Here is a 142,566-nt window from a genome sequence, read left to right as displayed (position 1 = left end):
GAGATCGGCCTTGAGGGCGTGTAGGAGGACAGCCGGGTCCAGGTCTGTTATCTCCATGGTAGCCTATGCGAATCTCGTCATATAGTCTTTTAGGCTTTCTTGTGGACCTTAGCGGATGGTTCCTAGGTAGTCTGATCCATGTACATATATCTGCGCCGCCGCGAAGTAGTCGATGAAGGACTTCGCCAATTCTTCAAATGAAGAGATTGATCCTTCAGGTAATTTTGAAAACCAAAGTAATGCAGCTCCATCAAGGTATGTGGGAAAAGCCCTGCAAAGCACGGGTTCATTGTTAGGGCCATTAAAGAACATCATAGACTGAAATTTCTTAATATGAGCCCGGGGGTCACCAATCCCCTTATACGGCTCAAGGGAAGAGGGCAGTGTAAAATTCTTTGGCATCTGATAGTTGGTGATTTCCTCGGAGAACGGGTTGTCCAAGGTTAACTTCTCCTTTGGAGGATTGACGTTTAGTAGGTCTGTGTTGTGTTTGCCTGGGCCCTTAGGGCCGTTCTCCTCGTGTTTGCCGGCGTTGTTTCGAGTGGACATCTCAGCGAGTCTTCGAACTTCAGCTTGCAGTTCTACCATCTGGGCCAGGAGCTCGGCCTGAGTGATTTGGTGAACTCCATTATCGGCCATATCGGAGAGTTGAGAAACCCTGCACAAAGAAGATACAAAGTGCAATATGAAGTAAAAAGGTGGGGTTAGGTTGACTCTTGGGACCCACGGTGGGCGCCAGATGTTCCGTCCTGAGTGGACCGAGATGTATGGCCTCTGAGGGGTCACTCAAGTCCTGGGTCGAGCTATACGTCGTCCAGGGGCAATGCCAGAGGTATGCCTCGATCCTTTGAAACACAAAGGCGGGAGCACCTGCACAAAGCACTCCGACGCTCAAGTAAGTATGTGAGTAATATCAGAATAAGAGAGATAAATCAGAGAGAGTTCTGTAACCTGGCTTTTCATGGGTTATGTGGCCTGGTTTTATAGTTGAGTTTTGTGTTTAGTGAGTTCCGATAAATCTGGTAAGTGCCGTTGTTAGTATCTTTGACTTGCACATAGTTGTTATCTTGCTTGGGTAGCGGTTTCCGTTGTTTTGTGGATAGCGCCCAATGGATAAGAGCAACTTGGTCGCAGTTTTCCGTTCCTGTTTGTTAGCTTCCGGGTTTCAAGCTCGGTTTCTGTTTGGATCTTATCTCCGAGTATAGTGGGGTACACATCAGTTAGGTTAACTACAATGAGGATTTTTTTCGGAAATAAAAAAGAAATTCATATTTTCCCAAACACCATTTTAAACTTTAATTCTCCGAATATGATTTGTTTTGTATAGAGCAAGTTCGCTGCACCCCGGGCGAACTCTATAAAAATTATAGTTATAGAGTTCGCCTATCCCCGGCAAACTCTCTTTAATTTTTTTTAATACCGCTGTTTTAATCTATTATCATCATCTCCAAATAGTATATAGATCTACAAATAGTATATAGGAGTACACAAAAATACACAGACAATAAGCATGGCTTCTTCAAAAAAAATTTTAATTATAAATTAAAAAAGCCATATTTAATAATGACAATCATTATTATTGTCTCCAGAAATACATAAGTATACCGAAATAAGCCATATTTAATAAGAATTTTTCAAATTATAAATCGTGTTTTATTTTATTTTTTTTTTAAAAAACTAAAAGAGGGTAAAAGAGTGATGTTTAGATAAAAGGGCCAAAAAATCCAATGAATTGGGGCAGCTTAAAACCCGATTTTGATTGATGAGGTTTCAGCTTCTTTGTTAACAAAATGGGCCTTCTAGAAGAGCAAGCCCAGGTTGTCCGAATGAATCCCAACCCTTGAGCTTTTCTTGGCATGAAAGACACCTTTACACCCATACAACATGAGCTCCAACCTCCCTCTTCTCCTTCACTTCTTCTTCCCAAATCTGAACCTCCATGGCTCCATTCCTCTACCTCTAACCTCCTTGTTCTTCTAATCTATCACGCTGCCTCACCTCCTCCTTTTCCCCACTGTGTCGCGCTCACTGCCAGCCTCATCTCCTCCCAGCCGCACGCGATTCGCCGGCGTCGATGCATCACCTCCTCCTTGCTGCGTCGTCGTTCGCCTAGCTTCCCGGTTGTTCTCTGCGCTTGCTAGTCGCACTTCGCCGTAGCTTGTCACGTGTCGTCGGCGTCACCCGACTCACCCCCTCCTTGTTACTTCGCATGCCGGGCTGACCAGAAGCTCCGCGCCTATCAGGCTCCTCTTCTACAGTCTGCTACGCGCTTCCATTTTCTCGGTGTGGTAGGGTTGCTGCTTCTATTTAATTTTTCAATCTTCAATTTTTGATATATTAATTATTTTGATTTTTTTTACTAATCTATATGTTTTTGTTGTGGCCGAAAGATGTATGAATTTTGGTAGAATTTTTAATTTTTGATCTGTATAATTTTATGTTTTTTGTTGTTATGATTTATTATGTTTTTTTTCTAGAAACAATCTAGTATACACTTCAACCATTAACACGTTTTTATTGAAGTTGATATTCAGTATTTCTCTTCAATCTGCTAAGCCTGTCACCGGAACCGGAGCCCCTTTTCTCTCAGCGCGTCGCTGTCTTCCTCCTCTGTCCGCAAGTGAGTTCCTCTCTCTCTCTCTCTCTCTCTCTCTCTCACATTGTGAATGACTGAATCTGCACTTGTGAAGTTGTGAATTTGGGCTGCAATTTTGGCATTTGATTATGTTGGTGGGATTCTGCAATTTTAGTGCTCCTCATCACCCTCCACCATCACCATCGTCCTTCACCACCACAGAACCACCTCCGGCAAACCATCACACCACCATCCACCACCCTTTTCTCGCCGTTTCGACCACCAATGCAGCGCCACCATCGATCATCACCCCCAGCGTCTCCGTCAGAACCACTGAACCTCCACCGTCATCTTCTTCTTCTTCTTCTTCCCTTCTTTCTTCTTCTTCTTCTTCTTCTTCTTCCACCCTCACCGAACAACCACCGCGAAAACCCTTTCTCTTCCCCTGTCTCCTGCTTTCTCTGTCTCACCGCCGGCTACCATCCAACTCCGCCACGACTGTCTTCTTCCCCTCCTCACGACCTCGCACTGCGGCTCTCTAGCTCGCCCCTGCCTCCCTCATTCTCAGTCGCAGAATCAGAACAGAGCCACTCTAGTTCCAGTGAGTTCAGACGCAGTAGCGGCTGGACACTGCCACTGCATCCCTCTCCTGAGTTCTTGCTCTGTTCTTCGACTCAGGTTCCCAGATCACCTTTTCTTCTCTGTTTTAGTTAATTTAGGATTAGTTATGTGTTGATTCTAGTGTTAATTTGATTTGGTTAGGATTATTTGCTGCTGTTAGTTGTGTTTAGGTTAGAATTAGGATTTTCTGATTAGAATTAGTTAGTTTATACATAGTTAAACATGCTGTTAAGAGTTTCTTGAGTTTGAATTTCAATTTGTTTGGATTGATTGGCTGATACTTTGGTGAGTCATTACGAAATGCTGCTGATTTTTCATGTTATTGGTGCTGAATTTTGAATTGGTGTTGCAAAGAATGTTTCTTGGCGTTATTTTGTGTTGTTTATGCTTTTGCACGCCAAGTGTTCGACAATATACCTCAGAGCTTTTAGTGAAAATTTTGGCTCAATCTTTGAAAATCAATGCTTGTTTGTACATGATTCTTGTTATTATGCATTGATGATTGAATATGATATGTTTCTTATTGGCCATTTTTTTTTTTTAAGTTGTGAATGTCTTATGTTCCTTTGCCTAATAGTACAAGATTAATGAAATTAGTCCTATGTAATCCAACTATGTCAACTTTGTATGCTTATTTAGTTTCAGGTAGTATTGGGAATGAAATTCAAATATTGAAAAGATATGTTAACTGATAGAGTAAATGTTCAAATTGGTTTAAGACATGTAGGATATCAAATCAGTTGCTTCCAAGATTTTTAACATCGAGTTGGTTTTTTGTAGAACAAAATAATCATCAATTTAAGGACCAACTGGTATTTAAATATATATTAGACTGAAGGACTGAAGATGCCATTTTAAATAGAGAGACCAAATTGATGTACAAACTGTTTAGAGTGTAGAGGACCAACTTGATGGTGCTAAAATCTTTGGAGAACTAAATTGAGCTTTTACTTTCATTTCATATATGTTTCATTTCATATCATATCATATGCAAATCTGCAGCAAATTTTTACAGATTTTGATGATTGATGACACTTTTATGTTGGAATTTCATATTTGGATTTAAGTTTGTACTTTTTCTAAAGATCTTAAGATTTGGTGGATGACATTTCATGTATTACTTTAAATTTAGAAGATATTTTAAAATTTATAAGCGTAGAGATGAAACATGTGGCGGAGGCTGCACCGGAGGAAAACTGCTCTGCCAAGCCAGCCTCCAAGGGGGAGGGTCTCCGCCAGTACTACTCTCTCCACATCCATGAGCTACAGCTCTTTCTCCGCCAGAAAACGCACAATCTCAACCGTCTCGAGGCTCAGCGCAATGAGCTCAATTTTAGAGGTACCCTCCTTAGTCCTTACCATAACCTTACCTTTACCCTTGCCCTAATCTATACATGCTTGCCTTTATTATAAAATAAAATTAATGCGTTTAATAACTATTTGGTTGGATTTAGTGCTATAATTAATAATTTAAGTTAACTAATGAAAGGGTGTTTCTGTGGTTAATGGCAACTTTGGACAGTGAGGATGCTCAGGGAGGAGTTGCAGTTTCTCCAGGAGCCTGGATCGTATGTAGGGGAAGTTGTGAAAGTTATGGGAAAGAACAAAGTCTTAGTCAAGGTCCGGTCTCACTCCTCTGCTTACTGTTTATTCTACTCTCTGTGGTGAATTGAATCTTTTTACGTTTCCTCTCCTGTATTACAATTATCGTTATCTAAAATTGGCATCTTAATATTTACTTCGATTCGCATGTTGTTCAAGATACCTAAATGGTTGTGTCATTCTGCTATAGGCATAAGTATCATTTGAACTTGCACTCTAAATCATTGATGGACATATTCTTCTTTGAAATTTTTGTTCAGTTAAAGGACACCTAAGCTTCGTCTGATTTGTTACAGATCTATGTTTTATCGTTTAAAGGTCCCTTTTTCTGGATTATGAAGTGTCGTCTTTCTGGTCTGCAGAACCCTTTATGTCCTTGAAGAGTGTTTTATACGGATTTGGATTATTTATGGGATGTTTTGATTATAATCACTAATGAGAATCTAGATGAAGTTCTGATTTTCCTATTCTTTCTTCAGGTTCATCCAGAAGGGAAATATGTGGTGGACATTGATAAAGATGTTAACATTACAAAGATTACTCAATCACAAGAGTAGCTCTTCGTAATGATAGTTATGTCCTTCATTTAATTCTACCGAGCAAAGTTGATCCATTGGTCAATCTGATGAAAGTTGAGAAAGTTCCGGATTCTACTTATGACATGATTGGTGGCTTAGACCAGCAAATCAAGGAGATTAAAGAGGTATGTAATCATATAAGATATTGACTGATATACTTCCAATATTTGCATTTTGTGCGATCTATTTATCCATCTTTTTAATCCGCATACACGTTTTTTGTATATTTATTTTTTAAGTGTATTCATCATAGAAAATAATTATAATTGTTGCTGAGTCTCATGTATGTCATCAATTTTTCAGGTCATTGAGCTACCAATTAAACATCCCGAACTGTTTGAAAGTCTTGGAATAGCTCAACCTAAGGTACTATCTCTTTGAGATTGTCACATAACTTACCATGCTTCCATCAGTATATTGTACTTTTTGTTCTTTGTTTGCATACGTTTTTCACTTTCCCCATTTGCTGACAATCTCATGAATCGCAGGGTGTTCTACTCTATGGGCCACCTGGTACTGGAAAAACGTTGTTGGCTAGGGCAATGGCTCATCATACTGACTGTACCTTCATCAGGGTATCTGGGCCTGTATTAGTTCAGAAATACATTGGAGAAGGCTCCAGAATGGTCAGGGAACTTTTTGTCATGGCCAGGTACATTCTCTTCTTATCTCAGCTTGTTATGCTCATTGTGTGTTGCCCTTCATTGAAATGGGGGGAAAATATGTGCCTGGTTCCCTGTGGCTTCACGACTTTCTGGATTGAATATGCTTCTGTTATTAATGTTGTGGTTGTGAACTTTGTAGTTGGATGCTTATTAATCTGAGAATGAATTTAGCATAAATATTAATCCTTCTCCAATTTCAAGTAAGTGCCGGTTGAAAAGAGAAAAATTATACTTATAAAGAGTTTTGCATTAACATTCTTTGATTCATTGCTTTATTGGTTTGTATGCTAGGAACTATGCCTGATGAAGACATGCTTAACCATATTATGATTGTGACGTAACACTACTCTTTTTCACAGGGAGCATGCTCCATCAATTGATCTTCATGGACGAAATTGACAGTATTGGATCTGCTCGAATGGAATCTGGAAGTGGCAATGGTGATAGTGAGGTGCAGCGCACTATGCTGGAACTTCTCAACCAGCTAGATGGATTTGAAGCTTCAAATAAAATCAAGGTTATACAGTTTGTTTATGTTGGAGCTATACTGCTATTATGCATTCAGGAGAACTTTTTAAAACTAGCCTGGCTAGAAATAGAAAAAACAAGTAACATATAAACAATATGTTTCACTCTATCTTACTCATTTAAGATGTATGTTTATTTAAGCAATTTTATGAGCAAGTTCTAAAGAAAAATATGCAATACAGGTTTTGATGGCACAAACCGGATTGATATCCTGGATCAAGCCCTCCTTAGACCTGGACGAATTGACAGGAAGATTGAATTTCCAAACCCAAATGAGGAGGTATGCATAAGTACCTACTACCTTAGCATTTACTCTTTTATATACTTGTTCCAGGAAAGAAGCAAATACACTTGCACACACTGCGTTCATATCACTCCTGACACTGAGTTAATCTCATGCAGTCTCGGCAGATATTTTGAAAATTCATTCAAGAAGAATGAACTTAATGCGTGGCATTGATTTGAAGAAGATTGCTGAGAAGATGAATGGAGCATCTGGTGCAGAGCTTAAGGTATGTTTCACATTGTTTACGCTGCATTTGTCTGTCCAGCTGTTTTTAAGTTGTCTCGATCCTATTCATTTTTCTTTTTTCTTTTGTTTAGGCCGTGTGTACAGAAGCTGGAATGTTTGCTTTGAGGGAGAGGAGAGTACATGTGACACAGGAGGACTTTGAGATGGCTGTGGCCAAGGTTATGAAAAAGGAAACAGAGAAGAACATGTCATTGCGGAAGTTGTGGAAGTGATTTTTCTTTCATGTTTCTAGTACACTGGGTATTACGTTTTAACTTTGGTACTATAATATTGTCAATTTTATGGTATAATAGTTTTTATCTTCTTATTATTCTTATATTTATTTGCCTATATTTCTATATTGATTATAAGTACTCAATATAATAATTATGAGATTGATGGTTGTTATAAATATGCTAAATTGAAAAAAAATATTAATTTGGAATATAATTTGAATTCAAATTTTGAATTTCTATATTGAAGCAACAAATTTGTTGAATCTAAAATGTAAATTTAATTTAGAAAAGCAATAACCATATATTGCAATAAATATAAATTAAATAATAAAATTTGAATTTTACAAAGATTATAAAAAGTTATTTCAATAGAAATAACAACTTTGGTTTTGGTACAAAATAATTATTTGTAAATTATATCAATTGGATTAAAAAATATCAAAATCAATTATGAAAATGAGAAGAGATGAACAATAAACAATGATAAAAAAGAGAAAAATAGATAAAATAAAAAATATATAACAAAAATATAAGATAAAATAGTAGTTTTAAGATAATAGATATAAAGACAAAATAGAAGAAAATATTGCAATTTATATTCGAATAAATGACCATATGTACCTATGAAAGATGAAAACGCTGACAATTGTACCCATAGCAGATCGAAACTAACTTTGTACCCATTGAAGATGCGGTCTGTGTGACACCCTGCCTTGGTTTGACACCAGCTTCGTCCTTATACGAACCTATGTGGCACTCCAAACTCCCCAAACCCCTATTTACGTGGATTAAACCCTTTTTTTGTTGCTAACTGTTTGGTTTTTGAGAGAGAGAAAAGGTGTGCCCTAGCAGAGATTGTAGGTTGCGATCGCTTGCTTTCCCAGTCGGAGAAGTCTTGTGAAGCACTCCCAAGCGCACAAGGTGAATCCAGGGGTTTCGTCATCGTCATCCCCAAGTCGGAGAAGACAGTACGAAGGCAATTCGTAACCCAAGGGTCTCGTGGCGGACGGCACAGAGGCGACTACCTTTGCTGCGCAGCGAACAGAGGTATCTCATAGCCATTCTTGATTAATTTCATGTCATTCCCATTAGTTAGACCTATTGCTGTACCTAATGAAATCATGTAATTGCTGAGGATTGCTAGAAAAATTGGGTTAGGGTTTGTGTTACCTGTGGTTAGATGCAATCTTTTCTTAGCTTGTGTTGGTTATTTTCACTTCCAGGAATGGCCACCATCCATATAACATTGTATATTAACCATAGAGGACGGTTTGAGAAAGGGCCTGGTGGGATAATTAGTTATACTGGTGGTGAAGTCACAGAAATCAATAGGGTGAATGTTGATACACTGAACGGTTTTTTCATATCTGATTTGTTGAAGGACATTGGATATACGTCCGTTTCTAATTTTTACTGGCAAGAACCGGGGAAGGAGCTTGATGATGGGTTGAGGGACCTAAGGGTTGATATGGACGTAGTTAGAATGAATGAGGCAGCCGTGAAGAATGGTAACAAAATAAATATTTATACAGAGCATCCGGTGGACCAGCCTGTGTTAGTTGAGGAGAACAATATGACTCCGTCAAAGAGGAGAATAAAGACATGTGCCAAAAGGGTTCCAACACCAAAGAAGAGTCCAAAGAGAAGATTGGTAGTAGTGGAAGATCATGATGATGCTGAAATTGTAGGTAATGTGGAAGTTGTGAAAGAGGACCAAAGAAGGGGTGAGGCCCATAACAGGGAAGAGGTCCATGAAGAAAATAAACAGGCCGAAGTTGAGGCCCAAAAAGAGGACAGTCTCAGTATGTCCCAAGAGACATCAGATCCACCACTAGCATCATCCCATGAAGCAGGACAGCTTTCTCAGCCTCATCCAACACCTGTCCTACCAGATCAGCCACCATCTACTCAGTCCCAACCTTCTCAGCCACCATTTGAAGAAGATCCAGGCCCGCAGTCTTAAGTCAATGTTTCTAAATCTATTGTACCTGAACAACTTACCCAATACACCCCACAGCCGTGTAGGGAGTTGTAAAAAGAGAAAAGCGGCAATGGGTGAAGGGAGTTCTGCTCCGCAAGTGCCTGAAGGGGATTTTGTTGACGACATGATGGCTGAAATGTTCTGGGAGGAGATCTTAGAGGCGGCAGATGCTGAAGCAGCAGCCACTGAGGACGGAAACAATTCCGCAACACCGCATCATGCTCAAGTAAGTGCATTATGTTTAGTTAGAATTCCTTAGTTTGCTGCAACAATAACTTATTATCCTAAGATCGGTTTGTTTTCTGCAACATGGCACACCACAGGGAATGCCGCCGCCAACAACCACACAACAACAACCTCCAACCAACAATGCAACAACCAAGAAACAAGTTAAAAGGAGAAGTGTTAAGCGACCCCTCCCACTGCAAAAAACGCAGCAAACACCTCCCCCATCTGCCAACAAACCATCTACCACCCCATCCACACACAACTTTGAAACTACACCGCATCCACTGCAAGGTGCTAGTGCAGGGACATCGACACGGTTCGTGCAATTCATGCCAACACCGGGAGTGACTACGGGTGCTACAGGCCGAGGCACAGCTGCTAGGGGTGGACTTCATAGCAGGGGACGAGGAAGGAAAGTCGCATTCAGTGGATCAAAAACAGGTGTCTCAAGTGGGAGCAGTAACTCAACTCCGATTTGATAGAAACTCATGGGTTTGGAGACCCAATCAAGACAGGAAATTGATGGTTGATTAATGTTATGTTTTCGTTTTTTAATGTACTCAACTTTGATCATCAAAAACTCTTGCTGGCTTTTGATTGTTTTGTTTATTAAAGAGCAACTCAAGACTCTTGTATTGTGTAATTATCATAGTCTGGGTTAGGATAAGGTAGTTAAACTTGATTTCAGGGTGTTTTTTGACCAACCGAATTTGCCTTCATTGGCTTATGTCATTACTATTTTTTGAGAATCAGAATTCACTTTTTACAATGGTTATTTTATCAGTCTTTTAACAGCACCTTCTTTTGAATTTGGATGAAAGCTTTGAATGGACACCAAAAGCATATTGTTGCTATGTTTCTTGTTCTAGTTATACTTACTTCCTTAGGAAGAATAGATAGATTCAGGTGACAATACATAGGCATTGTTTCAATATAAACTTTACCTCATTTTACATGGCTGCATCAACTACAAAATAAACAAAACGCTATTAGAAATCCAAGATTTCGTGTCTATGTTAATGCATTAGAATTAATAAGATCAAAGTTACAATCACTTAAGCAGCATGTCATACCAAAGTTCCCAACTCATACACATCTTATAATTTCATAACCAAATACAACTCACAAAATAAACAGAAAGCAACCCCCAATGCAATGGTTGAAAGCAACAACCTCATTCTCTTAAGTTCTCCCCTAACTTCACCCCTAAATTTTTCCAACTTCCTGGCCATCATTGAGGATGATTGTGGATTTTCCACACCACTCGTGACAGTCACACCATCTTCATGCCTTGAATAAGACTGATCGGAATTTCTTTTTGCTAAAGCTCTTGCTAGGCCCTCCCATCCTTCTTCAATTTCATCCACCCACACAAAGTATTTGCAATCTCTTGTTTGGAACAAAAAAAATGAACCAAAGTGTCAACTACAATGTCAAAAATAGATTTCTAACCTGAACAACAACACCGCGTGTGCATTACCGCCCACCCAGGACATCTGATGAACCATCTATTAGGTTTGTCATTGTGCCATACTCCATCAACACAACATCCCTCCCACACAAGCATTTGCCGTCGAGCATCTTTTCCTTCATCCTTTTCAAACTCGAAGAATTGCTGCGAGTTCCATCACTTGCACGAGAGTTAAATCTTCGCAAAGACATCCTAGGGCTCACGAGAAAATTCCTTCTCTCCTTATGTGCACTTGACACTGGATGAGGTTGAAGTCGATTGCATTTATTGGGGTGTGGTTCGAATTGGGGAAGATGACTCCCTAGGGTTTCCACTTCATGGGTTAATCCTTATAGTAACGTTCAAATCCACATAGATAGGGGTTTGGGGGATTTGGAGTGCCACGTAGGTTCGTATAAGGACGAAGTTGGTATCAAACCAAGGCAGGATATTTTTGTCACACGGACTGCATCTTCAATGGGTACAAAATTAGTTTCGGTCTGCTATGGGTACAATTGTCAGCGTTTTCATCTTTCATGGGTACATATGGTCATTTATTCATTTATATTCACATTTACCTTATTTTTGTTATTTATCATTGTTACTTTTTAATTGTTACCGCTAATTTAATAAGTTATTCTTTATGGTATCCAGAGGCAACAGTCTTGAATAATCAACATGTCTATCATACTCTCAATTCATCGGTGAAAAAAAAGATTCTACTATCAATTTCTGAAAAACTCACTGACAATAATTTCACTACATGGCATCATCTTGTGATTCTCATCATTTAGAACCTCAACCTCAAAGATCATCAATCAGCTGCCGAAATTCCAGAATAATTCGAGGAAAATGCAGCAAAGAAAACAAAATCTGAAACCACCACCTAGAAAGAAAGGTGACTAGATGATCTAACTTCAACTACTTGGCTGGTTGCATTTATTTCAAATTCTCTCAAGAACAAGACTATTCACTGAACTAGATTTCATGAGGTATGTCGCATTCTAAACGACTGTTTCTCAGAATCATCAGCTACTCGCATTCAAAGCCTAAAATCATTGTTGAAATTTGTGAAAAAGACTGGTTCAGTCAAAGAATACTTGTCTAAGATTCAAGGATTAGTTGATTCCTTGTTTGCAATTGGTTATAAATCCCAAGAAGAAGATCACATTGCTACAATCTTGGATGACCTATCAGAAGAATATACCATATTCATCACTTAAATGATGTCTCGCTTAGGGACTTTCAAGGTTGCAGAGGCAGAATCATTTTTCGTTGCCTATGATGACATGTTAAAGTGATTTAAGATACCTCAAAGAGGGCTTCGTATGGCTAATCTGCCACAACTACCTACTGCTTATGACTTTCAAGGTGAGTGTGGCATGATGAACAGAAGAGGTAGAGGTTGTAGGCAGAATAGAGGTGGCAGAAGGAGCTTGTCGGCTGTGTGGTCGCCATTCGCCAAGGCCATGTGGTTCAGAACTGTTAGATATTTTATTAAAGTTTGTTAGTAGTCTTCACTCACTGATTTAGCTTTATTTTACTCACTATATATCTGTAATCAGTGACTAGTGAGACTACTACTCTTGTATTCTAGTATTCAACTTTACAAATTGCTTAAGCCACAAGTTTCTTTCTTTTTCTCTGTTTTTCTTTCATTCTGTTCTTCAGTCCTTGCCCTCCATTGCTTCTGTTTACTATATTGAATCTTGCTAAAGCTAGAATCTCTTTTGGCAAAGGCGGAGGAAACTTGAATATAGATCAAGGCAGCAGATGCTAAGGTCGAGCAGGAGAAAGGAGGAGAGTCGTGGTAAGAGGAAAAGAGGATGTGGATAGAAAGAGCAAAGCGTTAAGTAGTAGTGAAAGAGAGAGAGAGAGAGGAGGAATAGAGGGTACAGAAGAGGAAGAAAAATGATGGAAATGAAACTATGAATTATTATTTTCATAGGATAAATTCGTTCAAAAATGAACAAAAAATTTGATAAAAGAAAACAATACTTAACTATACAAATGTCTACTAATTAAGCTACCTAAGCTATAATCAAATGAAGTAAAAAATGTAAAATGAAACAACTTTCATAACTGTTTAATAAAAAAAGTACAGGTAACTAACTCTATATGCAGCCAAGTGGTTAACTTAATAGTTTTAAAAAATCTGATTGTAAAATTTTAAAAAATTAGGCCTGTGCTAAAAAAACACGTGCGCTACTACTCCAACCAAGATCGCTGTGACATCACGCTCTCTCTCCGGGTCGCCGTGCCGTCTTAATTCGTCTCCTGTCACTACGTTACTGAACTCCCCTTCAGCTTCACAGGAGGCAAGATTTCGAAATTCATCCTCGGTTGATGACTTACTTATAGTGGTTTGCTTTCTACAATGCCATAAAATTAAGTTAGTACCAAACAATACACACAATTCTAAGACAGATTTTCTATTTTGTCCAATCCAAATCTACAAACCTATAAAATCTAAAATCTGTACATTTATTAAAAACAATACCATAATATTTAATTTCTTATAAATATCTTATAACTCTTTTGACAGGCTTTTCAATAAAAAGTTAATGGATGATGCATAAATTACCTCAATTTACATATAGAAAAAGATAAGTCTGGTCATGTAACAGTAATATATTGAAGGACCCATTAACTAATCTATACAAAGAAAAATCCTCAAACTGTTCGGACCCAAATGACATCAATTGTAAGAAAGAAATCATGGGCGTTGGCATAGGCAGCTGAATTCATGTCAACTTTTGATAATAGATTTTCAATATATCGAATCTGTGATAGGTGAACTTGCCCCTCTTTGTTTTGATGAACGTCTATTCTTAAGAAAAACATGGAGTATACAAAGATTCTTTAAAGTAAACATGTATTTAATTTCTTTATCATTAAATTAATTTTTGTAACATCATTCTCTGTAATTATTGCATCATCCACATAATATAACATATAAATAACATATGTAGGGTCTTGTTTCATAAATAGAAAAATGTCAGATTTGGTGTTCTCAAAACCAAAAAAAAAATAAAATAAAGGGTAGAACATAATTTTAGAAGCCTGCTTGAGGCCATAACAACTTTTATTCAGTTTGTTGAACAAAGCTCTCAAGTTGTATCATGTAAATGTCTTTTGTTATAAGTTGTATCAGCTAGGAGTGGGAAGTGAGTCAGCGCTTAGTAGATATTGCGGCTAACTGAAACAGCGTGCAGTGCTTCCAAATTCCAATGGGCTAGCGGCAGCACATGTCCATGTCCATATTAGGTTTTACTCATTTTCATGGGCCCCACGCTGAGTAGGATTCTTTACTATCCAATTCAATGCCACGGGAGACGCAACATTGTGGGGCCTCCTCTATCCCTTTCCTTTCATTTTTATTTTAATGGTGATAAGATTCCAAAATTTTCATACCTTCAAGTAAAATTGGTGATGTGAAAACTTCTTTTCATGGATCTGTCACTCTTTGTATCATTAATATTATCATGTGTTTCGATATTATTAAATCAGGCAGGACAACTAGAACTAGGTACTAGGTATAGATACACCTTTTAATATTAATATTAAAATAAAAGGAAAAATAATGCCAAAATTTATATATTATGCTTATGTACATATGGATCACATAATTGACAGAAACTAATTAAACTAAAAATGTAGCTAAACGGAATAAGAGCTCAAGATTATCTTCAATATCATTGTTATTAATTGACAGAAGTGAGATCCACTCCGATCCCTGTTGCCTTTTTGTCCTCAACTGAACTTGAGGAATAAAAAAGAATTGCTATCGCCTAAAAGAGGGAGCTCAATTTTAACTAAAAAATTACAAGCCTCCCATCCAAACCCTTCATTTTCTAATTATTGATGCAAAACCCAGCTTGGTGCTATGGCTAAACTAAAACCAAATCTGAGAACTTGAGACCAAATTGGTCAGCTCTAACTCATCTAAACCCTTAGGTGGCCTTAGACTACATCTTTCATTCCCATGCTTTGACAACGCACGCTTAAACTTGTTGATCTGCACACAAAGTTATATTATTAGGACTCATAACAACAAATTAATTAATTAGGACTTGAAATAATCTTACAGTTGCATTGGTGCAGCTGAATCCACAAAGTTGACCCTCTGCACCTCTGTAGAACCTAAAGAATGGCAAGACATGAATTTGCAGAGCCTGGCACATGGTTTTCAGCTTGTCGTAATTTACTTTCAGGAATATTGCATTCGGGTGCATTTCAGCAATTTGACAGATCTGAATCCAATCACATAACACAATCTTCAATTCAAGACCCAATTAAAATTGATTGTTCATAGATATGGAGATATATACCTTGGGATGAAGGGCTCTGCAGCCACCACAAGCAGGTGAATAGAAGTCAACAACAACCAAAGCATCACCCGCGCTGAGCAGAGAATTGAGAAGCTCTTGTGCTGAATGGATCTCAATCATGTTGGGCTTCAGGTTCTTCTTCCACCACTGCATCGATCTGCTAATGCATATACTTGCTTCTGCCTGAAACACCTTGCATTGCATTGCATTGTTACTCAGGAATAAATATATAATCCCACAAAAAGAAAGCAATATACGTACATGAATTGAGGTTTTGGAACTGCATAAACCCGTTTCATCTTGGAGTTTTGTTGTGTTAATGATGATGGGTTGCCCCATGAATTTAGCATTCAACGCCCTTGATCTTGCTTTACCAGCTAGTCTCATTGAAGATGGACAAGGCTTGCCTTTTGAGTAAATCATGTTCTCAGGAACACAGACAACAACACTCTTCAAGTTCAAGGAGGAAGCCATTAAGGAGCAAGTATTAAGGAGCAAATATTCCTGTTTTATATGAAACCAAAAAGGCAAAAGGCGAGAAAAGCAACACCAGCACCCTTGTGTTGCTATTCAATGGATAATAAAAAGTGCAGAGCAGCGCTTTAATCAGATAAAAAAAAAACAGTGTTCTCTTCCTGTGAATGAGAGAGAGTGAGAGACGAAAAGAGAGTTAGTTCAAATAAGTGAATAACAAACACAGTGGATATAATTTAATTCAATATTTCTGTTGTTGATACGCTGTCTTTTTCTTTTAAAAAGCGAAACGAGTCAATCAGTCAATAAATAACCTTTATCCGTTTGAGAAAATTTACTACTAAAAAGAAAAGAAGAGGATGGTTATCCAAATCCACGTCAACTGGAATTGGATTGCTTCTTGTTGAGTCACATGTGTGGCTCTCTATATGTCCTCTTAATAATAATGCTATGCAAAACGGATAATTATTTTAACTTCATTGCCATCTTCAGCCTTTCAATTCACCTACTAAAACTAAAACTTTTTATTACACTTTCTATTCTTCTAGCTCAACTTTTACAACGGATAATTCATACAGCCAATAACTAATTTTAACCACTCACAACTCACCCAATAACTAATAAAATCTAGTTAAAATGATTACGGATTTGTACAGTTACATTTAAGATTTAATGTCTCTTATAATTATCTCTAGTCCATTTAAAATAAAAAAAAATTATAGTATCCATAAAAATTCTCAATATATTCAAATAAAATCAAAACCGAACTAAGATAAAATTGAAAGTTTCGTATTTCATCTCCTCCTATATTCTTCTTTTTTTACTAAGTAAAATTTTTATCTGTTCAATTATATTTTTAAAGTAAACTAATAAATATTAGCTCTTACTAATATCAAAAAATATTTATTGCTGAAACATCAATGTATTATATCTTGGATAATGCAAAAATATTGCAGGACTGCAGGAGACATATGCATTCATGTGTTATAGGCAAGTGCATATATGTCAAATATTTCAATGAGAATACAATTGCAAAGATTTTTATGCGCTACAGAATGATATAAAATATTTGTAAGCACCTCAAAATCTCAAATTTATGAAAAGAACAAAAATTACACTAGCCAATACCTTAAGAAATGTATTGAGTATTCTTGAAATTATGGTCGAATTTATTCTGCAATAATTATTGTCAAATTTTACGTCCGAATATGCCAAGATTTTTGTCAATAATAACGGTTGAATTGTGACTAAATTTTCACATTGGTTCTTAAGATTTAGGATTTTTATTTTTTTAGTCCCACAAATTTAAAATTTATTATACTTATTTTTTAGATCTAGTTCTAAGTACTGTATTAGTTATTGGACTCTTTTCAGCGTTCAATCAATAATCAGAATGCTGAGCTAATTTTGACTTACAATGTTAGACACATAATTAAATAGTATCTTTTGGTTTTAGCTCTTATATAAGGCAAGAATGAAATTGTTTTAAAGAATGAAGGAAAATATAATGATTTGTAAATTATTTAAACACTTTTTTTTTTTTTGCTTTGTTTAAGTGCCAAAATAAAATGATGCTATATGTCCAGCATAGCAAGTCTGAGCAAATTCAATACTTAGTTTGTTGATTTAATATTAAAAAGAGTCTAAAGACTAATATAGTGTTTACAACAAAAATCAATATAGGTAATTTTAAATTTGAAAAACTAAAATAGTAAAAGTTGTGAATATAAAAGACTAGTTTGTGGATTTAGTAGTCGAATTGTCTATTTTAATGCTAAAATAAAGCACAAAACTTATTTAATTGGCGTGAAATGTTATCGTTGAACGGTAAATCAACTAAATAAAATACACCGTTTTCCTTAAAGAGATGCATATTATCTTTCAAATTTGTGACCCTCTCCCCATCCTCTCTCTTCTCTCCCCTTCCAGCCAGGAGCCTCACTGACGGCCAACACGGTCCTTGCCGCCGCCGTTGTGAAGCTTTATCGCCGCTAAATGCCCACCCATGAATCAGGGGTGGAGTTAGAATTTTTTGTTAAAAAGGGCCAACATAAAAAACATAACTGGATAAGAGGCCAAAAAATAAAATTAAAGAGAACTTTACATATAAAATGATCAATTTGGGAGGCGCCATTTCTCCCTTTAGGCTGCACTAGGCTCCGCCACTGAGCCACCGCGCGAGTGTGAGATTATTTTCCATTCAGTTTACTAGGGGCAGGGGCAGAGGCAGAGAATACAAAGTGATGATTGATATTGAGATGCATACAGCACATACACGATATGATTATGCAATTTGCAATATTCTTGAATAATTGGAAATTTAGGGAGAAGGCACATGCACTGTATATATACATATTCATCACTTGACTAGTTCCTCCTTCTTGCCTGCTTCTTCAAGCTCTTTCAACCCTCCAACCTTCTCTTCTATCTCTTCTATCAACTCCTCACGCCACAACGCTTCTCTCGCTTCTGCTTCCATAATCTCTTGCTGCATGCATTCATATTCGTATAATGATGTAATGTAATATCCATCACTGACTGCAGCTATTAAATTAAATAAAAGCTTACCTTCTCATAAATCCAGTTTCCAGTACCATCTCCTCCATCTCCCCTGTACGTCTCCGAGTCGTAATATGGGTCCTAAACACCACAATTAATTCATTTAGTTTGTTTCAATGCTGCATATATCACAATTCACAACTTTGTTGAATGAAATTAGTTAACCTTCATGGAACCAAAGAATAAGCATCCCCAAACGGTGAACATTATGTACCAAGAGTCTGCATGCATGCCACCACACAGGAAATTAATTCAAATTCAAAGAGCTCAAACCTGATACGATATAATATGAGACAGACTTACAAACATTCTTGATGGCGTCATCACTGAGATGCACAATGGATTTAGTGGTTAACATGTCTCTCTGCCCTTCCATTGTCTCCACTAGAACTGCCATCAGTGGCCAATCCCCCAAACCATTCACTTTATGCAAACAACCTCTTTTCCTCTTACTCTCTTCAACCTTACCTTGCATATATATATATAGTATAATCTTACGTTTCAACTGAAACTGCTTTAATTTTAAAGAAACTACTACAACTTAATTACCTGCCCTGATCGCCTGAAAAGGGTAGAGCTTGAATGCTGCTTAGGCTGCAAATTCAAAACAAACGCACCTTTACTGTCGAACTAAACTAGAAATACATCAAGCTTGCATTTATATTATTCAATTGTTTCCGATTTTAATTATACCAATCTTGAGGAGGGGTTGGCTTCAAATCTCCTTGTTTGTAGACAGGATTTGAAAACGGTAGTGAAACCAATGATAGCTTCAGCCATGGTGTGAAGTGCAGAGCACAAAACAAAAAGAAAAAGAAGAAGGTACTGCGTACTGGTATGGTACTTACACAAGTGAGGATAGAGTGGATAAGAGTCAAGTGAAGAACCACCCTACAAAAAGATGCATTAGTTTATAGTTTTTTGACCTTTTGAGTTGGTACCACTAACTAATGGACAAAAAGATGCAACAGTTTATAGTTTTTGTTGAAATGCGAGAAAATGGAAAAGAAAATGTTATATACACACCATCTTTACGCTTTTTAATTTAAATATAGAAGGGGTAGGAGGCAGGTATGAAGTGTATGAGTGTTTTATGTAGAGCAAATCAGACTTTTTGATTGTTTGATTTGTGTTTTAGACAATTAAAAAAAATTAATATTAAAATCGGATCATTCGATTTTTGTTTTTAAAATAAAAATAAAATTTAAAAGTATAAATAGGATCCTTCAATTTTTTTTTCACATAAATTAAATAGTCTGATTTGTGTTCTTAATTTTTTTAATAAAAAAAATTAGACAATTAGTTTCTTTCACTTCATAATTCAAAAAAAATTATTCTTAAATTTATGTTTAATACCACCCACTTTCATAACCATGTAAAATACACATAGAATTTACATATAAAACAAATGAGCCCCATCTTTATATATTGATAAAAAGTCAAAAAGAAAAAGTTGTCTTTAATCTTTATGTTATAAAAATACAAAATTATATAAAAGGAAAAGAATAATAAAATTATCAAAAGGAGCTATAACTCACGAGTTTGTTTGGATTTCGTACAAATAGACGAGTCAGGCCAGTAAAAAAAGGTGAATTTAGTTAGGCTCGTGTAGTTTATTTTTTGGGAGTATATAAAGACTTTTTTGGTATATAAACATTTTTTTTATAGAGACCACTCAGATAGATAAAGACGTCTGAAACGTCTTTTTTTAAAGATGTTTTTATATTGTGTTTTAATTAATTTTTGTATAATTTATTCGGTGTTCCTCATCACTTATTATTAATTTTCTCAAAAGATTTTCTTTCCAAAAATAATAAAAAATATTTAATTTAAACTAAAACAAAAAAAATAATAAATTAACTATTAGATTATTTAAAAAAATTATATCACATTCATCAATATATATATATATATATATATATATATAACAAGTTCAAGCCTCTTAAAATTTTTATAAATAAAAAAATAATTAATTTATATTCGATCGTACAATATATAAAATAATTACTATATTATTATTATATTATAGATTAAGATTCACTAATTTAATTTTTTTTAATATAAGCATTAGAAATAAATAAAACTTTTATAACTAAATGTAGTGTAACAAAATATATAAAATATTAATTAGTTTTTAAAAAATTTTAAAAAAATAGTTTCTTTCATTTTAGTAAAATAACTATTTATTAAAGTAGACAAATTAATTATTTTCTTCTCATATACAATTTTTTTAAGACATAAAAGTAATTAATTAGGACATTAGTTAAGATAATTAAAGTCATTATTTCAATAAATTTTTAATTTAAAGAAAAATCCTAGTTAATTTTGGTATAGAAATTTCGAATTTGAAAACATTAATAAAAATTATGTTGAATTTTGATTTATTTGATTCTCATTTAAATTAATCACTACATAAGTTAAATTTATGTTTTGAAGTTATATTCGAGCTTTAATCTAATTTTTAAAGTTTCAATTTACTTAGTTTGATTTTTTAACTTAGGTATCCGTGACTTGTATTAGGGTTTTAAGTGTTTAGTTGAAAAAAATAAGGTAAAAAAATTTTCAATTGTTACATCAAATAGTTGCTAGAATGTATAATGTAGCAGTCGTTAGTCCATCTCAACATGTCGTTAACGATTTTATGAGACAATGACAAAAATAAGATTAAGAACCAATGTGAGTCATAACTATTAAATTGGAAGACTAAATTGAGTAAATCGAAATTTTTGAAATTAGATTGAAACATAGTTGTTAGAACTGAACCAATGATCGAACTAGTCAAGCTACTGGTTCACTGGTTTATTGGTTCAACTGATAAATCACTGGTTGAACCGATAAAATCGGTCTCACATAAATATAAAATATAAAATAGTTAAAAACTTAAAATTAAAATTTGAAATACATATCTTCATTCTTCTTTAATGGAGGAAACAAAATTCTTTTCAATAGTTTATTTAACGTTTAGTAGAATAAAAATAAATTTTATTAGAATAAATTTTAGTACGAATTTAATATTTTTATTCATCATAAAATATTTATAGAATTACTCGTAGATAAATTTTGAAAAAAAAAACATAATTTTTAATTTTATTTTTAAATAAACTTTATTTTTAATTTTAAAATAAATTTTATTTTTATTTTTTAATAATATTAATTTTTTACCGTATATAATTATTCAATTATTTTTTAATCATATATAAATAAATTACTCTTAATAAGACTTTTTTGTATTATTTAATTATTTTTTTTAAAAATAATTAATTATTAAAATAATTAAAATTTTCACAACAAAAATAATAAAAAAATTATTTTGATAAATGTGATATATTTTTTTATGTAAATAATCTTTAAAAAATAATAGTTAATTTATTACTTTTTTGTTTTAGTCCAAATTAAATATTTTTTATTATTTTTGGAAAAAAAATCTTTTAAAAAATTTAATAATATGTGATGAGGAACACTGAATAAATTATACAGAAACCAATTAAAATACAACATAAGAACATTTAAAAAAAATGTTTTAAGCGTCTTTATTTGAGTGATCTCTTTTTTTTATATGAGCTTTGTACGAATATCAAGTAAAAAAATTGTTAAAATTTTGTAACAGTATTTTTTAAGAAAAGAAAGAAACGAAATAATATAACAAAATGTCATTCACATTTTATAATAAAAATATTTTTAAAAAGTTCACACCTAATAATTGAATATAAAAAATGTTGAAAGATATGAACTTATTTAATTCATTAGCTGGAATCGAATAGGATTAATATTAACTTTTTTTTTTGTTTTGGGAATAGTTATCTACTATGCTACTTATCTGGAACCCGGCCCGGTGAGTAAGTTGACACAGAATATTGGGCGGAGTTGGAAGAGTGGTGAAGAAAGTCGCAAGTGGCGATGGCAATGATAGATCTGGAGAAACACTTCGCCTTCTATGGAGCATACCACAGCAACCCCGTTAACATCTTCATTCACATGCTCTTCGTCTGGCCCATCCTATTCACCGCTCAATTACTTTTCTATTTCACACCAACCCTCTTCTCCTTCTCCTTCTTCCCTCCCCCTCTCCTCCTCAACTACGGCTTCCTCTTCACCGCCATCTACGCCCTCTTCTACGCCTCCCTCGACCTCAAAGCTGGCTCTCTCGCCGCCCTCCTCACTTTCCTCTGCTGGCTCGCTTCCTCTTTCCTCGCCAACCACCTCGGATTCTCCCTCGCCTGGAAGGTACACTTCTTCTTCTTATTATTATTATTATTATTATCTTGTCAACGCTAATTGATTCAGTCTATTTTCAGATTGTGTTGGCTTCTCAGATATTCTGTTGGACTGGACAGTTTATTGGTCACGGCGTCTTTGAGGTAAATCATTTCATTACTAATCACCACTTTGATGCATCTCACTCATCTTATTCGATCTTCCTCTGTTAGAAACGTGCTCCAGCCCTCTTCGATAACCTTGTTCAAGCTTTCCTAATGGCCCCATTCTTTGTCCTCTTTGAGGTAATTAATACCTTCACATATTCATTCATTATATATATAATAGTCTGCTTGACAATTTAAACAAGCTCAAGGGTCTTTTTCAGGCTCTCCAATTATCTGTCGGATATGAACCATACCCAGGGTTCCAAGCAAAGGTGAAGGCAAGGATTGAAGCCGAACGCAAGCAATGGCAAGACAAGAAACAAAAGAAACTTTCTTAGCTTCAATATCTGTGTGTGTTTGTGGTTGTTGTATATCATATTCCCTCTGCAAATAATGGATTACACGCATTGAAAAACAAAATACATTTTGAAATAAAAAGTACCTATAAAAACAATTTAATAACTAATAGCTTACATATTACTAATATTTCTTTTATAGATACAATATCTTTTAGATGTTACTAAATGTGGTTTAACTTGTTTTTCTAATAAATTTTCTAGGCCATCCAATTGAAAGGGATGCTAACCATGCTCTATGATTATGTTTGGTGGGTTAACAACCCGTGTGCCCCCTTATCACATGCGACAAGCTAAGCCAAAACCATAGGGCCTAGATCACTAGGCAACGTTTGTCATTTTCCTTGTGGATGCAGTCCATCTAAGTCAGTGTGTCTTTATTATTGGTTGGTATTTCCAAATCAGAGTTAAATGCATGAAGAACATGCAACCATACACCACTTTCCTTTTCATTTTATTTTGTAGTCATTATTAGCAAACCATAGAGCGATCACCGATTCACTGCCCACTCTCCCAAATCCCAATGGTTCATCTCATGTGCAGGTGCAGCATTGAATGAATGAAATTGTTATTTTTATATTTTAAAAAGAAAAAATCCAAACAAGATTTGGTCGCAGATTTGGAATTGCCTGTAGCCTGGCCTATCCATTTGCAGCGAGTTTGGGCTAAAACTGACTAGTAGGTTTGCTCCCTTAGTAAGAAAACATGGGCTCAAAACTAAACCTTTCTTTCTGTCCAGAATACTAAAAGAAAATTTTAGTCTCGTTACCTGAAAATAGAGAGAAAGGAAGAAAGTAAAAGTAACTGAGCCCATAAACATAACTCATATGCTGACTCACCCTGTCAAATTGACATAATTAATATACTGGAAGGTAAATTTTATGGTCTAGAAAGAGAAAATCTTCTATACCTATATATATTTATTGTCAGGATTTTGATCCTTTAAAGTTTTAATTTTATTTTAGAGAGTAGAATGTGATCTTCTATCATTGAATAATTTTTCTTTCATATTTATTCTTGGTCCCACTTATGAAATCAATGGTGAGAGATCACACTTTACTCTCTAAAGTAAAATTCTTGTTGTCAATAGAAAAAACTATCAAGTGTCCACAGAGAGAAAACTTAAAAACAATATCTGCCATTTCAGAATTTTTTTTATTTTTGTTGCTTCTTGAGGGGTTTAATAACTAAATGTAATAAATATTTATTTAACTAGTGATTATAATAAAGATGTTGGACTTTTTATTTTTTACTTTTTTTTGTGAATTCTATTTATTTTGGATCAGATCACATTTATAAATAAAAATTAAAATATAGACCTAAATTTTATAAAATGTTTTATATGTATTAAAGCATGTATTAAGTATGGTACAAGTGCAACAGAGAAAAAAAAAAGTCTCCTTCTAAGATGTTCACAAGAAATACATAAATTTTTTTTATGGTAATTAGACATTTTTTTAGAATAATAATTAACAAAATTTATATTAAAATACTAATTAAATTAAATAATTATTTAAAATAATTGTCAAAATTTATTAGAAATACTAAAACCGTAATAATTTGGTTAAATTTGAGAAAGTAATATATATTTAAAAAAATAATAATGATTACTGTTTAAAAGGTTAAAAAAATTTCATAAACAATAATTATAGTAAATAATATAAAATTTGCAATATACGTAAATACGATTTTAATACTTGATATGTGAATTAATTAAATTTATCTTATAATTAAAAATTAACACATAATAAATTAAAAATAATTAATTATTCATCTATCAACTTAAAAATTAAAATACAATATAAAATATTATTTAATATTGTAAAATAGATAAATTTAAATTTAAATTAGTATTCAAATCACATATATTAATTAAAAATTATATTTACGTATATCACAAATTTTATATTATTTACTATAACTATTATTTATGTATATTTTTTAACCAAATTATTACTCTTGTGGTATTTTTAATAAATTTTGACAGTTATTTTAAATTATTATTTAATTTAATTAATATTTTAATATAAATTTTGTTAATTATTATTCCAAAAAACGTGTCAAATTATCATGGAATTTTTTTTATGTATTTTTTGTGAACGTCTTAAAAGGACTTTTTTTTCTTGCTGCACTATACTTAATATATACTTTAATACACATAAAATTTTTTATAAAATTTAAGTCTGTATTTTTTATTTTTATTTATAAATGTGGTCTAATTCAAAATAAATAGAATTCACGAGAATAAAAAAAAAACAAATAAAAATCCAACATTATTTTCATAATCACTAATTAAATAAATATTTATTACATTTAAATCCTTTAATGTGTATCAAGAAACAACAAAAATACAAAATTTTACAACTTATTAAAACAATAAAAGATATTATTTTTAAATTTTTTTAGATATTTAATAGTTTTTTTATTGACAACAAATATATATAAATGTAAAAGATTCTCTCTTTATACACCATAGAATTCACGGTACTGGAATCATATATCTTTACATATATCTTCTAAACAAAATAAGTCATGTTATTAGATATATTATCTTGAACTCAAAATTGACAATAAGTCAAATGGAATTTCTTATCTTTGCTTGCGGAGATAGAGTTAGACTCGTTTTTTAGGAGGGACCATAATTAAATAATATATTTTAAAGAAGACATAATTAATATATGGGAATCATTTACATAAACTACCTAAAACATCTTATTTTAAACATACTTTTTAATAATTAAAATTTAATATATGTGATTAATTAAATCGTATTATTTTTGGTCAAAATTAAATTGATCAAACTAATTTGATTAAAAAATCAATAAATTAATCTTTGAATCGGTCTAAATTAATATATTTTTTTATAAAAAATAATTATAATATTTCTATTATTATAAAAAATGACTAAAATACTTCTATTTTATATATATATATATATATATATATATATATATATATTTAGAATTCTAAATCCTAACCCTTATTTTCTCTTTATGTCGTCATAGGATTAGGATTTATGATTTAGAATGTTCAAAAATAATATATATATATATATATATATATATATATATATATATATATATATAATATGAATGTTTTAGTAATTTTTTATAATAAGAGTATTATATTTATTTTCTATAAAAAAAATATTAATTTAGATTGATTTAAGATTTAGTTCACCGATTTTTTAATCAAATTGATTTGTCTAATCTAATTTTGACAAAAATAATACAGTTTAATTAATTATATATGTTAAATTTTAATTATTATAAAATATTTTTTAAAAAATATATTTTAAGCATCTTTATTTAAATGACTCCTTTAATAACTTGGTGTAATTTTCTACTGTGTGGTTTAATAACAAATTATGTCCTATAATTATGTATCTCAAATTAAAAATAAAGCCAAAACTGATTGAATAAATTGCCAATTAAGTCCAAACTCTAAACCTTTTTTTGTCTTTTGTTGTGTGTGTATACGTGTGTGATTGTGGCCGGTGGTGTTTTGGTTTCATGTTTATGGATCAGAGACTTCAATGACTAGCAATGCATTAACTTGCCTTCTCTCTCTAGAATTTTTAAAATTTTTTTATTAGTATTTAATTAAGTATAGTCTTCTCCATAAAAAAGATTAACTTTAAATTTTTTTATTGTTATGTTAAAATATTTATTTTTAAAAAAATCCTATAACTAAAGACCTTGGTTCTCTTCCACCAATTAAATAATTATTTATTTATTAGATAAATTAAGTATTTACTTAAGCACAAAAAATTATAATAGAATTTTAGTGAGGTTATTGCAATTACAATTTTTTTTATTAGATGTTATCTCCATTCTCGCAGATAGGGGTGGTAATGCTACGGGTAGGGGTGGATTTTTGCTCTACTCGACTCCGTCTCGTCGAACAACAATCCGTATAGAATCCGCTCCACTTCTACTCACGTGTAGTAAAACATTGAACCCTAACATGTCCCTGCGGGTACCCCCATCCCGCCCCTATAATTATTAAAATCTAATAAATAAAATTAAATTTCAAAAATTTATATAACCATCATCACATACATAACATAAATTAAAGTAAAAATTTAAATATGATACAATATTATTAATCATTTACTAATTATTTTACATATATTATACATATTACATATTAAAATTATATATTATATATAGCGGGGCGAGTAATTACCCGTCTCGAGTGGGTAGGGGCAGGGTAGATACTCGCGGATTCGGGTGGTATTGCCATCCGACTCGCAGAAACATAATGAGAATGGTTGTTGCAATTGCTAGAGAGTCACAACAATTTCATATGTTGATGGTTGATGATAGCTTCATGGATAGGAAGTTTATTGAGAGGCTTCTCATATCCTTTTCTTAGTACTGTCAAAATGGGCTAAACCCATGGGGCCAACACGTTTACCCATTTAAATGGGCGGGTTTTGCCTCTATAATTGAACCGTTTAAATTTTGTGCTAAACAGGCTAAGCCCGATTAACCTAAAAAAATGACGGGTTAAACGGGTTAGCCCTCGGGTTAAACGGGTGGTCTGTTTATTCTTTTTTCACATTTTGAAAAAAAAATAGTACTTTTAGCCGATAATTTTTTTTTATTTGACCCGAAAATCCGACCCAACAACTAAAAAAATATTAGTTTTTAAAGGTTTTTGACCTAAAAGTATTATTTTTTTTATCAAAATATTTTTCGAAAAATAAAATTAAATAATAAACGGGCTGGCCTGTTTAATCCATCAGACTTATCATAATCGGTCTGTACTAAAATATTTTGACCCGCGAATAAAGTGGATTTAAACGGATCAGCCCCATTAACCGACGAACTTAACGGATCAGATTTAAATGGACCGAGTTAGCCCGTTTGACAGTCCTACTTCTTACTAAGGTCCATTCTTTTATTCCTAAATCAGACATCAATGTAAGAAAATTGAGGGAAAAAAAATTGTGCCCTTTTTTATCCGCCTTTCTTAGATAGAAGAGAAAAATTCTATGGTGCTTACAGCTGAAAAAAACATACTATGCTAACTATATGTGTCAAGAAAAGAAGAGTGATACGTAGTTTGATGTGCTTCTTTCTACCTCACACTATTAGCTTTATACACACAATTATCATCACACACGCAATTTTTGTTTCTTATTATGAGTCAAATTACAGCAAAATATTTTGATTAATTTTTGAAAAATTGGAATTTATTTTTGGTAGTGGCCGAATCTATTTAATTTTTAGACTACTAACTAAACTTATAATAGTTGATATTTTTTGGACCAAGACTTAGTTGAAATCATATATAATAAATATATATGATCTCTTAAACCTAAAAAGAATATTATATATATATATATATATATATATATATATATATATATATATATATATATATATATAACTCCTTCTATACAATAAAAAAAAGATATACCGAAAAAAAATTATATATAGAGTAACTGTTACGGTGGGTAACCGGAGATTAACAGAATAGATGACGTTGGTTGGCCCAATCGCCCGCGGATGGTAGTCTCCGAACTGGTTCGCACGCTGGAGCCTCCTTCCGACTTGTGTGTGTGAGTGAATGGGGGGTGGTACCTGCAAAGACACTCCGATGCCTAAGTTAGCAAGGGTGTTAGCAGGTCTAGAGAGTACTGGGCTTAGAGATACCTGAGGGGTGTCAGTGTATTTATAGTGGTGAGCCAATAACCACCGTTGGAGTAGTGCCGTATCTTTTGGGTGTTAACCGTCCCTCTATCTTAGGGAGGTTAAGATATGGCTTGATGAAGCGGTTAGAGAGATTTTAGGGGCGGTTACTCATTCAAATGAGTGTTTATCCGCCAGCTAACCTCATGTCCAACTTCTTCGAAGTAAGTCGTAGTCAACACCGACTTCTTATATGAAGGTCGGTGCTTAGCTAGGCTTAATTCTTCGGATTAAGCCTTTCTATTTGGACCTGGGCCTTTATCATTGGGTCAGGGTATGAACAGTGCCCCTACTTGAGCCCAAGATCTCTTTAGGGCTTTGGGTTCAAGTATTCAACTCGAATTCGTAGCCGACTTTCTTGGAGGAAACACGGGTTTTTAAACCGACGTGATTTTCGCGACCTTTTGTTTCTGACAGTTACGTCTATTCAAGCGTCGTGTCCGTTAGAGATGCATTTAGGGATTGATGGCTTTGATAACGGTGCACTCTCATTAATGACTGCTCCGTTTTTATCATTATGCCCCTTAGCATGTTTATAAATACTTTCCCTCTCTTTCATTTTTCCGTTTCTGCAATCTTTCAAACTTCTTCTTTCTTTGTTCGTGCTGCATTTATTTGTACTGTGTTCTCGTGCTCCGGAGACTTCTGCTTCTTCCAACCTTCATTTTCAGAAAGCGGTTAGCTTCTTTTTCCTTCTTCGCACTTTTTGTATGACTTTACTTTGTAGAGAAATAGGTTTATGGACTTTTGCTTGGTTCCTTTTTCTCCTCTCTAGAGACCTTTGTTTTTGATTTTTTCTTTTCTTTTTCCCTTTGTAGGTTTCTTCATTTTTCCTTAGAGAAAGAAAATGGCCTCCGTAGATTGGATCGATGTTACTGTTCTAGGGGAGGAGCCGTTGGTTGATGCGGAGTTTATTACTCATCTTCGCACCCACCACCGGCTCTGTACTTCGGACGAGGATGAGCCTAAGTATGAATTGCTGGTTCCTGGTTCAGAGGACCGAGTTTGTCATGGGAGAGCCAACGAAACGGCTCCCCATTTCTTCTTTATGTATGAGTGCATGATCACCCGTCTGGGCGTCTTTCTACCCTTTTCAGATTTTGAGATGTCTGTTTTGCAGCATTGTCGGGTTGCCCCTACCCAGCTTCATCCCAACTCTTGGGGTTTCTTGAAAATTTATCAGTTTATTAGCCATGCTCTGGATTTCCCGACCTCTCTGAAAATCTTTTTCCATCTTTTTCATATGACCAAGCCTTTTAGTGGGCTGAACAATAAACAACAATGGGTTTCCTTCCGAGCCATACAAGGTCGGAGGATTTTTACCCTTTTCGACGAATCTTTTCATGACTTTAAAAATTTCTTTTTCAAAGTGCAAGCTGTAGAGGGTCATCACCCCTTTTTTCTGGATGATAATTCTTCTCCTCGCTTTCCTTTATACTGGCTGGAGGCCTCTCCTTGTGAGAAATATGGTCTGGATGACCTGGATGAAGTAGAGGCTGCCGTTGTGGGGTTCCTCTGAGAAGTATGGGGGAGGGCCCCATATTTGGATACTAAAAGGTTTCTCCAAGGGTCTCCGGCCTATATCCAATCGCAGCTAGGTAGTTTTCTCTTGTCTGTTAGATTTCTGACTTGTTAAATGAAAAGCCCGACTTGTTTAATTCTTTAGCTATTGTTTTCTTTTTCAGAAATGGCAAAGGCAAATGCTCAAGAATCTTTCCAGAGGGTCCAGGAGGCTAAAGCTAAGTCCCGCGCTCGGGCTGGTGGTGCCAGGGTTATCTCTCCTCCTCCTCCTCCTCGGAACGTTGGGACTCTTTCCAATCCCATGGTGATTTCTTCTTCAGCTCCCTCTCAGCCGCCCCCCGTCGTCCGACCTTCCCCTGATCCCAAGAAGCGCAAGACCTTAGAGTCTGGTTCTTCTGGTGAGGTTAAGGCGGATGCTCTTGCGTTCGTCCGAAAGAATATCTATCCCCATGCTCGTATAGGCATGAATGATATGTCTGTTCGGAGCCACCTTACCACTATGATCGAGGAGAGTCTCAAAGCGGCGGGGTCTGTGGCAAGCTCTTGGATATTTTCGAAAAGGCTCCTCTCAGCTCTTTAGGGATGACCTCGAGGGTCGAGGAGCTGGAAGGAAGGCTTCGTGCATATCAAGAGCATGAGAGAGAGTTGAGGAAGGAAATTGCCAAGCTGAGGGAGGAGAGAGATACCCTCCGGGAGAAAGGGAAGGCTTTGCAGGCCCAATGCAACATGGAGATGGATCTGAGGAAAACAGCGCAGGCCAGCTATCAAAGCTTATTCAAAGATCTTGTGTCTGTGAAGACTGACCTGTTGAATTCTCGGAAAGCATATGAGGAGTTGGAGGACTCTATTGCCGATGGTGCCGAGGAGTCTTGGAGGATCTTCCTGGAGCAGGTCAGAGTTATTGCTCCCGACTTGGATCTTTCTCCTTTACATTCCGACAAAGTTGTTATTGACGGTGCCATTGTAGATCCTCCTGTCCCCGTAATCGTTTCTGAGTCAGAGTTGAAGACTCGGGGGCAGAGGATTATTGAGTCTCCTCCTCGTTCTAAAGACGCTCCGAGTTCTTCAGCAGTTCCTCCGATCTCTTCATCTCCCATGGATGCTTCTGGTGGCGCTCCTCCCGATTCTGGTGGTGGCGATCCGTCTGCTGTGAAAAAATGATCTTTGGCTATTTGGGGGGTCCGGCCTGTGGGCCCCCCCATTTTTAAACTCTTTATTTATTTATAACTGGTTGTGTGGTTTGAACAATTTCTTCTGGCCTCCCCAGGCCGTAAACAAAATATTTTAAAAAATATCCTTTTTTGATGAGGGTTTTTAAGTTAACAAAATGGATACCCTTTTGGGATAAGGGTTTAGATTACCTTATGCGTGTATGCTTTTTGGTTTTTTGAAGTCCCCTTGATCTTTTCTTGAAAACCTTTCCTTTTGGCTTGTTTGTTTTTCTGAGCTTCTTGTTTAAGGACTTTTGGGACAGCCTTTAAACTTTTTCCTAGGTTTTCCAATCTCTTTTTGTTATCCCCTATACTCGACTTTGTTTTAGCGAGTTTTTGTGACTTAGGTTATTTTTGCGATACGTTTCTCTTATACTCAGTTCTTCGCTCCGATTTACGGGTCGGAGTATTTCCGAGCTTTTCTGCTCGGGTTCTCATTTCGACTTATGAGTCGGATTGTTCCCGAGTTTTCACGTTCAACTTATATAACCTCTTTACACCGACTTGTACCTCATCGTTTTATCCTGACGACCATCTAGGTCGGTTCATAGGATTTTCACGTTTTGTCGAGCTTAAGTCGGCGCGTTTCGTAGAAAGACTTATAAAAAATAAAAAGGATTTTATAAGAGATATTGTAGATGAAAAAGATCTTTATTTATTGGGGAGGTACCTTCTTGCTTCTAAGGGTTTTTATAGCCTATCTTCCCTTAGCCTCTACTATGATGCCTCGTTAAAAACCCTTCTTCAGAAAAAACCCTTTTGGGAAAAAATCATGAAGTTGGGAAAAGAGTACATCAGGGAGTAGAGTTCGCTTTTAACTGTAGTACCTTTTCATATTACAAGCATGCCACGACCTTGGTAATTCAATGCCGTTCAGGTCGGTTACTTTATAATAACCTTTTCCTAAAACTTCATTGACTTTGTATGGTCCCTTCCAATTTGCGGCGAGCTTTCCTTCTCCTGATTTGTTGACTCCAATGTCGTTTCTGATTAAGACCAAGTCATCAGGGGCGAATGTTCTTCGAATGACTTTTTTGTTGTACCTTGTAGTCATCCTTTGTTTCAAGGCTGCTTCTCTTATCTGGGCATCTTCTTGGACTTCGAGGAGCAAGTCGAGCTCCTCTTTGTGTCCCCATACGTTTCCGACCTCGTCATGGAGAACTACCCTTGGGCTTTGCTCATTGATTTCTATTGGTATCATGGCTTCTATGCCATAGACTAGTCGGAAAGGTGTTTCTCCCGTGGCGGATTGGGGGGTTGTCCTATAAGCCCATAGCACCTGAGGGAGCTCTTCAGCCCAAGCTCCTTTTGCTTCCTGTAGTCTCTTCTTTAGCCCTGCCAGTATGACTTTGTTGGCTGCCTCGGCTTGCCCATTGGCTTGTGGGTGCTCTACCGAGGTGAATTGATGTTTGATTTTCATACTGGCTACTAAGCTTCTGAAGGTAGCGTCGGTGAATTGGGTTCCATTATCTGTAGTAATGGAATAAGGTATCCCATATCTTGTGATGATGTTCTTGTAGAGAAACCTGCGACTTCTTTGAGCGGTGATGGTGGCCAATGGTTCTGCTTCTATCCACTTTGTGAAGTAATCTATTCCCACGATCAGGTATTTGACTTGTCCTGGCGCTTGGGGAAAAGGACCTAACAAATCCATTCCCCATTTTGCAAAAGGCCATGGAGAAGTGATACTGATGAGCTCTTCTGGTGGAGCCAAGTGGAAATTCGCATGTATCTGACATGGTTGACACTTTTTCACAAATTCTGTGGCATCTTTCTGCAAGGTCGGCCAGTAGAATCCAGCTCAGATTATTTTTCTGGCTAGTGACCTTGCTCCGAGATGATTTCCGCAAATCCCACTATGTACTTCCTCCAATACCTCGGGAGTTTTTGAGGTCGGTACGCACTTTAACAATGGCGTTGATATCCCCCTTCTATAGAGGACATTTCTTACCAAGGTGTAGTGTTGTGATTCCCTTTGGATCTTTTTAGCTTCTTTCTCCTCCTTAGGGAGGACGTCGAATTTTATGTATTCGACTAGAGGGTTCATCCATCCGAGGTTTAAACCTGTTACCTCAAGTACTTCTTGCTTGTCTTCCGTTTTTGCTACGAAGGGTTCTTGGAGGGTTTCTTGAATCAGGCTTCTGTTGTTCCCTCCTGGTTTGGTACTTGCTAACTTGGACAGGGCGTCTGCTCTGCTGTTTAAGTCCCGAGTTATGTGTTTAACCTCGGTTTCCGCGAAATGCCCGAGGTGTTCCAGAGTTTTGTCCAAGTACCTCTTCATGTTTGGGTCCTTTGCCTGATATTCTCCACTTATCTGGGAGGTCACCACCTGTGAGTCGCTGTATATCCTTACCTTTGTAGCACCGACTTCTTCTACCAACTATAGTCCGGCGATCAAGGCTTCATATTCTGCCTGATTATTTGAAGCCGGAAATTCAAATTTTAAGGAAACCTCTATCTGGGTTCCTCTTTCATCTACCAATATTATGCCCGCGCCACTTCCCGTTTTGTTGGAGGATCCGTCTACATAGAGTTCCCATGTAGTCGGTTTTTCCTCTTGATCCCCTGCGTATTCCGCCACGAAGTCGGCGAGGCATTGGGCTTTAATTGCTGTCCGAGTTTCATATCTCAAATCGAACTCGGAGAGTTCTATTGCCCATTGAACCATTCTTCCTGCAACATCCGTCTTTTGGAGGATTTGCTTCATGGGTTGGTTCGTACGGACTCGTATTGTGTGAGCTTGAAAGTAAGGTCGTAGACTTCGTGAGGCTATTACTAAGGAGTAGGCAAACTTTTCTAGTTTGTGGTACCTTAGTTCAGGGCCTTGTAGTACTTTACTGATAAAGTAGACTGGATGTTGTCCGACCTCGTCTTCTTTTATCAGGGCTGACGAGACAGCCCTGTTTGCGACGGATAGGTACAGAATGAGGTCTTTCCCCGGTACTGGTCGGGTTAGGATAGGAGGTTGGCTTAAAAACTTTTTGAACTCCTGGAACGCCTCCTCGCATTCAGGAGTCCATTTGAACTGGCATCCCTTTCTTAATAAGGAAAATAGTGGAAGGGATTTTAGTGCCGATCCTGCCAGAAATCTAGAGAGGGCTGCAAGTCGGCCATTGAGCTGCTGGACTTCTCTCAAACAAGTCGGACTTTTCATTTCTAGGATGGCTCTACACTTGTTGGGATTGGCTTCAATCCCTCTTTGTGTCAGCATAAACCCTAGAAATTTTCTTGCCTCCACCGCGAAGGCGCACTTTGCGGGATTTAGCCTCATCCCATGCAGCCTTATGGTGTCGAAGACTTGTGAGAGGTCGGACAAGAGGTCGACTTCCTTCTTGGTTTTTACTAGCATGTCGTCGACGTATACTTCCATTAGGTTCCCCAGGTGGGGGGAAAATACTTTATTCATCAACCTTTGATATGTGGCTCCTGCATTCTTCAATTCGAATGGCATGACCACGTAGCAAAAGTTAGCTCTAGGTGTGATGAATGAAGTTTTCTCCTGGTCTGGCTCATACATCGGGATTTGATTATATCCCGAGTAGGCGTCCATGAACGATAAGTATTGGTACCCCGAGCTGGAATCCACTAGGGTATCAATACTTGGTAGGGGATAAGGGTCCTTGGGAGATGCCTTATTTAAATCGGTATAGTCGACACACATTCTCCATTTGCCATTCTGTTTTTTGACTAGCACTACATTGGCTAGCCATGTTGGGTACTTGACCTCTCTGATAAAGCCGGCTTCCAGCTCTTAGGAGTTTTGCCAACCCTTGTTTTAGAGTTTCCTCTAGGTCGGCTCCTATATAAGTGTTTTTCCCTTCCTCTTTGCCGACCTGTATCTCCTCGGTTTTTCCTCCCGGTTGTGGTCGCAACTCTTCTCTGGCCCTTGCGCCGCCGAGCTCTATTATGTGAACTTCTCTGTTCTTTCCTCTCAGATTTAGGCTTTCATTGTAACATTTCCTTGCCAATTTTTGGTCCCCCCTTACCGTTGTTATCCCCGCTGAGGTCGGGAATTTCATGCAGAGGTGGGGAGTGGATACCACAGCTCCGAGCCGATTAAGGGTAACTCTGCCGATTAAAGCATTATATGCTGACCCCACGTCGATGACTATGAAGTCTATGCTCAGAGTCTTTGATTTTTCCCCTTTTCCAAAAGTGGTGTGAAGGGGCAAAAATCCTAGTGGTTTTATTGGCGTGTCCCCTAATCCGTATAGGGTGTCAGGGTAGGCTCTCAACTCTTTCTCATCTAACCCTAGCTTGTCGAAAGCAGGCTTAAAGAGAATGTCTGCCGAGCTTCCTTGGTCTACTAGGGTTCTGTGGAGATGGGCATTTGCTAGGATCATAGTTATTACCACTGGATCGTCGTGTCCAGGGATTATTCCTTGCCCATCTTCTTTTGTGAATGAAATGGTAGGAAGGTCGGGTGACTCCTCCCCGACCTGGTAGACTCTTTTGAGATGTCTTTTGCGAGAGGATTTGGTGAGTCCCCCTCCCGCAAACCCTCCTGAGATCATATGGATATGTCTTTCTGGAGTCTGCGGTGGTGGGTCTCTTCTATCCATATCATCTCGCTTTCTCTTTCCATGACTGTCCGACCTTTCTATGAGATATCTATCAAGCCGACCTTCTCTGGCCAGCTTTTCTATCACATTTTTAAGGTCGTAGCAGTCGTTTGTGGAGTGACCATATATTTTATGGTACTCACAGTAATCGCTGCGGCTCCCCCCTTTTTTATTTTTAATGGGTCTAGGGAGTGGCAGTCTTTCAGTGTTGCAAATTTCTCTGTATACATCCACTATAGAAACTTTCAGTGGAGTATAAGAGTGATATTTCCTTGGCCTCTCGAGACCGAGTTCTTCCTTTTTCTTGGTTTCCCTTTCCCTCTCTTTTGTTGAGGGAGGGACCCCAAGTCGCCAGCTCAGGTCTCTCAATTTGGAATTTTCCTCCATATTGATGTACTTTTCAGCTCTTTCTTGTACATCACTTAGAGAAACGGGGTGTCTTTTAGATATGGACTGTGAGAAGCGACCTTCTCTGAGTCCATTGACTAACCCCATTATGACTGCCTCTGTGGGCAGGTCTTGAATCTCCAAACATGCTTTGTTGAACCTTTCCATATAGGCTCGTAAAGATTCTCCGACCTCCTGTTTTATTCCCAGGAGGCTCGGTGCATGCTTCACTTTGTCTTTCTGGATTGAGAACCTCATCAAAAACTTCCTTGAGAGGTCTTCAAAGCTAGTAACCGACCTCGGGGGGAGGCTGTCGAACCACTTCATCGCTGCTTTTGATAGAGTGGTCGGAAAAGCTTTGCATCGCGTAGCGTCGGAAGCATCGGCTAGATACATCCGACTTTTGAAATTACTCAGGTGATGCTTTGGATCCGTGGTTCCATCGTAGAGGTCCATGTCAGGGCTTTTAAAGTTCCTCGGAACCTTTGCTCTCATTATGTCCTCGCTAAAAGGATCCTCCCCACCTAAAGGCAGTTCTTCTTGTTCATCACGGGAGTTACGACCTTTGAGGGAGGATTCTAACTTCAAGAGTTTTCTTTCCAACTCTTTTCGTCGTTCCATCTCCTCTTTTAGGCTCTTTTCGGTTTCTTTTTGCCGCTCCCGCTCTTGTTCTAACTGTTCCAGGCGGCTGTGGATTAACCCCATGAGTTCAGTTACGTGGGATGGTCCTCCTTTCTGTGACTCGCGCCCTTCTGAGGAGTTTACCTTCGGGTTTTTTACCCCGGAGGTGCCTTCTCTATGCTGATTATCCACTTCCTGGTGGAGGGCGAGGTCCACATCGTTATTGCCTGTGTCCAGATTCTCTTGCTCAGAATCTGTCTCCACATGGCCTTCTTCGTGGGATCTGTCCGCCATCGATGGATGATCTCTCGGGTCCCCGGCAACGGCACCAATGTTACGGTGGGTAACCGGAGATTAACAGAATAGATGACGTTGGTTGGCCCAATCGCCCGCGGATGGTAGTCTCCGAGCTGGTTCGCACGCTGGAGCCTCCTTCCGACTTGTGTGCGTGAGTGAATGGGGGGGTGGTACCTGCAAAGACACTCCGATGCCTAAGTTAGCAAGGGCGTTAGCAGGTCTAGAGAGTACTGGGTTTAGAGATACCTGAGGGGTGTCAGTGTATTTATAGTGGTGAGCCAATGACCACCGTTGGAGTAGTGCCGTATCTTTTGGGTGTTAACCGTCCCTCTATCTTAGGGAGGTTAAGATATGGCTTGATGAAGCGGTTAGAGAGATTTTAGGGGCAGTTACTCATTCAAATGAGTGTTTATCCGCCAGCTAACCTCATGTCCGACTTCTTCGAAGTAAGTCGTAGTCAACACCGACTTCTTATATGAAGGTCGGTGCTTAGCTAGGCTTAATTCTTCGGATTAAGCCTTTCTATTTGGACCTGGGCCTTTATCATTGGGCCAGGGTATGAACAGTAACATTATCAAAAAATAGAAATAAAATTATCATTTCTCATGTTTTTAATCTATAACTTATTTTTTAAAAGAATTATTTTTTTTTAGTAAATACTTTTTAATGTGATCATTTTTTAAAATAATTTAAAAATTAATTAAACATACAATACATGTATTTATGATTAAATACATAATAATTAATTTTAATATATACATAATATTTTTTATATATTAAATATAAATTTTTGTTCAAATTCTTAAAGGCAAAAAGATATCATATTCTCATAACTACTAATTTTATCAAAAATAAAATTACTGTTACTCACACTTAGTTTATTCTATACATTATTATTAGTAATAATTTTTTTCTCAATTTTTAATTATTTTTTTTATTTTTCTTAATTCAAAAACTTATTTCTGTATTAACGAACTCCACCAACCTAACTAACAAATCTAATTCATGTTGCTAGCTAAATGAAATTGCAATTATTACAAGAAATCTACAATTATGATTAATAACTTAGTTAAACTATATAAATAATTAAGAATAAAAATAGAGATAAAATAATAAATTAGATTAAAATATCAAATAAACTGATTAGTAGTTTTTGCGAATATTATGAAATGAAGTTTTTATAATAACTAATGTTACGGAATTTATAAAATTATTGTTAATTTTTTAAGAATATTTTTTTGTCTATTTTGATGTGTCATGGGATATTAATTATAAAAAACTACATTAAAAAAGGTAGCGTGTATATAATTTTTTTACTGTACGGAAGGAGTTATATATATATATTCTTTTTAAGTTTCAAGAAATTATATATATTTATTATATATGATTTCAATCAAGTTTTGGTCTATAAAATATCAACTATTATAAGTCCAGTTAAAAGTCTAAAAATTAAATAAATTCAGTTCATTATCAAAAATAAATTTCAGCTTTTCAAAAATTAATCAAAATATTATGCTGTAATTTAACTCATAATAAGAAACGAAAAATTATACGTGTGACTGTAACTATGTGTATAAAAGTGACAGTGTGAGGTAGAAACAAGCATACAAAGTTACGCGTCACTCTTCTCCTCTTGACACATATAGTCAGCATACTATGCTTTTTTCAACTATAAGCACCATAGAATCTCCCGAAGGTATGTGTCCTATTGTGTTGTTTGAATTGTGTGCTTTTGACTAAGTTGGTATTTGTATTTCTTAAAAGAAGAAGGCATATCTCCCTTTTTGTTCCCTTCCATGTTCTTGGTTAATAAAAAATGACCATTTAGATACGTCACTTGGAATCTTGATTGGTTTTTTTCTTCATGTTAGACGAAGAAAACATCTTATTTTAGTAACATACATTTACGATTATAACTGTGAACTATAAGTTATTGACAGAACTAAATTTATTGATAAAAATATATGGTTGAACAATCTTATCCTGTCTTATTCTATTCTATAACAATCCTTTAAAAGAAGGTTTATTCAGTAGTGGAATTCCTATGTGGCATCCTTTAGATTTTTTCAAATTTTTTTATGTATGGTGTTTATTACAATAATACCCCATGATCAAATCATTCGCATTCCACTACTCTTCTGAACATCGTGCCTACTTTACATGTACAAACTCCCTTGAAATTTCAAATTTCGAATTCAAAATCAATTAAAAAAGGAATTCATTCCCAATTTTTCATCATTTACGTTCTCCATTCTCTGTTTCATTTTTCTCTCTTCCTCCTCTTCTTCTTTAATTCTTCTCTTTCATCGTCAGTTCCTCCTCTTTTTTTCCTTCCCTTCTTCCGTTTGTTTCTTCTTCCTGTTCCTAATTAAGTTGGAGATGGAGGTTATAAAGTTCATGTACTCACCAAGGCAGAAGATGTCATTGTACCTGATGGCTCCAAACTTCAGGGGAGTCATCGCGGTGGAGGCAACGCCAGCGGTGGTGGTAGGGTTACGGCGGTGGATGAGGTGCCGATTGCTGTGGTGGTGGACGATGGTATGACGTGGTGGTCGCAGTGGGTGTGGTGGAGTTCGTGGTAACTATCCATGTGTGGTGATGGATACGGAGGAGGAAGCAGCGGAAGAAAGCATATAGCTGGAAAGTACTAAGTGGCGTTCATAGAGAGCACATACAGTGAGACTATGAAAGCCGAAAGCACAGCAGAACAGAGCTGTGAGATCTAATCGGCGTTCATGGTTATTATTTTGTTTGTTTTAATTAATTAATTAGATAAATCATGTAAATGATTATTATTTGTTTAATCTACAAATTTTATTATTTCAAAATTTAAATTTTGAATTGAAAATTAATTTGAAAAAAAAAATCATTTGTACATGTTCATTTTCATTATCCTCACAAATAATGTTTTCCAATTTTTTCTTCTCATCACTCTTTCTCTCGCTCTCTAATACTGGGAGCTGCAGTATTAGACAACAAAATCAAATCAGCTGTCTGTGAAACATGGTTCGGTATCTCCTTTTGAGCTTTGATCATGGAGTTTGGTATCTACAGGTAATTCTTTTTTCCTCTTTTTTGGAACTTTAGTTATTTCTAACGTTAGTGCTTAATATGTTGTTTTTATTTGTTGTGCATCTGTTGTACTGAGTTACATATTTTTTTAACACATCTATATTTGGACAATCCCTCGACTACCTTTAGTTATTTCATGGTTAGATCACACATAATATGCTCAACCACCTGTATCCATGATAAAAGAGTGTTGAAGTTTCTGGTGTTTTCATGGTAGGTTGAATGGTTGATCTAAGTAGAGCAAGGCACCTTTGCTTGAGATAGTTTCCGAGTCTAATACAAAACGGGTATTGAAGCAGCAGAGCATGCAGCAGAAATACAGAGATTGGTTCGGTATTTGGGAGTGAGCAATAGCAATATGTAAGAAGGATCTCTTTGTTATATTCCTTGCAATTGAAATAAATTTTGTGATCTTACCCATCGTGATTTTTTTTTAAATAAATTGGTTTAGTGTACAAGGTGGGGGAAGTGGGGAACAACTTGAGTCCGCTGATTTCAAAGCATAAACACGATGGTAGTCTTCATTTACCATCTAATTAAATTCTATTTATTTTAGAAGATGATAGTCTAAATTTACATAGGATTGTATTCAAATTTTATGTTTTCTTAGAGTTTAAGGATAGATATGGGATGCACCCTATACATGTAGCCAAATTATATGTTAACTAAGCATTGAACATCAATTTATATGGTATTAATGATAATAGAGTTCAAGACTTAAATTCAGGTTAGTATGTTTTCTTATTTTAGTTAATTCTTTTTCTTTTAGGAAAACTTTTTCTATACTAACATTGGTGGGTGCTTTCGGTATCTAAATCCACTATCAGCAGAAGTACATAATTCAAGGTGTAAATTTCAATTCACTACTTTATTATTTTACTATTGTCAATCTTAGTACATGTACTATCTAAATATCTTACTAGACATGGCAAATTTCTCCTCTATATAAGGATCCAATTAAATAAGAAGCCAATTTATTTTTTTAAAAAGAATCATGAAGCTTTTTATTTTTTTCTGCTTTAGCTTTTATTATTGAATATTCACGCTCTAACTACACATGCTATATTTTTTCAGCTAATTTTTGTTGAGATGGTGACTTTTATCTTGAAAATTTTATGTTTGGCAAATATATGCATTTAAACTATTTTTTCAATTTTTCTTTTGAAAGCTTCTGTTCCTATAGAATTAAGATAGTTCTTTCTTAGACTCTTCCATTTATGAGAACCTATTATTCTACATAATGAGAGTTTAGAGATCAACCATTTTGGATTGCGTACATTGTGCATCCTATTTTCTAGAAAAATAGCTATTCATATTTCTTAAATGATTTAGAGCTATGAAGTTCTCAAAAGACTTGCTTATGTGATATATAATATTCTATGCTCTTTTGAACGTCCATAATTGTATTTCTCTTAGGATCCCGCTAGGGAGACAATGGACTATTTGTACAATGTGTACAATGGGCTATTGAGTTACAAAATGAACATCCCCCATACTATTTAGAACAACCATCCGAGTACTAGGAATAATAAACATCTTCCCAAAAACTTAAACCTTTCGGATCTAGCGCTCTAATACCATATCATGATACCACTCATCCCAAAAGCTTCAGCTAATGGGAAAAGGTAACACTAATGGTTATATCTCTAATACTCCATAAACCTCCATTGTACACATTGTATAAATATTCCATTGGTTTCTCATACTTTTCCTTTCTCTTATTATCATTATTATTTTGACTGCTGCTCTATTAATGTATATTTATAATTTTACATGACTTTTGTGATATTATGTAGCATGTGAAGTTGGTGACAGTATCATTGCAATGTAGATGATCTTAATCATAGGAAAGGGCTCTTACTCTCTGGTCTGTGTTATTATCCATGGCTATTAACCAAGTTTTAGGGTCAAACATATGGAACTATACTTGCCCAAGCATGTTTTTACACACGAGTTAGACCTTGCAAGGAATGCCCCTGCCAGGGTTTCGTTAATTTTCTTGCTCTTTGCGGCATCGACAACTACATTAGGGCAATCAGTGACGGGTTTTGAGTGATTGGAAGGGTAAAGTTGAGGGTTTCTCCATTGGTCTACCTTTTGGGTTGCATTACGTTTTCAAGCGTGAATGGATTTTGGAGTTTTCCATTGTTCAGGTCACTTTCTCTATCTCTCTCTTTCTCACTCATCAGTTAGTGTTTATGATAGCTTTATGGTTCGTAATGCATTTTGGTGTATAACTGCTTTTGTATGCACAATGCCCACCTCACTTCTGCTTCAAAATAGGGGTTCCTTTTGTTCTTATAAGCTCCAAAAGAGCCAAAGATAATCATTAATTGTTGATACAAAATTACTCACCTGAAGCTGCTTTTTACATGGATGCTATCACTTAGTTTTATTTAATCTTTCTTTTTTTGTGGGTAAATAAAATGAAATTATTATTATTATTATTATTATTATTATTATTATTATTATTATTATTATTATAAGTACTATCTTATGATTCATTTCTTTTAGTTTCATATAATGTGTTTAAAATTTCAGGGACATGGATTGAAGACCAAATACATTAGATGAATCTGAAATTTTTACAAGGGTATATTGTATTTGAAGCTTACTAATGAGGTAAATTATTAATGATTTATTATCTATTTTATAGGTTTTTTATTTTTGTCATTGTAAGGTTTATGGGTCAAACTTTCAGTTTGGTTTATTACTTAAAGTCTCACCAATTGATTGGGTTTGTACTTGATGATAATTTTTTTGGTGCAACTTGATTTTGATTTGGGAAAGAGCTTCACTAATTGTATGGATGTTTAGGTAAAGAGATGAGTTGCAGGAAACAAAAAATAATATGCAGTCACTGCTTCATCATTACAAGATGTATGCTCTTTGGCATAAATTTTGTAGTGCTAATATACCATTTCTCTTTAGAATTTTGGAATGTACCTTTTTAACCAGATAGACAAGAATGAAACTATAAGCAAGAATAATCAGATCCCGAAGATTATAAATTAGAAAGAATGCACCATATATGTAAATGAATGCTGCTATTTTTTATTAAATTATTAGCCATGTTGAATGTACCATATGATGCTTTGTGTCTTTCAACTATCATCATGCAACCAATCATTATATGATTTAACATGTTATTTACAATGTTGACACTGCTTTGATAGTGTTCAAGCACATTTAGTTATATAAGCTTAACTATATTGTTTATTTAGCTCCATTTGCATGATCCTTAAGTGTTGTTGCATGCAATTGCACAATCTTTCCTCATGTCTCCAATTGTTAAATTCTGAATTCTGCTAAGAATTCTATCATTATTTTCCTGCTTTAGTTAGTAATCTCCTTTCTTTGAATAATGGTTAATTTCAGGAATTTGTTTGCAAGTTAAGGAATCTAATACTAAGTCGCAAGGGTTTGGAAGCAATTGCTACCGGATGCAAGGAACTTACATATCTTAAGTCAATGGATGTCATAATATTCGAGCTTTGTGGCTAGAATCCATTGGAAGATCTTGCCAGTTTGTATGTAAAATAAGGAATGAATTAACCGTTCAATAAATAGGCAACATAAGGAAGCATGGGACACATGTTTGGCCTCTTTATATTTACATTTGGTCAAGTTTTTCATTGCTTGCTATGTGTGTTTCTCTGTATTTTTCATTTGTGGTGCTAAGCTCGACTTTCTAATGACATACATCTTATTGAGTTGGCATTACTTTACTATCAAAGAATTGTTAATGTTGGTCTTCTTCAAGATGGAAAAGGATGCAAGTTCCTATAAATTCTTCAAAAGGTAAATTACTCAAACCTTGGGGATGGTGCTATATGTGGTATACCTATTGGCTGTAGGGATTTAAAAAAACTTCATATCCATTACTGTTATGAGGTACTTCATCTGCATGCCTATTTGGTTTACCATGTTAAACTTCATTTAAAAGCAAATACTTTTGGGATGGCTGGCTTTCAAAATGCTCTTTGTGTAATGTAATATAGGAGAATGACTAACTCATTTTGTCTCAACACACAATTTTACCAATTTTTCCTTTATCTAAATGGCTTCTTTTGGTGATTCCACATTCAAAACTAATGTTAATCAATAAAATCTGAAAACCGTGAGAATTCTAGACCAATGAACTACATGAAAATAAATGTCAAAATACAGTATTTAACTTGGTTACAATAATTCATTCACATCCCATGCATAACCTACCATTTACAACTGATATAAGCTTAAAAACTCGAATTCTTTATTATTATTAACTATTGTTACTCAATTTTGATTTTTTTTTCTTTCCATTATTTAGTGTTTTTTTATGGCATATAAAATACATTTGTTTCCTCTTTATTTTACTTTTTTTTCTGTATTTTTTATTTTTGACTCCCTACAATAATTAATGTCAATGAAGATAAATAATCTAAAGTAAAAAATAAAGTGGTGTACATGATAGAAAAAATGGTACAAAAAAAAGCTAATGAAGATACACTGCAAATTTATTGGTAAATGTTGTACATGCCAAAATTGACGATTTGAAGTTGGTGTTAGATAACAAGAATATAATTGAATTAATAAACTCATAAAAGCCAAGAAACATGTAAAACAATTTGAAGTTGGTGTTAGATAACAAGAATATAATTGAATTAATAAACTCATAAAAGCCAAGAAACATGTAAACTGGGAGATGCGATCTTTGAACAGATTTTTTTTTTCTTAGTTGATTTGAATATTACATCCTATCTAATAGATGGAACACTTTTAAAAACAAAGGGATAATTTATATCACCATAAAATTTATTCTTTTTGTATTTAATAATGAAATTCAAATTATACAAAATTTAAAACTTAATGCTTAGAGCTTAAAATAAGAACAAATTGGCTGAAAAAAAATATAAGATACGTTTAAATAGAACATAAGATTTTAGTATTTTTTTATTTTTAATAGTTTATCTACCATTATAAAATTATATAAATTAAATTATTATAAAAAATATTTTATGTATTTTAAATATTAATTATTATATTATATATATATATTTATATAAATTAATAATTTTTTATTATTTAAATTAATTGAATACTAATTTTATGCCTTTCAGTTTTAATTAACATATACGATATATTTAACGTTTTTCATTATTTTTGTGCCGTGCACGGGTCGTGCACTAGTATCTCTCTATATATAATAGGAGAACAGGAGTTGGTTGAATGTTTGACAAGTATATAGTCTATTTTGTCGATATGTCTAATTTATTTGTATGATAAGTAGCACAAAAAATTGGAAAAAACAAGACTACTCTAAGCTATGTTTGATTGAAAAGAAAGAAATAGAGAAGAAAGAAATAGAAAGGAAAGAAAAGAAAGGAAAAAAATTGAGTGAATTTTTATTTTCTTTAGATTGTTTAGTTGGAAGGAAAATAAGAAGGAAAGAAATGTTATAAAAAGACAATTTTACCCCCATATTATAATATATATTGAAAAAAGTGAAGAGGTAGTATTGGAAGTAGAGAGAAACATTAGTTTTCTCTCCATTTTTTTTCCAATGTTGGAGAGAAAACAAATTGATGGACCCCACCACTTTTTTTTCTATCCATTTTCTTTCCCCTCAATTTTCCTCTTCAACCAAACAATGAAAAATAATCATTTTCCTTCCCATTTTCTTTCCTTCCTTTTCTTTTTTTCCATTTTCCACTCAAACAAAGAAAAGGTTTTGAGCGGGATCTTTTTCAAAAGATCAGAATTTGAACAAAAAATCACAGTATTTGAAATAAAAAATTGAGTGAACAAATTTTGAATTTCTGCATCTCTCTCTTTCTCTTATTTCTTTCTCGCTCTCTCTCTCACGGACAAGATAGAAGAAGCTCGCGGTGACAGAAGGAGTAGCTGGAAGAGAAGGTAGAGAATGGCGGTGGTTGGGAAAAGACTTCCTCCGACGACATTGCAGGTAAAGAGGGTTAATGGTGAGAGAGACACAACGAAGCAGAAGAAGAAAATATAACAGAGAAGGAGAAGAAGGTGGCGACGAATGGGTGTCGACTGCAGAACCGTGTCCACGGCAGAACAGCATCGCAACCGCTCCTTCGTAACCGGAGGTAGGTACCTCGAATGTGATGAACCAGTTCTTTATGATTTGTTCATCCAGGTCCGGCAAGTGGTTTCAGTTCAACCAAGAATGAGGTACTTAAAATCCTTCATGTTTCCTTCCTATTTTTTCCTTCTTATGCCGACAAAAATAGGCAAGTCTCCATTTTTTTTATTTTCTGTAATTTTTGTTTGTCTCCATGATTAGTGGTTTAACTGAAGTGTGTTTGTTGTTGATTACCGTTTTTGTTGCTGGGTGCAGTGCCATCCCCTAAAGATGTTCCTGACTTGAAGAAGCTTGGTGTTGAAGGTGTAATTTCTCTGAATGAACAGTATAAAACGGTGGTGCCGTCATCATTATATCATGTAAGTATTTAACTTGGAATTTACAAATGTTTCTGTATATCCAGGCCCAGGAACTCCGAAGAGTTTTCAATTGTGTAAAGTCTTTAACTCACTTATTACTTAACAAATTTGTATGGCTTTTTTATATATGAGTCTTTAAATTGTTGAGAACATAATTTTTTATTAGCTGGGCGAAAGGACACTACATGGAACGCGCTGAGTTGATGGATTCAGTGCTTGATGTGGTGAGGAAAGAAGCTGAGAATTGTGATTGACTTCGTTGTGCATAATATTCTTTTTGGTCAGGTGAGGTGGTTTTTGAGTTCTCTTTGTTCTTTCAGTTCACTTTTGACTATTTATTTATGGGTTGGTTTGTTTTTATTATGATGCAATGTAATTGAAGCTTAAAGATTATTCTACGAAGTATATATCTTTAAAAATAGTTACCTCATCATTTAAAAGCATTGGTAAGAATTAAAAAAAGTTTTGGTTTAATTAAATTAAATTCTGATGAACATAGGGCAGTTGATTTTTTATTTGTAACTTAAACATGTGATGCTTTGATGAGATGGTTCCATTATAATTTTAGGATTTGTATATTGAAAATAGGAGAGTAGTAGTAGGAATCGAGCTGTGTTTTTTTCTCCTGATATTTTCTGCCATTAAATATTTTTTTTATTGAAATGCAACATGTATGTTGAGTAAAATATTAATGAAGTTTATACTGTATGAGAAGGACAAGAAACTATTAAGAGATTTTCTCACTCGACTATTTTGTTTGATTTCCTTCTCTTTTATTTGGTGATACAAGCTTTAGCTTTCCATCAAGCTGGCCTGTGAGTCGGGTTTTAATAAACTGAAAGTTGAAAAGTGTAAAGGATATTCATACACATCATTAGAGGAAAACCTAGGGAGAGAGTACGTCTGAGTACTCAACAAAAATAGTGAAATTTGATTATTAAACCGTATTATCATTGTGATTGTTTATTAGCCACTTATTCAATGTAACTTTATATTGCTGATTAGGTTGTGGATGCAATTCAAATATCTATAGATATATACTTTTACATTAAATATATAATTCCTTTTAATACATTAACTTCAACAGAAAAAATAGTTAATTGCTTTCCTTTACTATAAACTGCAATCAAAAGCCAAAGAACCAAAAATATAAGTTTCCATCAATGCCTGCCGTAAATTCAGCTTACTTTATCCAGTCCGATACAGTTGAAAATGAATCATATCAAAGCTTCCCAAAGTACCCTAGCAGACAGATATTATTCTATCATTTTATTTTTGGATTTTGATTAAATTTTGTTATACTATTTTCTATCCTCTTCTGTAGTGATATTTCTATTTAACTAATTGGATCCAAGATTAAATTAACAGTGTTATGGATTTGCACCCAGCATCACATTGTTAAAAATTCTTCATTTGGTATGTCAATCATCTCATCACTAACACTTCACATATGCCAATATGAATTTTCTGGAAAGATGTTTTGAGTTCTCAATTTATTAGCTGGAATTGGTTTGAATAAAAAGAATTTGTTTTTGGAAATTCTATAAGTGATAATTTTGGGGCAATGAAAATCATCAAGTAAGCAAAAAATAATTCTGTAAGAGCATTTTAAGCTGAAATGTGAACATGTGTAGTGGTGTTGTGCATGTCTTTGGTTCAAGGGAGGCTTACTCCTCTGAAGCAGTGCGAGCTGAGTTACTTTGAGCATACTTTCGAGTACTGGTAAGAGCTTTGTCCCTCTCTTTTGCTTCTATAAGAAAAAATTAAAGAAAAAAAAAAGAAAACAAAAAGGCTCTATTTTGAGCATACTTTTAGGTAAGATGTTTTTGTTAAAGCTGTTCATCTTGTATTGTTTCTGATGTTACATCATTAATGCTGTTAACAATGCTTATATTATATGGATTAATTCTGTGGATTATAAGACAAGAAGATTACAATAGGCTAAGGCCTTTGAGTTACAGACAAGCTGATGTGTTTCCTTTGTATTTTTCTCTCATCAGCAAGCCCAGCTGTGAGGAACCACTTCATTACACGTTTGACGTACGTTGGAGATTTAGACCCTGTTGTCGACGAGAGGCACCGCCACTATTTGTTCATCCAAGTCCGACTAGGGGTTTCAGTTAGTACTTAAAATCCTTCATGTTTTCCTTCTTATTTTTCCTTCTGCCGAAAAAAATAGGAGACTCCCATTTTGTTTTCTCGGTTTGTGCTGTAAAAAATTGCAACTTTTGTGGTTGTGATATAGATTATAAGTGTCTGATAATGATACTAATGGAAGTGAGTATTTTGTCATGGTTATGAAGAAGAAGAAATCACGATGGTGACGAAAGGAAGCCTGGCAGAAGAAGGAGAAGAGGGTGGGATGATGCAAACTCAGCTTACTCTGTCCAGTCCGATGCAATCGAATATGAATCATATAAAAACCTCCCCATAGTACTGTACCCAAACAGAGGTATTATTCTATCATTTCATTTTTGGGTTTTGATTAAATTTTGTTATACTTTTTGTTATCCTCTTTAGTACTCTTGATTATTCTATTTATTTGGGTTTGATGCCTGTAATCAGCAGCCCTTATTCTATAACATATAAAGAAGAAAGAATACTTTGGTTTTGGACATTCTATACCAGATAAGTTTGGAGCAATGAAGATCATCAAGTAATGCCAAAAAAAATCTGTAAGAATATTTTTTCAAGGTTTTTGGACTGTACAACTAATTTAAAATTAATGTGTAGCTGATCAGTTTTTCATCTTTTAAATTTGTTCTTCATTTGGTCAAAATTTGTTCTCCTGCGGATTGCGCATACCCTTCCAGTTTCACTTAATAACATTGGAGGTGTATTCATGGGAGCCTGTTCTGTATTAATGGAAAACTTTTGGGATACTCATATTACTGAAACTCTGTTGGAGTCTGGATAGCAGATATATCGGTAGGATTATCTTTTGCCAATCTGTTAGTTTCAGCGGCAATTTAATTTTTTGAGTTCAAGCCATCATTGACTTACTTCTTGGTCTCATGTATGTGTTAGGTAAGTAGCATTGTGTTAATTAGCAATTTTGGTTAGTTGAGCTAAATTATTGCACTTGTTTAGGCAGTGACTTGACCACTCGCTGATCGTTTGGTTGATGTTACGTTAATTTTCAGTAAATATAGATGATTTGTGTGTGAACTGCTTTGGTAAGAACAATATCTTGAGATAAAGACTAATTCTTTGTGTTTTTTATGAGTTTGAATTAAGAAACAACACGTCGAAAGCAATATTTTCTGATTGGAATTGTCCATGATTCCTTTAAAAGAAGATGTTAGTTTAGTAATTTTATTTCTGGTGAGTTCCAAGTTTGGTAGTTTTGATGATGAATCCTTTTTATTTCTTCGTTATGCCAAGAAAAATAGGCGGTGCCCCGTTTTGTTTTTGTTTTTGGTTTTGATTTCCTAGAATTTTTGTTTGTGCTGAAAAAATTTGCAACTTATGTGATTGTGATTTAGAGTTTAAGTGTATAATGATATTAATATTAATAAAAGTTGGAATTTTAGTTTGGTTGTGAAGGGACTATGTGACTGGATTTCACAAGCTCAAGAAGAAGAGGAGAAAGGTGGCACAAAAGCAGTTCTAAGGAGAAAACATATGGGGCTACGTGTTTGATTACTAACCTTTGCAATTTTATAAAAAAAATTTTATTTTGCAATGATGAAATTGTTGTTTTCACTAGCTGAAATTTGGTTTCTTTGAATGGATTCAATTTGATGCATCAGTTGTTCAAATAATTCCCTAATAAAATAAAACAGAAATTTGCTTCAAACCCGTTTAGTTTGCTTATTGAGAGTCCATTCTTGAGAATCTTTGCATTGTAACTTTGGTATGTTTAAAACAAAATATCAAAGAGCATCCTGAATTTTAGCTTTCTTTTGATTCTAATGTATTCCCTTTTTTAAAAAATGCCAATTGCAATTCAAAAATGATGCAAAAGAGGAGCTCAAAATGTATTCCTTTTTTGGATTTTAATGTTTTTGACAAAGGTCAAAATGGTTTTATATCACCCTGTGAGGTATATACTATTTTTGTGATTTTTTATTTTTTTATATTTTTAATATAGAATAAATTATTTTCTATCAGCCGACGGTGACTGTTGATACAGCTGCAAGCAGAAAGAATAGTGGCATGGTGAGTGGTGTTACTGTCATCAGTGAAGAAGTAGAAGTTGGCAACAAGTTGAAACACCGGTCAAAAGAATGGAGGGCTCGGAGATCCTTTCATCGGCAATCTGGGTAATTTTTCTTTTTTAAAAGCAGAAATTTATTTTTATTTTTCTTTCTTTTAAGAAAAAGTTACATAAAACGCCATTAAGGTTCGGAATGCAAGCAGAGAGAAATCTATAACTATAACAATTTGATAATTGTACAGATTTCTTTTCACTCATTTTGTAAAAAATAATTTTTTTTCCTTTTTTCAACTTCAGAGTAGGAAATTGATTATGTGAGGATGCTCAATCAAGTCCTTCCAAATGATTTTTGCAGATTATGAGTGCTCTTCCAATACTGTCATTATCCTCCAACATAAGTCCATTGTAGTTAAGGTATCACTTTATCAGCTTGAGACACTATTTGTTTTGTGTTTTTTTTTTCTTTATCTGACATTGCATTTCTGAGTTTGATGTGATGATTTTGGGTTATGTCAAGGTATTTTCTTTACTTTTCATGTGTGTTCTTCTTTTAAAGACTAATTTTTTCTTTTGCAACCAATAGGCATATATTGTCTTTGATTGCTTCAGTAGTGCAACTCTTGCACTACTTAACTCGATCTTGACTGTGATAATTTGAGATTCCAGTATTATGAAATGTTTGAAATACATGAATTAGAAAATGTATTATAAGACATCTATTTTTATACCGTTATACGGTGTTATAATTTATTTGTCCTTAAAAATTGGTTTTATTTTTGTGTAATATGTTTGGGATATTAGTGTACTTCTTTCCATGGATAGCTTTTTATGACTTGGGAGTTGAAATTGTCATTTTAAAAAATACCTGTCAAATGGTAAGTGTTTTTCATGCGGTATTAATTAAAGGATAAAATTTTAAGATTTTATTGGTATTTTAGGTTGGTAAAATAAATAAATAATTATATCTTATTTAACTCACAAAATACTTACCAAATAATAGTAATAAAAAATATTAACTATCAAATACGCAGAGACTCGAAAACCATATAAAAAATTAGATCGTATCAAAATTATTTGTTTTTCACTACTTCAGTATTTTTCTTATAATTAGTGTTTTTTGTTATTAATAATAATAATAATAATCTTTTTTATAAAATAGAAAAATGATCTCATATTTAAATTTTTTTGTAATTTTCATATTTGTGTAGGAGATGATGGTGGTATGTATTATTACTATTTTTGTAAGAAGTATTTTTATCTTTCTATTTTTAGATATTATGTAAAAATCTTCTATTGAATAATTAAACAAACAAATAAAATTTATCATCTTTACTGCTATTATGGTAAATAATAAATTAAATATATTTTTTATTTTATTCAAAATTTAGGTAATGGTGGATATATTACAATAAAAAGTAAGATATATTTATGAATTTATTAGTAATGAATATCTAAAAGAAACAATTTAAGTGGTTAATTTTTGTTATTCCTGATGTATATACATCTTTATAATAAATACTATTTTGATACCAGTATTTTTTAACAATTATACACAAATTTTTTCTGTTTTGTTAATTAAAAATAATTTATATATGTGATTAATTAATAATAAATATATTTTTATATAGGTACAAAAAATATTTAGTGTACAAATAATAATTTTTTTAAGTATTTGTATTTTAATTAATATAATTATTTTTTTCTTCAGAAAATAGGAACTTCTTTAAAATGATACACAATTTATTTTATTTGTTATTTGTGTGATTAGAATATAAACTATTTTGATTAAAATTTTAATTTTTTTAAATAGTACAATAGGAATCGCGTAACAATATTTATTTAAACACACAAATATAATAATTTTTATATTTAAGTAGAATTTACTAATACAAACTAAAAAATAACAACATTATTTTAGCTTTTATTAAATAGAGATTGAAACAGTTTTATACTTTTAATAATTAACTTTTATATATGAAAACTTTTAAAGTTAAAAATAATAATTATTAATATCAATAAATAAGTATCAATAAATTTTTATAATAAAACAATATTTGTCTCGTACATAACCCGGGTTTTACACTAGTATCTTTATAAAGTAGTATCTTAAATGATGGTTCCAAATTCTTTGATATGAGTTATGTTCATACGACCAAGTCTTTGATATGCTTTAATTAATGAAATCATTATTCAATTGCTTTTCTACTTTTGAAGTCTGAAACACATTTGCTTTAATTGATAGACTGAGATAGGAAAGTGCATTCACACCATGAAAGCTCATACCATCCCTGTTATTCCAGGGCACTTCAATGTGCTATATTTATTAAGGTACATAACATTATAAGTATAATCAAATACAACTTTATTTTTTAGATATCTTATTTGATGGTTGATTTTTTTCTGTGACACTAACTAACCGAAGAGAAAAAGTTAGAAAAACTCACAAAGGAATAAGAGATGCAATAATAAGAGATGTATAACCTATTATCATGCTGCCATTTTCTAGGATTTTTTTCAAACACTGATAATAGTATGCTATTTTAATATTGTAATATCACAATATAGTATTTCTGTCCCTAAACTTAATCTTCGATTTACTAATTTTAGTTTTTTTTTGCACTAATGGATGGGTTAAGCTATATTAATGAAAAGTGGAAACGAAATATATTAAAATTAGATTAAGTTAGCAGGCGTAGGAACACCAAATGAATGCAATGAGTGTATTTGGTTTAAATTAATTCTTGAGTTAATAATTTTTTAGGTAATACCTGAACTTTGTTAATAATTTGAAGCTAAATTGAAGAGAATGATAGTTATTATATATTTGCAAGTTTAAAATTTCATATTGATAAATAGTTAGATTATTGTCATTGGCTCATTGCATTCAAAATTTATACAAAACTAAGTCCATTCAAAATTATATTATCAAAGTTTTACAAATATAAAATCTTAAAATAAGAATTACATTACATTATGATGTGTTAAAAATTTGGTGTCTCACTCGAGTGTACAAACCAGTATTTTTGTTAGTTTTGTTTTATAAGAGTGTGGGACTATAGCTCATAAAAATACTTGGTTATCACAAGGGAGAAAAAATAGGCCCAACAAATTACTTGATTTTTATAAAATTATTAAAAAAAAGTTTGGGCTTTATATTTTTAATAAATATTAAAATATTTTTTTGGATAAAAGTATAGAACTATATAACACACAATTTTTTTGGATGAATACTCATAAAAATTCTTAAATTTTTGGTATATGAGACACAGCCCAGAGTAAAGAAGAAAACTCTAGAGCTAAAGAAGATGGTTGCCCCGGCGGCAGCGTCTTTCTCATAAAAGTATTGGTTCCGTGTGTCTAGCCTCGCATCTTAGTGGCGTTCAGCATAGCCACATTTCCATCGGCGCCCAAGCAACAGCAGCGACGTGTCCTGCTTCTCCGACGGCGCTGCTTCTTCCATCATCGCCGGAACTATGGCAAGGATGGTCTCATTTAATCTCTTCAACTTGAGCGGTTATATTCACCTAATTCATCCTTTGGATTCTCAATTCATTCCCCCAATTCTTTGCCAAAATAATCCCTTAACCCGTGCAATAAGCTTTATTCTTGTCTTGCACACATATAGTCGAATAGGGTTAGGATGATCTGCCGACCCTACTCCTTATCCTCCTCACCCATCACCCAACTCCTTTCTGACCAGAACAATGAGAAGCCCATGAGTACACTAACTCTATATAAGAGAATGAAAAAATTAAACTCTTCGACTTCTCCCTCCTTGCTCTGGTTGCGCAGTTATTTCCACCACTGCTTGCCGCCGCATTGCCGCCCTCTTCAAACCACGGTTCCTTCTCTCTCTGGATCATACATTCTGCATTTTGCAAACCACTCTCCATCTTATTTTTTTTCTGTCATCCACAGTTTCATATTTTTTTCGATTGCTCCTATTTTTATCAGTGTTATATGAACATCTCTTCCAATTTTTTTTCCTTCAGTTTGCCATGCTAGTTCAAGACAAGTCCCTGACTCTAATGTCTCTTGTTAGAATTTAGATGGTTTATTTCGTCATTTGTTAGTTTAAAGAATAGTTTTGGTCTTTATTTTAAGTTTTAGTTTTTAAGTTGTATGTCTTATGTTTTGTTTATTTTTCTAAGTTTGTTACTGTATTTGCTGCGTTAGTTGGACATCTTATGACTAAAAAAAATGCTTATATAGATTAAATTTAATTTTATAATTAATTATATTTGCAATTTTTTCTGCAATGCCACACACCATAATTTTATGGCGAATTTTTTGTTCACCGCTATGAGCTGCTATTGGCAATAAAAAACTATAATCTTATCGGTAGTTCTAATTGTGTTAGGGGTACTGTTGGAACTTATTGATGCATGCACAATTTAAACTTGTAAATGAAGTTACTAATTGCACATATGAATCTTCTTTTCCCGAGTTGAGTGATGATGAATAGATTTGTGTGCTACTTTTCTATGTTGTTGTCTATTTCCATTTTTTTACTATATTTTCTCTTATTATATTTTGTATCTATTAACAGGGAGAACCGTTTTTGTTGATAAATTGTCCCTTTTTTTTATGAGATTTGATTATTATTATTAAAAAAAAGGTGTTTTTTCCCTATCTTGCTACATAATTTATGAATTTATGAATTCTCCAAATTTTCTTGTATTCAGCAATTTATAACTTTAAAATCTTAAACAATTTATAATTTACAGGATGTACTTTCATTTAAGCAATGATTTTATAACACTAGTATATAACAATTAGAATTATGGTGTAGAGTAATATATGAATGCTGATGAACCATTTTCTTTCTTTAAAGCTTAGCCTTCAATTACATGGAGTCTCTCAACTTGGAAGCTGGACGTGTTACCATGAGTGAAACCCATGTCTCTAAGGTATACTACTGTTATATAGTGTAGTGTAGTTCTTTTTTTTAACGATAAATAAGTAAACAATGTAATGTTATAGGTTAGTTGGTGGACAACGCTGAGTTTGGCAATTCAAAGCATAGGACTTGTTTATGGTGATATCAGCACATCTCCACTTTATGTGTATTCGAGCGTCTTTACCAGTGGAATAAAAAACAACGATGATATTCTTGGCGTCTTATCCCTTATCATCTATACCATTTTGCTCATTCCTTTACTTAAGTATGCCTTCATTGTACTATGGGCGAACGACAACGGCAACGGTAGCTTCTCAATATCTCATATAAATATTAATTCAATCCATTCCTATCTTTTGATGTCCCATGTTATACATTTATTATTAACTCTTAACCTTATTATTTTTGTTACTTTAATAATGGACGACAAATATCTCTTCTTGATTTTATTAAATTCTTTAATTAATTTACTTAATTTGTTATATGAAACTCCTTGGTATTGCAATAATCATTTTGAGCGTGGCAACTGGCAAGTAATACTCAAATCATTATCTATGAAATGTTAAAATATTTTTATTTTACCTCATCATCTTATTCTCGTGCGTTTGACGGGTAAATACACTAAATACACTTGTCAGTTTTATCTTGATGATGCTGCACATCATCATATATATGAAACTTGTGTTGTGTAGGTGGAGCATTTGCATTGTATTCGCTGATATGCAGACACATAGAGGTGAGTTTGATTCCAAATCAACAGCCAGAGGACAGAAAACTTTCAAACTACAAGCTGGAATTACCGTCCAGTCAGCTCAAAAGAACCCAAACACTGAAGCAGATGCTTGAGAACAGTCAGTTTGCTCGTATTCTTCTTTTGCTTGCAACCATTCTGGGAACTTCCATGGTCATTGGAGACGGCTTTCTTACTCCCTCAATGTCAGGTGTGTATATATATAGATCCATATACTCTCTCTCTATATATATCTATATATAAACATGATGTTCATTTTACATGCAGTCCTTTCTGCCGTAAGTGGGATCAGTAAATCACTCGGTCAAGGTACTTAAACCAATGACTTCATTTTCTTTTAATCTTAGACTAGGTTTGGTTAAATGGTACATAATAAAAAAAAATATTTGTTTATTTTTTGTGTACATCTTTTTTTATATTTTTTATGATATAAGATTTTTGTATCTTTTATTTTTTTATTAGTTATTTTTAATACAAAAGATAAAAATACAAAAAAATGTTCAAAAAAAAATTAATGAATATAACATTTATTATTAATTTTTTATGTGTGTATATATATAATCTTTATTTTTTTTTTATCCAGATGCTGTGGTGGGGATCACTATAGGAATCTTAATTGTTCTGTTTTTTTCGCAAAGATTCGGTACAGATAAAATGGGATTCTTATTTGCACCAATTATTTTAGTGTGGTTTTTACTCATATGGGGAATTGGTCTCTATAATTTGTTCAAATATGATACTGGAGTGTTGCGTGCTTTCAATCCAAAATATATAGTTGATTACTTTAAACGCAACGGTAAGCAAGGATGACTATCACTTGGTGGAGTCTTTTTATGCATAACAGGTAGGCATATAGCGTATATGCCTAGAGCATTTTATTTTTATTATTAATCGGAAAATCAGTTTCACTCCTAGTTTATTAATTTCCTTAATTAAGTTGTATTGTTCTTTAATTCTAATTAGTACTCATATAATCATAGGATCTGAAGCCATGTTTGCAGACTTGGGTCATTTTAATGTACGAGCAATTCAAGTGAGTAAATAAATGTAAACTTGTATTTGTGCATATATTTTCTCTATCTTATATTAAACTTGCTTTTTTTTTCCTTTCTGATTTGGCGGACTTTGCTAATATATTTACTTGGTCATATAGCAACGTTTATTATGTTATCCAATCACATTCTAATTTTTAAGAGTTATATAAGAAGTAAGCTTGCTAAATTATCGTTATTATTGACGCAGATCAGCTTCACTTTGATTACATGTCCTGCAATATTGTCTGCATATATTGGGCAAGCTGCATTTCTTCGAAAGTTCCCTGAAAAAGTGGGCAATGCTTTCTATGAAAGTCTACCAAGTAAGTTGAGCTAGAAAATTTAGTTACTGTAGTTATTATGATTAATTATGATTAAAGTAAAGTCCAATGTATCAATACATGCAGATTCTATGTACTGGCCAACATTTGTGGTGGCTGTTGGTGCTGCTATCATAGCAAGCCAAGCAATGATTTCAGGAGCATTTTCCATCATATCGCAGGCCCTGAGTTTAGGTTGTTTCCCACGAGTTAAGGTTGTGCATACTTCCGCTAAACACGAGGGTCAGGTGTATATTCCTGAGATCAACTATATGTTCATGATTGGAAGCATTATTATGTGTGCTGCCTTCAAAACTACAGAAAAGATAAGTCAAGCATACGGGATTGCAGTTATTGGGGATATGCTGATCACAACGTGGCTGGTTTCATTGATAATGGTAATTATATGGAAGAAGAGTATATGGCAAGCTACTATCTTTTTATTGGTATTTGGTTTCATAGAGGTTATTTATTTCTCATCTCAAATAACAAAGTTTATGGAGGGAGGTTATGTTCCAATTATGTCTTCTTTGTTCTTGACAATGATCATGGGAATCTGGCATTACGTGCACAAAGAGAGGTATATGTTTGAGTTTAGAAATAAGGTTTGCAGTAAGTACATAGGGGAATTGGCCATGGATAGAGGCATAAAAAGAGTTCCCGGGGTGGGGCTCCTCTACTCTGATTTTGTGCAGGGGATTCCTCCAATATTCCCCCATCTCATAGCCTGTATGTCATCCATTCATTCAGTCCTTGTCTTTGTTTCCATCAAGGTCATCCCTATCAGCAGAGTTTCCTTGGAGGAGAGGTTTCTATTTTGCTATTTAGAGCCCAGAGAGTACCGAATGTTCCATTGCGTGGTTAGATGCGGTTACAAAGATAAACTTGACGATGCTCTCGTGTTTGAATCGCAGTTAATACAAAATCTCAAGGCTTTCATTCACCTAAAAGAGTGTGAGGGTAGTTATCAAGCTGAGGTCAACTTCATCGACATGGCAATGCAAAGGGGTGTGATGTATATGCTTGGTGAAGTAGAAGTGGTGGCTCAACCAAATTCATCCTTTCTCAATAAGATAGTTGTCAATTATGCTTATACTTTCTTAAGAAAGAACTTCCGCCAAAGAAACAAATTGATGGGTATCCCACCTAAGAGACTTCTCAAAATTGGAATGACATATGAAATATAACTCATCATCGAATGCTGCATGCATATTCATAATTTTCACCAGTGTACTCCTTTAATTTCTTGCTTACTCTTGTACTATTACATTTTCACATGCATCAAATATATTTGTACTTAGTTTTCGTCGTCTTTTATTCCTTGTATTTTCATGTAAGCAAACTACTCAAGTAAATATCAAATAATAAAATACTTGTCTGAATATTTCACGTCATGTTAATATTAATTGGGAAGTACTTTTTCTTTCTCCCACTTTGCTAGTTTTTTTTTTAATTTTAATTTCACTTTTATATTCAGCATCATATTAATTCTCGAGTAATTCTACATTAAAAAATATTATTCAATAAAAAAGTAAAAATCACTCCTTTTACAATAAAAATAAAGACATATCTGTAACTCTTATTTAGTTTCAATTTTCATATTTACATATACATTCTAAACAAAATGAGTCATGTTATAAATATATTAACTTGTACTCAAATTTACATTATAAGTCAAATAAAATTTCTTATCTTTACATGTAGAGATAGGGTTAGATTATTTTTTGGAAGGGACCATACTTAAATAATATAATTTAAAAAGAATTAATTAATATATTGGAGTCATAATTGTAAAATTTCTATTTTTTTTAAGAAAAATTATAATTTTTGGGGGGCATAGCCCCTTTAAAGTTTAAACTATATATAGCTTTGTGTCGGTTTATTAGGCTTTGGTCATCAAATTTGAAATAAAATCTTAACCATAGATTTTTTGAAATTATTTGTATTCTTTTTTAATTTAATTAATTTTTGGGTCTAATTTTATTTTATTGTCAAAAATTTAGTAATTTATGATTAGAAAAAGACACCAGTAGTCTTCCCTAAAATATGTAGACAATCATAAATATATCTGCCTTTAATTAAAATTAGTGGGAAAAAAAAAAGAAAATATAGAGATGGTGATAATTGTATTTTGACATAAATATATTTGTAATCATATATTTCATGTTTAAATCTCATTTGTGGGTACAAAACTTTTTTTGTATTTTTCATGTGATAGTTTTGGTGGCTTGCTTTGCTTTTTCTACATATTTCTCTTTTGCATATCGCTTAGGATATTTACAGATTTATCAAGTAAATGGAGATTATTTGAAACACTTTGGTTCTTTGTGCTATGATTGTGCAAGTGATTTAACTACATATTTTGACTTCAAGTGATTTGACTACATATTTTAATTATTCTTTTTTTTCCATTAATTTTAATTAGTCAAATCTCAGATGGAATATGGTTTCATACATGTGTTTCAAATGCCATTATGCCATTATGCAATTAATGGTTTTAAAAAATTATATGTTTATATTAAGGTGGAAATTCAGTTGCAGTCGATTTCACATGAAGTTGATGGCCGAGAGTGGTTAGATAATTTGACTGATTTGATTAACTTTTTATCTAACAAATTTCAACCATCAACTTGATATGAAGTCGACTGCACCGAAATTTTCACTTTACATTAATGTTAGTTCTTCCTATTAGTTGTTGTTATAATTACATTAAGAATTTTACATATTGCATTATTCTCGTAGTTAACACAACTCTGAATCCAACACTCGTCTTTTTTTTATTATAAAAATTACAATGTTATCCTACTTATCCATTGTTAATTACAAAACATCTTATAACACACACTTTGCCTACCACCGGTCCATGAGAAGAGCAAAAAAAGCCGCAATTTTTTTTTTGCTAAATTCTGAGATCTACTTTTATCTTTGTTTGTAGCACATGTTAGAATATCAGCAATCCCAAAACGATGGGATTAACTAATGATACTTTGCTCTGATTGGTTGAGTCGGCTTAACCCTGGATTATCAACTGATTTACTTCATTGTGAAATTCAAACACGGGTGGAGAACTGTGAAGCTGAAAGGGTTGAAGAATTGTTTTACGCAGCAAATTGAAGGAAGATGTTGCTGCAGTAATTCCAATTAATTTTTCCACTCAAATTTGATTCTAAAAGAAGGGATTGGATATCTGATTGAGCGGTAACTTGCAGAATATTCTGGTAAGTTCAAATTTCAAATCTTACCCTACCAATTCCAAAATTTTCATCTCTCTCTCTCATATTCAATTTCGCTTTTCTCAGATTTAAATCTCAACTCGATCACTACATGTCACCAGTGATTCTCCCTCTTCTGCTGCTACCGGAATGTTTCGGACCGCATCGATCCCTGTGACAACACCTCCACATACGACACTACCAAAAACGCCCAAGAGTCGTCGTATAGGGTGGCCCCGCTGCTACCGGCGCAGGGAGGTTGAGAATCTTCATCGTATTTTACTCAATGTATGAGCACGTGGAAGGCCTAGCAAGGAGGCTGAACAAGGGCGTGGACGGCATTGAGGGAGTGGAAGGGGTCCTCTACAGGGTGCCGGAGATTTCTCAGCAGAGATTCTGCAGCAAATGTGGGCGTCGTCCAAAGACGATGGAATACTTGTGATAACGGCAGAGGAGCTGGCGGCCTTGAACAGGGTGCTGTTCGGGTTTCTGAAGAGCTACAGGAGCATGGGGGCGCAGATGAAAGCTTTCTTTGACTCCACTGATCAGCTGTGAGAAAATACTTTTGTTTGCAAGAAAAAAGCAAGCGAGTAAGTGGGAAAAAATAATTTGCACATGATTATGTGGTTGTAACAATTAATAAACTCAGAGAACTTGGAAAGCCATAATATGGATATATTTTGTTTGATTGCGTATTTTTTTATTAATAGTTGAAATCAAGATGATGAAATTGTTTGATTGTGTATAACCTTTTCTATGTATTAGGTGCATATGTCAATTCCAAATTTTTCTTCAATTTTCTTCTGCTGCTGGAAATTATGTTTGATTGTTTATAACCTTTTCTTCAATTTCAATGTTTTTTGTTTGTTAGGTTTATTTGATTTTGTAATTTTGAAATGAGTCTTAGATGGTAATGCTAAAGTTTGTATCTCTCACGTACGAGATTAATTAATTTCTTTGCAATCAAACTCACGACAAACAGGAGGATATTATGGTATTTGGTGTAAGTTGTAATTACAAAACTGCAAGTCAATTTATGAGGGTGATAGTCTCATTTTTTAGAATAGGGAACCATATAATTCTTCGATGGGGTCACTAACTAGGAAAAATGAAAAAACACAAACCAGTGTGCTTAGAGATTACAATTAGTCTTTTAGATGTTCAAATATGTTCCTATGAGATGGAAGACTAATAACAATCATGAAGACAACAATAATAACAACAGCAACCGCAAGCCAAACAGAAGGTTCTCTTCTTTCCCACTTTATATTTTCTCTCTGCTAAGGAATTAAAACTCTTTAATTTGAATGTCAATTTTCTGAAATTCTGAAGTTGAAATCTTTGTACCAGTTTAAAGAGAACTTATATTGAGAAGCAGTGAAATAACAACTGTTGGTGCCATATTCAATTTCAGGTAAGCCATTCCTCTATATAGGGGTGTTCAAAATCGATCCGCATCGAATAAAACCGACTAATTGAACCGAAAAAATTGAAAACCGAACAAATTAAAAACCAAAAAAACCAAAAAATATAGTTTTGTTATTTTTATTACGGTTTGGTTCGATTTTTTGTTATGATAATAAAAATTCCAACCAAACCGAACCGATCAGAAAAAACCCTAAAAAACCAACACCCTCTCCCCCCATAAAGGCCCAGACGAACGTGACCTAACCTAATCCCCACACCCCACCCCCAAACGGAACCTAGCCAGTAGCCACTCTCTTCTCACACTCTCGCTCTCTGAACTCTCGAGGCCTGCGGCGAACCCACCTAGCGCCGGCGAAACCGTTCCTCCCACCACCTTGCAGCGCCTCCGAACTCTCCCCCCTAGCGCCTCCGAACCTTGCTCCCACTGCTCCCAGGACCTCCTCGCGGACAGAGCACAACGAAGCCCCAGGCCCAGCCAGTACTGAGCAGCCCAGCACCACCCTCGAACGCAGCAGTAGCACAGCACCACCCACTCACCCAGCACAGCACCACGCCACCACCCAGCAGCGTTTCTGGCAACCCACAACTTAGCACCTCCCACCCAGCCACCGATTCAAGTCAGATATGGAACCGGAGCCACCGAGTCAGGTATGTAACTTGACTAATTTCTGTTTTGAATTACTGCTATTTGTATTGTTGGTAGCTTGGTATTGTTGGAAAAATAATATAAACTGCTCCTGGTTATTATTAGTTTTTTTTGGAAGAATAATATAAAATAAAAATAAACTTTTGAAGTGATTTAGATTTGAAATCAGATAAACTGGTTCTGGATCTTGATAGGAAGATATTGAAATCATATTTGAAGCAGATTTGAAGAATTAAATTTGGTGCAGATTTGAAATCAATGTATTGTTGCTGATTGCTGGTTGAATTACTTCTGTTGAATTACTTTATTGTTGGTATTGTTGCTGGTTGCTGGTATTGTTGCTGATTGTTGCTGGTTTTTAATTCATTTGTTGTTGTGTTTTTGCTGGTTTTTATTTTTGCTGATTGTTGCTCTTGTTTTTAATTTATTTGAGTCTAATTGAGTACCTCTTGTTATGGTATGAATTGTTCTCTTTATTATTAGAATGTATAACTAGACTAAAATGTTTTTCTACTAGTGCTATATTATTATTGTTATTGTTCTTATTATGTAACTGCTTTTTTTTTTTCTACGGGTCCCCACATTCGAGTGGTGACTTTGTAAGCACAGAGTTGAGCTGTCATGGCACAATACTTTGTCCTTCCAGTTCCAATGTTACTGTACTCCGTAAATGCGATATTACTTATGATTTCCTGTTGTTTTCAGAAATTTGACAAGTATGGAGCTTTCAGGATCTTTGTCTCCTTTTGTTACCAATATGACAGCTCTGACTAATCTGTAAGTGCTTAATTCTAAATCTCAGTTCATTGACTCAGGGCACATTCCTGACCTAGGTTCACTAACACTGTTAGAAACATTGTAAGTAACTCATTTTGTATGCAATTCCATTATCTAAATGTTTGAAATCAGAGAACTTTGATGTATTCATGCCATGAAGCTCACTATCTGGATATTATTATTGTATTTAAAGGCACTTGGAAGACAATTGATTCGACGGAGAGATTCCTTCATCCCTAGGGAACATAAGCACTTTGCATGAAGTGTAAGCTCTGTCCTCTTTATACAAGAGAATACAATTAAACTAGTTTTTTTGTGATGTTTCTTGAGTAGATATTTAAGTCAGCCCTGTACAACTACGTTGTTTACATGAGTGTGGCCCAAAAATAGTACAATTTATCTGAATTCCTTTTATCGATAAATTTCATGGGATCAAGACTTTGTTAGCTATTGTGTATTTGTGTTTGTCGATTTCAATCTTATGAATTTGTGAAATAGTATGACAGTATTTTTTTTGAATTGATTGAAAAACTGAACAAACCGAACCAAACCGAATCGCAGTTTAATTAAACGATTGGATCGGATGACTTTTCTCTCAAAAACCGAACCAAAAGCATCGCAAACACCCCTACCTCTATGTTCATTTTTTTCCCTGTTTATCATTATCACCATTGGAAGTTGTTCACTTTTGTTTATAATATTATTATTTTAATGCAAATTTGAAATATCTTAAAATTAAAATACATATACCACTCTGATTGCAAAAATACATGCACCACTAAGTTGAACATTAGTATGCCATTGTTGGACGTACAATCAAATTTTGTGAATATTGAGCGTTTTTTCATTTATTTTAGACTATCTTTTTGGCTTTTGATTTAGCATTTTTGAAGAAATAAATTTATATATAGAGAGAGAATATGATTTTATATGTGATTTTATAAAGAAATCTTAAAGACTATAAGGCAAGCTATTAATTAGCCTTTTAATTATATATATCTAACATTTGGACTAATTTGTTTCTTTTTTTTTTCCTGTTCACTTTTTTGTACTTCTTTAAACATCTGTTTGATTTTACACAGTGTAATATCAGTGCAAGTTTATAGATGGATTAATTTATAGCAATCCATTCAAAGTTCTCAAACAATAGAAAAAAGAAATAATGTATATGTTAATGAAGTTTTTCAAAAACTCAATGTCTAAATTTGTTTTCCCAAATATATTAATATTAATGTAAGTCAAGTTTGTCTTTTAATTAACTTTTTATTGATATAAGTATTTTTGATTAAATTAAAAGTTAAAATTTTAAAAAATCCAATTAAATTACGTAAATTAGTTTTTGTATAGCTGTAAGGTTGGTGATATGCAATGATATAACAGCAGATTGGAAAATTCACATATATGTGGGGAAGAAAAAATATCTATGTGATTTTTGTCCTGGTTAGGGGAAGAAAAAATTGCTTGGTGCAATTTTTTACTGTGTGGTTTAATAACAAATTGTTCCCTATAATTTTGTATTTCAAAATTAAAAATAAAAGCCAAAACTGATTGAATGGATTGCCAATGAAGTCTAAAGCTTCTTTGTGTCTTTTGTTGTGTGTGTACACGTGTGTGATAGTGGTAATGTTTTGGTTTCATGTTTATGGACCAGAGGCTTTAATGACTAACAATGCATTAACTTGGTAGGATTTTCTTCATTAGTATTTAATTAAGTACAGTCTTCTCCATGAGAAATATTATCTTTGAATTTTTTCATTCGTATGTTAAAAACTTAAAATACTTATTTTTTAAAAAATCCTATAACTTAAGACCTTGGTTCTCTTTTGCCAATTAAATAATTATTTATTTATTAGATAAATTAAGTATTTAGTTAAGCATAAAAAATTATAATAGAATTTTAGTGAGGTTATTGCAATTTCAATTTTTTTTATTAGATGTTATCTCCTTGAGAGGCTCCTTAAATCCTCTTCTTACCAAGGTACATTCTTTTATTCCTAAATCAGACAACAATGTAAGAAAATAAAGGGAAAAAAATTGTGCCCTTTTTTTTTCAACTTTCTTATGTATGTGTTCTATTATGTTGTCTAAATGGTGTGTTTTTACCTAAATTGGTATTTATATTTCTTTAAAAAAAAGGCATATCTCTCTTTTTTGTTCCCTTGCAATCTTAATTGGTTTTTTTCTTCATGTTAGACTAAGAAAACTTCTTATTTTAGTAACATATGATTATTTATGATTTCAACTGTGATTTATTGATAAAAAGACATAGTTGAACAATATATTTTTGTAAAGTAGGATCTTAAATGATGGTTCCAAATTCTTTGATATGAGTTATGTTCATATGGCCAAGTCTTGGATATGGTTTAATTAATGAAATCATTATTCAATTGCTTTTCTACTTTTGAAGTCTGAAACACACTTGCTTTAAATTAAATTTGAATTCACTTTTTGAACTATCTCTTTATCTCCATTTTTTCATTTGAGTAGAATATGGTAATGGCATTAAAATATATTGTCACAGATGCAAGAAGCTTGGACTATTGTTGTAAGTAACGTATATATTTTATATGTTGTTTCCCGTTGGTTTTAAATTTGTTATAAATTGTGTTGAAAGTTTATTCGATTATGCTATATCCCGTAATAGCTTATGTTTGCTTATTTATGTCGGTAGGAAAAAATTGTGGTAATTGAGCAACGTGGTGATGAATTTCAAAATGATTCGCTTGCCCAAACTCTTGGAAAAGAACCTAACGTTGGTTTCGGACCGACTTCTATTCATCTCTTGGATCTGAATTTGCATCCGCCGGTGCTGCTTGAACTACAGACAGAAGTGGTGGCCGAGAAATTGAAAAGGAAGGTATTGAAAGATGAAGTAACATCAGAAAAGATAAAGCGCCAGACAATGAAAAATGCTCTGAAATATCTAATTCAATTGCAAGGTGTGGAGCTGCCATTAGAAATTGTTGCAGAATGAATCCTTTGGAGGAAAATAACAGAAAATATATATATATATATATATATATATTAAGTTGGATATGCAGCTCTTAATTAGAAATATACTTTATTAATATTTTTATAAATAAATTCGTTTTGCAGTTATATTAAAATAATTACAAGTTGGATATGCAGCTCTTAATTTGTTTTTATAAATATATGTTTTTTGTGTGTATATATCTTCTCTCTTCTTTTTTAAGTTCAGATGCTGTTGTGGGGATCACTATAAAAATTTTAATTGTTTTGTTTTCTTTCCAAATATTTGGTACTGATAAAAAAACTTACTAGTAGGTTTGCTCCCTCATAAAGAAAACATGGGCTCAAAACTGAACCTTTCTTTCTATGGAATACTAAAATAAAATCTTTCTTCTCATTGCCTGAAAATAGAGAGAAAGGAAGAAAGTAAAAGTGACTGAGCCCATAAACCTAACTCATATGTTAGAATTTATAGTTTACCGACTGAGATTTTGCTTTAATTTCTCCATCAGGGAGCCTTCCTCTCTCAATAGGAGAGTCTTCTGAGAATTAGCAGGTTCTTCTCCATTGGGGAGCCATCTTCTCTAAAACCCATAACCATATCCACACACATACAACATTAAGCCAAGCTTCCTATAACACTGCAACACCAGAAATACATAACAACTTTAGACAGAAACGCACAAAGCTGGAGAACTGGGATATAAGAGAGACTGCTTAAATGTAGTGGGGAAGGTAATAAGCGAGAAGGAGATAAATTTCAGAACATACAAGCATGCTTTACTGGGAATGTGGGGAAACCCACAAGAAGTGGCAGTGACTGATATCGGTGCAAAAAAGATGTTATTCAGCTTTAAAGATAGGAAGAGAGGGCTGCAGATTATCTAGAACGGCCCTTGGAATGTTAAGAAAAACATGGTCAACCTCAGATTATGGAAAGAAGGAGAATCTGTATTTGAAGTGGATCATGACGTCATGGAATTCTGGATTCAAGTGCATGGCATCCCACATGATCTCATGGAAAAGGAGACGGGCACAGTTATAGGAGAAATGCTGGGAGTACTGGCTGAGGCTGAAGATCCAAAAGTAGATGGTGTACTCAAGAGATCATATCTGCGGATAAGGGTTAGCATTAACATCACCAAAGCTCTGCCAACAGAATTCTGGCTGGACAGGGATGAAATGCCACCACTTTGGGTCTTTTTTAAGTACGAAAGACTGCCAGACAGCTACTGTTTCAATTGCGGTATATTGGGACATGAGAAGAAGACGTGCAAAAATCCAACGGCCATGGCATGCTGGGATCCATCCAAGACAAGGTACTCACCAGGTTTGGGAGTAAATCAGAACCGACCAGCTCCAACCATGAGAGGAGAAAGTTCAAGACAACATGGAGGGAAAGAGGAAGGGGAGGAGCAAGCGCGTGAGAAACTGGGCAAGGGACGAGAGAGTAGTGATGAACAGAGCTCTGAGGAGAGCAGGGTAAGGGCTGAACAGGTACTGCAGCAGAAAATCAGGGAAGAAAGCGTACGGGAAAACCTAACAAGGAGAGAGGAAGAGATGCTAGATGCAGAAGAGCAGGTAGATAAAGCAGCGAAAATCCCTGATTTTCAGGGAGACAGGAATATGCAGTTTGACCTAGAAGTAGCCTTTAAATTCAAAAATTTTATCAAGGAGATAAGAGAAAGGAATATGGAATGGGCCAACAACACAAAGGCCCATAAGGGGGATAAGGGGAAAGAGGCTCAGAAGTTAAATGAAAATGGACAGAGAAAAATTACTGGACCCAACTTGGATGAAAGTCCTGCGCAAATAAGGGACATTGAAGGATGTGGGCTGAGTAAATATCCAAGAGAAGAAATGGAGGTTAACAGCTATAAAACTGAAGACTGGAAGTTGGGCCAGGAGGATAGAAGAGAAAAAGAGACTATAGGCCAGGAATTAAAAAGACTCATGTTAGCAAGGGAGAAAGATAAGCAGGTGGGTGAAGGTAAAATAGAGAGCAAGACTCAACAGGAAGTGGTGAAAAGAGGAAAAGAAGATGATGATCTAAACAAACCATTCAAGAAGGCACAGAATAAGGAAATTGAACTAGTGGGTCAGCATGCCAACTTGGGAGAAAACATCTACTATGTGGAACTAGCAAGTGATGAAGATGAGGACAACACAACTAAGGTACAAGCAGACTGGCACAGCTAGCCAAGAAATTGGAATTGAAGTTGAGCTTGAAAAGGAAACGAGAGAATTGGAACATTCCAATGCTTACATACAAGGTGAAGGTAAAATAGAGAGCAAGACTCAACAGGAAGTGGTGAAAAGAGGAAAAGAAGATGATGATCTAAACAAACCATTCAAGAAGGCACAGAATAAGGAAATTGAACTAGTGGGTCAGCATGCCAACTTGGGAGAAAACATCTACTATGTGGAACTAGCAAGTGATGAAGATGAGGACAACACAACTAAGGTACAAGCAGACTGGCACAGCTAGCCAAGAAATTGGAATTGAAGTTGAGCTTGAAAAGGAAACGAGAGAATTGGAACATTCCAATGCTTACATACAAGGACGGGAAGGAGGAACTGGAGGACATGGAGCACAAGAAAGTGAAGACTAGCTTAACAGCTCTGGAAACAGGGGAGTATGAGTTAGCCGTGCATGTATCTAGTCAGAGTAGGGGAATACAAATGGCTGAGGAGGCGGGCCTTAACATGCCCCAACCTCAGCCATGAGTATCATTAGCTGGAATTGTCGGGGAATAGCGGTTGCCCCGACAATTTCTGAGTTATATGATCTGTGTAAAATAGCAAAGCCGCTAATAGTGTTCTTAATGGAAACTAGAGCTAGTAAGGAAAAGATGAATAGGGTAAAAAGAAAGCTGAATTTTGACTATATGTTTTGCGTGGAACCCCGGGGCTTGTCCGGTGGTCTATGTTTATTATGAAAATCTAATACTAACATCCATATTTACGAGTGGTGTGATAATTACATTAAAGCAAACATTATTATTAACAACGATTTAAATTGGCAGGGAGTTTTTGTGTACGGGAATCCAATTTTCCAAAAGCGAAGGAAACTTTGGCAGGAGCTAACGGTAAGCAACATATGTAAGGATGTTCCACAAGCTTATTTGGGGGACTTCAATGACATTTTAAGTCAGGAAGAGAAGGTAGGCATTCATCCACAACCAAGGATTTATTTAGAAACGTTCAGAATGTTTGTAGATGACAATGGTTTAATAGATGTTGATCTTAAAGGTAGTAAATATACATGGTACAGTAATCCTAGAAATAACGTTATTACTAGGGAAAGGTTAGATAGAGTGTTAGTGAATTGGAAGTGGCTGCAAATATACCAAGATGTAACTTTAAGAGCTGCTCCGACTGTGAGCTCAGATCATTGTGCCTTAATCTTAGATACACAGCGGCGAGTTCGGATAAAAAAAGAGTTCAGGTTTGAGGCCTACTTGGCAGAACATGAGGAATGTAGAGAGGTGATCAAGAGGAGCTGGCAGATGGATGAAGGAAATGGGAACTGCTGGAATCAATTCGCAAAAAAGAGGATCAGATGCAAAAGAAAGCTGGTAGAATGGAGCAGCAGAAAGTTCAAGAGAGCAAATAAAGAAATAGAAAAGAAGAAAAGAGAGCTACATCTCATTCAAGAGACAGGTAAGACGGAAGAGGAGCAGAGAAGGGAACGAGACTTGAAAAACCAAATAGCAGAGCTTTGGAAACAAGAAGAGAAATATTGGGGGCAAAGATCAAGGCTGAAATGGTTAAAGTGGGGTGATAAAAATACATCATTCTTTCATGCAACAACTATCCAGAGAAGAATAAGGAATAGAATCGACAAATTGAAAGATGAAACTGGACAGTGGATACAAGGGGAAGCAAATATTATGCGGCTGGTTGAAAGACATTTCACTAAGCTTTTTACTTCGGAAGGAGGTAGGAATCTGGAAGAGTGTGTAACAGAAATTCCAAGGAGAGTTACAAGAGAAATGAATAAGGAGTTAATGGCAAGCGTCACAGAGGAGGAAATTAAAGAAGCGGTGTTCAGCATGGGGGGTTTAAAAGCTCCAGGCCCAGATGGATTAAATGGTTTATTTTTTCAACAACACTGGGATATTTTGAGAAAAGAAGTGTGTGGGGTAATCAAACAAATTTTTTATGAAGACAACTTACCGGGGGACTTGGGAGAGACAACAGTAGTTTTGATACCCAAAACAAGTCAACCGGAAAGCCTGAATCAACTAAGACCTATAAGCTGTTGCAACTTCTTGTATAAGATTGTTACGAGAGTCTTGGTAGGGAGGTTAAGGAAGATATTAGATGCTATCATTTCTCCAGTTCAGAGCGCCTTTGTAAAAGGAAGACTCATACAGGATAATATAGTAATAGTACAGGAAGCTTTTCATAAATTAAACAGAAAAGGAAATCATGAAAGCAATAACATGGCCATCAAGTTGGATATGAACAAGGCATATGATAGGTTGGAATGGAATTTTCTACAAAGAGTATTGGAAAAATTTGGTTTTAGCAAAGAGTGGGTCAGATTGATGATGAGCTGTGTGAAGAGTGCTAGTTATAGAATCAAAATAAATGGTAAGATGTCAACCAAGATTTATCCACAAAGGGGGCTCAGGCAGGGAGATCCCTTATCACCTTATTTATTTATTTTGGCTGCCAAGAGTTTTACTATCCTCATGGACAAGGCGAGGAGGGAAAATCTCATTTCCGGAATTAGGCTCGCTCCATCAGCACCGGTGATTACTCATCTCCTATTCGCTGACGACTGTATTATTTTTGCAGGTGCGCAAGAGGAGGAAATTTATCAGCTTATCCAGATTATAAATAAATATACAGAAGCGTCAGGACAAAGAATTAACACAGACAAGTCCGGGCTGATTTTTGGAAGGCATGTATCAATACAAAGGAGGGTAAACATTGAGAAAATCACTGGAATGAATTCATGGGAGGATCCAGGAAGATACCTAGGACTCCCAGCGAGATGGGAAAGATCCAAGAATAAGGCATTGGAATGGATACAAGAGAAAATGCTTGACAAGATGCAAGGCTGGAAGGAGAAACTATTAAATCAAGCCGGAAAGGAGGTGTTGATAAAAGCAGTAATACAAGTAATACCTGTCTACACCATGAATATCATTAAATTCCCGAAATCCTTTTGCAAGAGAATTGAGGCAGCAATAGCAAGATTCTGGTGGAGAAACAATGGAAAGGAAACAAGCATTCACTGGAAGAGTTGGACAAAGATGACAAGGAGCAAAACAAATGGAGGCTTGGGGTTCAAAGATTTAGAATGCCAAAACATAGCACACTTAGCCAAACAAGCATGGAGGTTATTAAAGGAGGAAGATGCTATATGGGTGCGCCTTTTAAAGGCTATTTATTATCCGAATTGCAGCCTTTGGGAGGCGGAAGTAGGAAGAAACGCATCGTGGATATGGAAAAGTCTACTGGAAGGGAGGGACTTTCTTAGAAAGAAGGGAAGATGGAGTATAGGGAATGGAGTGGATGTAGACATTTACGAAGATAATTGGGTGGCTGGGACAGGAAAATTAGGGAGAGGCGAAGTAAGTGGTAGTAGAAGAGTGAGCGAGCTGGTAAGAGAAGGGGAGGGTTGGGACAAGAACAAAATCATGGAATTATTTCCTGGAGATGTTGCCAATCTGATAATTAAAACACCCATAAGCCTGATCAATCAAAAGGACTTCTTTGTTTGGCCGTACAAGACTGATGGGCAGTATTCTGTCAGAACCGGTTACCATGCTGCGAAGGAAGAGAAAGACTCAAGAGAAGAGAGAAGAATCTGCAAAGCCTCGACTAGTCAGGATTGGAGGGAGGTTTGGGAGGCTATTTGGAAACTACCGGTGCCTCAAAAGATTAGAATGTTTTTATGAAAAACAATGCATAGAATTTTGCCAGTAAACACGAACCTATTTCAGCGGAAGATTACTAAGACACCCTCATGCAGCATATGCCAGAGAGAGGAAGAAACAATTGAACATGCGCTTTTACTGTGTCCGTGGACAAGAGCAGTGTGGTTTGGATCCAGCATTCAATTGGTGCCTATGGTCTCTAATGTCAGATCATTTGGAGAGTGGATGATGGATAAAATAAGAAGAATTAGGAGTGAAACAGGAAATGAACAAACAAGAATCTTATGCAATCTAGGATGTGTGTGTTGGTGTATTTGGAAAGCAAGAAATCAGCATGTATTCCAACAATCAAAAATAAATCCACTAAAGGTAATGTTCCAAGCAGCGTGTCTAACAGCAGAATTTCAGAAAGCAACACAAAATTCCAGTACAGACAACAAATCAAGGACAGCAAGGAGAGATGAGAAAAAGAGAATTACCTGGAGACCTCCGCCTAGGAATTGGGTCAAAGTGAACACAGACGCAGCTTTCCAAAAGGAAACAGGTATCGCAGCTCTAGCAGTGGTAGTCAGGGACTGGCAGGGTAGAGTCATTACGGGGACTACAACAACAGTCAAGACGACATCAGCACTAACAGCTGAAGTTCAGGCATACAGGGAGGCACTCATACTCATAAAAAATCTGCAAATTCCCAATTGCATAATTGAAACAGACTGCTTACCTTTGGTTCAGGCAATCAAGTCAAAAATGCCTATAGCGGAGGCGGATGCAATCTTTCGTAACATTCTCCAATTGCTGGAAGATGCTCCAGATGTAGGAGCTACCTGGACTCCAAGGGAAGGCAACAAGCTAGCTCATCAACTGGCAGCGATGGCAGCGGGAAATGACCTGGGGAGACAATGGACAATGAATCCGCCTGATCAAGTGAGGAATTTAATTAGAACAGAAGCTAGTTTCGCAGCAATTAAGCACAATCAAGATATACAGCATCAGGCAGGGACAGACCCAAGCATACAAATGAGGGGGCACTTGCCCCCATGATTTTTTAATTTTTGTTTTAAAAGATATAGTTATATATAATATGCCCTCACTTCAAATTTTAAATGACCCCACTACAAATAAAATAAATTCAATTAGCTAAAGTTTTAAATTTATTTTTTTTATTTTTTTTATCATTTTGACTATTATTTAACCTAATCAAATTTAATTATTGTACCGTCAGTTCTTTATTTTCTTAAACCCTCTCCTTATTTTTATATTTTCAACCTTCTTTTTCTATTCCTTGTCTAATGGTCATCTTCTCTTCATCAAAAAGTAAATTTTAAATTCTCCAATTTTTTTATACAGCTCTCCATGACTCTATATATCTTTCAATTTTATTATTTTTCTTTTTGATATTTTCAATTGCATTTTTTAATTCAAATAATTATAGTTTAGGTATCAATCTAATATTTTATTTTTTTCGTGACTTTATATATTTTATTTTATTCTCGATTTATTCATCCTTATTACTTATTTTTTATCTTTTGTTCTAATATATGTACCTATGTTGCATATAAAATTTTAAAATGAACTGATTAATTTACTAATTTAGAATATATTTTTTATTTTTAAAAATAATGATAAAAAATATTTTAATTATAATATATAATTAAACATATACATAAAATATTTTATCTAATATTATATCAAAATTAAATTAAAAAATATATAACAAATTTAATTATTTTAAAAAAAAAATTATAAAAATTATGTTTTTATTATTTTATATAAACATACTTTTCATATAAAAATTTAATTTGTCTAGTATTTATATATAATTCTAATTTCAAATTATAAATACTAATGTATTATTATGCTCTAATGCCAGTTAATTTAGTCTTTTATTATTAAATGTGTATAAAAAAATTAATTAGGATAATAAGTTATCTATAATTTAAATAAAAATTTTTAATTTTAAATTTTAGAAATAAAAAAATATTTTTTATAAATTATATATAATAAATAGTATTTTAAGAATAAAAGTGTTCGCTAACTTTTTTTTAATTTTTATATCTCCATATAATTAATAATATTTAACAAAATTTATTTAATATATATATATATATTTTTTGCCCCCACTCCTAAAATTTTTTGGGTCCGTCACTGGCATCAGAGTATACATATTCAAGTCAACATGGTTCCCGACTCAACAAGCAATCAACAAATACAAATAGAGAAGAGACTACCTGAGGGGGCGGAAACAGAGGCCCGAGATAAGCCACCAGAGGATGATAAGGAGCAGAATCAACTCAGAGGAGAACACCAACGAGTCACCAATAACCACAACGAAGCCATTGATAGAGGGGAAAGAGACCGAGAAGAAGGCTCAACGGATCGAGCAGGGACGTCGGGTGCGTTAGACCAGGGTTGGGATAGCAATCTACAGGATAACGTAGTGCCAGGGGATTCAGGACAGATCCGATGGAAGCCCAATGAGTACGAAGCGGCGCACGGGAGGCTGTACGGCGAGAAGCTGCGGAAGGCAGGTCCGGAGGGGGCAGCAGCGAGGAGGCGCACCAACGACCACCATTGGAAGCTAAATCCTCATAATAACAGATGGCAATGGCATGTGAAAAGGAGGAACTTGGATTCAGGTACATGCAGCATAGCTGAGGATGAAGAGCACAACAGTGGAGATCTCCGCCCCAGGGAGGAAGAAGATCAATCTCAAGAGAATCGGAGCGGGTTGACACCGGGTCGGGCTTAGGGATGGATAGGGGTGGGGAATTAATAGCTTCTGTTGCTTTTGGCTGGGCTGGCTGTCTGGTCCAGAGCCAAGTCCAAAAAAAAAAAAAATTTATAGTTTACCATTAGAATTTAGGATATAAAATTTATGATTTAGAATTTAGAATTTAAAATTTAAAATATTTTAAAAAAAGTTAGCCTGTGTCGTCGGAAAAAAAATTATTTCTCTAATTAAACTCTATTTTTAATGGATTATTTAAAGTTATGCATGTATGTATATTTTTAAATAATGATAATAATAATAATATAAATAATATAAAGGACTTGTGATACAATTTTGCGATCTCTGCACAGTTAGCAGTGGTTACAGTTGCATTTTGACATTTTCAAATGGAGATTTGGTGGGATGAGCTTGATTATTAGCTTTAGATTTGGAAGATGTATATGCGAGAAAAACATAAGTTCCTGATTTTGCTTTATCTTCATAACGGGATTTTTGCTGTAGATTTCAAACTCCACCATGGCCTTGCAGTCTCGAATGTTTGTCATGGATGCCGTCAATAATCTGAATCTATCTTACATTGCCTTAGAAATTGTCCTAAAGCCAAGGAGATTTGGATTAGTTTGGGTTCATTTTCAATTTGTCCAAACTTAAAGGTTTGGCTTAGAAGAGATCATAATTGCAGGAGTTACTCTTTGTTCTATTGGGTCATATGGTGGATTTGGAAAGATAGAAATAATGATCATTTAATCTTGATGATGGGTGGAATGTGGGAAGAGTGATTAGCATGATTAGGAGTTCAACAAGAGAGCTGCATGTCATTTTTATTATGCACCTGTCTTTATCTCCTTCATCCCTCTACTTTACTATGCTGGTCTGAGCCCTCCTAAGGACACCACTGGTTTTGGCCTCTTTATTCGCGACTCTGATGGTTTGTAAGTAAAAGGTTGCTCTAAAAAGTCAGAAAATGTTAGTGTTTTTCATGCTGAGCTTCATGCTATTTATACGGGTTTAATCCTAGTTTAAAACTGTGACTTTTGGAATGTTTTTGTGTGAGGTTAATTGTGTGGACGTTTCCTTCATAATGCATAGAAAGAAAAATGATAATCTTATTCACGAGAGGAATCTAGTGAAAAAAATCAAGAAACTAATAAGTTGGAATTGAAAAATTAATATCTTCTTGATCCAAAGAGCGGCAATCAAGCTGCTAATCTTATGACCAAAAATGCTATCATGAATCTAGAAGAAAGTAAAGAATGACTCCAACCTTAAAATGAAGTCCATCATTTCATTTGCTTAGATATGCTCTGTTTTTCCTTTTCTTTTTTCCTTTTTTTTTCTTTTGCTTTTCTTTCATTTAGACACCTAAACAAACATTACATATGGTAATATAATATGAACCTTTGTATTTAATATTTATCAGAGTTTTTTTTATTTATTGGCTGGAGAAACCGCCTAAATATTAATAATTAAATAAAGCAATAAGATTAAGTATGCGTAGAAACTTATCCTAATTCAAACGAATTCCTATTCTCTTCTTGTAAACATTTAAAATCAAATGAAAAAGGATAACATGAGACAGGGCAGCGCAGCAAATGGATGATGTAGTGAAACTAACATTTGGAGAACGAAAAACCGCTCCCTTATATATCTCATTCACTCTCATTGGTTCTTTAATTGAAAAGCTGATCCAATTCACAACTTGTGAGAAATGTTCCTGTTTTAATTTGTTTCAAAAAGAAGCAAAATCAATTCCGTATGCGTCATGATATGGGCGGTATATATAATTTCTTGGTATTTTCTATTTAGCGCACAATTGAGTTCGGTGCACTCACTTCTTCGGCATTTACGACTGCTTAATTTTTGTTTGTTATGTGATATTTAATTATTGACGGATATGCACCCATGTATGTATGTAAGAATGAGTAATTTTCCTTCAAACAGCTTGACTGCTTATTAATGTTCTTGATTATGATGAAATTAGGAGAATTGTAATGTTTTAGTGACTTTCCAAAGAATGAATATGCAGAATTTTTTTTAAGAGTGATATATTAGAGCTATGGGGTGCTGTAGTGCATGGCAATTTAAGATTTCTGCATATTTTAGTTGCAAAATTAAATTATTGAAGGATAAGTCATGTGTGTCTGACCGAGCTTCCTATTGTCTTGGTTTTCTTTCTTATCCAGGAAAATGTCAAAATCAAGCACCCTCAATTGCTCTATGAATCAAAGCTGTATAAAATACTGCAAGGAGAAAATAATCTTCTATCATACTGAAATTTTGTTTTTTCTTTGGAGCTCTTTGCTTTTCATTGACTTCATGTTAATCACTCAGCTTAAACTATTTTTGGTTTGTTGACAGCTGGGATCCCAAATGTGAAATGGTATGACGTAGAAGAAGAGTACAATGTGCTTGTGATGGATTTACTGGCCCTAGTCTTGACGATTTATTCAATTTCTGTAATAGAGTTCAGTTGAGACAGTTAATTGCTTACTGCAATTTATACTATTTGAATAAAAGTTTTCAGATTATTTAGTTGATGTACATGCTTTTGAACTCAATTCATATTTTGAATTTTCTAGCTCTTTATTCATGGCTTTAGGGAAAGAAATCTGAGTCAGACATGTTCATTTCATGTAATGGTTCAGTAAAGTTTTTATTTTTATTTTATTTAAAAAAAAAATCAAAACAAGAACGTAAATATTAATGTCTGATGGGAACAGTGTCACTTGGCATTATCCTTTACAGTGACACTTTTGAGATTATTGATGTCTGATAGGAACAGTATCACTTGGCATTCAACCCAAAATTATTATTGATCTTATCATTCAATATTGACAGTTATTATTCATCACATCACACCCAACCCCTTTTCTGCTTTCCTCTCAAATTGTATTCAAGGACACTAATAAAGCATTTAAATATGCTGAAGAAAACAATTACCACGTGATATTATTGAATATTTTGATACACAGAAACAAATAAGAAGCAAATACAATACATTTTCATATGATCTTACACTTTCTGGCTACTTGCCGAAAAAAATAATTTCTCACTTCACTTGAATACTTAATTATACACAATATCCATTTGATTTGATCATGCCCAAAATCATCATCTCAGAGCAATTCCTTTACCTCTAGTGACATTCTTGCCAACAACGTACACTTCTTGTTTTTGGAGACTAGAACCAAGAAGATCAAATTCAATAATCACAAAAAAGAATTCAGAGTAACAAACTTACATAAAATTCAAAAACAGAAAAACCAAACAAAGAATCCATACTCAGCATCCAAAGTAAATTCAGAATCATATCACCAACAACCCCCAACTCAGAACACACAATTAACAAAATTAACAACCACCGTTAAAATCAACCATCAAACCCAACTCAGAATCCCATCCACAAAATTAACTCAGCAAACAAAATTCAACAAAATCATTCAAATCACCCATCAACCATTATTTCAGAAAATTAGCAACATCATAAATTGAAGCAACAGCTCTTACCGACAACGAAGGAGGAAGGAAAGTGATGGCGAGGGAGGAAGGAAATTCAGATCGGACAGAGGGAGGAGACAGAGAGGGCTCGAAGGAGACTGGCTTGACGACGATGACAATGGAGACTGCGACGCCAACAGCTCCAAGCAGATCTTCGAGAGGCGAAGACGGCAAAGTGAAGCAACGTTTCCAACGAGGAGGAAGGCGAGTGACGGCGACGACAGAGGAAGGCGACACCGGCTCCGGCGAACACAGAGACAGCGAGCTCGGCGAAGAGAGAGAGAGTGATCGCTGCGGCAGCTACGGGCTGCGGCGGCTGCGGGCTGCGGTGGGTGCCAGATTGGGGGCTAGGGTTCTTCTCCCAATTTCAAAGTTTGGTTCAGAGAAGAGAGGATTTAGGATTTTAGGGTTTTTTTTTTTTTTTTTTTCTCTATAGACAAAACGATGTAGTTTTGGAGGGTTTTTTCGGAACCGAAAACTCTTTAAAAAACCGGCCGGTTCTGTCGATTCATCAGTTAACTAGTAGTTCAATCGATTCTGTGACAGGTTTTTTGTCATACGGTTTATAGGCCTTACCACACCGGCTTAATGATTGGTTTTTTATTAATTCAGTTGAATTGGTCGGTCCGTTACGATTTTTAGAACAACAGTTTACCGTGGTGGTGAGTTTGGAGGCTGAATTTGGAGTGTGATAACTTTAGGGCAAGGTTATTTATGAAAATCGAACCGGTCATCGAACCATTTCAGTTACTGATTTACTGGTTTATAAGTTCAATCGGTTCAACTATGGTTGAACTGAAGAAACTGTTTTATAATAAAAGAATAAATAAAATATAAATAAACACATACCTAAGTAGTTCTTGATTTATATTATCATCCATACCTAAAAATTACCAACAAACCAATAATAATACAATCCAATTTCAATATCACAGCGACCCACTTCAATCCAATAATCTCAACAAACAACATCCAAATTATCCAAAATTATTCAACAATTATTCAATTATATAATAATTAATCAATGCCTCAACGACAAGGTTTAGCACGCAAAAACTAATCAATTATCAACAGCAAAGTTTAGAACCAACAATTAATCAATGCTTCAACAATTAATCATGCTTCAAGCAATCAACAACAAGGTTTAGAACAAACAATTAATCACTTTTGAGGTGAAGAACATTCCAAAAAGTGTCTGAAAAAGATTCTAATAACTAGCAATCAACTTCAACAATTAATCATGCATCAACAATTATTATTTCAACAAATAAAATTTATACCTAGGTTTAGAATCTGAAAACCTGAAAAAATACAAACCGGGCGGGGACAATGGCTGGTAAGAGGCAAGACAATGGTTGAAGTGGTGGAAGGGTCGAACAGAGCTGGCGCCGGCAGGAAGACACTGCGCAACGAAAAGTGGCGATGGCGGTGGTTGCGATTTTCAAAGGCAGACTTCACGACGATTTGTGGCTGCATGAACAGAGCTGGCTGACGTTGTCTCAACGGATGTTGCGATGGCGGTGGTGGCTGCACGGAAGTTGCGACGGAAGCTCGAAGTGAATGTTGCTTCTGCCCGTTAGTGGAAAATAAGAGTGGAGACCGGAGACATGAGAGGTGAGAATGGAGGCTCGAGAGAGGAGAGGGGTGAGTGGGTCTATGCCTCTATGGGTGACTAGGGTTCCCTTTGGCCCTTTCAACATGCGAAACGCAGCATTTTGGCCAAATTTCAAAAACCGGCCGAGTCGTAGTTCGGTTTGACTAACTGGTTCTCGGCAAGTTCGGCAAGCCAACTTCGATTTTCAAATTTGGAGGTTTTGTCTTCTGTCCGAACCGTATTTGACGGTGGTTACCGGTTCAACCGGTTCGACAAACCAGTTCAAATCGGTTTTCAGAACATTGGTTTAGGATTTCATTAGTTGAATTTAAGAATATGTGGTAAATATAAAAATATAATAATTATTATTAAATCTCCATTCGAGGCATACTTATAATTTATATTTTGTGCATATTGGATAAGCTCGAAAGAGTTTAGCTTACCAAAGACAGAGCCTATTAAATCTCTATAAGAGGTATATTTATAATTTATATTTTGTGCATATTAGAAAAGCTCAAAAGATTTAAGCTTATTAAAGACCAATGTTCTTAAAACCGAACCAGACCGACCAGTCCAACTGGAAACAAGCGAAAAAAAGGTCCGATCCGCTGTTAATAACCGTTCTTTCAAAAACCGTTGAACAGGCTAGAAACCGGCCGGTTCTTATTAAACGTGCCGTTTTGATTTTTATTTAAAACGAAATAAAACCAACGTTCAGCTTCTCTCTCGCTCACCCCCCTTCCCCCAACACACACCCCGGTTCGTCAAACTATCCTTCTAAACTCTCAAGCAAAGTTGAAAATCACCCAACCAAAACCCTAGGTTCTCCTTGCAACGGTTCTGCTGCAGTGCCGCCGCCGTCCGTGCTGTCAGCGCCTCCGCGTCCCTTTTTGTTGCCCAGGCCCTCTCTTGTAGCTCGGCGTCCTCCTTCCCCTTGTCCCCGTCCTCCCTGGCTTCTCTGTTCGAGGCTTGGAACAGCTCGCCGCCGTGTCGCCACTCGCCGTTGTCTCGCCACTCGCCGTCCGTGTCTCCGTCGACGGTTAGTGACACTGCTTTTACTTCTTCGGTTCTTCTCTTCCTTCTATGCTTCGTATGCTGATTTTTGAATGTGAAATTGTGAATGGATTAATGAAAATCAAATAATTGATTTTGTGCTGCTGCTCTTAATTCCTGAAATTTTTGTTGAAATTTTCTTGCTGCTGCTAAGAATGGATTAGGGATTAGGGATTACTTGTTGCTGTTTTGTAATTAGGGATTATGCTCTGTTAGCTTTATTGATTTCAGGTTTATTGTGAATAGGGATTACTTGTTACTGTTTTGTTATGTTTGTTGCTGAATGCTAAAATTGAAATCAAATCAAATGCTGTTTGTTGTTGAATGATAAATTTTGTTGCTGAATGCAGTGCTGCTATAAATTTTCTGGCGGTGCTGCTGCTGTTTTTAATTTTGTGAATGATTTATTAGTTTCCGTTATGAATGATAGTATTAACTTGCTGTTTTATGCTATTAGTTTCAATGAAAAATTTGCCACAAATGTTGATGACTCTTAAGCTTATATGAAGCCTCACATCTTAGGATTCATGGAGAAGACATATTAGATGAAGCTCTTCGATTCACCTTAAATCCATTACTCTTATGAACGTTATTTTGTTTTATTTTATTTTTCAATTTGATGATATCTTTGATCTTTGTTGCCTATGTTAGTTGGTGTTTGTTGTTGGCCTGGAGTTTTGAGCTGTTTGTTAGATGAATTTAGTTGTGATAAATTTTGATAATTGTTATGTTTTGAGAAGGTTTGGTTCAGTGATTAGGTTGAGCTTAATTGTAGAAGAGGTCTTGCTACTCAGTTGTAAGATTGTACAGTATTAACTTATTAAATGATTAGAGTTGCATTTTGTTTGAATAGTGTTGACCTATTGAATAGTATTCAGTGATTGGAATTGCAGCATTTTGCTATAGATGGTGATGATTTTCTTATGTGTGGAATGACTAAGTTTGTATTAGACTACAAGTATGTGTTAGGCTTTTATTTATAATTTATTTATTATTTTATTATAAAACGGTTTTTCGATTAGACTACGGTTGAACCGGTTGAATCAGTAAACCAATGAACCAGTGACCAAAACAGTTCGATAACTGGTCTAGTTTTCAGAACCTTGCTAAAGATAGACCCTTATTATTAGGTTATGCATTTTTTCCGATATGTTGTTTGTATGGTTTCATTAATGTGTTTCAAATGCCATTATGCCATTATGCAATTAATGGTTTTAAAAAATTATATGTTTATATTAATGTTAGTTCTACCTATTAGTCATTCTTATAATTACATTAAGTATTTTACATATTGCATTCTCTTGCTTAACACAACTCTGAATTCAACACCTTGCTATGGAAATTACAATGTTATCTTCCCTTTCCATTATTAATTACAAAACACCTTATGACATACACTTTTCCTACCACCAGTCCATGAGACGAGCAAAAGAAGCCGCAGTTTTCCTCCCAAATTTAGAGGTCTCCTTTTATCCGTTGTGTTTAGCCCGTTAGAACATCAGCAATCCCAAAACGATGGGATTAACTAATGATACTTTGCTCTGATTGGTTGAGTCGGCTTAACCCCATATTGGCAACTGATTTACTCCACTGTGAAATTCAAACACGGGTGGAGAACTGTGAAGATGAAAGGGTTGAAGAATTGTTTTACCCAACAGATTGAAGGAAGATGTTGCTGCAGCAATCCCAATTAATTTTTCCACCCAAATTTGATTCTAAAAAAAGGGGTTGGATATCTGATTGAGCGGCAACTTGCAGAATATTCTGGTAAGTTCAAATTTCGAATCTTACTCTACCAATTCCAAATTTTTCATTTCTCTCTCTCTCTCTCTCTCTCTCTCTCTCTCTCTCTCTCATATCCAATTTTGCTCCCCTCTCAGATTCAAATCTCAACTCGATCACTACATGTCGCCGGCGATTCTCCCTTTTCTGCTGCTGCTGGAATGTTTCGGACCCCATCGATGCCCGTGACAACACCTCCACAGACGACACTACCAAAAATGCCCAAGCGTCATCGTATAGGGTGGCCGCCGCTGCTACCGGCGCGGGGAGGCTGAGGATCTTCATCGTATTTTACTCAATGTATGGGCACGTGGAAGGCATAGCAAGGAGGCTGAACAAGGGCGTGGGCGGCATTGAGGGAGTGGAAGGGGTCTTCTACAGGGTGCCGGAGATTTCTCGGCAGAGATTCTGCAGCGGATGAGGGCGCCGCCCAAAGAATATTCTGGTAAGTTCAAATTTCGAATCTTACTCTACCAATTCCAAATTTTTCATTTCTCTCTCTCTCACTCTCACATATCCAATTTTGCTTCACTCTCAGATTCAAATCTCAACTCGATCACTACATGTCGCCGGCGATTCTCCCTCTTCTGCTGCTGCCGTAATGTTTCGGACCCCATCGATCCCCGTGACAACACTTCCACAGATGACACTACCAAAAATGCCCAAGCGTCGTCGTATAGGGTGGCCGCCGCTGCTACCGGCGCGGGGAGGCTGAGGATCTTCATCGTATTTTACTCAATGTATGGGCACGTGGAAGGCATAGCAAGGAGGCTGAACAAGGGCGTGGGCGGCATTGAGTGAGTGGAAGGGGTCTTCTACAGGGTGCCGGAGATTTCTCGGCAGAGATTCTGCAGCGGATGAGGGCGCCGCCCAAAGACGATGGAATACCTGTGATAACGGCATAGGAGCTGGCGGCATTCAACAAGGTGCTGTTCGGGTTTTTGAAGAGCTACAGGAACATGGGGGCGCAGATGAAGGCTTTCTAGCTGTGAGAAAATACTTTTGTTTGCAAGAAAAAAGTAACAGTGAGTAAGTGGGGAAAAATAATATGCAGATGATGATGTTGTTGCAACAATTGATGAAGTCAGAGAACTTGGAAAGTCACAGTATGGATATATTTTGTTTGATTGCCTATTTTTTTTATTAGTAGTTGAAATCAAGATGATGAAATTGTTTGATTGTGTATAACCTTTTCTATGTATTAGGTGATATGTTAATTCAAAATTTTTCTTCAATTTTCTTCTGCTACTGGGAATTATGTTTGATTGTTTTTATTTTTAACATTTTCTTCAATTTCAGTGTTTTTTGTTTGCTAGGTTTATTTGATTCTGTAATTTTGAAATGTCTTAGACGGTAATGCTAAAGTTTGTATCTCTCACGGACGAGATTGATTAATTTCTTTGCAATCAAACTCACAGCAAATAGGAGGACATTATGATATTTGGTGTAAGTTGTAACTACAAAGCTGCAAGTCAATTTATGAGGGTGATTAATGACCATCTTTATAGTCTCATTTTTTAGGATAGAGAACCATATAATTCTTCGATGGCACTAACAAGGGAAAATGAGAAAACACAAACCAAGGTGCTTAGAAATTACAATTAGTCTTTTTAGGTGTTCAAATATGTTCCTATGAGATGGAAGACTAATAATAATCATGAAGACGACAATAATAACAACACCAACCGCAAGCCAAAAGCGAAGGTTCTCTTCTTTCCCACTTTATGTTTTCTCTTTGCTAAAGAATTAAAACTCTTTAATTTGAATGCCAATTTTCTGAAATTCTGAAGTTGAAATCTTTGTACCTGTTTAAAGAGAACTCATATTGAGAAGCAGTGAAATAGTAACTGTTGGTGCCATCTTCAATTTCAGGTCAGGTAAGCCATTCCTCTATGCTCTATGTTCCTTTTTTTTCCCCTGTTTATCATTATCACCTTGGAAGTTGTTCACTTTTGTTTATAATATTATTATTTTAATACAAATTTAAAATATCCTAAAATTAAAATACATATATCATTTATTTTAGACTATCTTTTTTGCTTTTGAGATGATGCATGATGATAGGATACTATTTAGCATTTTTGAAGAAATAAATTTATATATAGAGAAAGAATATGATTTTATATGTGATTTTGTAAAGAAATCTTAAAGACTATAAGACAAGGTATTAATTAGCCTTTTAATTATATATATCTAACATTAGGACTGATTTATTTCTCTCCTTTTTTTTTCCTGTTCACTTTTTTGTACTTCTTTGGACATCTGTTTGATTCTACACAGTGTAATATCAGTCCAAGTTTATAGATGGATTAATTTGTAACAATCCATTCAAAGTTCTCAAACAATAGAAAAAAGAAAAATGGTTAATATTCAAAATGATGCCTAAAGAGATCATGTATATGTTAATGAAGTTTTTCAAAAACTCAAGTGTCTAAATTTGTTTTACAAAATATATTAATATTAATGTAAGTCAAGTTTGTCTTTTAATTAATTTTTTATTGATATAAGTATTTTTTATTAAATTAAAAGTTAAAATTTTAAAAAATCCAATTAAATTACGTAAATTAGTTTTTGTATAGCAGCAGATTGGAGAATTCACATATATGAGGGGAAGAAAAAATATCTCTGTGATTTCTGTCCTGGTCAGGGAAGAAAAAATTGCTTGGTGCAATTTTTTACTGTGTGGTTTAATAACAAATTGTGCCCTATAATTTTGTATTTCAAAATTAAAAATAAAAGCCAAAATTGATTGAATGGATTGCCAACGAAGTCCAAAAGTTCTTTGTGTCCTTTGTTGTGTGTGTACACGTGTGCGATTGTGGTAATGTTTTGGTTTCATGTTTATGGACTAGAGACTTTAATGACTAGCAATGCATTAACTTTGTAGGATTTTCTTCATTAGTATTTAATTAAGTAGAGTTTTCTCTACGAGAAAAATTAGCTTTGAATTTTTTTATTCGTATGTTAAAATACTTATTTTTTAAAAAATCCTATAACTTAAGACCTTGGTTCTCTTCCGCCAATTAAATAATTATTTATTTATTAGATAAATTAAGTATTTAGTTAAGTACAAAAAATTATAATAGAATTTTAGTCAGGTTATTGTAATTTCAATTTTTTTTTATTAGATGTTATCTCCTTTCTCACAGAAGCATAATGAGGATGGTTGTTGCAATTTCTAGAAAGTCACAACAATTTCATGTGTTGGTGGTTGATGACAGCCTCATGGATAGAAAGCTTATTGAAAGGCTCCTCAAATCCTCTTCTTACCAAGGTACATTCTTTTATTCCTAAATCAGACAACAATGTAAGAAAATAAAGGGAAAAAAAATTGTGCCCTTTTTTTTTCAACTTTCTTATGTATGTGTCCTATTGTGTTGTCTAAATGGTGCGTTTTTGCCTAAGTTGGTATTTATATTTCTTTAAAAAAAAGGCATATCTCTCTTTTTGTTCCCTTCTATGTTCTTGGTTAATAAAAAGTGACCATTTAGATACGTTACAACTAGAGTCCCTTGCAATCTTAATTGGTTTTTTTCTTCATGTTAGACTAAGAAAACTTCTTATTTTAATAACATATGATCATTTATGATTACAACTGTTGAAACTAAATTTATTGATAAAAAGATATAGTTGAACAATATATTTTTGTAAAGTAGGATCTTAAATGATGGTTCCAAATTCTTTGATATGAGTTATGTTCATATGACCAAGTCTTGGATATGGTTTAATTAATGAAATCATTATTCAATTGCTTTTCTACTTTTGAAGTCTGAAACACACTTGCTTTAATCGATAGACTGAGATAGGAAAGTGCATTCACATCATGAAAGTTCATACCATCCCTGTTATTCCAGGGCACTTCAGTGTGCTATATTTATTACCGTATATAACATTTTAACTATATATTTTTTAAGTAATTTTTAATTCGAATCTTTATATCATTAATGTATATTATTATCTTTTTATACAAGATTTAAAATTTTTGTAATTTTTCTCTTTATATTTAATTAGAACTAATGTTCCCTTTAATGTTTTTAATTATTTGTCATTTTTTTTTTTGGAAAAAATGGCTGATTGGATCCTAAGCAAAGAAAGAAGGACACTAACTGAAGAGAAAACTGAAAAAGTTAGAAAAGCTCACAAAGGAATAAGAGATGCAATAATTTACCTTTTTTTTTCACAATTTCGAATATTCATCCAACAAATCTTAAGTCCTTTAATAAAAATTTACCATGTATGGTTTTATGTTCATTGTGTTCCTACTTATGTGTAAAATATGCATTATAGAAGTAAGTTATTTCTTACATTATAAGTTCTTTAACAGTATTCAGTAATTATATTTTTTATTGTCAATTTAATATTTCGATGATATACTCTAACTTCATTTTTACATCCTATAAATGAAATTAGTTATTTATGTGTATAACTATACTAATATTTTAATCTCCAAATTCAACATGTATATTATTTGACTTTTTATTATATAAATAACATATTTTTAATTTGTTAATAACTTTTGAGTACTAAATTTTATACAATCTTCACTTAGCCTTTTATTTTAGTTAGATGAAACGAACTAATAGAGGACTTCTTTAATATTTCAATATCACAATATAGTATTTCTGTCCTTAAACGTAATCTTCAATTTACTAATTTTAGCTATGTTTTGTTTTTTGTTTTTTTTTTTGTTTTTATCTCAATGGACTAATGGTTAGGTTAAGCTATATTATCTTAGCATAAATAAAAGTGAAAACAAACTATGTATTAGAATTAGATTAAGTTAGCAGGCGTAGGAACACCAAATGAACGCACACGAGTGTATTTGGTTTAAATATAATTCTTGAGTTAATAATTTTTTAGGTAATACCTGAGCTTTGTTAATAATTTGAAGCTAAATTGAAGAGAATGTTAGTTATTTAGAAGATTGAGTTGATAGTTATTATATATTTGAGAGTTTAAAATTTCATATAGATAAATAGTTACATTATTGTCATTGCATTCAAAATTTATTAAAAAAGTTATTAAAAAAAATTGGGCTTTTATATTTTAAATAAATAGTAACATATTTTTTTAGTAAGAATATGGATATATAGCTCATAATATTTTTTGGATGTACACTCATAAAAATACTTGCTTTTTGGTACATTATGAGGCTTCAGGCCCAGAGTTAAGAAGAAAACCCTTAGAGAGGAAGAAGATGGATCCTCGTGTAGCTTCTCTCTAAGAAAGGTATTACTTCCGTGTGTCTAGGCCGCATTTCATCGGCGCCGGAGTAGCAGCAGCAACGTGTCCTGCTTCTTTGACGTGCCTTACTTCTTCCAGTATCGCCGGAACTGTGGCAAAGATGGGCAGCAGTGTCTCCTTTAATCTCTCCATTTTGAGGTGTTATCTTCACCTAATTCCTCTTTCGGATTTTCTTCAATTCAATCCCCTACTTCTTTGCCAAAACAATTCCTCAACCTGTGCAATACACTTTCCTCTTGTCTCGGACACATGTAGCAATATAGAGTTGGGGATGATATGCAGACCCTACTCCTTACCTTCCTCATCCAACTCCTTCCTTACCAGAAAAATGAGAAGAGTTAAAGAGAGGATTAGCTTGCTGACTCTATATAAGAAAATAACTCTTCAACCTCTCCTTCCTTGCTCTGGGTTGCGCTGTTCTCTGCACTTGTTCTTGCGTTGACACTACGCCGTCGCTCCTTGCTGCCTCTGCAAACCCAGGTTCCTTTTCTCTCGGTTCCTTTTATGCCTTCAATTGCATGACTTTGTTTTAATTCTCTCCTTATCAAGTATCTATTAGAAATAATGTGATTAATTTCTTCCTAGTTTTGTGAGGTTGCTAAATATTATTTGATTATGGATGCAGCCTCAAATGAAAGCTCCTGCGGCTTCATCATCCCATCACGATGACTATCTTATTCCCTTTTCCAGTGGTGGCGTTCCCGCAGCTACATCTTTTAGTCCATTCTATCCACCCCATAGCGAACTAATGCTTGCTCCACATTTCTCCACAAATGGTATTCAAAACTCGGAGCCAGACAACTTTGTTGTACCTGAAACTCGTATGTGCAAAGGACTTTTGCGCAAAGGACCCAAGAAAACAAATTTTTGGAATGTTAATATTATAGGTAACAAATCTTAAATCTTTTATATTCAAAGTGATTTAGATTATTTTTTTTATTTTTCTCGTCTATTGGCACAATGGTTACACTTACAAATATAAGTTTATATTTTGTATAGATTCCGATGGCACAATCAAACAAGCTCGTTTAAGTGCAAGGAAAGCTATGAAGCAGCTTAATGGTAGAAAAATCGTTCTCAAATTTAACAGAGAACTCCAACCAATTGGAGATGAAGCCGGTATATTGAGTAGCTTTCTTGGGTTGCTAGGGGCTGATTATGATAAATTTCCTATTTATGAGGAAAGTTGGAGAAAGATTATTACCAAAGACAAGGTTTATAACGATTTGGTTAAGGTAAAAATTTATAGTATTGTTGAATTAAATCAATTTCATTTAAAAATTACTAACAATTTGGATTTATCACTATAGGAAAATTTTCAATTTGATGAAGATAGTAGAGGAAATATTAAGAGGACAATTTTAAAAAGAATAGGAAGCTGTTGGCGGAATACAAGGAGAAAGTTGTATCATAAGTATTACAATTCAACAAATACGCTTGAACAAAACATTGAGAGATGTCCGTCAAGAATTGATAAAGAGCATTGGAAATTGTTCCTTGCATATCGCAATAAACCAGACACACAGGTTTTCTATTTTGAATTCTTATCCAAATAATTCTATTTATGTTGCACTTGAGTTGGACAAAAATGATGTCTAATCACTCTTATTTTTTATGCCATAATAGGAGAAATGTAGAAAAAACGCCATGACTCGAGCAAAACAATTATCCATGGCAAGACAAAAAGAAGGGGTAAATTAAATTTGAATTCACTTTTTGAACTATCTCTTTATCTCCATTTTTTTATTTGAGTAGAGTATGTTAATGGCATTAAAATATATTGTCACAGATGCAACTCAAACAAAGCGATGACACTCATATCCACGAAGAAGCTCGGACTATTGTTGTAAGTCATGTATAGATTTTTTATGTTGTTTCCTGCTGGTTTTAAATTTTAATTATAAATTGTGTTGAAAGTCTATTCGATTATGCTATATCCCGTAATGGCTTATGTTTGCTTATTTATGTCGGTAGGAAAAAATTGTGGTAATTGAGCAATGTGATGATGAATCTCAAAATGATTCGCTTGTCCAAACTCTTGGGAAAGAACCTAACGTTAGTTTCGGACTGACTCCTATTCATCTCTTGGATCTGAATTTGCATCCGCCAGGCGAGAGAGATCCTATTCACCTCTTCGATTTGAATTTGCATCCGCCGGGTGCTGCTTGAACTACAGAGATGGTGTCCGAGAAATTGAAAAGGAAGGTATTGAAAGATGAACTAGCATCAGAAAACATAAAGAGCCAGGCAATGGACAATGCTCTGAAATATCTAATTCAATTGCAAGGTTTGGAGCTGCCATTAGAAATTGCTGCACGAATGAATCCTTTGGAGGAAAATACCAGAAAAAAAAAAAAATATATATATATATATATATATATATATTAATTTGGATATACAGCTCTTAATTAGAGATATACTTTATTAATATTTTTATAAATAAATTTGTTTTGCAGTTATATTAAAATAATTACAAGTTGGATATGCAGCTCTTAATTTGTTTTTATAAATATATGTTTTGTGTGTGTATATATCTTCTCTATTCTTTTTTTAAGTTCAGATGGTGTCGTGGAGATCACTATAAAACTTTTAATTGTTTTGTTTTCTTACCAAATATTAGGATTCTCGTTGCACTGTGGTTTTTACTCGGGGAATTAATCTCTATAATTTGTTCATATATGAATTGCCTATAGCCTGACCTATCCCTTTGCAGCCGGTTTGGGCTAAAAGTTACTAGTAGGTTTGCTCCCTCATAAAGAAAACATGGGCTCAAAACTAAATCTATCTTTCTGTCCAGAATACTAAAATAAACCCTTTCTGTCCAGGATTACTTTGGGTTCATTTTCAATTTGTCCAAACTTTTGACCAAAAAAAAATAAATTTGTCCAAACTTAAAGGTTAGGCTTAGAAGAGATCATAATTGTAGGAGTTATTCTTTGTTCTATTGGGTCATATGGTGGATTTGGAAAGATAGAAATAATGATAATTTAATCTTGATGATGGGTGGAATGTGGGAAGAGTGATTAGCATGATTAGGAGTTAAACAAGAGTGCTGCATGTCATTTTTATTATGCACCTGTCTTTATCTCCTTCATCCCTCTACTTTATTATGCTGGTCTGAGCCCTCCTAAGGATACCACTGGTTTTGGCCTATTTATTCGCGACTCTGATGGTTTGTAAGTAAAAGGTTGCTCTAAAAAGTCAGAAAATGTTAATGTTTTTCATGCTGAGCTTCATGCTATTTATACGGGTTTAATCCTAGTTTAAAAGTGTGACTTTTGGAATGTTTTTGTGTGAGGTTAATTGTGTGGACATTTCCTTCATAATGCATAGAAAGAAAAATGATAATCTTATTCATGATCCAAAGAACGGCAATCAAGCTGCTAATCTTATGACAAAAAATGCTATCATGAATCTAGAAGAAAGTAAAGAATGACTCCAACTTTAAAATGAAGTCCATCATTTCATTTGCTTAGATATGCTCTGTTTTTCTTTTTCTTTTTCTTTTCTTTCATTTAGACACCTAAAAAAACATTACATATGGTAATATAATATGAACCTTTGTATTTAATATTTATCAGTTTTTTTTATTTATTGGCTGGAGAAACCGCCTAAATATTAATAATTAAATAAAGCAATAAGATAAGTATGCGTAGAAACTTATCCTAATTCAAACGAATTCCTATTCTCTACTTATAAACATTTAAAATCAAATGAAAAAGGATAACATGAGACAGGGCAGCGCAGCAAATGGATGATGTAGTGAAACTAACATTTGGAGAACGAAAAACCGCTCCCTTATATATCTCATTCACTCTCATTGGTTCTTTAATTGAAAAGCTGATCCAATTCACAACTTGTGAGAAATGTTCCTGTTTTAATTTGTTTCAAAAAGAAGCAAAATCAATTCCGTATGCATCATGATATGGGCGGTATATATAATTTCTTGGTATTTTCTATTTAGCGCACAATTGAGTTCGGTTGCACTCACTTCTTCGGCATTTACGACTGCTTAATTTTTGTTTGTTATGTGATATTTAATTATTGACGGATATGCACCCATGCATGCATGTAAGAATGTGTAATTTTCCTTCAAACAGCTTGACTGCTTATTAATGTTCTTGATTATGATGAAATTAGGAGCATTGTAATGTTTTAGTGACTTTCCAAAGAATGAATATGCTGAACTAATCTTTTTTAAGAGGGATATATTAGAGCTATGGGGTGCTGTAGTGCATGGCAATTTAAGATTTCTGCATATTTTAGTTGCAAAATTAAATTATTGAAGGACAAGTCATGTATGTCTGACCGAGCTTGCTATTGTCTTGGTTTTCTTTCTTATCCAGGAAAATGTCAAAATCAAGCACCCTCAATTGCTCTATGAATCAAAGCTGTATAAAATACTGCAAGGAGAAAATAATCTTCTATCATACTGAAATTTTGTTTTTTCTTTGGAGCTCTTTGCTTTTCATTGACTTCATGTTAATCACTCAGCTTAAACTATTTTTGGTTTGTTGACAGCTGGGATCCCAAATGTGAAATGGTATGACGTAGAAGAAGAGTACAATGTGCTTGTGATGGATTTACTGGCCCTAGTCTTGACGATTTATTCAATTTCTGTAATAGAGTTCAGTTGAGACAGTTAATTGCTTACTGCAATTTATACTATTTGAATAAAAGTTTTCAGATTATTTAGTTGATGTACATGCTTTTGAACTCAATTCATATTTTGAATTTTCTAGCTCTTTATTCATGGCTTTAGGGAAAGAAATCTGAGTCAGACATGTTCATTTCATGTAATGGTTCAGTAAAGTTTTTATTTTTATTTTATTTAAAAAAAAATCAAAACAAGAACGTAAATATTAATGTCTGATGGGAACAGTGTCACTTGGCATTATCCTTTACAGTGACACTTTTGAGATTATTGATGTCTGATAGGAACAGTATCACTTGGCATTCAACCCAAAATTATTATTGATCTTATCATTCAATATTGACAGTTATTATTCATCACATCACACCCAACCCCTTTTCTGCTTTCCTCTCAAATTGTATTCAAGGACACTAATAAAGCATTTAAATATGCTGAAGAAAACAATTACCACGTGATATTATTGAATATTTTGATACACAGAAACAAATAAGAAGCAAATACAATACATTTTCATGTGATCTTACACTTTCTGGCTACTTGCCGAAAAAAAGAATTTCTCACTTCACTTGAATACTTAATTATACACAATATCCATTTGATTTGATCATGCCCAAAATCATCGATGCAGGTGATGCTTCTTCATTCTCAAGTAACTTTGCTTACTTCCCATATATTACATTATACGGTATATCATTCTTTCCATGCTAGTATGCATTGTGCACACATTTGGTGGCCACAATGTTGGACTTCAATTGTGCAAACTTGCTCAAAGCAGATGCAGCACAATTCTGTCTCGCTCATTTGGAAAACATTACAATATCCCACAGTATGAATGGTTGAAGCCAAAAGCTATAACAAGTAAACCCTTTAATTAATTGTCACTGGCAAATGAATTTTCTGCATGGTCAAAATCTTCACTACTGCGGAATTAATTTAACAAGACAAAGGTAGAAATATGGTGTGGAATAAAAAAAGTAAAATAAGTAGTATAAAAAATAAAAAATAACATTTAAAACATTTTATAGCATCAGAATCGATATCCACCATTAAGGACTCAGTCTCGCCACCACTCTCTTCGTAATAAGTTGAGGAATCTAAATATTACGGGATCAAAATACAAAATACATGAACTACACAATTCTCATAGCATTTTTTGTAAAGTCCATGAAACCTCATGTCTCACTATGTTAGATACCAACAGAACAATAATGGAGAATTGCAATTGCTACGTAAAATTAACAAATTGGCATGAATCTTAGCTACACCAAGATGCTTGTAGCACAGCACTTCATTCTTATGTCATGGATCACCACAATAAGTAGCTATAGAAAACTACTTTCAAATCATAAATAACTATGTTAGCGTTGCACACGGCATATTGCTATGTGAAATTGAAGGTTCGGGCTTCCTCTATATCTCTATTTCATGTCACTTTGCCCCTCCGACAAGAATATAGCATACAACTCCCAAATCAGAACAAATAAACAGAACAAAAAAGTAATTGAATGAAATCAATGAAATGAAGGAATATGAAAACCCTAAAGAAAAAATAAGTAGGAAAAAAATAACTGAATGAATTCAAACAGATTCATACAACAAAAACATAAAAGGAACAAAAAAAAAATAAAATCAATGAAGCAAATTCATACCTGAGGCCAAGGCTCCATTGTTAGTCTGGAAGTGGAGGATGGACGGGGAGGGGGAGCCTGGGAACGACCCCGGGAGATGGATTAGACGGCGAAGGCGACGACGATTGATGGTCTGGACGGCGACGGCTGAGACAGATAGTGTGGAGTAGGTGATGGTGAGGTAACAGGGAAAGGAATTAGGAATTAGGGTGAGTTTAGAGTTTGTTTACCGCAAGGTTGCGAGAACCGAATCGGTCAAGTGACTGGTTCAATAGTTTAATGGTTCAACCGGAGTCGAACCGTAGTTGAACCATTTTACTTCAATATACAATAAAATTATTAAAAGTTAATATACATATAAATATTATAGAAACTAAAGCAGTAACTTGGTATAAATATTTTACATTTCAGTGTAAAAATGACATGCATATCATAATTAAACCAATTTTCTTTTTTATTCTCAAATTCTCTTTCACTCTTATGACTTCTTGGCTCTTGCTCAACAATAAACTGATGCTGGTGCTGCATAATCCTCCTATCCAAGTTCATCATCTCAGAGCAATTCCTTTACCTCTAATGATATTCTTGGCAACAACATACACTTCTTGCTTTTGTAGACTAGAACCAAGAAGATCAAATTCAATAATCACAAAAAAGAATTCAGAATAACAAACTTACATAAAAATTCAAACCACCAGCAACAAAGAATTCAGAATCACAAAAAATTTCAACAAATACTTCTAATCAAATATTCAACAATAAAAACTCAACATTCAAAATCAGAAAACTCAGCATCCAAAGTCAGAAAATCCAAAAACAGAAAAACCAAACAAAGAATCCATACACAGCATCCAAAGTAAATTCAGAATCACATCACCAACAACCCCCAACTCAGAACACACAATTAACAAAATTAACAACCACCGTTAAAATCAACCATCAAACCCAACTCAGAATCCCATCCACAAAATTAACTCAGCAAAAAAAATTCAACAAAATCATTCAAATCACCCATCAACCATTATTTCAGAAAATTAGCAACATCATAAATTGAAGCAACAGTTCTTACCGACAACGAGGGAGGAAGGGAAGTGACCGCGAGGGAGGAAGGAAATTCAGATCGGACAGAGGGAGGAGACAGAGAGGGCTCGAAGGAGACTGGCTTGACCACGACGACGGAGACTGCGACGCCAACAGCTCCAAGCAGATCTTCGAGAGGTGAAGACGGCAAAGAGAAGCAACGTTTCCGACGAGAAGAAAGGCGAGTGACGGCGACACCGGCGTCCGGCGAACACAGAGACAGCGAGCTCGGCGAAAAGAGAGAGAGAGTGATCGCCGCGGCGGCTACGGGCTGCGGTGGATGCGAGTTGGGGCCTAGGGTTCTTCTCCCAATTATAGAATATTTTTTGTTTAACATTATAAAATTTATAGTACTCTCTTTCCTATTTTTTTATTGTATTTATTTATTTATATAATAAATATTTTTAATATTATTTTTGTTAGATTCTGTTATTGCATGTATATAAAAAATAATTTAAATTGTTGTTTTTTTAGTAATTTTTTATTTAAAAGTAATTTTAAGTAGTATAATCTAAACAATATTTATTTTACTATAATTAATTTTGATACAAATATTGCCAAACATAAATCACATCAACCTAAACTTACTTTTCATCAAAATCAATTTTGTTAAATCAATTTTATACAAACTCACATTTGTAAACTGAAATCCAAACACACAGTTAGGAGTTTAGGTGTGTTTTTTTCTATAAACAAAACGATGAAGTTTAGGGGTTTTTTCCGAACCCAAAACTCTTTAAAAAACCGGCCTGTTCTGCCAGTTTATCGGTTAATTACTGGTTCGACCAGTTCTGTGACCGATTTTTTACCATACATTTTATAAGTTTAACTGGACTGACTTGATGATCGGTTTTCGATTAACTCAATTGAACCGGTCAATTTGGTTCGATATTTAGAACAATGGTTTATCGTGGTGGTGAGTTTGGGGGTCTAAATTTGGAGTGTGGTAACCTTATGATAAGGTTCTGAAAACTGAACTGGTCATCGAACCGTTCTAGTTACTGATTTACTGGTTTATGTTCAATCGGTTCAACTGTGGTTGAACTGAAAAAACTGTTTTATAATAAAATAATAAATAAAATATAAATAAACACATGCCTAGGTAGTTCTTAGTTAATACTATCATCCATACTTGAAAATTACCAACAATCCAATAATAATACAATCCAATTTCATTATCACAGCAACCCACTTCAGCCCAATAATTTCAACAAACAACATCCAAATTATTCAAAATTATTCAACAATTATTCAATAATTAATCAATTATATAATAATTAATCGATGCCTCAACGACAAGGTTTAGCACGCAAAAACTAATCAATTATCAACAGCAAAGTTTAGGCTTTAAAACCAACAATTAATCAATGCTTCAACAATTAATCATGCTTCAAGCAATTAACAACAAGGTTTAGAACCAACAATTAATCACTTTTGAGGTGAAGAACATTCCAAACAGTGTCTGAAAAAGATTATAATAACTAGCAATCAACTTCAACAATTAATCATGCTTCAACAATTGTTATTACAAAAAATAAAATTTATACCTAGGGTTAGAAGCTGAAAACCTGGAAAAATGCAAAGCGGGCGAAAACAATGACGGGCAAGAGGCAAGACAGTTGCTGAAGGGGTGAAAAGATCGAACAGAGCTGGCGCTAGCGGGAAGACACTGCATGACGAAAAGTGGCGATGGTGGTGGCTGCGATTTTATAAGGTAGACTTCGTGATGGTTTGTGGCTGCGCGAACAGAGCTGGCTGACGTTGTCTCAACGGATGTTGCGATGGTGGCGGTGGCTGCACGAAAGTTGTGCCGGAAGCTCGAAGTGAATGTTGCTTCTGCCCGTCAGTGAAAAGTTAGAGTCGAGACTAGAGACATGAGAGGTGAGAGTGGAGGCTCGAGAGAGGAGAAGGGTGAGTGGGTCTATGCCTTTGTGGGTGACTAAGGTTCTCTTTGGCCCCTTCAACATGCAAAACACAGCGTTTTGGCCAAATTTCAAAAACCGGCCGGATCACGGTTCGGTTCAACAGACTGGTTCCCAGCATGTTTGGCGGGCCAACTCCAGTTTTCAAATTTGGCAGTTTTGTCTTATGCTCGAACCGTATTTGACAGTGATTTTCGGTTTAACCGGTTCGACAGGCCAATTTCGAATCAGTTTTCAGAACATTGGTTTAGGTTTCATTAGTTGAATTTAAAAATATTTGTAGTAAATATAAAAATATAATAATTATTATTAAATCTCCATACGAGGCATACTTATAATTTATATTTTGTGCATATTGGATAAGCTCAAAAGATTTGAGCTTACCAAAAACAGAGCCTATTAAATCTCCATGTGAGGTATATTTATAATTTATCTTTTGTGCATATTAGAAAAGCTCAAAAGATTTAAGTTTATTAAAGACCAATGTTTTTAAAATCGAACCAGACCGGTCAGTCTAACCGTGAACCAGCAAAAAAAGGTCTGAACCGTTGTAAATAACCGTTCTTTCAAAAATAATTGAACCGGCTAGAAACCGGCCGGTTGGACCGGAGCGGTAACCGGCCGGTTCTTATTAAACGTGCCGTTTTTATTTTTATATGAAAAAAAACCAACGTTCAGCTTCTCTCTCACTCACCCCCTTCCCCCAACACACCCCCATGTTCGTGAAACTATCCCTCTAAACTCTCAAGCAAAGTTCAAAATCACCCAACCAAAACCCTAGGTTCTCCCTGCAACTGTTCTGCTGCAGTGCCACCGCCGTCCGTGCTGTCGGCGCCTCCGCGTCCCCTTTTGTTGCCCATGCCCTCTCTTGTAGCTCGGCATCCTCCTTCCCCTTGTCCCCGTCCTCTCTGGCTTCTCTGTTCGAGGCTTGGAGCAGCTCGCCGTTGTCTCGTCGCTCGCCGTTGTCTCGTCGCTCGCCGTTGTCTCGTCGCTCGCCGTCCGTGTCTCCGTCGAAGGTTAGTGGCACTGCTTTCACTTTTTCGGTTCTTCTCTTCCTTCTATGCTTAGTGTGCTGATTTTTGAATGTGAAATTGTGAATGGATTAATGAAAATCAAATAATTGATTTTGTGCTGCTGCTCTTAATTCCTAAAATTTTTGTTGAAAATTTCTTGCTGCTGCTAAGAATGGATTAGGGATTAGGGATTACTTGTTGATGTTTTGTAATTAGGGATTATGCTCTGTTAGCTTTATTGATTTCAGGTTTAGTGTGATTAGGGATTACTTGTTACTGTTTTGTTATGTTTGTTGCCGAATGTTAAAATGGAAATCAAATCAAATGCTGTTTGTTGTTGAATGATAATTTTTGTTGCTGAATTCTGTGCTGCTATTAATTTTCTGGCGGTGCTGCTGCTGTTTTTAATTTTTTGAATGATTTATTAGTTTCCGTTATGGATGATAGTATTAACTTGCTGTTTTATGCTATTAATTTCAATGAAAAATTTGCCACAAATGTTGAGGGACTCTTAAGCTTATATGAAGCCTCACATCTTAGGATTCATGGAGAAGACATATTAGATGAAGCTCTTCGATTCACCTTAAATCCATTACTCTTATGAACGTTGTTTTGCTTTATTTTATTTTTCAATTTGATGATATCTTTGATCTTTGTTGTCTATGTTAGTTGGTGTTTGTTGTTGGCCTGGAGTTTTGAGCTGTTTGTTAGATGAGTTTAGTTGTGATAAATTTTGATAATTGTTATGTTTTGAGAAGGTTTGGTTCAGTGATTAGATTGAGCTTAATTGTAGAAGAGGTCTTGCTACTCAGTTGTAAGATTGTACAGTATTAACTTATTAAATGAATAGAATTGCATTTTGTTTGAATAGTGTTGACCTATTGAATAGTATTCAGTGATTGGAATTGCATTTTGCTATAGATGGTGATGATTTTCTTATGTGTGGAATGACTAAGTTTGTATTAGACTACAAGTATGTGTTAGGCTTTTATTTATAATTTATTTATTATTTTATTATAAAACGGTTTTTTGATTAGACTACAGTTGAACCGGTTAAATCAGTAAACCAGTGAACCAGTGACCAAAACGGTCCGATAACCGGTCCGGTTTTCAGAACCTTGCTAAAGATAGACCCTTATTATTAGGTTATGCATTTTTTCCAATATGTTGTTAGTATGGTTTCATAAATGTGTTTCAAATGCCATTATGCCATTATGCAGTTAATGGTTTTAAAAAATTATGTGTTTATATTAATGTTAGTTCTACCTATTAGTCATTCTTATAATTACATTAAATATTTTACATATTGCATTCTCGTGCTTAACACAACTCTGAATCCAACACCTTGCTATGGAAATTACAATGTTATCGTACCTGTCCATTGTTAATTACAAAACACCTTATGACAGACACTTTTCCTACCACCAGTCCATGAGAAGAGTAAAAGAAGCCGTAGTTTTTCTCCCAAATTCCTAGGTCTCCTTTTATCCGTTGTGTTTAGCACGTTAGAACATTAGCAATCCCAAAACGATGGGATAAACTAATGATACTTTGCTCTGATTGGTTGAGTCGGCTTAACCCCAGATTGCCAACTGATTTATTCCACTGTGAAATTCAAACACGGGTGGAGAACTGTGTAGCTGAAAGGGTTGAAGAATTGTTTTACCCAGCAGATTGATGGAAGATGTTGTTGCAGCAATCCCAATTAATTTTTTCACCCAAATTTGATTCTAAAAAAAGGGGTTGGATAGAGATTGATTAATTTCTTTGCAATCAAACTCACGGTAAACAGGAGGACATTATGATATTTGGTGTAAGTTGTAACTACAAAGCTGCAAGTCAATTTATGAGGGTGATTAATGATCATCTTTATAGTATCATTTTTTAGAATAGAGAACCATATAATTCTTTGATGTGGGGTCACTAGCTAGGGAAAATGAGTAAACACAAACCAGGGTGCTTAGATATTACAATCAGTCTTTTTAGGTGTTCAAATATGTTCCTGTGAGATGGAAGACTAATAATAATCATGAAGACACCAATAATAACACCAGCAACCGCAAGCCAAAGCAAAGGTTCTCTTCTTTCCCACTTTATATTTTCTCTCTGCTGAAGAATTGAAACTCCTTAATTTGAATGCTAATTTTTTGAAATTCTGAAGTTGAAATCTTTGTACCAGTTTGAAGAGAACTCATATTGAGAAGCAGTGAAATAGCAACCGTTGGTGCCATCTTCAATTTCAGGTAATCCTTTCCTCTATGTTCCTTTTTTTCTCTGTGTATCATTATCTCCATTAAAAGTTGCTCACTTTTGTTTATAATATTATTATTTTAATGCAAATTTAAAATATCTTAATTTAAGATTTCATGTTCTTCATTATTGCATATTTGTGCAGTGGGAAAAAGCCTGATTATCTTGGAGTGTAGAAAAATCCTCCACCTTTAGCTTTGTGTCCAACAACTAAGAAATGCCTATCAACATATGAGAATGTCACTAATATCATCCATGATGCTCCTCCTTGGTAAAGTTCCCTTCTTTTTGTTTATGTTAATCTTACTATTGGTTTTCTGGTATTTAATAATAGGGACACTGAAAAATTTTAGATCAGAGATACTTCAAGAAGGTAAAAGCAATAGAGTTGGTCAAAAGATAGAAAATATTCGTGATTTATATTACAACCTTTCTTTCACTCATGTTATTATTGGGGACCATAGATGCATAACGCATATTATATATATATATATATATATATATATATATATATATATATATATATATATATATATTGTGATCAGAGTTTGCTTTCAATTTGTTTGCTGGGAATATATTTTCAAATCTAAGACTATAAACAAGTTTTACTGGCCTGTGATGTGTTTTTCTCAAACTACAACTGAGTTTTATGTTATTATCTCAAATTGCTTTGGTTGTTGACATCCATGTTGCGATTGGGGATCTAGAAATATTTTTCTCATAGCAATGTTAGTGTGAATGCTCTAAAAAAAAGTGTGTTGATTTATCTCATATTTCTTTTTGCAGTTTTTCTTAAAAGCAGCAACTTACATTGGGTATCAATTTGGGTAACATCATGCGATATTTCTGTGTTTGGGTATCAATTTGGGTATGCCAGAGATTAAAGAACTACTATGTAAGCTGAGGGATTATGAAAGATGGAGTTGGTAGAGGTGGAGTTGATGATGAACTAGATATTTGAGATGCAGTTGTTGAAAAAAGACCAGAAAATAACTTTAGAAAACCATGTAATCCAAATAAACATGAAGCAGCAACCAAAATCATGAAGCAGCAACCAAAATCATGTAATCCAGCATGAACAAATAATGTTAGAATTACTTTCAATAGAAGGGTATGTGCCAAATATTCGGCACATCATGGAGACAGAAGTAATGTTCTGAAAAAACGGTTCTGAAATTCTATTCAGTATTCAGTATTACAGCAATTCTGTAGCAAAATTAACAGAATAAAAAAATTAATTGAAAAACTAAAGAACTCTGCAGCAACTCCAGCAAGCCGGTGATTCATATAATTAATAGAATAAAAAATATTAATTGAAAAACTGAAGAACTCTGTAGCAACTCCAGCAAGCCAGCAATTCATATCATTATGAGTTTATCAAAAAAAAATTAAAACACTAAGAAACTCACTTAGGCAGAGAAAGCAGAGACAGCCTAAAGTGGCATAGAGATGCTCGGTAGGACAAAGGCGGCTGACGACAGAAGTTATGCCCCGACCTTCCGACGACGAGGGCGACAGAAGCTTCAAACGGACCACCCGACGACGACGATGGCGACAGAAGCTTCGAGTGGTGATGGTGGCAACGACTGGTGGCCGCTGCCGGTGCCGATAGTGGTAAGGACGGTGGAGTGGAGGCGTTCCTGCTGGCTTCAGCCTTCAGCACATTGAGGAAATTAGGGTTGGAAGGGGAGAGAGAGGCGTTAGGCGACGAGGAGGCGGGCTCGGCCGGTGGTGGTCGCGGCTGCTGTGGATGGCTGGGGTGGCAATCGTGGCCTTCGTGGGTGAATAGAGGCTGGCGCCGAATGCAGTTGGAGAGGGGAAGAAAGGGGAGAATGGGAAACTTAGATTAGGGTTAGTGTTGTGGCATAGTGGGTTAAGTCTTGGGACTTTCGCGTACGCCTTTCTTTTTATTTTTTTTTAAGCCAAAACGACGTCGTTTGGCTGTGAAGTTGCAAACCACTAAACCGCCAAAAAACCGGACGGTTCTTCCGGTTCGCCGGTTAACCGTCGGTTCGACCGATTTTTTTACCGGTTTTTTGCCAGGCGGTTTTCTACGTTACCCAGACTGGCTAGGTAACCGGTTCCCGATTTTTCCGGTTGAACCGGCCGGTCCGATTTTCAGAACCATGGTAAATATAGTTTTTCACTACAAGTTTCCATAATGGAACAAATAGCTGTTATTTTTGGGATTCCCACCACTAGTGTTAAATAACAAAAGCAACAAATTAAAAGTAGGGGTGAACCCGGGTAGCGGATACTCGATTACTCGTCTGAACCTGAACCGAATCAATTAAATTGTTTCTGGAACTAACGGGTAGTCGGGTCCAGTCCGAACCAAATCGATGACCTTTGTTAGTGATTGGTTCGGGTATCAGTTCTGGGGTGCGGAACCCGAACCAACCCGTGAACCCGATCATATATTAATTAAATAATATATATATGGCTTTAGTGAGTTTTGCAACTCGTACCCTAACACTGTGTCACAAGCGGCACCCTCTTAGACTCTCAGTCTCTCACCCCATGGAGTAAACAAACCCATAAACCTAACAGAGGAAGAGCTTACTCCCACCTCACCGTTACTCATGCAACCAGCTTCCCCATCGTCTTCTCCATCAGGCGTCAGGCGCATCGTCTTCTCCACCTTGTCCATGGGACCGTCAAGCGCATTGTCTTCTCCATCGTCTTCCTGGTAGCAGCAGCGACGCAGCAACCAACTTCCTCTCCGTCGTCGGCGTCTCCGTCAGCATCGTCGTCCGCGTTCCCTTTCCAGCAGCAAGCTTCGTCTTCCGTCAGCCGTTCCCTCTCCAGTAGTCAGCTTCCTCCAGGCTCTAGCGTTGTCTTCTCCGATCACTCAGTCAGGTTAGTCTATAATTTTTGGGGAATGTTATATGTTAAAGTGTTAATTATTTTATTTTCTGTTCAATTTTTGAAATTATACATTCTTAATTCTTGTTGAATAAAGCTCTTGATCTGAAGCAATCCTCTTTGAGACCTAAATTGGAGTTAAATATACATTCTTAGTCCTCTGTTGTTCAATTCTCTTGTTCATTCTGAAGCAATCTTCTTGTTCAATTTTTGAAAGTATACATTCTTAGTTCTCTGTTCAATATATTTGGAGTTAAACATCCAAATTGGTTAGGTTATCACCACTTTCATTTTGGGGACATATTGCTTGCAATGTTTGTAAATAATCTGGGTTCAATGTTGGATAGGGTTGCCTGTGTTGTTGTAATTGTATAATGGATTAAGTGATTAACAAATATCCTGCAGTAAGGTCTTTCAATTGTACTAATTGGTTAGTAACTTACTATAATACTTGTACTAATTAATGAATGCTTCTTCTCCAATTAATGAATTATTTTATGCTTCTCCAACTGCAAGTGAATGGCGTATTCTGACCCGCTGCTTCATTCCGATCCCCTCTTGTGTTCCTACGTGAATCTCAATCTCAAATGTTTATTTGTGCCTCACGAAATCCATTTATTATATTGAAATGTTCATTTTGTCAAAAACCAAATTTGTAAGTGGTGTCACATTCAATTCTCACATATAACACAAACTAAAGCACTCATCACCTTCATAATAGTTGCACACTTGCACTAATATACATTATATTGATTGAGAATTTATAATTGAGGATTCCATATATACGTTTCTATCCACAAGGTTAAGATGAGTTGCTTTAATTAGAAGTGAAAAAGCATTGTAAGTGTGTACGTCCCTTTTTTATTTTTGATTTTTTTTTCTTTTATTCGAATCAATTATAGGAAGAGAGGAAAGAGAAATTCCCGAGTATCATTTTCAATCGAAATTGTGCCATATAAAACATAGACACATCAAATACTAATTAAAGTCAAAGATATGTTAAAAAAATTGAATCAAGCTAAAAATATGTTGAAAAAATTGAAGGATATTATTTATAAGCTGTTTAAGTATTACTCTTGATATATCCTCTTTTCGATGGTAGTTTTTCTGATAATTTTAATTCTAGCATTGTCTCTTATGATTATGGGGTTGGTGGTGAAAATGCAAATGAGGAAGAAGATGGCTTCGAGAATGAATTTAGATTGAGGGTTAAAAAAAGTAAGGTGAGGTCAAAAGGAATGAGTTGGAAAGATATATGGAAGATGATGTGGAGGATAACATTCTTGATTTTGACATTTTGTGTTGGTAAAAATTGAAATCAATGAAGTATTATACTCTTGTTCATATGGCAAGGGATTTGATGCCTATTTCGTCTCTACCGTGTCTTCTGAGTCGGCATTTAGTACTAGTGATCGTGTGTTTGACCAATTTAGAAGCTCATTAAGTCCTTCTACTGAGTCTCTAATTTGTTCACAAAATTGGTTGAGGACTCAAGAGAAGATGCATGATTTAAAGCAAGAACTCGAGGATCAAGAAAAATTTGAATTAGGTAACTGTTTTTAAATTATGTTTCTTTAAATTACTATGTAATTGTTGTTATTGTTGAGTCTCTAATAATAATTTAACTACTGTTAATGTAGAGCTTTTAGTTTTAACAATATCTAATAAAGTCATTGGAGTTGATGTTGTTTACAACAATTTGAGGTTAACATTTTTTCACTGATTATTTGTTTGTTGAATTATTTTCAATTAATCAATTTCATATATTGACATTAGCTAATTATATGCTGATTTTTTGAAGGTCACAACTCCTCTCTTGAACATGCTTGGTTGATGGAATGAAGGATTATGGAGTGAAGACTTTGAAAATTAGACAAATATTTCTATTGCACATTTGTATTTAGTTTCTAATATTTGGATTTTAATGTGTTTTGATTTTAGCTTCTTTGAAAGATTATTCACTAGACTTTTGTATTTAGTTTCTAATATTTCTATTGCACTTTTGTATTTCTATTAGATAAAAATTGTTCACTATTAATATGTTTGGATTTTAATGAGTTTAGTTTTTAATGTATTTGATATTTAACATGTTTGGATTATTTCTATTGATGTTACATGTTTATTGTACTTGTTGAATTTTTAAGATAAAAATTTGGTTTTTTTATGAATTTAAACGTCATTGGGTACCTAATTAGCCGACCCGATCCAATCCGTTCTTAATCGGTTTGGGTACATGTAAAAAAAATGCAAATTTGAACCAAATCGAATCAATTACATTTTGATCAGTTTGGTTCTAATTTCACCTTGAACTCGATTCAAATCGATCCGTGTTCACCTCTAATTAAAAGGAATGTAACAAATCACTCTATTTTTGATTAGGTAGTTAAAAAGTGTAAAAATAACTAATTTAATAAAAAAAAATTAATTGTTTATTTTTTAAAAAAGTGGTTTTAACAATTAATTATCTCTTTAGCATATTTAATTTTTTATGTAGTTTAATTTTAGACATGTTTGATTTTTAAAAAATTATTAAAAATATTTTTGGGTTATATATTTTAAATAAATATTAAAATATTTTATTTAGAAAGAGTACGAAACTATATAATTCAAAAATTTCTTTGAAAAAAACACTCCAAAACATGCTTGGTTTTTGGTATATGATAGACCCAGGCCCAGAGTAAAGAAGAAAACCTAGAGGGGAAGAAGATGGATGCCTTAGCGTCTCAGCAGCATATTGCTTTCATCAGTTCATGTGTTTAGGCCCCACTCTCAGTGGCGTTCAACATAGCTAGCCTTACATTTCCCCTAATTTCTCCTTCCGATTTAGCTCAGTTCATTCTCCAAATTCTTTGCCAAAACAATTCCTAAATCCTTGCAATAAGCTTTATTCTTGTCCCAGACAAATATATAGGGTTGGGAATGATCTGCCGAACTTACTCCTTACCCTCCTCACCCAACTTCTACCTGACCAGAAAAATTAGTATGAGCATTCTGACTTCATATAAGAGAATGAAAGAATTAGTGTGCATGCACATCACGTAGAAAACGCCCTCTCCCTCCTTGGGTTGTGCTGTTCTCTCAATCGCTGCTCGCCGCCGCTCTGCCACTCGTCTCCACTGTCGCTCCTTGCTGCATCTGCAAACCACTGTTCCTTCTCTCTCTGGTTCATACATTCTGTTTTCTGTGAATCACTCTCTATTTTTTTCTGTCATCCATGAATTTTTTTTTCTCTTTTGCTCCTATTTTTATCAGGATTATAAACCTTTTTTTTAATTTTTTCCCCGCTCAGTTTGCTATGTCTGGTTCAAGACAAGTCCCTGACTCTAATGTCTCTGGTTAGAATTTAGATGGTTTATTTCATCATTTGTTATTTTAAAGACATGATGAGACAATGGTTTTGGACTTTACTTAAGTTTTAGTTTTTAAATTCTGTCTTATGTTTTATGATGTGCTATGAGTTATGACTTGAACTTGATATTTTGTTTATTTTTCTAAATTTGTTACTGTATTTGCTGCGTCAATTGGATGTCTTATGACTAAAAAAAAGCTTATATTAGATTAAATTTTATAGTTAATTATATTTGCAATTTTTTCTGTATTTTTTTTGCGCATATACATTTATTTTTTAAGCAATCCATCATTTTCTCCAATTCCATCCACGAATTTTTGGTTCACCGCTATGAGTTGCTATCGGCAATAAAAAACTAAGATGTTATTGTTAGTTCTAATTGTGTTAGGGGTACTGTTGGAACTTATTGATGCATGCACAATTTAAACTTGTAAATGAGGTTACAAATTGCACGTATGAATCTTTCTTTTCCCAGAGTTGAGTAATATGAATAAATTTGAGTGCTACTTTTCTATGTTGTTGTCTTTTTATTTTCATTTTTTTTACAATATTTTCTCTGATTATATCTTGTATCTGTTAACAACAGAAAGAACGGCTGTTTTTGGTGATAAATTGTCTTTTTTTTATGTGATTTGATTATTATTATTAAAAAAAGAGGAGGTGCTTTTCCCATATATTGTTACATAATTTAAACAAAATGAATTCTCCAAATTCTCTTGTATTCAGCATTTACAACTTTAAAGTCTTGAACATTTTACCGTTTACATATATACTTTCCCTTTAAGCAATGATTTTATAACAATGGCCGGTTAAAAAGAGAGGTAAGCAACGATTTTGCAGTTATTGGAGATATGCTGATAACAAGATGACTGATTTCATTGATAATGGTAGTTATATGGAAGAAGAACAGATGGCAAGCTACTATCTTCTTATTGGTATTCAGCTATATAGAGGCTGTTTATTTCTCATCTCAGATAACAAAGTTCATGGAAGGAAGTTATATTCCAATTTTGTCTTTTTTGTTCTTGATGATGATCATGGAAATCTGGCATTACATGCATAAAGAGAGATACATGTTCGATCTGAATTTGCATCTGCCGTTTGATGGTGATCAAACAGAAGAGATCCAAAGGGTGCTACTTGAACTACAGACAGAGGTAGTGGCAGAGAAATTGAGAAGGAAGGTATTGGAAGATGAAGTAACATCAGAAAAGATAAAGAGGCAGGCAATAGATATCTAATTCAATTGCAAGGTGTGGAGCTGCCATTAAAAATTGCTGCAGGAATGAAATCTTTGGAGAGAAATAACAGAAAATAGATATATATATTTTAAGTTGGATATGCAACTCTTAATTAGAGATATACTTTATTAATATTTTTATAAATAAATTTGTTTTGCAGTTATATTAAAATAATTACAATTACTGTGTGTATATATCATTATATCTTCTCCTTTTTTTTAAGTCCAGATGCTGTTCTGGGGATCACTATGAAAATTATTAGGTTTGGCTTAGAAGAGATCATAATTGTAGGAGTTACTCTTTGTTCTATTAGGTCATATGGTGGATTTGGAAAGATAAAAATAATGATCATTTAATCTTGATGATGGGTGGATTGCGGGAAGAGTGGTTAGCATTTTCTATGGATTCGGTTAAAATTAATTAAGATGCTGGTCTGAGCCACGATTGGTTTTGGCCTTTTTATTCGCAACTTTGATGGTTTGTAAGTAAAAGGTTGTTCTAAAAAGTCAGAAAATGTTAGTGTTTTTCATGCTGAGCTTCATGCTATTTATACGGGTTTAATCCTAGTTTAAAAGTGTGACTTTTGGAATGTTTTTGTGTGAGGTTAACACTTTTGGAACGTTTTTGTGTGAGGTTACTTAATTGTGTGGACGTTTCCTTCATAATGCATAGAAAGAAAAATGATAATCTTATTCACGAGAGGAATCTAGTGAAGAAAATTCAAGAAACTATAAGTTGGAATTGAAAAATTAATATCTTCTTGATCCAAAGAACGGCAATCAAGCGGCTAATCTTATGACCAAAAATGCTATCATGAATCTAGAAGAAAGTAAAGAATGACTCCAACCTTAAAATGAAGTCCATCATTTCATTTGCTTAGATATGCTCTGTTTTTCCTTTTCTTTTTTGCTTTTTTTTTTCTTTTGCTTTTCTTTCATTTAGACACCTAAAAAAACATTACATATGGTAATATAATATGAACCTTTGTATTTAATATTTATCAGAATTTTTTTTTATTTTTTGGCTAGAGAAACCGCCTGAATATTAATAATTAAAGAAAGCAATAAGATTAAGCATGCGTAGAAACTTATCCTAATTTAAACGAATTCCTATTCTCTTCTTATAAACATTTAAAATCAAATGAAAAAGGATAACATGAGACAGGGCAGCGCAGCAAATGGATGATGTAGTGAAACTAACATTTGGAGAACGAAAAACCGCTCCCTTATATATCTCATTCACTCTCATTGGTTCTTTAATTGAAAAGCTGATCCAATTCACAACTTGTGAGAAATGTTCCTGTTTTAATTTGTTTCAAAAAGAAGCAAAATCAATTCCGTATGCGTCATGATATGGGCGGTATATATAATTTCTTGGTATTTTCTATTTGCATGTTACTCCATACTTTTCATTAAGTGTAGTGCACCATTAAGGACTAATAGATGATTTTGTGTGTGTTTGGATTATAGTTTGTAAATGAGAGTTTGTATAAAATTGATTTTACTAATTTGATTTTGATAAAAAGTGAGTTGGTGTTATCGTGATTTATGTTTGATAACAAGTATAATTACCCGTATCATGCACGTGATATGATTGAAATTATAAATTTAAATTATTTTTTTAAAAATAATTTACATTATAATAATTTGATTAATACAAAAATAACATGTTATGAATTATTTTTTTTAATTTAGTGTTAAATGGATTAATTTTAAAATGGTTATTAATTGGTTTTAATAATTTACCTTCTTCAATAAATCAGACATATATACTGGATATAATCCTAAATAATATAGTAATAGTTAAATCCACCAACAAATATATTGGCTATTATCACACTATAAAACAAATTAAATATAAAGGCTGAGGTAATGACCAAATCAGCACCCAAAAGATTCAAACGGTGACATTTCGGTACCTCACTATTTCAGCTCCTATTATATGCCTTAATGATGAGCTTATGATAGACATAGTCTTCAAGCTTCTCATTCTTTCTCTGGATTGCTGCAATCCCATGACAGCATGGTAGTTCAGTCAGCTGCCATTTTATGCATGAGCATGTCCTCTCTCGTGTATTGACTCTCACTCTATGTTGCCACTTTGTTACTTCAAACTGGTTGTGCTCATCATCACCAGACCATTGTGCTTCCCAGCAGCTAGCTTGTCTTTTTTCTTTCTCTAGCCTACTGATTTATACAGGGGCTATCTGTATAGTGTAAGTGGTGCGATAATTTTATAACCCACAAACTAACCGGCAAGTGCACCGGGTCATACCAAGTAATACCTCAGGTAAGTGAGGGTCGATCCCACGAGAATTGATGGATCAAGCAACAATTGTTAAAAGATTTACTTAGTTAGGCAAGTAGAAAAGGGTTTTGAGATATTCAAAAGGTTTAAATTTGAAAATATCAGAAGGTAGGTACACAAGTAAATAAGTTAAAAATAAGATATTGGAGAAACAGTTAAGGCTTCAGAGTTATCTATTTTTCCGGATTAACTTTTCTTACTAACTATTTTAATCATGTAGGATTTAATTTATGAAAAACTATATGTAACTAGACCCTAATTCCTTAGACCTTTCTAGTCTCCTCTAAAATTCATCGATTGCCAAAGCCTTGGTCTATTAATTCCAATTAGAAGGTGAAGTTCAAATTCCAGTTTATATGCCACAAAAATTCTAATTACCCAAAAATAAGAGGATCATATGTCACTTATCCTGTTAAATCCAAATAATTAAAATTTAGGAGAAATTGTTTTCAAGCTGTTGTTCAAGTAAAGAGCTTTTCCAAGTTTTACAAGAACTCAAATAGAAAGAGGGTCATACTTCCGTTCTACCCAAATTCACAAGATAAAGGGCGAAAACAATTCTTAAATTATAAATCCATAAATGAATTAAAATAGAAAAAGTAATAAAATCAATCCATACAAATAGACAGAGCTCCTAACCTTAATGTTCATACCCTGGGTCGAGCTGTCCGACCCGGGATGATTAGCAACGAGGTGACCGACCTCTTCAGACCAAACTACCCGACCTCTTCTCAAAGAGTTCGGCCAAGCTGCCAGGAAAGCCCAATAAAGGGCCCAAACAGAGGAACACGACCCAAATCCAAGGGCAGCCCAAAGCCTATAGAGATAAGGGCGGTTCCCTTGAAGATAAGATGACCTCACTCGAAAGATAAAGATAAAGATAAGATAACTAACTTATCTTATCTAAAGAAGGTTGCTCTACACCATTATAAATACACTGGAGCACCCAGGTATAACTCATACTCTGATTTTACAAAAAACCTACTTAATACCCTTGCTAATTTAAGCATCAGAGTCCCTTGCAGGTACCACCACCCTCCCGTGACAAAGGATCAGCAGCATTGTCAGTCCAACAAGTCGGACACGACAGCTCCGGCCGCTACGCACAAGCCGGATCCGTCATCTCCAATCCGTACAGAAGATCTCGTCCGAGATCGACTTACAATCTCAGGTAACCCTCGGAACACTTAACAATGGAGGATTAGTTGCTCATGGTTCAGAGAAAAACTAGGATTGTTATAAAATATACAGAGTTCCAATCTAATGGAATGAAAAGTTAACTAATGGAATCCCTTTTTATAACTAATCCTAATAAATTAAAAATCTAATTATCCAAAACTAAAAATAATATCTTTTCCTAAAAATAAGATTTGAATTTAAATCAAAATAATCAGCAGGTCTTCAATTGATGGGTGGGGACCACATGTTTAGTCCATTCTGCAGCTTCTAATATGTGTTTTCTGGGCTAAAAATTGGGTCAAAACAGCCCAGAAATCGCCCCCAGCGTTTTTCTGCGTTTTCTGCACGTGGCACATGTCACGCAGACGCGTCGGTCACGCACACGTGTCGCTGTGAAATTCTTCAAATCACGCGGACGCGTCGGTCACGCGCACGCGTCGCCATGGAAAGCTCCAAATCACGCGCACGCGTCAGTCACGCGTACGCGTCGCTCCTCGCTGCCATCTCCTTTGATTCTTGTGCCGCAGAAACTCCACCAAATCCAGGCAAATGTTACCTAAAATAAACAAAATTGCAAAAGACTCAAAGTAGAATCCATATTGGCTAAAAGATAATTAATTCTTTATTAAATTCAACAAATTAGATGCAAATTCACTAGGAAAAGATAGGAAAGATGCTCACGCATCAGTAAGCCATCAGTGAGTCCTTGTGAGTTGCCATTGTCTTCATGATATAGAACCTAAGCTCCTCAAGCATTGTCAAAATGCTCTTTCTCCGCAGACCCACAATTGTTGAATTAAATGATTCACAGTTATTACTTGTCAAACTATCTACCTTCGGGCATTCTGAAAACCTTGATCTCGACCACTATTCTTGTTCAAATTTTGACAAATACTCCCATGCTTGTTTGTTGATCCGTTTTACAGTTGCCATTACATCATTGAACTCTTGATCAGTAGTTGCTTTTACACATTGCCAAAATGCTTCCTTAAGTTCCTTATCCTTCCATCTCTTGTTCAGATTTCTCAACATATGCATACAACAAAATCTGTGCTTGACCCCCGGCATCACGTCCTGTAATGCTGGTATCAATCCCTGCATTGAATGGTGACCACAAATAATTAGGAGACATTCGAAAAGTAACTTCTAGAAACATACAAGAATTCAACAACATGGTCATAGTGCACATCACCTTTTGCTGGTCCGACATAAAAAAACTAGTCATTCTCATTGTAGTCCCCTATGTCAGTGTGCAACTCCTCCAGAAAAAATCTCCAATTTTCCCTAGTTTCTGCATCAACAACCCCATACGCTATTGGAAATAGTTGATTGTTCGCGTCTTGACCAACGGCTTTTAGTAATTGCCCTCCAAAGTAACCTTTCAAAAACGTCCCATCCAAAACTATAAAGGGTCTACACCCTGCTTTAAATCCATTCTTGCAAGCAGCCAAACAGATGTACAAGTTCCTAAACCTAGGCAACCTCTGGCTGTGGAGTAGTCCCCATGTTGGCTCTTTAACCAGGATTAGCCTTCATGATTTCATTCAGATAGTCTCTATGCCTTAGGTATTGATCTTTATCTATTCCTTCAATAACTTCTTTGGCCTTGTCCATAGCCCTATACATCATCCTCTCATTTAACTGAAATGTCATACTCCACTTTAAACCACTCATGTGCCTCCCTCTGCAGCATGTTGGGATGGATTCTGAGCTTTGGCACCAGTTCCTCAGCAACCCAAGCACATGTGACTGACTTACTCTTGTTGCTTCTGGGATACGTATGTTCGGCCACAAATGTCTTTATCTGAAAGGATGCTGGGTAGTTGGTCATGGCACATTAGCACAACCAAGGGCAGTTGGGGTCATAGCAAATCACCCTACACCTCTTCTTCTCATTCCTAAGATAGAATACCTGTCTCCCAATTCGTATGTTGTACTTCTGCACTGCTGCTTTGAAGTGGTCCATGGTCTCGAACTCCATATTCAACTCCAGAGTTATTTTTCCATATGGCGTGTCGGGATTATGTTGAGAAAATACAAGTTCCTCTTCATCGTCAGATGCAGAAGGGCTACAGAGTTCTTCAGACTCATATTGGTACATCTCAGTTCACTTTCGCCACCTTCTCTATTCGGGTTAGGCACCTCTACCCTTGGTGCTTCATCCTCCTTTCCAGGTACAATTCTTTGCCAAGACGGTTGAGGTCGTGGATGATTTCTCCTTGTATTGGTCCTCCCAATTGTTTGTGTTACATTATCTGTTGCAGAATCATTTGAGATACATGAGAATTGATGCAATGCTTATTCACATAGCCTCTAACAAAAAAAAAAAAAAAAAACAAATTTACCTGTTGCATTTTCTGTAACAGGTTCCTCTGGCCTCTCCTCATCCACAACTGGTTCTCCAAAATCAGAACCTTCATTCGAATCATTAACATCATTAACATTGGTCTCATATGTGGATTCATTTACCATTTCAGTTTCTCGAGGATCACTCTCAGGTTGTTTATTTTCGACAGCTCTTCTTTCTCGGGATAAACCACTAGGTGGTGGTCTTGAATGCCTCTTTTTAACCTTCTTAACACCCTTCTCTGGAGCTTATGGTCCTTCAGTGTCTTTCTCTTTATTCCCGTCATTCACAGCTTCGTTCATAGCACCACACTCACATTTGTTCGACTCATTAACATCAACAGTGGCCTTGTTTACAACCTCCTTCACAGTCTCCTTCACAACAACACTCAAAGCCATATTCAATTCATTAACCTCACCACTGGTCTCATCCACACCTTCATTCTCCTTCTCATTAGCCTGACCGACTACCTTATAGTAACTTCAACCTCGTTCACATTATCACCAGCTGGATTGACTTCAACCACATTATCACTACTACCATCAAACATGACTTCTTCATAAATGATTTCAGGGTTGATATCAATGGGGTGATCAAAATATAGGTGGACAGTGTTGTCATTCTTCATCACACTCTCACACATTCTCATAACTTCAGCATCCGTCCTAAGCACTCTAAGACCCTTACCTAAGTCTAAATCAGGTTCTAGCCAGTACACCTCATTGTATCCAGGGTAACCAAAGTCTAGAAATAAGCCCTCAACAAAAAATAAATTGCATGTCTCTACATTCACCCTGTGTATCTCAATTTCTAAACTCCCATCGTATATCACATTACCGTCCCCATCCCTTTTCAAGGCACCCATGTGATGATAAACAAACGTAACTATACAATCCATCTAAAAAATCGTAGAGGAAAGATACAATGAATAAACAAGGAGTTACAAGCACAGAAAACAAACAACAAAAATGGCTCACTACTAAAACAATCAAAATGCTGTCCACAAAAGCCACGTAAATGAGACGATGAAATGAAGGCGAACTTACCTCTTCGTAGGTTTGTTCCTAGCGAAGAATGGAGACGCGATGATGCCACTAGCAAACCCTCACACTTGACGCTCCGACTTCGACAATGTCTCTCACCTCATTTTCATTCTTCTTCGCGCCAAGCTTCCAAAGCAACGTCTCTCCCTCTTTACGTGACCTTTCAGTTTTACTCCTAGTGAAACACTAAGTCACAGTAAGTAAGCAACTAGTAACAGCACTTGTTAATTGGAGATTAGGGCAAAGACCTCTGATTTGGGACAAAATCAAATTCAATTAATTTTATTTCCACCTAGGCTAACAAATTACTTAATTTAAAATTACAACTCAAATAAAATCTATTTTGTCAGCAAAATCCGGTGTCCAGGTCAGCATTGTCCTCACCGGAGCTTCGGTCCGACAAGCACATGGGCACATTTGTCAATTTTTAAAATTATCCAGGTACCATTTTGTCAATTACAATAGTGAGGTACCGAAATGTCAGCGTTTGAATCTTTCGGGTACTAATTTAGTCATTACCTCTATAAAGACTATTAGTACTTATAAATCTATAAAATCGCACTGTCTTTGATTCGTGCAAGGGTTTACTTATCAAATAAACTTAAAATATGAACAAAAAATATTTATAAAATGGACCTAGCATCACTTAAAAGTATCATGAAAAATAATAAACTTACCTTATTATCCATGAGAACAATTTTTATGCAAGTCGTCTTGTTCTTGTCAAATTTAGATGGGACTTTCCATAACCTTATATATTAATTTTGTTAAATAATTATACATATATATATATATATATATATATATATATATATATATATATATATATATATTAAGGTAGTTTTTCTTATTATATATATACATATACATAAATAATTCTATACATATACATAAATAAAAAATATATGAATTATATTTTATTAAACTCTATGTTACTGGTTATTAAAAATATTTAAATCACATATATTAATTATTTTTTGTTATAATTATTTCGTTATATATATATAATTATTTTTTCTTCTACAATCGTGTAATAAATTTTTATTTTTTATATCTATATATATTCCTCAATCCCGGTCCCATTCATACGCATATTAATAGTTTTTTTTAATGGTGAAATTTTAATTTTTCATTTTCTTTTTTTTTCACGTAGCTTTTTTTTAAATAGTGATGTTTTAATATTTTTTAAATACATTTTTCTTAATAATTAGCTTACTAATCTAAAATATAAAATGAAAAAAAAAAAGTGATTCATATATCCAAGAAAGAAAATAAACTTAAAAATCAGAAAAAAAAAATTTTATATTAAAAAATATAAAATAATATATTAAAAATAATATATTTAATTCAATATTTATGATAATAAATGGGATGACCATTATATAAGTTATTTAATGTAAAATAGCTTAATTTGTGATTATAATTAATATATGTATTGCCCATAAATAGATTAGGAAATAATAATTTCGTGACAAAATAATCATTCAATTTGAATTACGATTAATTGATTGATGGAAATTATAATAAATTGAATTTAACGAGTTAAAAAAAATCGAAAAACACCATAAAAAACATGCCAGTGATGTCACGACAGTTTTATCATTAAGCGCATAAATTTATTTTTTATATAATAGAATAGATATTTACAGATTATTATATTAAACACAGACTAAAAAAAACACACTAAACAAAATAAAAGCATCAATAGTAAAATATAACCTAATAAATCACTTAAATTAAAAAAGAACGTGTGATGAATTATAATAAATTTATATATGAGAAGTAAAAGTAAAATAAATAATTAAAAATAAAATAAAAAGAACAATTAAAAAAAAGTAAAAGAAGATAAAAAAGATAATGTATGGAGTAGATAAAAAATATATTGTAATAGAATATTAATAATATAATTAATTAATACAAAGAGTGAAAGAGAAAAATCAAAATACGATCTTATTAAAAAAAATTTAAATTAAAAAAAAACCTATTAATCAACTTTTATAAAAATATTACAAAAAATTTAAATTATCTTTAAATAAAATAATAATACCTTTAATAATTATTAATCAAAATAGATAAAAAAAATAATTAATATAAAACAAAATCATAAAAAAATATTAGGAAAATTAAGATAAAAAAATTTTATAAATTACCTTAAGTATAAAATAGAGAGAAAGAGAAAAGGGATATATAAAATAATAAGTTGACTTAATTGATTTCATTTATTTCTTTGCTTTATATATTATTTATTAAATAATTTAATATTTATCTCGATCAAATTAAATAATAAATTAGTTACGATTAATTTGGTTTAATGAATCAAACAAAATTTAAAATAATTTGATGTTTGCTCTAATTAAATTAAATATTTAAAGTTATGATTAATGTAATTTAATGAATCAAATAAAATATTAAATGATGAAATATTTATCCTAATCAAATCAAATTACATAATTTATTAGTTATAATTAATACAATTGAATGAATCAAACACATTAAATTGAAAAATAATTTAGTTTTTTTTTTGAAAAATAATTTAGTTTTTTTTATGAACAGGGGTCGAGGACCCAACAAAAACAAAAAAATTAACTACAACCCCTTACAAAAGGAATACCCAAACAATCATGTACCAACATATGTAGGATGTCAAGAGGAGCAGCATTAAAGAGGTGGACACCAAAAGGCAACTCATGTCCTTTCTTGGCAAGATGATCCGCTACAAAATTTGCTTCGCGAAGAGTATGGGACCATTGAATATTAGGAATACGATTTGCTAATATGCAGATATTAGCAACCAAAGGAGCACATGGATGGGAATCAGGACACCCTTTCTTGATGAAGTTTAAAGCCGAGATAGAACCTGACTCCACAGTGATGTTCGTGATATTATTAGTAGTCGTAACTTGTAAGCCATGAATAATACTCCAGAGCTCTGCTTGCATTATAGAGCAGCTCCTCAAATTGCAAGTGAACCCCTTCAAAAAGCGACCAGGATGGTTTCTAATAGCACCACCACAAGTAGCACCATTTGAGTGAGAAACAAATGAATCATCCACATTGAGCTTGAGACAGCCCTTTATAGAAGGAAACCAGCGAACCAATCTACTTTCTGTCAGAGCATTAGATTGTGAATGTTGAAACTTATTGATAAGTTTATTGAACTCACTATGACATACCCTTACTTGAACCAGCCGCACAGAAGCTGGGGAATTATCATTGTCAAAAATAAACTTATTACGAAAATACCATAAGGAGGAGATAGTAACTCCAAAGAGACAAGGCCGATCTCCTTTCCAGGTAAGATTTAGCATCAACCAGTCATAAAGATTCAGATTGAAGAAACTCACAAGACCACCGTTACGTAAAAGGGGAACCCAGATTCTCCTAGCAAACTGACAATCTCGAAGGACATGAACGATGGATTCGTCACAGCTGTTGCAACGCGGATAGGTTGCAGTGTTGAAAAGGTGACGTTAGGTTCTTTCCAAATTTGTCAAGATAGCACTATGAGAGATCAGTCACATAAAAGACCGGATCCTTTCGGGTCCTTTCCAAGACCAGATCAAGCTGAACAACCTATCATTCTGACTAGAAGAGTCTCTGTTGAGCTTCTGGTATGTCTTCTTCAGGTTGAAGGCTCCATCTGAGGAAAGGTTCCAAGCAATATAATCAGTTTGTTTCCAAGGTGAGGGGGTGCAATAGCCACTATCTTTTTAATAACATCCTCGGCCAGCCAAGTCTCCAGCTTCCCTACGTCCCAGTTCCCTGTGTCCAAAAGAAAGTCTGTAAGAAAACTAAGCTCATCAATATTACAACTAGCCTGATTAGCATGTTGCACTAATGGCCCTAACTCAAGGACCCAGTTATGGTTCTAAAAATTAATTTTGGATCCATCTCCAATTCTCCAGATGTGGTTCTGTTGAACTTCAGGCCAAAATTTGCAAATGCCTTTCCTAAAATTTGATTCTTGTCACTTCCTTTCCACTATTGGAATAATGTTATTCCCTCCATTATATTTTGAGCGAACCACCTTCGCCCAAAGAGAATCCCTCCTTTCTACTAGGTCCCAACCCGCTTTCACCATGAACGCGTGGTTCATAGTGCTGGCGTGGCGAATACCTAACCCTCCTGACTTTTTAGGCTTGCAAACTTTATCCCAGCTTAGAAGGTGAATCCCTCTGGAGCTGTTAGTTTCACCCCAAAGAAAACTCCTGCATTTACGATCAATAACATTACAAGTAGAGACAAGTAACAAAGCAGTTTGCATAGTATAAGTAGGTAAAGAAGAAAGAACAGATTTCACCAGAGTCGCTCTGCCAGCTAAGGATAAGGATGAGGCCATTCAGGAATTTAATCTCGCATTCAACTTGTTAATGATATCATTGAAAGTATGCTTCGAAACTTTGGAATGTAGGAGAGGAACCCTCAAGTATTTACTGAGATCATCCATCCTGGAGAAGTGTGTAACACTCTAACTATCAAAATGTCACACTTCCGACTGCGCCACTCTGATAGCTCGAGTATTACGACAACTTTTAAAATATTTAATACTAAAATATCAGCATGTTTAAAATTTTAAACCGTATAACCACTCAAGAGACTTCTTATCTGATAACATACAACTACATTTACAAAACAAACCACAATACTTACAAAAGATACATATACATATATCTACATATTATTAATATTACAAGCATTACATAATCAAAATCCTATCCCTCCTGTGAAGACTTGTAAAATTAAAGGCGAGGGAAACATAAATGCTAAAATCAATACAAAAGTATTGTTTAAACAAAAAGAAATAAGCTCTTCTGAACTTCGTCGTCCATAACTTTAAAAGGGAAAAACCTATAGGGGAGTGAGAACATCGTCCTCCAAAGAGTTCTCACCGTAGGGTTACAGAATTACTATAATAAGATACAAAAATAAAATCGTTTTTAATGTATAGTGATTAATAACCGCCTTATGCTTCTTTTCAAAACCAAAGATTTAATATTCAAAATCCGAAATCCTTTCTAAAAGGGAAAGCTGTTAATTTCTCAAAAATTTAAAAACCTTCTTTTTTAAAAAAAAAGTTTTTTCCTAGACAGCATGAATGACCAAACTGTTCCAAGTATAGGTTCATTAAGTCTATGCTAAACCAGTTTAGTTTTTCATATTTTTCTAAACCAAAAACACAAACCAAACACAGCATTCAGCCCATCTCATAATCAACCACGGCCCTAGGCCAAAGCTTTTATCACAATCCAACCAATTCTCAGCCACAAACACAAGTAAGAAGGTTCAAACAAAATCAAGTAGTTATATCAAGTAGAGAAATTAGCAATTAAACATAACTATTCACATAGGCAAACCAATTATTATATGCACACTCAAACAATGTCATATAAATGCATATGATGCATGCTTGTCCTACTGGCTATGAGCTCATGCGTCGGTTATGTTGCCAGACCTGACTCGAAGAAGCGGGATTAAACAACCATCCTTATCCGTAAGTTCCACAAGCAAGCGGGACTAAACCACCATCCTTGCCCGGAACACGCAAGCGGGATTAAACCACTGTCCTTGCCAAATAATTTATCAATATATGAGTGGGATAAAACCACCATCCTCACTGTAGGCGGGAAAAAACCACCATCCCTGCACAACGGTTTACGCACTGAGCAAGCGAGATTATACCACCATCTTTGCCAGGCCAAAAATCCTCACTATATTTTCAGTAATATCCACAGTCAATCAGGCTCAAAATCTTATTTCAATAATTATTCTTGGCCCACTTACTTTTAAATCACAAACGTATTTAGTTCACATCTTGCCAAGAACCATTTTGCTAAAATAAGTTTTCTTTTCAAAACTTCCAAACCGCTTCAAAACCATGCCAACTTAAAAATCTCTTCTAAACTACTCAAAATCATTCATTTTCAAACCGTCAGCTCAATCACTTTAAAGTCAAAAGTTATTAATTAAAACTCACGGCAAAGTCTCAAGACTTTAGGGAAAAAACAACCGACCTTATTTCCATAAATTCAGTAAAGATTCTTGAAAAAAATCGTTGTTTTTTTTATAATTTAATTTATACAAAAGAAGTTTCTAAACCCATTTAAAACCAAATAATAGAAATCAGAAGTCCTGAACCAAATTCGAATCAAAAATCAATCTCAATTCCATTCTTGAAACCAACTCTTTCAACCTTTTCCAAAAACCTCACAAAACGACATCACCCAATCAAAGTCCCTTTTTCTGGTAATTTCATTAAAGCTCCTCTAAACGAAATTCATAAGTCCAACTCAAAACATAAGCCATTTTTATATATAAAATTGATCTTAAAATATAATAATTTCCTTAAGTGCTTTAAAATCGTAAAGTAATTCTTTTTTAAATAAATCGGACTCAATATATGTTTTTCTCAAGCAAATTAAATTCAAAACATAACTATTTTCTTAATAAATCAAATAATACAATTCCTCAAAATTAAAACTTTCTAAATAACATTTCAACAAGGTTTCAGATTTTATAGAAAATTCGACAACATCTCCCCTAAAACTTGGACTTTGCCACCCTTTTTGGGTCCCAACTAAACCAATCCTTAACTCTTTCCAACTGGTTCAAGACCAAATCAGTTTCCAATAAACAAAACTCTGACTGTTAAATATCAAAAATCGTTTCAAGCCAAACCAATCAGAAATCTCAATTTTAATAAAATCAGACATTATCTGAGTCAAGCAGACAACCATATTCATCCAAGACTAACCAGACAATGCATAAGACTTACATAATCACCAGAAAAGTATTTCGCTCATCATATCAATTTATAACAATTCCAATTTAAAATAAATTAGTTTTATAAAAGCCCTACCTCGATTGCGATTTAACCACGCGACATAAACTCTTTTTCCCACCGCCCGCAACAGCACAGCCTCAACCACAGTTCCTTACTGCTGCCACAACAACAGCCGCAGCTTTAAATGCGATATGAAATGACCAAAACTCACCACTAAAGCAATAATACCACAAATTCCTCAATAACGTAAAGTAAAAAAGTGACTAAACTAGTTTTCGGAGTAAAACAACTTACTGAAATCGAGAATAAGTGGGGGAACGAAACTGCAATGGCTCCGACGAGCTCCAACAGCGATCAGAACTCCAGTGACAGTGGCTGTAACAACATGCAATGACAATAAAGCTCCCAGAATCTCAAAAGAACGTAAACCAAACTCAAAATCCTTACCGGCAGTGGGTTTCAGTGGCGGCAGCGACATTCTCCGGTGGCAGTGGTGGGGCCAGAAGCTTCGGCAGCGGCAGATCTGAAGGCGGTTCAAACAAAAACGACACCGACGCCACGAATGGGGACTGGGTGCGGCGGCCGGACGGGTCGCGGTCCTCCCTTCCTCGCAGATCTCTCTCCTCTGCTTCAATGGTGACGACGGCATCTCCAAAGCCGACCAGCGGCGACTGCAACGGCGATGGATCGGGTTGGACGGATCGACGGTGACGGGTCAGACACGCGTCTCCTCTCCCCACGGCTGAGCTCCCTCGCGCGCGTCCTTCCTCTTTCTCGTCGGCTCATATCTCGTGTCCCTCTCCTTCGCGGTTCTGTTTCTGACGGTGGCTCGACAACGATCGGTGATGACGCGAGCTTGTGGCTCCATGGACGGCGTCGGGAAGCAGCTCGATGGCGAGCCCCAGGGCGGTGGATCGATGGTGGCAAGGCCTCCCCTGCCTTTTCTTCTTCTTTCTATTCTCCATTCTCTCTTTCTTTAGTGTGAGTGTGTGCGTGTTTGGTGTAAGGAGGGTGGTGAGGGCTTCGGTGCTGAGGGGACACAAGGGTGGTGGCTGAGTGTTTGATTTAGGGTTAATGAGAGTGTGTGAGTAGTTTTAGGATTAGGGTTTCTCTGAATTAAAAAGAGATAAGGATAGTGTAGTAATTTTATTTAAAATTAGGGGTAATTGAATAATTAAAAATTTATTTTAATCCAACAATAATATTTATAAAAATACTATAATTATAAATTACAAATTTATTTTCAAATAAATATTCTAATCCACGAATTAGACATAATATATTAATTTTCTTTATTTATAAAAATTAAGGTATTGAATTCCAAAATCTCATATATTTAAATTAAGTCATATAAAATTTTTATTCTTTGCAACTGCTAATTTTATAATTTAAATATAGAAAATTAATTAATATTATAAAATTAAGTAAAATTTTTAATTTAATTATCAAAACTTGATTTAATTAGCTTTAATAAAATAATTTTTAAAATTAGAGTCTTTAATGAATAAATAAATTGAAATGGACTCATAATAAGATTTACTAAAGGTTCTGGGTCTTACAAAGTGCAGAGCACTATTGATTTCGGCGCGCACATTGTTACCCACATTTGTGGAGAAGAAAACTCTAGTTTTTTTTTGGCTAACTCTCTGACCAGAACTATCACAAAAGGCTGACAATCACTTGTTAATAATCTCAGCTTGTTCAAGTATAGCTACTGAGAAAAGAATGAGATCATCTGCAAAATACAGATGAGATAAGTCAGGCCCATCCCTTTTAAGGCGAATAAATTTCTAGAAGTCATGATCAACTGCCGCATTAATAAGCTGAGAGAGACTTTTTATACAGAGGACAAAAATATAATGGGAGATGGGGTCTCCTTGACGAATGCCTCTAAAAGGAGTAAATTCATCAAGTTCTTCACCGTTCCATAAAACTCTCATTCTGGCTGTAGAAATGCAATGAAGAATAAGATTAACCATATGAGAAGGGAAACCAATATCCTTGAGCGTGTCTTCAACAAAACTCCACTTGAGCCTATCATAAGCCTTTTCCAAATCAATTGAAACTTAACAAAGAGTACTAATAATAATATTAAAAAATATTTGTTTATAAAGCATAGCCATAAAAAAAATTCAAGATCTTTGATGATTGTTTTGGGCATCTCTTATTGTAAATGAAATTGAAAGGCAAAATCGATAGAATATTAATTAATTTTTTAATTTATTAAGTTAACGCAAAGTTACAATTTGTTGCTTTTGCTGAACGGGAGTTCAAACCTAGAATCATGTTTGTGTTAGAGGAAAAAAAGGTTAACCAAACAAAAATTATAATATTCAAAAAGATTGAACGTATTTTTTGTACTTCCAACGTGTTTACCAAACACACCCTTTAAGAATGTTTTTCTTTTGGGATGATTTCTTCTAATGAGCTTGGTTTTACTCACATCTTCGGCATTTACGACCATTTAATTTTTGTTTGTTATGTGTTATTTAATTATTGACGGATATGCACACATGTATGCATGTAAGAATATGTAATTTTCCTTCAAACAGCTTGATTGCTTATTAATGTTCTTAATTATGATGAAAAGAAACAAAAAGATGACATGGTTTTGAAAGTATTAAAATAGATGTTGATAAGACAATATTTAGTATGGACTTTTCATCACACCCTGAAAGTTGATAGTTAGATTTGACCATTTATTTCAAATTAAAACAAAAATTGATATTACTGTCGGAATTACAGTAGGAATAATCCAACGGTAATAATACACAAAACAACATTTTTTTAGCGCCAAAAATACCGTTGGAAGAATCCGCCGGTAACCAATTATAATCCATCGCAACTTCCGACATTAATTACCATTAGACAAAAAAATTCAGACAGTAAATATTTAACGACGAAGTTTATACTGTCTGATTGTTTCCGACGGTACCTAGCATTTTTCTTGTATCGTCAGTACTAACCAATGATTTACAATGCCTGAAGGACTCGATACACGGGGGATGTCCGAAAAATCCTGATGACTCATCGACTTGCCCACCAACTCGCACAGGACTCGTCTTCAATACTGCAACATAGGGGTGGCAAACGGGCCTTAATCCGCCGGGCCGGCCCGCGTAACCCGCCAAAAAAGGCGGGCTGGACTGAAAATTTGGGACCGCCGAAAGACAAAAGCCCGCCTAACCCAAACCGTTTAAACCGTGGGCTTTGGCGGGGCGGGGCGGGCTTCCCTGGCGGGCTGAAGTTTTTTTTTTTGTCTGAACCCATTAGGCCATTAGCCCATTACCCATGAACCCAGACCCACCCGACCCGACCCAATCCCCATTCCCCACCCAGCGAAACGGCTGAAAGCCTGAAACCTTAAATTGAATCCCCACTCCCTAATCCCTAATTCTAGATTTGCAGCTGCCTCACTCTCACGTCTCACTCCTCTCAATTCCACTCAGTCATCTCGTCTCCAGTCTCCTCGACAGCTCTTAGCCTCTCACTCGGTTCCTCAGTCTCAGTTCCTCAGTTCCTCACCGTCAGTTCCTCAGTTCCTCACTCGGTCATCCTCAGCTCCTCACCGTCACTCTCAGTCTCTCACTTCCATCGTCCATCGACCTCAGCTCAAACTTCAGAGTTCCATCCTCACCCCTGACGGTCGCTGAGTCGGAGTCAGTTCCTCACCGTCGATCTTCGGTCGTCGTGGCCTACTGAGTTATAGCCACCGCTGCTGCTCCGTCTGGCCGTCGTCGCTGCTGCCTGCTGGTCTCGGTCCTGGCTCCTGGGTCTTGTGAGTCGTGACTTGTCCTCTGACTCTGCTAGTCTCGTTCTCGGTCACGGCTGCTCCACGCTCTGGGTCTTGTGTTTTGGGCTGTTTTGTGCTCTGATCCTTCAAGGTCTCCACTCTCCACAACTCTAACCTTTGCTCTGTTTTCAAATTATTAACACAAGTTGATATATGATATACTTGATGATTGTAATTTACAGTGTGTGTTGGCGTTGCTAAGTGAAAGTGCATGGTGTTGTTATTTATTATGTACAGAAAAGGGTGTTTATGAGTGGTTTTGAGTTCAACTCCATCATGATATGATTATGATAGATGTATCAGATGCTTTCTAAGACAGTGTTCGTTTCTACTTGTATGTATACTTGCATGTATGTCAGTGGTAATTAATATTAATAATTAAGTAGCTTGTCAAGTGTGAACTATTAGCAGTAAATTAAAAGTATACTTGATATGTAAATTATTTGGATATTTGCCATATATATGTTGTATTGTTGTATAATTAAGTAGTGCTCGTTTGTTGTTTCACCTTTGATTTGATTTCGTTTAATTTGCATCATGTTCCTTTTCTTTCTTTTAGCTTTGCCTCTTGTATCTTACTATTTTTTCCTTTACTTTTAATCAACCATCAAAACTTAGAAGCAAATGCAACAGAGTGTATTACAAGATATTTGCCATAAATAGTTCATATATTGTGAAATGGAAAATTATATTTGTCAAATTGTTGTCGCAGTTACTTTGTATTACAAGATATTTAGTCTTAAAAAATTAGGATGTCCCTCATATATTGTATGAGACATGCATGGCTTTGTATAAAAAAAAATTAAAATATTTTAAGAGTGCAACTCTTGTTATTTGAAAGTTGATTATATAAAGAGATGTTCTAATATAACTATTTTTAGGGGTATAATTAAAATTTATTAAACTTGTTATAATATTATTAGTAGGTATTTTTAATGATTGTTGGTTAAATACTTGAATTCTGAAATATGAATTCTGAAACTGTTGATCTTTAAACAGAATTTACTTTTATTTCAGGAAATATGAATTCTGAAATTGTGAGTAATCTTGTTACTACTGGAGTCGGTTCTGAGGCTGCTTCGGTCGAGATTGATGCACCTAGTTCGAAAAGGCTAAGACAAGCAACCTCTGATGTTTGGAATTTTTTCAAAAAGTTCGGTCCAGATAAGGATGGAGTAGAACGTGCTGAATGTAAAGGATGCAAGAAAGTGTTTAAAGCTAGAGGTAAGCGATATGGCACTTTTACTATAAAACGTCATCTTGATAGTTGTACTCAAATTAAGCATGAAGATATTGGTCAGACTATAGCAGAATTGCAACTTAAAATGGGTTCACTTAAGATTGATTCAGGAGTGGCTAGAGATATGTTTGCTGGGTATGTAGTTGCTGGGGATAAGCCTTTTAATATGGTTGATGATAGGAGATTTAGAAATTGGGTGAAATATATTAGTCCAACTTTGAAACTTCCTTCTAGGAATACGGTTAAGGCTGACATAGTGAAAGTCCACAAGAGAGAAGCTGCGAAACTTAAAAAAATTTTAGTTTCCATTCCAAATAGAATTTGCTTAACATCTGATCTTTGGACTTCAAGTACCAATGAGGGGTTTATATGTTTGACTGCACATTTTGTTGATGAGAACTGAAAATTACAGAGTAAAATTCTCAATTTTTGTCATATGCCTCCTCCTCACATAGGATATGAATTGTCTTCTAAAATCTTTACGCTTTTGACTGAGTGGAAAGTTGATAAAAAGATTTTTTCCATTACTTTGGATAATGCTTCTTCTAATGATACTTGTGTTGAACACTTGAAAAGTACTTTGGATGTGCATGGTTCATTGTTGTGTGGTGGTGAATTCTTTCATGTTCGTTGCTCTGCTCATATTTTAAATCTTATTGTCCAAGATGGAATGAAAATATGTGGTGATGCAGTGTGTAAGATTAGAGAGGGTATTAAGTTTCTGAGAAAATCTGAAAGTAGAATGGTTAATTTTAAAGAATGTTTTGAAGATATTGAAGGACTTGAGTATACGATTGCATTATGTTTAGATGTTCCTACTAGGTGGAATTCACTTTATGCAATGCTTGCAAGTGCTATTCCTTATAAGAAAGCTTTTGAATTGTATAAAGTAAAAGAAGCTGGGTTTAGAGAGTATTGTCCTTCATCAGATGAGTGGAGAAGAACTGAAAAGATATGTGATTTCTTGTTACCATTTTACGAAACTACCAAGTTGATGTCTGGAACTTCTTACCCAACATCCAACTTGTATTTTTTACAAGTTTGGCAAATCCAGCTGATTTTAATGAATAGTTTGAAGAATGATGAAGTGCTTATAAGGAACATGGGAGAAAAAATGATGATTAAATTCAAGAAATATTGGAAAGAATACAGTGTTGTTCTTGCATTTGGGGCAGTTCTTGATCCTAGATTTAAACTCAACACTTTGGTTCATTGCTATAATGAGATTGATCCTATTAGTGCTAAAGACAAAGTGGAGCATGTGAAGAGTAAGTTATACAAGCTTTTTGAGGTTTATGACCAAAATTCCTCTACAACTGTAGAGAGTTCTTCCCAACTTTCAAGTAATTTTTCTCAAGCAACATCTTCTGCAATTGGAACTCAACTTATTAAAATTGTTGGTGTAAGTATTTTTATCTACCTGATTATATGTATTTTTTATTTTTCATGCTTTTTGATTCATATATTGTTTGTAATGCAAAGGATTTGATGTCCCGTAATCAAGAAGCTGAAGTGAAAAGTGGAAAGAACCAACTGGATATTTATTTGAGTGAGGCAACATTATTTTGCAATGATGCAATCATTGATGTTTTGCAATGGTGGAAAGATAATCATCATCGTTTTCCAACACTATCACTAATGGCACGAGATTTGTTGAGCATTCCTATTACTACCGTGGCTTCAGAATCTGCATTTAGTATGGGTTCTCATGTTTTGAATAAGTATAGAAGTCGTTTGTTGTCAGATAATGTTGAAGCGGTGATTTGCACCAGAAATTGGATACGTGGATATGATGATTTTTGTATATTATATTTATGACATACATACTTGAGTGATTTTGAACATTATTATGTACTATTTTGCTAATATATTTATTTACTTTTTTCTAGAGGAAGATAAAGATCAGGAAGATATTGCAAAAGGAGAAGGCTATTCTTCAGGAGTTGGTTCCAATGATGTTATTGACTTATATGAAGATGAAGATGAAAATTAAGTGTATTGAATTAAGTTTAATTTGCTTTGAAGACTATTTATAATTATGTTTTTGGACTTTGGATTATATATTTATTTTGTCTATGGGACTATTTATAACTATGACTTGAGTATTTTGGATAATTGGATTATATTTATTTACTTTGAAGATTATTTATATACTTTGAAGACTATTTATATTTAATATTTGTATTTATATTGATTTAAATTGAAGATATTAGATATGTTCTTATAAAAAAAATTAATTAGGCGGGCTTAGTCCGATTTATATTGATTTAAATAAAAAATATTAGATATGTTCTTATTAAAAAAAATTAATTAGGCGGGGCGGGCTAGGATTTTGGGACCGCCAGAATAGGCGGGGCGGGGCGGGCCAGCCCGCCAGAGAGCGGGCTTCCGGCGGGGCGGGGCGGGCTTCCCTGCCTGACACCCCTACTGCAACACTACCTAGCATCGTTATCTGCACACCCAGTACTCATCTCGGCAACTCGTTAACGACTCATCCCAATCTCTGTAAATCTGCGCAACGACCTTCTGCTTAGCCAACCAAACCGTCTTATAAGTCGGTCTGAATATAAAATGTGCCTCTGTCGCATTCTATAGTACCTTGATCGACACGGTAGCATCAACTCTAATCGTAGGGAGTATGAAAGCCGAAATAACATGATAATCAAACATCATGTGATCATTAGATATCGAAGAAGGGATTTTGGGCATCTGACATTGAAGAAGATTATAAAGAACAAGAGTTTTGGGCAGGAAGTTCTAATGCAAGTGTCGACATGGAACTTAGTGCAGAGTTCTCATTGTAATATTATATGAATTTTTATTATGTGCTAATTGAATAAAACTTGGATAATAGAACTTTGTGTTTGAATTTTCATGATGAATTTGGTAATTCAATAAAACTTGGTGAATGGAATTCTTAATTTATTTTGGTGAATAAAATTTGGTGAATTGATTTCTAGGCATCATGCAGTAGAATTTGGCTTGCTATCTAATGATTTGCTTTCTTGGAGGAGTACGTGCATGATGCATGAAATGTGTGTATTTCATTTTGGATTTCAACACGAAATTTTTTTGATGCATTTCAAAGTTCCATTCACAAATAAAGCGTGTGTATTTCAAACCAATATAAAATGGGATCAGAGAAATATGTGCATGAGGATATTATGATGGTGTGGTTATGTGTTTGTTGCGACACAAGTGTCTGATGTTGGAATAGCAAAGAATCATGTATGAATCTTTAACTAATCATTTTCAACTTGAAATGGCAAAGAACACATGATGAATATATTCCGAGATATCTATGATCATAATAATAATCCTTGGCACAGATTATTTAGATGATAATAGGTGAGCATAAAGTTATAATTATTTACTCACACCAATAACCAAATTAATACACAAAAATAATATACCATGACATCTATTACCAATATAAAAATTATTTACTCACAGATGTTCCATCGAAAAAAATAAAGATAGGAAAATATTATTGATCTCTGTATTTATTACCAATATAAAAATATACCATAGTTTTCAGATCAGACAAACTTTCTCCTTTAAAATAATAATTCAACAAATAAATTATAAATATCACTAATCTCATTCATAATTATTGAGGATTACAACGAATCTTTCAAATAATAACTAAATATGCAAAAATGTTGATCTCCATACTATTTACTCTAAAGCGTAGCCCAGAAATCATTACTCTTCTTCTGAAACTCGTATTTGTGGTCGTTGAACATCCCCAACAAAAGATCTACCACAACGGATGTATGAATATATTGCTCATTTAGCTGCAAATATGGATTAATTAGTTAAATAATATGCTCAGCATGTATATAATTAATCAATATGTTTTTGGAACTTACAATGGCCGACACCGTGGGATAAAAAGTTCTCTCTCATAGACGACCATTGAAGAACCCAGAGATCAGAGTCGAGACTAAAAGTTCAGTGGCAATATTAAATAGTTAGTGTCAATAAAAGATCACTTTAATTAAAGATGTATATAAAAGATTCATTGCAATTATGTGTGCCTTTGAGGACATTTGGGCACCCCTAGCCTCTTTCACATCAAAATTCATGAAATCTTTTTTTTTTCAGGAATGTCACCTTTTAGGTAATGCCCAGAAGTTACCATATATCTGATAATCTTATAGCCTAAAAATTTTGTTCATGACAAGACTGTTAAGATTCATGTATTATTTTACATATAGTCTGTGTATAAAGAAATGGGTTATGGACACCTCACCAAAGATTTCATAATTTCTTGTCTTGGCTCAACTTGATCGTCATATAATTTTTCATCCAATAAGCTAATGACCATAAGATACCAGTGGTCACTTTCTTCCTTAATTGGCACATAAATCTACAGCAGATAGTTAAGCGTGGGTCATTTCACATTAAACTCGTAAATTTAGTTTTAGTGTGGTTTTGCATAAATTAATCCATCAAAGAATTCACATGCACTCACGAATTTAAGATCTGGTGCAACAGGCCTAAATCGATATATATAGGTAGCAATCATTTTATCCAGTGAATGTCTCATGAAATGTTCCACCTAAAAGGATTAAAGAGATCTCATTCTAATGAATTACGCATAATTCAAAGAAAAGTGATATAAGTTAACATGATATTATAAGTTTATTTACCGCAAAAGATGGCGGAAGCATCCAAAAAGTCTTATTTGCTTGGTCCCATGTGGTCTTCATTACCACAAGCTTGATTATCTACAAATGAGAGGAAAGCAATTTATGACCGGAGACAAATATTCACAGGTAAAATAAAACATACATGCAAAAAACAGCTTGTGTAGTCGTGTAGGTACCTTGTCCGAGATCGGTCTTCCGGGAGCTAGACAAGCAATTTCTTCCCTAGTTACTATCGTGTCATCCACATTAATCATGGTCTCACTGAAATTCAGAGGTTTCATATAGGATAGTTCAACAACAATAATCCTACAAGTGTGAGCTAAAAAAAGGAAACTCACTTTGGATCTTCAATGCTTGCACAAAATGCCTATGCAAATCCTTCATGTTGAACAAACTTTAGCTGCATTTTAGCACAAGGCCTGAATTTGCACCTAAAAGTCTAAAAAAAAAAGAAACTTCTCTATTTTAGGGTTTATTAAGTCAAATTGACATATCATGACCATTCAAAACCAGACATGTGAGATTGTCACCTTAATCCTTGCATTATAGTAACGTGATTTCTCCATTTGGTTATTTGGGTACTGGTAGCAATGACCTTTCACCTTGGAGGTAAGGCAAGGCACACTAGTCGATTGAGCAGGAAGTCGACGTCGAACAGAAAACAATGTGGCATCCCCTGTCTTTGTCATCTTAGCAACTCGCATATTAGGAGATGGGGAGGTGAGCAATTTTTCTTGAGTTAATGAGGATTCAACCTGTGAAATAACTATTAGATTATGAAATCCATCAATTTTTTAGGTAAAAATATGTAAAAATAATGCAATGAGGTTGGAGGTTAAGCTGGCAAGAAATAAAAAAAAGACAAAGTTTCAATAACCAAGGTTTCATTACCTTAGTGGGCAATGTCCTGCAGTAATTGCTGGCAAGAAAAGCTGTAGACTTAGCCTTGGTTCTAAGTTGAGGGTTGACAATGGACTTTCCTTTAATGCTGTCAAGTTGTGAAGATTGTGATACCCGAGACAACCCCGATTCATGCTTATCTAATATAGTGGCATCATCTTCGGCATCAGAGATATCAATGGTTACATCATTGTTGAGTTGTGCCGGGCTGCATCTCAACCTCTTTCTCAATGGTGGATCAACGACTGGTATCATCATTGGGTTTATGTCTACACTTTGCTGAGCAAAATTAACATTGCCAACGGAATCTTTGGGAGGCAGGTTTGTGTTGTACTCATCATGGTCTTTGCACTTATCTGCATTATGGTACAGCTCAAACTCCATCTCCTTGAGTGATCTCTCTATGTTGCCAGAAGCATTGGTTAGTTCCTCAATAGACTTCTTTAATTATAGTAAAAATATAAGATAGGATCTCAAAAAACAGCTAAAATGACAAAAATTTGTTACTAACAAAAAAATATTTTTTTATTTTTTAGACACATATCTATTTTTTTAAGTTATACATTTTAATTTATATAAATTAATGACAATTAAATATACAAAAAATACAAATTAATAAAAAAATAAAATTTAAGATAAACATATCCTGAACAAATTAAAATAAAATAAAGACTTTTAATTATGATCATTAATTATAATCACATATATTTACTTCAAAATTTATACTTTAAAAACTCAGTATATTAATATTTTATATTTTTATTTCTCAATTTTAGACTATCACAAATATTAGTTACTCTCTAATAATGATAATGCTTTTAAAAAAATGAACATAATTAAATGATCTTAAAATTATATAATAATTTTTAAAATAACAAAAAAATATACAATTACTTAAAATATAATATTTGTGCAGTTACTGAAATTTAATTGCCAATATGAAAGTAACGTATAATATCATTTCATAATCAAATAAGTGTTTAATCATAGAATTTAATATTTATATAATAATATGACAAAATAAATTAAAGCTTGAGTTTAATCATAGCAAGAGCTCAAGTTTAAATTTTCATAAATTAATATATTGTTGTTAAAGTGAATTGCACAATAAAAAAAATTCATATATTGAAGTAGAAAAAAATTTATTTATAAATACAAAATTAAAAAAATTATTCTTAAAAGTTGAATATGCAGATAAAAAATAAATTATAACTTGCAAAAATTATCTCTAAAATTTATTACAATAAATAATAAAATTGTAAAAGTCATGTATCTATATAAATTAAATTATATTAAATTATAAGATATCTAGATATTTAATCAATCTAATTAATTAGTTTGTAACTGATTTGATTTAATAATTTAGAAAAAATTGAATAACCTTTTTAAAAATATCCCAATCTAAATAATATAGATTGAAAATAAGAAAATATAACTATATTATATAATACAACATATTATTCCTAAAAATTTACATTATAGCAAATCTAATGCCAAGATTTTTATCATCATCTATAGTATAATCTAATTTCACAATTATTTAAACGTTGTTTTTATGAAAAAATCGCATTATTTATTTTAAAAAAATTTTACTCACTATTATAATTTAAATAGAATATAAAATTGATATTAAACCAATTCCTCAGTCACAAATATTCGTCAAGAACATGAGATTTAAGAGCACACATAATACCTATAACTTTTACACTATCACGGTAAGATGATTATCATAAGTCTTTTTAGCATGAACTAAACAGAACAACATATAATAATAAAGAAACAATCAAATCCAAAAAAATTATAGAACACTTATCATACACTACGACTGTTAGTATTGAAGAAGTTTTAACTATTTATTCTTTTATTAGCTATCTTTTTATTTACTCTGCACTTCACTTACGAATATGTTAAGGACTAAACCTATAACTATGCTTCAACCTTTCAAAATTCGATATATTCTTATCAAACACAATATTATTATGCCTTTTTTCTTTATAAAAACCATTGAATGGAAACTGTTGGTAAAAAGATGAGGTTCTCTTATAATGTGTAACTTTTTATGATAATAAAATAAAAATAAAAAATATGAAATAATATTGTGTATATTTAAGTTAATTATAATATTTTTTAATAACCAGATCGAATTGGATATATTTTGAGTATGCTATACATTTTATAATTTTGTACGAAACAATATTAGCTTTAATTTATATATTTATTATTGGATATTAAAAATAAAAAATATTTGTATTATTAGTATTTTTTAAACCTTCCTCAATTCTGACTGTGATTAGACCTAAAAGATCACCTACCTTGTTGAAAATAAATGTAATCTAATCAATTTTCATCTGATAGTGCTATACATTTACATAAGCGATAAAAATGATGATGTTTATAATTTTGTGTGGCTATCTATATATAGAAGACTAAAATACTATGATTATCTAACAAAATTAATTTTATTTATTGCATTTAATTTGAATAAGTAAAAAAATCATCTTAGTTTAAATTAATCCTTAATTCACATGATTTAAATTTAGCTCAATATATATGATTTGATTTGATTTAATTATTAGTGAAAAATATCTCAAGAACCTATTTTTTTCATAGATTTTTATTTTAATAATTAATTAATCAATTATTAATTAATTAATACAGATAATTAGTATAATTAATTTGATTTAATAAATTAAAAAATACTACCAAATTAAATTGATATAAATTATAATAAATTATGTAATATTTAAATATCTAATCAAATCAATTAGTTGATATAGTTAATTTATCATAATAAATTATATTTAATGAGTTAAAAGAAACAAATCGCTAAACACTCTCATAAGCATGTCACGTCAATAGCATCATTAAGTATAGAAACTTAATTTTTATATAATAAAATAGATAATAAATAAAATATATGAGAATATGATATGTGACATATTTTAATTATGAAATTAGTATTATATAATAGATTTTTTCTGAATCCTTATTGCTTGTTCGTTGCTAATTTTGACGTAATTACTTAATTATTTTCACCTATAAAACTATCAACTACCTAATATTATGATTTAATTAATAAGAATGATGACATTAATATTTTTTCATAAGTCTTGTTATTATTTATAATTAGAAAATAGCCATATATAAATAGAATTATTTTCTTAATGAATATTATTTTGTTGGCAAATTCTATATTACCTTTAAAATTTTAGCGTGGTTGAGTCTAATTTCTACATTTTGAAATGAATTTACTCAAAAAAATTAATATATAAATCGCATTATTATTACAAAATTACTTTTTAAATATAATTAGTAGTGCTTATTTAAACCATTAAATTTAACTTCTAATAATATTAAAGTCAACCTATTTTATTATCTTGTACCTTTAAAGAATTTACACGACTGACATAAAAATATAACAATTAAAAAAAATTTCATTACAATGGGAACATTCATTTTAACAAATATTCTTCTATCTAATACTATAAAAAATACATTGACCACTTTGAATTGCTACAGGTCAACTTTCATCGACAGTAGTAGAATGCCTGAATTGGGATATATTTATCAAACAAACAATCAATAAAATATTCATCCGTACTTTTCTATTTTGGGTATTATACATAAAAAAATTATACATAAAGAACAAAAAAAGAAGAAGAAAAGAAGAGTTGAAATAGCAAGAGTGATAAAAATCACGATTCTTATAATTTTGTGTAGCCATCTATATATAGTAGACCAGATAACTATCATTATCTAACAAAATTAATTTGTATTTATTGCACTCAACCTGAATAAGTAAGAAATTATTTTATTTTAATTTAGTTATTAATTCACATGATCTGAATTTAACTCATTTGATTATTAGTTGAAAATATCTCAGTTGTCTATTTTATTCATAGATTAATTATTTTAATGACTAATAAATTAATCAAATTAATTAATTAGTACACACAAGAAATTTGGTTTAATAAATTAAAAAATACTAACAGAATATTAAAATAAATAAATTAGAAAAGACTACCAAATCAAATTGATATAAATTATAATAAATTATATGATATTTAAATATCTAATCAAATCAATTAGTTGATATAGTTAGTTTATCGTAATAACTTGTATTTAATAAGTTAAAAGAAATAAATCGGAAACACTCTCAGAAGCATGCCACGTCAGCTCCATCATTAAGTGCAGAAATCCGATTTTTATATACTAGAATAGATGAGTATTCTCATGAATGTATTTTTAACACTAATTAGATATTAAAAAACGAATTCCGCTAGGGAGCCAATGGGGTATCTGTACAATGTGTACAATGGGCTGCTTATTTGATCCAATATGAGTTAAAAATAAAAATTACCCAAATTTACTCTAATTTCAAAAGTACTGTTCATTTTTGTGTTAACCACCATTGTACACATTGTACTCCAATTACATTGACTCCCTATACTTTTCCTTAAAAAAATATTCATCAATAATCCTTCACTCACTCTTTCTAATTAACAAAGTTCAATTATGTCTTGCTCAACCATAAGTTTCAACAAATATATTTGGGGAAAGAAAAATGCAAGATTATTTACTGACCTTTCTTGTTTCATGGCTAGATTTATTCTATTAGCTTATAGTTGGTCTCATACATGTCTTTTCATTGATCTTTTGTGTGGCACACTATCAATTTCAGACTTCTAAGCATATAAATATTATGAAACCAAATAGTCAAAATTATAAATCTGTTGATGAATAAGGTTCAAAAATTAAAGAAACTACAATAAAATATTTTTTTTTGCTATTCTAAAAAATGAAGATAAAAATGTTGTAAAGAAAAAAATGAAAACCTTATTTGGGAAAGTGAGAAACGACTCTGATGACTTGAGAAATGGCTAGAAGTCTTGGGTCTCCTTTGAGGTCATAATCTTCTGTGAAGATTTCTTTTTTTTTTTCTTTTCTTTTGTTTCTTCTTTTCTGATTTTCTATCTCAAATGTGAAGTATGTGTCTCTGTGTATATATGTGTGACAGTTTTGATGAAAAAGACCTCCTCCTCAAAGAACACCACAGGACGTCGATGACCATAAAGACGAGAAGGACACAAATTTTAGAGATGGGGTGGGCAGGGGTGCGAAATAGTCTCGATCCAAACTCTGACAGTTGCATGCATTCATGGGTAGTTTCGATCCGGACCGTGGCAGTTGCTGCTAGCACCTTTTTTCATTGCAGTGGTGAAGAAGAAGAAGAGATCCCATCTGCAAAACAAATAATAAGAGAAAGAAAAAGAGAATTATTTGTAAAAATATTAAATATTAAGGAGCATTTAATAATAAAATTAAACATATAAATTTGTATTTAATCTACACCATTAGATATAATAATAAAATGATCTAACAGTTTAAATTAAAAGCCAGACTAAGGGACTAACGTTAGTCCCAAAGATAGTTAGGACCAACAAATCAGCCACCGTTAAATAATATATAAATTTTTGTTAAAACTGAACTGGTTTAACTGAATTGAATTGAAATTGAACTGAAACTATTTTAAATAAACCAGTTTTAATAAATAAAAAACTGAACTGAAACCATAGTTTTTATGAAAACCAGTTTTTTAAAACTCAGTTTTTATGGTTCAGTTTAGTTTAAACTAAATTAAAACTGGTTTTATTTAAACTCTAAAATTAGTTTTTACATACTCTCTTTCTCCCTTTCCTCTCTCTCTCTCCTCTTTCTTCCCCTCATCTCTCCCTTTTCTCTCTCTCTCTCTCTCTCTCTCTCTCTCATTCTCTCTCTCTTTGTCTCCCTCCCCTCTCTCTCTCTCTCTCTCTCTCTCTCTCTCTCTCTCTCCCTCTCTCTTCCCCTTTCTTTCTCTCTCTCTCCCCCTCCCATCTCTCTCTTCATCTTTCTCTCTCTGTCTCCCTCCTTCTCTCTCCCCCCTCCCCCCTCTCTCTCCTTCTCTCTCTATCTCTCCATTCCCATCTCTCTTTCTCTCTCTCCTCCTCTTTCTCCCTCTCCTCTCTCTCCCTCCTTTCCCTCTCTCTTTCCCTTTCTTTCTTTCTCTCTCTCTCTCTTTCTCCCCTCTCCTCTCCTCTCCCTCCTCTCTCTCCTCATCCCATCTCTCTCTTCATATTTCTCTCTCTCTCTCTCCTCTTTTTCTCGCTCTCCCCTTTTCTTTCTCTCTCTCTCCCCCCTCTTTGTTCCTATCTCTCTCTCTCTCTCTCTCTTTCTCTCCTTCTCCTCTTTCTTCCCCTCTTCTCTCTCTCTCTCCTTTTCCTCTCGCTCTCTCTTCCTCTTTTTCCTTTTTCTCCCCTCTCCCTCGCTCCCCTCCATTCCCCTTCTCTCTCTCTCTCTCCCTCCTTTTCCCCTTCTCTTTCTCTCTCCCTCTTTTCTCTCTTTCTCCCCTTTTGTTTCTCTCTCCTCTCCATCTCTCTCTCTCTCTCCATCCCTTCTCTCTTTCTCTCTCTCTCCCCTTTTTTTCTCTCTTTTGCTCTCCTATTTCTCTCTCTCCCCCTTCTTTTCTTTCTCTCTTCTCTTCTCTCTCTTTCTTCTTTTTCCTCTCTCTTTTTCTCCTATTTCTTCCTTTTTTCTCTCTTTTCTCTTTCTCTCTCAACTTTCTCTCACTCTATATCCCTTTTCTCTCTCTCTCCCCTCATTTCTTCAAAATAAGAGAGAGAAAAAAGAAAAAAAGGGGAGAAGGAGAGATAGAAAAGAGAGAGGAGGAGGAGAGAGGGGGAGAAAGAGCGCAATAGAGAAAGAGGAAGAGAAAGTGAGAGAGATAGAGAGAGGAGAGGAGAGGAAGAGGGAAGAAGAGAGAGGGAAGAGAGATAGAGAGAAAGAGGGATAGAGGAGAGAGAATGAGAGAAATGGATAGAGAGAGGAAAGGGAGAGAGAAAGAAAGGGAAGGGGGAGAAAGAGGGGCAGGAGAGAGAAAGGAGAGGGGAAGAGAGAGGAAGATAAGAAGAGAGAGCGGGGGAGAGAGAAAAGGAAAAGGGGGAGAGAGAGAGGAAGACAAAGAGAGGGAAGGGGAAAAAGAGGGGTGAGAGATAAGAGGAAGAATGAGAGGGGAAGGAGAGAGAGAAAGGGAGAGAAGGAGAGAGAGAGAAAGGAGGGAAAGAGAGGAAGAGAAGAGGAGAAAGAGAGAAAGAGGGAAAGAAAAGAGAAAAAGGAGAGAAGGGAGAGAGAGAAAGAGAGAGAGAGAGAAGAGGGAGAGAAGGAGAGAAAGAGGGAGGGAGAGAGAGGAGAAGAAAGAGAATGTAAAATATAATTTTATATATGTTAAAAGAGAGAGGGAGCGAAAGAGAGAGAGAGAGAGAGAGAGAGAGAGAGAGAGAGAAAGGAGGGGATGAAAGGAGAAGAGGGAGAGAGAGAGGAATATGGATAGGGGAGAGAGAGGATGAGAGAAAGGGATAGAGAGGGACAAAAGAGAGAGAGAGAGAGAGAGAGAGAGAGAGAGAGAAAGAGAGAAAGGGGGGAGGGGAGAAAGAGGGGAAGGGGGGAGAGAGAGAAAAGGAAAAGAGAGAGGAGTGAGAGAGAGAGGGAGAGAAGAAGAGAGAGAGAGGAAGAGGAGAAGGAGAGAGAGTGTGAGAGAAAGAGAGAAAAAGAGAGAGAGAGAGAGAGGTAGATGGGGGAGACAGAAGGGGGAGAGAGGGAGAGGGGGAGAGAGGGAGAGAGTAGGGGAGAGAGAGAAGGGGAGAGAGAAAATGTAAAAACTAATTTTATATATGTTAAAAGTTAAAACTAGTTTTAACCTATAAACCAGTTTAAATTGGTTTTATTTTTACGAACTGGTTTAAACTGGTACACTGTATTGTAAACTGGCTTAAAACCAGTTTCTTATTTGACAAAGTAGTTTCGTTCAGTTTCTAAACCATTTAAAATGGTTTAGTGCAGTTTCAGTTCAGTTTATGAAAAAACTGAACCATGAACACCCCTATAAATGACTTATATTAACGATGATCTTATTTATTGTTATAAATGCTAAATTAAATAAGTTATAATTATTTTTTATTTGAAATTAAATGAGAATAAAATCAGATATTATTTTTTGGGCTTTAAATACTGTTTTTATTTGGGTTTTAGAGTTTAATGAATGTCATGCTCAAATATAAATAGTAATTTTAAGGTTTCGATTCTCAATATACCAAAGTTGTCTCAGTAATTTTGAGAGGAGTTACAATAATTTAGCCACTCTATTAGAAATACAGAAGATTTTAGTTGAGAAAAACTCTTCTATTACTTTCTAATTTCTATTAGTAAAGATACGCTTCCGCACTATGATATTATATATATTTTTTTTTTGTGATTCAATAGGAGGATGATGATAATATACATTATAAAATAATTTATTCCAACATTATAAAAGAAATAAAATCCTTATGATCTCAAAAGCTCGGAGTAAAGAATTTTTCTTTTTTTTTTACCATAAAAAAGAATTTCTCTTATTTTATATTATATTCAGAGCACCCTAATAATATTTTTTACCATTATCAACAATATATATTATTGATAGAAATTATTGCCAAATAATTTTTTAAAATATTTAAAAGCATGTTTTTAGAAACATTTTGTTGTAATGCAGCATATATGGTATGCGGCTGAAAAGTTTTACCAACACAATTCATGTGATTGATGAGGTAACATGTTTTATATGTCTCATCAATTATATTATGGTTAGAGTTGGAAGTAAACCAGGTCGAAGACATAAGTTCTCTTAAAAAAAAAAAAGTCAATAAAGGATGTCAAAACGCAGAAGTTAATTGCAATACACAGTTGAATTTTATTTGGTGTTGTCTTGTACGTATAGATACAGTCTTTATTAAATTTTTTTTCTCCGATTTCTTGGGAACTAAGATAGGAGATGATAGGAACCAAATGTGGCGATGTATCAAGTTAGTGAAAAGAGCACTTGCATGCCCTCCAACCATATATGCTTGCCTAAAGAATCGCATTGATGGGGTCTTCGCCTATTCGCCAAAGAAAAATCCTAAAATGTAGAAATGAACGTGAACTACGTACGTCAACAAAATTGAGACTTTTGTGCAGGAGGTTGACCATTTCCTCTATTATTATAATATATAAGAAGAGAAGAAACACCCGCAAGGGAGACAGTACAGCAAAAGAGATGTTCGGAGAAACAGATCCGATGGGCACAGATAAAGAGATGGAGACGGTGGCCTCTGCTAAAGTCCGACGCATGGACTCTTTCATCAACTTGGAAGCTGGACGTGTTACCATGAGTGAAACACATGGCTCTAAGGTATATCATTGTTATATAGTGTAGTGTAGTTTTTTTTTTATAAATAAATAAATAAATAAACAATATGACATTATTAGGTTAGCTGGAGGACTACGTTAAGTTTGGCATTTCAAAGCATAGGGATTGTTTATGGTGATATCGGCACATCTCCGCTTTATGTGTATTCCAGCATTTTTACCAGTGGAATAAAAAACAACGAAGATATTCTT

At 34.3% G+C, this 142,566-nt stretch overlaps 10 protein-coding genes, 9 long non-coding RNA genes and 1 pseudogene across 65 annotated transcripts in view; 15 read left to right on the top strand and 5 right to left on the bottom strand.

Moving 5' to 3' along the window:
- Positions 1–823: 823 nt before the first annotated feature.
- Positions 824–7,417, top strand: LOC112705502 (26S proteasome regulatory subunit 8 homolog A-like; annotated as a pseudogene).
- A 375-nt stretch (positions 7,418–7,792) lies between these two features.
- LOC140173045 (uncharacterized) lies at positions 7,793–10,300 on the top strand. Its single transcript, XM_072201822.1, has 3 exons — positions 7,793–8,363; positions 8,540–9,523; positions 9,621–10,300. The coding sequence occupies exons 2-3, from the start codon at positions 9,161–9,163 to the stop codon at positions 10,002–10,004; spliced, it is 747 nt and encodes a 248-aa protein (XP_072057923.1). The 5' UTR covers positions 7,793–8,363; positions 8,540–9,160; the 3' UTR covers positions 10,005–10,300.
- A 4,358-nt stretch (positions 10,301–14,658) lies between these two features.
- Positions 14,659–16,210, bottom strand: LOC112708241 (thioredoxin-like 1-2, chloroplastic). Its single transcript, XM_025760418.3, has 4 exons — positions 15,568–16,210; positions 15,307–15,489; positions 15,064–15,228; positions 14,659–14,993 (listed from the first exon to the last, which is right to left on the bottom strand). The coding sequence occupies exons 1-4, from the start codon at positions 15,778–15,780 to the stop codon at positions 14,871–14,873; spliced, it is 684 nt and encodes a 227-aa protein (XP_025616203.1). The 5' UTR covers positions 15,781–16,210; the 3' UTR covers positions 14,659–14,870.
- A 1,804-nt stretch (positions 16,211–18,014) lies between these two features.
- Positions 18,015–20,955, bottom strand: LOC112708240 (photosynthetic NDH subunit of subcomplex B 4, chloroplastic). Its single transcript, XM_025760417.2, has 6 exons — positions 19,033–20,955; positions 18,889–18,933; positions 18,643–18,802; positions 18,505–18,560; positions 18,349–18,420; positions 18,015–18,268 (listed from the first exon to the last, which is right to left on the bottom strand). Exons 1-6 carry the CDS (start codon positions 19,117–19,119, stop codon positions 18,140–18,142), a joined length of 549 nt encoding a protein of 182 aa, XP_025616202.1. The 5' UTR covers positions 19,120–20,955; the 3' UTR covers positions 18,015–18,139.
- A 1,047-nt stretch (positions 20,956–22,002) lies between these two features.
- Positions 22,003–23,166, top strand: LOC112708239 (2-hydroxy-palmitic acid dioxygenase MPO1). Its single transcript, XM_025760416.3, has 4 exons — positions 22,003–22,563; positions 22,635–22,697; positions 22,767–22,838; positions 22,922–23,166. The coding sequence occupies exons 1-4, from the start codon at positions 22,237–22,239 to the stop codon at positions 23,036–23,038; spliced, it is 579 nt and encodes a 192-aa protein (XP_025616201.1). The 5' UTR covers positions 22,003–22,236; the 3' UTR covers positions 23,039–23,166.
- A 16,241-nt stretch (positions 23,167–39,407) lies between these two features.
- LOC112708238 (uncharacterized) lies at positions 39,408–44,188 on the top strand. 11 transcript variants are annotated; one of them, XR_011864999.1, is made up of 8 exons: positions 39,468–40,092; positions 40,321–40,408; positions 40,644–40,786; positions 40,878–40,940; positions 41,196–41,272; positions 42,223–42,579; positions 42,968–43,048; positions 43,805–44,188. It is a non-coding gene; the product is annotated as an uncharacterized lncRNA (long non-coding RNA). The 11 variants fall into 11 exon arrangements; XR_011865001.1 differs by having other exon boundaries at positions 39,539–40,069; XR_011865002.1 differs by lacking the exon at positions 41,196–41,272 and having other exon boundaries at positions 39,408–40,092.
- Positions 44,189–45,637: 1,449 nt separating this feature from the next.
- LOC112708236 (potassium transporter 5) lies at positions 45,638–59,434 on the top strand. 15 transcript variants are annotated; one of them, XM_072201810.1, is made up of 18 exons: positions 45,638–46,606; positions 46,773–46,876; positions 47,043–47,161; positions 48,538–48,598; positions 48,877–48,995; positions 49,180–49,328; positions 49,445–49,551; positions 49,690–49,804; positions 50,410–50,512; positions 50,990–51,141; positions 51,333–51,449; positions 55,870–55,945; positions 56,019–56,241; positions 56,628–56,876; positions 56,954–56,995; positions 57,667–57,719; positions 57,929–58,043; positions 58,128–59,434. In XM_072201810.1, exons 12-18 carry the CDS (start codon positions 55,886–55,888, stop codon positions 59,225–59,227), a joined length of 1,842 nt encoding a protein of 613 aa, XP_072057911.1. In that variant the 5' UTR covers positions 45,638–46,606; positions 46,773–46,876; positions 47,043–47,161; positions 48,538–48,598; positions 48,877–48,995; positions 49,180–49,328; positions 49,445–49,551; positions 49,690–49,804; positions 50,410–50,512; positions 50,990–51,141; positions 51,333–51,449; positions 55,870–55,885; the 3' UTR covers positions 59,228–59,434. The 15 variants fall into 15 exon arrangements, with proteins under 15 accessions (XP_072057911.1, XP_072057913.1, XP_072057910.1 ...); XM_072201812.1 differs by lacking the exon at positions 50,410–50,512 and adding an exon at positions 53,278–53,363 and having other exon boundaries at positions 48,511–48,598; positions 49,442–49,551; positions 55,875–55,945; XM_072201809.1 differs by lacking the exon at positions 49,690–49,804 and having other exon boundaries at positions 48,511–48,598; positions 49,442–49,551.
- A 1,431-nt stretch (positions 59,435–60,865) lies between these two features.
- On the top strand, positions 60,866–62,048 carry LOC140174919 (uncharacterized). The gene is made up of 2 exons (XR_011865066.1): positions 60,866–61,258; positions 61,340–62,048. It is a non-coding gene; the product is annotated as an uncharacterized lncRNA (long non-coding RNA).
- A 251-nt stretch (positions 62,049–62,299) lies between these two features.
- LOC112708235 (uncharacterized) lies at positions 62,300–64,622 on the top strand. 2 transcript variants are annotated; one of them, XR_011865064.1, is made up of 4 exons: positions 62,300–62,498; positions 62,667–63,328; positions 64,032–64,103; positions 64,297–64,622. It is a non-coding gene; the product is annotated as an uncharacterized lncRNA (long non-coding RNA). The 2 variants fall into 2 exon arrangements; XR_011865065.1 differs by having other exon boundaries at positions 62,365–62,498; positions 62,603–63,328; positions 64,032–64,184; positions 64,297–64,553.
- Positions 64,623–73,339: 8,717 nt separating this feature from the next.
- Positions 73,340–74,008, top strand: LOC112705501 (uncharacterized). Its single transcript, XM_025756325.1, has one exon. It carries the CDS (start codon positions 73,340–73,342, stop codon positions 74,006–74,008), a length of 669 nt encoding a protein of 222 aa, XP_025612110.1.
- A 4,611-nt stretch (positions 74,009–78,619) lies between these two features.
- On the bottom strand, positions 78,620–79,729 carry LOC140174917 (uncharacterized). The gene is made up of 2 exons (XR_011865062.1): positions 79,206–79,729; positions 78,620–78,879 (listed from the first exon to the last, which is right to left on the bottom strand). It is a non-coding gene; the product is annotated as an uncharacterized lncRNA (long non-coding RNA).
- Positions 79,610–84,860, top strand: LOC112708232 (uncharacterized). The gene is made up of 4 exons (XR_003156277.3): positions 79,610–81,829; positions 83,257–83,610; positions 83,724–84,070; positions 84,164–84,860. It is a non-coding gene; the product is annotated as an uncharacterized lncRNA (long non-coding RNA).
- Positions 84,861–85,193: 333 nt separating this feature from the next.
- On the top strand, positions 85,194–86,900 carry LOC140174918 (uncharacterized). The gene is made up of 3 exons (XR_011865063.1): positions 85,194–85,329; positions 85,441–85,502; positions 86,775–86,900. It is a non-coding gene; the product is annotated as an uncharacterized lncRNA (long non-coding RNA).
- A 1,845-nt stretch (positions 86,901–88,745) lies between these two features.
- On the top strand, positions 88,746–91,396 carry LOC112708230 (uncharacterized). The gene is made up of 7 exons (XM_025760410.3): positions 88,746–89,349; positions 89,495–89,756; positions 89,869–90,104; positions 90,180–90,395; positions 90,496–90,561; positions 90,659–90,715; positions 90,844–91,396. Exons 2-7 carry the CDS (start codon positions 89,501–89,503, stop codon positions 91,036–91,038), a joined length of 1,026 nt encoding a protein of 341 aa, XP_025616195.1. The 5' UTR covers positions 88,746–89,349; positions 89,495–89,500; the 3' UTR covers positions 91,039–91,396.
- A 2,556-nt stretch (positions 91,397–93,952) lies between these two features.
- On the bottom strand, positions 93,953–96,585 carry LOC112708231 (uncharacterized). Of its 2 annotated transcripts, XR_003156274.3 has the most exons (5): positions 96,221–96,554; positions 95,723–95,769; positions 95,382–95,469; positions 95,173–95,298; positions 93,953–94,372 (listed from the first exon to the last, which is right to left on the bottom strand). It is a non-coding gene; the product is annotated as an uncharacterized lncRNA (long non-coding RNA). The 2 variants fall into 2 exon arrangements; XR_003156275.3 differs by lacking the exon at positions 95,723–95,769 and having other exon boundaries at positions 96,221–96,585.
- Positions 96,586–98,822: 2,237 nt separating this feature from the next.
- Positions 98,823–102,522, top strand: LOC112708228 (uncharacterized). 2 transcript variants are annotated; one of them, XR_003811523.2, is made up of 5 exons: positions 98,823–99,169; positions 101,144–101,241; positions 101,346–101,409; positions 101,562–101,687; positions 102,203–102,522. It is a non-coding gene; the product is annotated as an uncharacterized lncRNA (long non-coding RNA). The 2 variants fall into 2 exon arrangements; XR_003156271.3 differs by lacking the exon at positions 98,823–99,169 and having other exon boundaries at positions 100,751–101,241.
- A 442-nt stretch (positions 102,523–102,964) lies between these two features.
- LOC140174765 (uncharacterized) lies at positions 102,965–106,380 on the top strand. Its single transcript, XM_072200279.1, has 5 exons — positions 102,965–103,030; positions 103,926–104,275; positions 105,769–105,830; positions 105,922–105,985; positions 106,083–106,380. Exons 1-5 carry the CDS (start codon positions 102,965–102,967, stop codon positions 106,099–106,101), a joined length of 561 nt encoding a protein of 186 aa, XP_072056380.1. The 3' UTR covers positions 106,102–106,380.
- A 530-nt stretch (positions 106,381–106,910) lies between these two features.
- On the top strand, positions 106,911–109,051 carry LOC114924334 (uncharacterized). Its single transcript, XR_003811520.2, has 2 exons — positions 106,911–107,444; positions 108,471–109,051. It is a non-coding gene; the product is annotated as an uncharacterized lncRNA (long non-coding RNA).
- Positions 109,052–118,244: 9,193 nt separating this feature from the next.
- On the bottom strand, positions 118,245–123,667 carry LOC112708227 (uncharacterized). Of its 20 annotated transcripts, none has more exons than XR_003156259.3 (5): positions 122,976–123,667; positions 122,823–122,903; positions 122,604–122,682; positions 121,200–121,387; positions 118,245–120,276 (listed from the first exon to the last, which is right to left on the bottom strand). XR_003156259.3 is itself a non-coding variant. In XM_072201617.1 (5 exons), the coding sequence occupies exons 1-3, from the start codon at positions 123,175–123,177 to the stop codon at positions 122,666–122,668; spliced, it is 324 nt and encodes a 107-aa protein (XP_072057718.1). In that variant the 5' UTR covers positions 123,178–123,646; the 3' UTR covers positions 118,245–120,276; positions 121,200–121,387; positions 122,604–122,665. The 20 variants fall into 20 exon arrangements, 12 of the variants coding, with proteins under 12 accessions (XP_072057718.1, XP_072057720.1, XP_072057722.1 ...); XR_003156261.3 differs by having other exon boundaries at positions 118,245–120,252; XR_011864994.1 differs by having other exon boundaries at positions 118,245–120,195.
- Positions 123,668–142,160: 18,493 nt separating this feature from the next.
- Positions 142,161–142,566, top strand: part of LOC112708501 (potassium transporter 5-like) — a 3,667-nt gene continuing 3,261 nt past the window's right edge. Inside the window, exons 1-2 of the mRNA XM_029288796.2 lie at positions 142,161–142,357; positions 142,435–142,566. The exon at positions 142,435–142,566 is cut by the window's right edge and continues 91 nt beyond it. Of these exons, the coding sequence (XP_029144629.2) occupies positions 142,223–142,357; positions 142,435–142,566 (267 nt within the window). The 5' untranslated portion in view covers positions 142,161–142,222. The remainder of the gene's footprint in view (positions 142,358–142,434) is intronic.

Source organism: Arachis hypogaea, chromosome 8 (genome assembly GCF_003086295.3).
Source record: "Arachis hypogaea cultivar Tifrunner chromosome 8, arahy.Tifrunner.gnm2.J5K5, whole genome shotgun sequence".
NCBI classification, from domain to species: Eukaryota; Viridiplantae; Streptophyta; class Magnoliopsida; order Fabales; family Fabaceae; genus Arachis; species Arachis hypogaea.
The sequence above is the reverse complement of the archived record's forward strand: the minus strand, read 5'-3'. Positions and strand labels throughout refer to the sequence as shown.

Bases quoted from the DNA above. Each gene is read 5' to 3' on its own strand.
- LOC140174765 (XM_072200279.1), top strand. From the start codon at position 102,965: ATGGCGACAGAAGCTTCGAGTGGTGATGGTGGCAACGACTGGTGGCCG. The intron at 103,031-103,925 runs GTAAGGACGGTG...TTAGACTCTCAG, and splicing joins CGCTGCCGGTGCCGATAGTG to TCTCTCACCCCATGGAGTAA. The intron at 105,831-105,921 runs GTAACTGTTTTT...CTGTTAATGTAG, and splicing joins TCAAGAAAAATTTGAATTAG to AGCTTTTAGTTTTAACAATA.
- LOC112705501 (XM_025756325.1), top strand. From the start codon at position 73,340: ATGTTCCAAGCAGCGTGTCTAACAGCAGAATTTCAGAAAGCAACACAA.
- LOC112708239 (XM_025760416.3), top strand. From the start codon at position 22,237: ATGGCAATGATAGATCTGGAGAAACACTTCGCCTTCTATGGAGCATAC. The intron at 22,564-22,634 runs GTACACTTCTTC...GTCTATTTTCAG, and splicing joins GATTCTCCCTCGCCTGGAAG to ATTGTGTTGGCTTCTCAGAT. The intron at 22,839-22,921 runs GTAATTAATACC...GGTCTTTTTCAG, and splicing joins CATTCTTTGTCCTCTTTGAG to GCTCTCCAATTATCTGTCGG.
- LOC112708230 (XM_025760410.3), top strand. From the start codon at position 89,501: ATGAAAGCTCCTGCGGCTTCATCATCCCATCACGATGACTATCTTATT. The intron at 89,757-89,868 runs GTAACAAATCTT...TATTTTGTATAG, and splicing joins TTGGAATGTTAATATTATAG to ATTCCGATGGCACAATCAAA. The intron at 90,105-90,179 runs GTAAAAATTTAT...TTATCACTATAG, and splicing joins TTTATAACGATTTGGTTAAG to GAAAATTTTCAATTTGATGA.
- LOC112708227 (XM_072201617.1), bottom strand. From the start codon at position 123,177: ATGCCGTCGTCACCATTGAAGCAGAGGAGAGAGATCTGCGAGGAAGGG. The intron at 122,904-122,975 runs GTAAGGATTTTG...ATGTTGTTACAG, and splicing joins GCCACTGAAACCCACTGCCG to CCACTGTCACTGGAGTTCTG. The intron at 122,707-122,822 runs GTAAGTTGTTTT...TCGCATTTAAAG, and splicing joins CCCACTTATTCTCGATTTCA to CTGCGGCTGTTGTTGTGGCA.
- LOC140173045 (XM_072201822.1), top strand. From the start codon at position 9,161: ATGAAGCAGGACAGCTTTCTCAGCCTCATCCAACACCTGTCCTACCAG. The intron at 9,524-9,620 runs GTAAGTGCATTA...GGCACACCACAG, and splicing joins CAACACCGCATCATGCTCAA to GGAATGCCGCCGCCAACAAC.
- LOC112708240 (XM_025760417.2), bottom strand. From the start codon at position 19,119: ATGGCTGAAGCTATCATTGGTTTCACTACCGTTTTCAAATCCTGTCTA. The intron at 18,803-18,888 runs GTAATTAAGTTG...ATGCAAGGTAAG, and splicing joins TTTTCAGGCGATCAGGGCAG to GTTGAAGAGAGTAAGAGGAA. The intron at 18,269-18,348 runs GTAAGCTTTTAT...GAATGCATGCAG, and splicing joins GAAACTGGATTTATGAGAAG to CAAGAGATTATGGAAGCAGA.
- LOC112708241 (XM_025760418.3), bottom strand. From the start codon at position 15,780: ATGGCTTCCTCCTTGAACTTGAAGAGTGTTGTTGTCTGTGTTCCTGAG. The intron at 15,490-15,567 runs GTACGTATATTG...AAGGTGTTTCAG, and splicing joins GTTCCAAAACCTCAATTCAT to GCAGAAGCAAGTATATGCAT. The intron at 14,994-15,063 runs GTAAGATTATTT...CTTTGTGTGCAG, and splicing joins TCAGCTGCACCAATGCAACT to ATCAACAAGTTTAAGCGTGC.
- LOC112708236 (XM_029288690.2), top strand. From the start codon at position 51,378: ATGATTTTTGCAGATTATGAGTGCTCTTCCAATACTGTCATTATCCTC. The intron at 56,877-56,953 runs GTGTGTATATAT...TTTTACATGCAG, and splicing joins TCTTACTCCCTCAATGTCAG to TCCTTTCTGCCGTAAGTGGG. The intron at 57,720-57,928 runs GTGAGTAAATAA...TTATTGACGCAG, and splicing joins TTAATGTACGAGCAATTCAA to ATCAGCTTCACTTTGATTAC.